This window comes from Trachemys scripta, chromosome 2 (assembly GCF_013100865.1).
Source record: "Trachemys scripta elegans isolate TJP31775 chromosome 2, CAS_Tse_1.0, whole genome shotgun sequence".
NCBI lineage: Eukaryota > Metazoa > Chordata > Testudines > Emydidae > Trachemys > Trachemys scripta.
In genome coordinates, this window is record NC_048299.1 from 219,648,514 (window position 1) to 219,770,409 (window position 121,896).

Sequence of the window (121,896 nt, forward strand, 5' to 3'; positions counted from 1 at the left end):
ATTCTGCCTCCATAACCTGTAGTTGGTTCCTGACTAGAAGTTTGCATTTATATAAACTCCGGCTAGATCACAGATACTCATCAGCATAAATTAGACATTCTTTTATTATTTTTATGTAAAAGCCAGAGACCAACTTATGTGTACAAATATGTGAGGAATTTACTCATCCTAGGACATAAGGTCAAGCATCTGTTTACTGCAAAATATGGCATTAACCCTATTTGATCCTTATCTGAGGGATAGGATAAACTGTTGCATAGAATCCTTATGTTTTCACTTTAAAAGCCATTGGTAAGTTCAGTGCTCATAAAGTTGAGGAACTGGTAAGGTGCTCTGAAGAGCAAGACAGTTAGTCTGCAAAGTGACTTCTGTAAGACTGTATAAACTCTTTGGAATGATCATGAAAGCCTTTTCTAGGAATATTTAAAGTATATGACATTTATAGCAAAAATAAATGCTACTAATTGACAAAACAAGTAAACATACTAACCTGAAGCCTAGAAGAATGAGCAACAAAAAAAAGGGGTAGGATATTCATTAAACCCATTGGTGCCTCCAAAAGATCTCTTACATTTTTCCCTCCATTAAGGAGCAGGAGAGAGGCATGCTTAATTGTGACAAATTAAGGATGAATTCACTTGGATATGTTAACAAGCCTATGAATCTCTGTATAGTCTGCTTGTTTTGGGGTCATTCCACTTATACAATTGGCATGTCACAATAAATGTATTTTGCTTTTGCTTTCTGCTTTTTTTCCAATTTACGCTGAGAGCCAAACAGTTCTGCAAAATGATTATTTTTATGGTATGCCTGACATTGTACTCCTTGTACTGGTTATTGTGTTACATTCTAATACTGTATTTGCCATATTCTTGTACTCGTCTTCTGTCTTTATGCATTTTATAAGATGCACTTCTTTTACTGCTTTCATTTGGAGGAAAAGTTTAAAGTCTTGTTTTGACTCATAATACCACAAATAACTTGTTCTTTGATTAGTCCAATTTTTAATTGTTCAAATTCAAATGACTTCGCTATTTTATGTAAGTCTTCAACAGAATGGTCACTGATCTCATTTGACAGCTGATACCCTATATAAAGACAGTGCCTTTCCCAAATAACAATCTTAGGTACATAAAAATATTTTTGAAACTCCTGAATAACTTTATCTAGTAGTTTTGTTGTCCCCTCTGAGCTCCCACTGGAACGCATTATAGATCTCCAGTGCTTCTGAACACACCACATCTACTAGTGTGGGGGGTTTCTCTTCAATATCACTTCCTTCCAGAAAAACTTAGAACTGCAACCACATCCTCCAGTTCTCTGTGAGGTCATTCAGGTGTCCTTCCAGATCAAGGGAATCAGTTAATTTCCTTTGCTCTTTTTTTGCCAAAAGTCTGTTTTCTAGGGCTGTCGATTATTGGCAGTTAACTCACGCAACTAACTCAAAAAAATTAATCGCGATTAATCGTAGTTTTAATCACACTGTTAAACAATAGAATACCAATTGAAATTTATTAAATATTTTGGATGTTTTTCTACATTTTCATATATACTGTATTGTTGTAACTGAAATCAAAGTGTATATTATTTTTATTACAAATATTTGCACTATAAAAATGATAAACAAAAGAAATAGTATTTTTCAATTCACCTCATATAAGTACTGTAGTACAATCTCTTTGTCATGAAAGTGCAATTTACAAATATAGATTTTTTTGTTTTACATAACTTCTCTCAAAAACAAAACAATGTAAAACTTCAGAGCCTACAAGTCCACTCAGTCCTACTCCTTTGTCAGCCAATCGCTAAGACAAACAAGTTTGTTCACATTTACGTGAGATAATGCTTCCCTTTTCTTATTTACAATGTCACCAAAAAGTGAGAACAGGTATTTGCATGGCACTTTTGTAGCCGGCATTGCAAGCTATTTTTGTTCTAGGTATGCTACACATTCATATGCTCCTTCGTGCTTCAGCCACCATTCCAGAGGACATGCTTCCATGCTGATAATGCTCGTTAAAAAAAAATGTGTTAATTAAATTTGTGACTGAACTCCTTGGGGAGAAGAGTATGTCTCCTGCTCTGTTTCACCCGCATTCTGCCATATATTTTATGTTATAGCAGTCTTGGATGATGACCCAGCACATGTTGTTAATTTTAAGAACACTTTCACTGCAGATTTGACAAAACACAAAGAAGGTACCAATATGAGATTTCTAAAGATAGCTACAGCACTTGATCCAAAGTTTAAGAATCTGAAGTGCTTTCCAAAATCTGAGAGAAGTATGAAGTATGCTTTCAGAAATCTTAACAGAGCAACACTCCGATGTGGCAAATACAGAACCCGAACCACCAAAAAAGAAAATCAACCTTCTGCTGGTGGCATCTGACTCAGATAATGAAAATGAACGTGCGTCAGTCCACACTGCTTTGGATTGTTATTGAGCAGAACCCGTCATCAGAATGGACACATGTCACCTGGAATGGTGGTTGAAGATTGTAAATATATTGTGAAGCTGGCTACAACAGTGTCATGCGAATGCCTGTTCTCACTTTCAGGTAACATTGTAAACAAGAAGCGGGCAGCATTATCTCCTGCAAATGTAAACACATTTGTTTGTCTGAGTGATTGGCTGAACAAGAAGTAGGACTGAGTGGACTTGCAGGCTTTAAAATTTTACATTGTTTTATTTTTGAATGCAGTTATTTTGTACATCATTCTAAATTTGTAAGTTGAACTTTCATGATAAAGAGATTGCACTACAATACGTGTATTAGGTGAATTGAAAAATACTATTTCTTTTTTTATTTTTACAGTGCAAATACTTGTAATCAAAAATAAATATAAAGTGAGCACTGTACACTTTGTATTCTGTGTTATAATTGAAATCAATAGCATTTTTGGTATGAGCAAAAAAAAAAAAAACCTGAGAAAAAAAAGTTCAAATCCAGTTTCACAAAATATTAAAAGCCATTTTTTAACCAAAAAAGCTTTGAGCAACTCTCCACTCTCTTGCAGCAAACTCTGAAACCCTTTGCCATTTTCAATTATCTTTATCCCACCCAGTTTCTTTCCAGTTACTTCTACTCCCTTCTAATGCAACAAACTCCCTCCAGACCCATAACCAGTTTCCACCTTCTCATTTAAATCTATTGCTACCAGGTCCTAGAGACTTTTTGCTCCTTCCAGGGCTGAATCACCAAGTTTTGGTCACTCCACTTTGTGCAAACCATGTGTGCAACTTTTGGTTCTTTTGTTTGCCTCCCTCACCACACTCCTTTGCATAGACTTGCCAGGACAATATTAAAAAGGAAATTAGAGATCTCGAGGTTTGGAAATAAAGAATTGAATACCTGCCCTGAATAATGTATAGGTAGATTCTTGTATTGCTCTCTGGTTTCTCCTGCATAACACTAATCCCTCATATTCTTGTGATTTTTTTAAAGATGTGAATACACATCATTTTCTTACACTATTGTGAGTAAAATATCTTAAGTTTCCAAGCCTCCGGCTATCCTTTCCTATTGGCGCTTTAGCCATCTAAAGATTATTCCAAGGACTCTCATGTTTTCCCACTGTTTGAGAGGGGGAAATATTAAAGTATATGTCTCCTTTGCTGTTTTATCAAACTGTTTGTTTTTAGATCTCAAGGCAGTAAATCACATGGTTACTTGAAGGGATAAAGGGAATGTACTGACTACATTCAAAGATCCATTAGTAAATAAGTAGGCTTAATGTTGCTCTCAAGAGTTGTTCCACAGCTTCAAATGGCTAGGAAACATAAACTTGTGTAAAAAACTATACTTTTACACTGCGCTCTCTCATTGCACTGGCTTGAGATTGTGGTCTTAAAATGATACTTTTAAAGCAACATATTTTAATAAAGTGACTTGCTTTCTAAACTATAATTTATTAACAGTAATGGATTATACAAAACACAAAAGTCAGTAATTACACTGGTGCTAGAATATTGGGGTAAGTAAGAAAAAGAAACTTCATTGGCCAGATCTTTTAATTGAAAAATTGTTGTTAAAATTTGCACACCAACAGTCTTTGGAAGCAAGGACATGAAAGGTTAACCTACTCCCCATATTGCACATGGGATCCTTCTGGCTACCTCAGATTTCTAGCCAGAGGGCTGGGGAGGGAGGAAAGCTATTGGACATCAGAGGCTGTACCGAGTGGACTCCTCAAAAGAGGGTGTGCTTGTCCTGGCTTGTTGCTCCAAAGCTCTGTAATAAAGTCATTTTCCAGGGAGGATGCCCTTCAGAAACTGGGAAGGGCATGAGAGCGGTACATGATCTGTAAACCGCTGTCCGAAAAGAGCTCTATTATACGGGCTCGCTATGGCTGGGAAAGAGCTAGACAAGCAGGTGAAGCTGCTTAAAGAGTCAGCTACCCAAGCCCAACTAAAGGGTAAAATATAGAATTAGAGAAGCTGTCAGTAAAGTACAGCACAGCAGCTGCACAGGTTACCAATCAGACTCTGCAGCTGACACAACTAGAAGAGCAGCTGCGTGAACTGAATGAGAGATTGGTGTCATCTGAGTGGGAAGATTTCATCCTCAGCAAGAAGCTGGAGGAGTCACAAGCCACTGTGAGAAAGCTGCTTAAGGAAGCTAAGCAGTCTGGGGAAGGCATCACCAACCACAATGTCCACCTGAAAAGGCTACAGAAGCTGAGAGAGCAGCTTCAGAGATCACAGGGAGTGAACCATGCTATTGAGGCTGGTCCTCTAGCCGGGTTCACCACATATGGGTCAGAGGCAGAGGACTCTAAGAGTGAAAGATCACCACCTGGCTATTCACCACCTATCCATGGCATTAGCTCGATACCATCGGCCCCTGTTAGCCATGAGGAAAGCCAGGAGCAGAGGTGATGCCCTCCATTTGCCCCAATCACTACCACGGTAGTGCAATTTGGCACAAATCAGACACCTGAGACCAGGTACGAAATTAAATTGCTGTCTCCTGAACACGCAAGGGTGGTTGGGAAGCAGATGGGCCCTCTCAACAGAGAAAGTGCGCTCAACTGGCTTGCCCGACTGAGCAGCATCCCGGGTCTCAGCACAGAGGACATGGTCACCGTGGTACAGGAGTGTATTGGGAATGAGGACTTTAATGCACTGCCTCATGAGATACCAATGGCCAATGTAACTGAGATGTGGACATTTACTTGGGCATATTCAAACTATACTTCCCACACGAGAATTTGATGGGGAAACTGTACTCAGAGAGGCAGAGGCCCTCCCAACTCCCAGAAAGATATTTAGCCAGGAAAAGACTCTTGTGTTGGCTAACTGGACTGGCCCCCGTAGTAAACGGTGTGGTAACGCATGACACTCCTGAGTTTAGAGAAATATATATGCAGAGACTGCTACCTGTTTTGAAACTATCAATAGGTTCAGTAAACCCACGGGTTGTGCGTCTTTAAAAACTAGAGGACAGGGCCCATGAGGCCTATGAGCTAAACAAAGAAGCTCACCCTGGACTAGGTGGCAAGAAAAAAATAGCAGCTTTTAACACCTCTGTTGCCAGAAAGCCTGATGATTCTAGGGACAAGAACCAGAACAGCAGCAGTTCTAGTCCCAATTACAAGAGGGAAAGGCCTTTCAATAAGGAGATAGTCACCAAGTCTGCAAACTGGAAAGCAGATGGCCCATACCAGACTACTGCAGAGGAACTGAATGTTTTGAAACATGCTCTGGAAAAGGCTGGTGAACTATGAGCCAAAAGCTCAAATAAATGGCTTGCCAACCAAGGAGCTTTTCCAGAGACTCTCCAGACACAAAGGGAGTGGACAGCCAAGAACAGGTGCCCAGTTTAACCCAGGGGCACCACTCCAGCATTCCTTCTGAGGAGGCCAAGCTCTCCCTCCCCCTGGATTTGTGGTTCCACTTAACAACCAAATTAACCCTCTACAAATCCAGTGGATAAGTGGGGAGACATCAGTAATTGTGTGGAGACATCTATGACATCATTGTAATTTTAAAATCAGCTTTGTGCTCTAAACATAGGCCACAGGCTGTCCTGTGATGATGCCCTCTTTCAAAAAGACATCACCTCCCATTGTTCCAAATAGAAGTGAATCCAACCTGTTTGTGGGAAAGATGGTAGCACTGGATGCTGTCAGGAAGTCAAAAAGAACATTACAGACTGTCTAGGAAGGAGTATGGCAGAAAGGGATCTAGGGTTATAGTGGACCGCAAGCTAAATATGAGTCAACAGTGTGATGCTGTTGCAAAAAAAGCAAACATGATTCTGGGATGCATTAACAGGTGTGTTGTGAGCAAGACATGAGAAGTCATTCTTCCGCTCTACTCTGCGCTGGTTAGGCCTCAATTGGATTATTGTGTCCAGTTCTGGGCACCGCATTTCAAGAAAGATGTGGAGAAATTGGAGACGGTCCAGAGAAGAGCAACAAGAATGATTAAAGGTCTAGAGAACATGACCTATGAAGGAAGGCTGAAACAACTGGGTTTGTTTCGTTTGGAAAAGAGAAGACTGAGAGGGGACATGATAGCAATCTTCAGGTATCTAAAAGGGTGTCATAAGGAGGTGGGAGGAAACTTGTTCATCTTAGCCTGTAAGGATAGAACAAGAAGTAATGGGCTTAAACTGCAGCAAGGGAGGTTTAGGTTGGACATTAGGAAAAAGTTCCTAACTGTCAGGGTGATTAAAGACTGGAATAAATTGCTTAGGGAGGTTGTGGACTCTCCATCTCTGGAGATATTTAAGAGGTTAGATAAATGGCTATCGGGGATGGTCTAGACAGTATTTGGTCCTGCCATGAGGGCAGGGGACAGGACTCGATGATCCGTCGAGGACCCTTCCAGCCCTAGAGTCTATGAATCTATGAATCTATTATAAGGAGCAGGTGAATAGAGCCAATAACCATTTTCCCCAAGGCAGCCTCTGGCCTCAGTCTCACTGAGACTGGAACTTGGCAGCCTTTTTGAAAGAGGTCAATAATGAAATATTATTCCTCTGCCTCTGCTGGAGAAATGTTCAGTTACTAAGGGCTTGTCTACACTACCATTTAAGTCGATGTAATGTAAGTCACTTAGGGATGTGCCACTCGAGTTGGGAGGCGGGGGGAGAAGAGGAGGGATGCATGTGGCAAGCAGGGAAGGGGACAAGCGGGGAACAGAGCAGGGCCTGGAGTAGAGCAGGAGTGAGACCTGGGGCAGAGTGTGGGCGGGGCCACGGGTGGAAGAGGCGGGATGGGGAGTTAGCCTCCCTGAGGAAAAGCTTCACCCACCACCCATGAGGCTGGGGGAGACTAAGCCTCCCCAAACCTCCCTTAATGCTTCCCGCCACAGCCCCAGGGCCAGGCCATGTTGGGGCTCAGAGCTCCTCTGAGCGGCCTGGGCTCAGGGCTCCTCCGGGTGCCAGTGGGCCAGCCAGGGCTCGGGGGTGCTCTGGGTACTGGCTGAGGTTCAGGGCTGTGCCAACGGACCTGCCAGTAAGCGCGGGGGGGAGGGGCGGGACCTTGGGCAGAAAGAGGCGGGCAGAGGGCTAGCCTCCCCAAATGGTGACCTTTGAAAACACCACCTATCAGGAGGCAGTGCTTCCTCGAGTATGTGGTTATACTCCCACCATTATCTATAGTTGTATCTCCTCCCACAGTGGCTACTGTACACATTTCTACCTGGGGCATGGTCCTCTTTTTGAAATTTAATAATGAATGAGTAAGTCAAGTTGTTGCCTTATTGCTTAGGCAGAACATGAACCTATTCTCCTATATCTTTGTGAAATTTAACAATCATTGAGTGAACAATTAATATTAAAATGTAGAAATAGCTCATAGCTCAATTAATCACTGCACAATAACACTTTGTACTCAATACCTGGTAAAATAGATAAATAGCTTAAAAGGAATTATTTTGAAATGTTTAAGCTTATTTGTAAAGCAGGTGAGGATTGACTTCTAACTGCTGGTGCCACAGAAATAGCAGTTAGTGTGGTTAGATTTTGAAGTGTCATAATGAGGTTCCAGTTGTGTTTGAAATTTCCATAACAAATAAGCTAAATGTACAAATGATTTCTTCTAAGTGCTTGCTCTGCAAAACAAGCTTGAGCGTTAAAAGTTACATTAGGTTCTCTTTTGAACATCACCCATAGCAAAGGTTCTGCAAGCCAAACCAGATCCTTACCTACACCAGCCCAGCCTCATCCTCTGAATCAGTTTTGCACATTTGTAAATTATTGGAATTTAGAAGAGAATTATGTTGATACAGACGGAAGAGCAGAATTGAGTTTTCGCAGCAGTGCTGATTCTCCAACACTAACCAGTAACATTTCATTTCTTCACTTAAGAAGGAAACTTCTCTTAAGAAATAGGACTTTATACCAGGGTGGTCAAACTGTGGCTTGCGAGCCTCATGTGGCTCTTTTACAGTTAAAGTGCAGCTCACAGAACTCCCAGCCTATTCTCCACCTACCAGACTGGTGGGTGAGGGGGCTCGGGGCTTCTGTCCTGCAGCAGGGTGGTGGGGCTAGGGGCTTTTGCCAGAGACGACTGGTGCCTCCTGAGAGTGGGAGACACAATTTAAAGGTTTGCTCCCCCAAACAGATTGAATCATGCCCCGAAGGCACACATGTGCTCCCCCCCCACACACGTCACCTCTGACTTCTACCCAGTGGGGAGAGGGGTCTTGGGGCTTTAGCCCCACGGGGCACACTTGCCATGGCTTGGGGCTTCATCAGGAATGGGCCTGAAGCTCCGAGCCCCAGCAGGTGTGCCCCAGCTCTCAAACTTCTGAAGATTGTCGTATGTGGTTTGGACAGTCAGTAAGTTTGGCTCCCCCTGCTCTATACATACACACACAGGAACAGAGCACTTGACTAAGAAGGTAGCAGGGTTGGTTTTTTTCACAGTCACATTTCAGAGAACTGCACTTTCCTGGCCCATCACTGATTTTAGCTTGCACATGAAACCATGATACATGTGTGAAGAGCTACTATCATGGTCCTTATATTAAATATAGTTACGTGCACCCAGATCTGCAAGAAGACTTAGGGTACGTCTATACTTACCTCCGGGTTTGGCGGTAAGCAATCGCTCTTCTGGGATCGATTTATCGTGTCTGGTCTAGACGCGATAAATCGATCCCAGAAGTGCTCGCCATCGACACCGGTACTCCTGCTCCGCGAGAGGAGTACGCGCAGTTGACGGGGGAGCCTGCCTGCCGCGTGTGGACCCGCGGTAAGTACCTTGTATTTCAAACTAAGATATTTCGACTTTAGCTACGTTATTCACGTAGCTGAAGTTGCGTATCTTAGTTCGAACTGGGGGTTAATGTGGACCAGCCCTTAGATGCCTAAACCCAACATTTAGGCACATAATTACCAATTTTAGGCACCACTGCAATCGAAAAAGACCCTGCTTGGCTACTGTTGAACCCTATATGTGCTCAAATCACTTGGTGCCTAAATTTTTGTTCTAAGAGTCCTCTAGGTACCTAAGTTTTTGCCTCTGGGTATGTTCATTGCTTCACACACTTTCTGAAGGGGACTTGAGTCAAACTCTTAGCGTAGAAGTTAGAGCACTCACCAGATTGCAGGAAACCCAGTTTCAATCCTCCCCACTGCTTGATGGGGAGAAGGGATTTTAACAGGTGTCTCCCATCTCTCAGGAGAACACCCTAGCCATTTGGATATGGAATATTCTGATACGGGGTTCCCTCACTCTCTGCTGTTGAAGCTGTTCCACTCTGGATAAAGTCATTGGGGCAGGAGGACGAGACTCTGTGTTTCCAGCCTCCCAGGGAGGTGCCCTAACCACCAGGCTATAGCATCATTCTGCTCACTCTCTCTGGGCCAATGATTATTAACGTGCTTATTCAGAGTGAACCAGCTTCACAAAGCTCAGAAGCCTGTTCTTTCACCAAAGGCTCACTAAAAGATATTTCCTCACCCACCTTATTTCTCTAGCAGTAACTTGAACCAGGGGTAAAAATGAAGCAAATTCAATGCATATTTTCAGGGGAGTCAATTAATACCCTTTATGTAAGGATAAAGTATATATAAGGTAGAGGAGAATCAATTTTTCATTAGTTTCTGGTTGGAAGTGTTTGTAATGTATGGAGAGTACTGATGGAATTGAACATCTTAGATATACAACTGGAAAACACAAACATATATAATGCATCAAATATATAATGAATTACAGAAGCCTGTGATGGATGACAGAAGTCCATTGGCTCAAACCATATAAGGAATTGAAGTGTAAGATTTTTTTTAGAAGGTTAAAATAATATATTTAAACAATATTATAGGGGCGCTAATAGAAGCCTATATACTGGGATTCTTACAACCTTTCCTTTGAAAAGCTCTCACCTCTATTGTTATAGCAGACCTTTGATCATTTAGCAAGGAGAATGCTCTGAAGCTACAGAAATGTGTTGGGTTTTGTTGTTGTTGTTTTTTTGTTGTATGACACACTGTTCATTTTTTGCTGATATAAAAAAGTTATAAATTGCCATTGCCCATCTCTGACGGGCATTCCTCAGGAAATCTTTGGCAGCATACCAAAATAACTAACATGATCATTCTAAGATTGGGCTCATTCCACTGCTGCTGCAGCCGCAGCAGCAGATGATGATGATCCCCTTACTGGGGATGGTGGGGAGTTGTCACCATTCTGTAGTTCCCCTCCCAGACTTGCCCATGGCCTCAAAGGCCCATGACTTCCCATGGAGGCACAACTCCCTCTCTATCCCTGCACCGAATAGCCTATCCCCCCACTGTCTTATCCTGCTACCATCTAAAGCAGGGGTAGGCAACCTATGGCACGCGTGCCAAAGGCGGCACATGAGCTGATTTTCAGTGGCACTCACACTGCCCAGGTCCTGGCCACCGATCCGGGGGGCTCTGCATTTTAATTTAATTTTAAATGAAGCTTCTTAACCATTTTAAAAACCTTATTTACTTTACATACAACAATAGTTTAGTTATAAACAAATATAGTTATAAACAATAGTTTAATATTTAGTTTAGTTATAATGTTTAGTTATAAACAATAGTTTAATATTTAATGTTATAGTTAAATATTGTTATAAACAATAGTTTAGTTATATTAAAGACTTATAGAAAGAGACCTTTTAAAAACGTTAAAATATATTCCTGGCACGCGAAACCTTAAATTAGAGTGAATAAATGAAGACTCGGCACACCACTTCTGAAAGGTTGCCGACCCCTGATCTAAAGCAGTCGCTCTTGTACCTTATATGGTAGCAGTCTGTTCTGTAATGATGAAGGTTCAGACTTCAAACCAAATGTAGGGGAAAATGTACAAGTTCCATTTTGTTTAGGCACTTTGCCATTTTGTTTGTGAATAGTTGTTTGTCCACCATGTTGGTGACCTTCTTCTTGAGACAATTGACACCTTTTTCCCTCTGAGGCGGGAAAAGAGCAAAGGTCACATGGTATTTGTTCTGCCTAGTAACAGGAGAACATAAAAGACTGCTACACCTGAGAGAAGGGGCTGTTCTTCCTGGTGGCAGCACAGTGGCATGTCCTAGCCAAGACTACGAGGGATCTGCAGAAGATCACAGAAGAAGATCCAAACTCCTGTTCCAATTACCTGTTCCTGATTAGTTCCTGTCTAACCTGTGTTCAAGAATCCTGTTGTACCTGGTTCATGAAGTCCATTGTCATGGGTCCATTCCTCTGAACCTGGTATAGTATGTCTGTACCTTAGCTGCGGTAAACTCCCTTGTCTTGTGGGTTTGGGACCTTGACTTCAGGTACAGGTTGGCTTAACAAACTGACATGAATACCCTTTGTGTACTGTTTTATTTGGGGGTCTTATTAGTTACTATTTAAGCCTTTGTTAAATAAATCAAACTTTCATAGTTAGGCCTGTCTGTGATTTCTCGCTGATGATAGATGTGGGTTGGGGCAATGAGTCTGCTGGGTGGGGCTTTAAGGTGTGGAACCTAGGGCACATCCAGTTAACCACTGGCAAGATATAAGCAGAGATTATTCCTGGTTAACACCAAGTGGTGATGATGGGGGACTGTTACAGTTGAACAGAATATGATCCTAGCATGCAGAACAGAATAGGACTCTTTACCTTTTTCCTTAAAACAACAACTCCCCTTCCCCACAACTACACACATTTAAGAATTACATTTTAAAACCATATTTTAAAAGAATGGTATTTAGATTGCAAAGTCAATGTATTTAAATGTTAGCAAATGCCATATTTACAGTTGCCCATGGAATCTTAATTCTGCCCACATGTATGTATTCAGTATGTCTGCAATTACATATTCACTTTTATGGTTCCATGGAGAGCTCTACCTTTGACCCCCCTTGCTTAGTCTCAATGTGGGCACCCTGTCCAAATGATAGGCCCGCACATGGACTTCTCTTGGAGCAGAGTCCTGCAGTTCATCCTACTTTTAGATTGGGTCCTTGGGTCAGAGAACCCCTGTTCACCACCCATGTCCTCAGCAAATCAGGATAGACCAGATTGGAAATTTTCCAATGAAACAATTTTCCATTGGAAAATACTGATTTGACAGAACTGAAATGTTTCACAGGAATGTATTTATTCTGCTGACCTTTTGGCAGAAATCAGGGAGGCAGACCAGCCCACCTCCTTGCCAAACTGGTTTGCTGGGCAGCCCGACCTCCAGGTGGCCAGCTCCCCAGTTGCCTGCCTGACAGGTGGGCTGCTTGGCTTGCTGCCTCCCCAAGCTATCCACCCAATGGGTGGGCAGCTGCCTGACTTGATGGCTGGCGAGCCAACTAACTGGCCAGCACCTCACTTGGCTCCCTGGCTGGCTTGCCAGAGAGCCAGCAAAGCTGGGCAACTGCACTGCTCCCTGGCACCTGGCTAGACAGGCTTCCTGGCTCCCCTGCCAGCATTCTGGCCTCTTGGCTGGCATGTGGGCTCCCTGTCTACCTTGCTGGGCAGCCAGTCAGCAGGCAAGATGGTTAGCTTCCCAGCTGGCATACAGGCATATGCCAAAATGGATCCTTCTATTCTGTGGGAAATTCTCCTATGTTGATGTTTTGTTCTGATGGAAAACAAAATGTTGAGAACCCAGAATTTCCAGTGAAATGGAAATTCTCTTTTCCAGCTAGCTCTAGTTCACAAACTTTGCCTCCATTTTGCCAAGTTTTTGCCCTAATGGGCTTTCCTTTTTCATTGTTTGTGGCCCTGCTGAGCCTTGGTCTCTCCATTGTGAACCTACTCTTGTTGGGATGGCTGATACCGAGTCTGCCAAGCGTCTCCTGTGAGGAACCTATGTACAAAATGGACCAGCGCACTTTTATTGTTCTGCCCAAGGGAGGGGCATATTGCCAATTGATGCTTCATGTCAGGCCTTCTCTAATAATATAATCACACAAAGCCCTTCAGAAGTCTGCCTCAAACTTCACCTGTTAAACATCACTATGAAGACTTCATTTCCCCCTTACCCATCATGTTGAATACTAAGACGTTTCAATGTCCAGATACCTATTCTGGTCCACTGAATATGGTGCTGGTAATTGGCAACTTTGTTGCTCTACAAGGAGCATGATGCCTAAAGTACTCCCCAATGTCAACCAAGAAAACAAGCTTTGCAATGGAAGGTTGGTCTAAGCATCCCTTAAAGAAATCTTTGACTGAAAGTTTTCACTCCCCTATATCTGTAAATGGGAATCAAAATGGGTTAGCTTCATTTCATCCTATGCATTGCTAGCTCTCCTGTCCTACTGGCCAAAGTTGGCTCACCAGCCTCATGTACAGTGGCAGTTCCCCAGGAAAGGCAACTAGGAGACCACTTCCATGTCAATTTCATCTTGAAATCAAGCTCCCTTGAGAGCTGTCTCCTCGTAACTATTTGGAGAATTAGGATGTTGATTTAATAGGCATCAGGGTTAAAACAAACATAAGGAAGTCATTCTTCACACAGTACACAGTCAACCTGTGGAACTCATTGCCAGAGGATGTGGTGAAAGCCAAAAGTATAACTGGGTTCAAAAAAACAATTAGATAAGTTCATGGAAGATAGGTCCATCCATGGCTATTAGCCAAGATGATCAGGGATGCAATCCCATGCTCTGGGTGTCCCTAAACCTCTGACTGCCAGAAGCTAGGTCTGGACAACAGTTGATAATTGCCCTATTCTGTTCATGTCCTGAAGCTTCTGGCACTGGCCACTGTTGGATGACAAGATACTGGACTAGATGGACCATTGGTTTGACCCAGTATGGCCATTTTTATGGTCATATGATGTGGTGGAAGAGGCACATGAGTCAGTGCCACCACCTTCCTCCCCAAAGGCTGTTACACGGTCTGAAATCTGTCCTGAAATACCTTTTTAAAAGTCCACAATCTTCAGAAGAGGCACATTCTGGGCTAGGAATTGTCAGTAGTGATTGAAAAATACTACTGACTCTTCAACATCCTGCAGTTCAAGCAATTGGAAAGTGGTCCTTCCTATCAATTAGGGCATTTTATAAACAGCAAAGGACTTTTAGCTGACTCTGGCAGCCATTACTCCCATTTCCAAGGAGGCAGGCTATTTCTACCAGCTCTCACAGAAGGAGTTTGAGTATTTTGTCACACACTTGTTGTCTGGTAGCTCATGAGAGGTCAAGACAAACTAGTCATCTTAGCTCACCATACTCAACAAGGCAAAGTGCCTGGATCTCCTGGACAGGAAGCTGTACTTTGAACCCTTCAGATTCACACAGCCAATTACTAAGCTGTCCTGGGCAAGTATGACTTAATGACTTGGAAAAAGCTGCCCTCTTTACATGATGAGCTGCTTAAGGAGGCCAAAGTCATTATGATCGTAGGTCAACAGGTCAAGAAATATATACTCTGAGCCACTTATGATTAAGGCTGCAAGTCTGTCACGGAGGTCACGGATTCCATGACTTTTCATGACCTCTGTGACTTCTGCAGCAGCTGGTGCTGGCTCAGGGGCTGCCGGAGCCAGACAGCTCTGGGCCAGCAGCAGCAGTTTGGGTGTGTAGGAGGGGGCTCAGGGCTAGGGGCAGGGGGCTAAGGGGTGGGGGGCACTAACCTCAGGGTGGAGAGCCCCCGGCTCTCACTGGTATGGCCCTGCAGCTCCTAGGCTGCAAAGGGCCGGGGGGCTCCATGCCGCACGCTGCCCATGCCCATAGGCTCCACCCCCACAGCTCCCATTTGCTGCATTTCCTGGCCAATGGGGGATGCGGCAGCCGGTGCTTGTGGCTTATTTTTAGTCCATACACTGTGAAATTCTTGTACCCATGGATCACTAATGGAGGCTATTCTCCCCCAAAGTTTGGAGGGTTTGCAGCTCAGCTTGTAAGAAGGGATGAGTTAATAGTTTCTTAATGGCAGTGAGACCCATTCCCAGTGAAATGGGGGAAATCTCATTGTAGAGCTCAGGATAGGCATTCAAATGTTGTACAGTCCATATAGGCACAGTAAACTTAATATCACAACTATCCATGGTGTTTACATTACAGAAACAGTGATTAACGTAAGGCACCATGGGTTGAATCCAATGTCCATTAATCAATAGAGTATTACATCTCGTTCTCACACACACACATGCTTTACCAACATAAACAATAACAGACCCCTCTTCCTGGATAACATTGAAGGAATAGTGAGGCTTATTCCAAGGTTGTGGGAAGAAGCATTCATCATGTTCCTCCAATGCTTGGTCTTCACAGATATAGCTCAAACCTTCTTTTCTCCTACACCCTTTTACATTTACTCTGTTCCACACATTATCTTTCTGCCAAGCCCAAGTGTTAGGATCTTTGGAGTACATTACTGAGTTACCATTAATCTGTAATCCCAGTGGGACTACTGGGTGGATTACTCTAATTTTTTGCCTGCCAGTTATCAAGAATAACTGCAAGTTTTGCTGGTGGTGATTGTATGAAGTGTTAGCTAGTCTCCACCAGGGCTGGAGAACTAATTCTTCCTCCATTAAATGGGGCTGAATCAAGTTGATTGCCTCCATGGGAATTTGTCCTGCTATGGCTTGCCAAATCATTCCCATGATTATGTTCTGGGTGAGAGCCTGAGCTTGCTCACACACTGAGCTCAATGAGACATTATTCTGGAGGAGCTGTACACCAGACATTATTAACTCTTCATCTTTTTCTATGAGTCTTTCCTACCCAGGAAATAACTTACTTATTAACTGCTGTTCCTCACTTAACGGTTTCAAAGATGCTGTTAATAGGGTTCCCATCTTTTTTATATTTTCAGTGGCATATAATAGTTTATTAGCCAGAACTTCTATGTTTGCACCATCAACGAAAGAGCTTTGTGTTCCTACAGGTGCAATCCATTCACTTAATTCCCTTTTTACTCTATTTACATGGTCAGCCCCTTGCCACATTCTTATCCATTTATCCCAACCCTTATGGCTAGTTCCAATCAAGGGAGCACATACAGGTGCAATGTGAGAGATATTCATGCCTTCTAAGTTGATTTGAACCTCCTTCAGAGAAGTCTGAGGTTGAAGAACCAAATGTTCTTCTTGATCCAATTTAAGCACATGGGGCCCTGAAATTGGGGCTCTTAAACATCAGTGGGGAGCAAGGTTTGTGATCAGAGGGTCAAAATTTAAAACTGTTTTTTGTTGTTGGCCCAATTCCATTCTGTACAATCCGGGCTCATGGAATCCCCCTGAAATAGCAATGTGCCCATAGAATTAAAACCAAATTGTTGGCATGAGTTTATCATAATGTGTGCCTTTTAATGGGACTACCCAGTATGGGGGACCTTGCTGAATCAGGTCATGTCCAGTTAATGTCCAGTTCAGCAGTTCCAAATTTATAAGGAACTGTGTGATATTCTTGCCTGCTGGTGTGATCAGAGACAGCTTCAGTTCATCTCCAAGTAACGGAGGTGTCTGGGTTCCGAGGACAATGATGAAACGTAGGGGCATGGTTTCTCCCCAAACAGTGGAGGAAACCAGGATTATACTGCACCTTCTGCTAACCCGGAGGCTGTCACTGGTTGTGTTTGATGGTGTACATCCTTTTTGAGAACACAATGGCTTACAGAAGAATGGGACGGAGTCTGGTGTGGTCTTAGTTTCATAACAAAACTTGAGTGACTCCCCAATGGCACTCTGCATGCAATTGGCAATGCTTTCCCAGGGGCAACCCGAGGAGTTGCCAACAGCCTAGAACTGATAGTGACGCTGTGGGGCCAGGGGGTTGCTCCCATTCCCATAGAATCCATGCATGTGGCACAGCAATTTTACTTCCTGGGCTCCAGCTGGAGAGCACCTCCAGCGGTTCAGAGGGATCACAGGTTCAGCATAGAACCTGGACAGCATCAGACTCCAGACACTTATGAACAGCAGGGTGCTGGTGCAAGGGTGGCATGTCATGGCTTGTGTTCGGGACCTATGAGGGGGCAGAGAAGAGAGAAAAAACTCTCACACTCCCCCCGTATATACTGGAAGAATCTGGGACCAATATTGCAGGGTGAACATGAAGCAGTGACCTATGTGAGGGTGGCCATAATAAGTCGATGACTTCTTTGGCCTTTTCCTGCCTCAACATCAGGGTAGGCACCGACAAGCCCACCCAACGTGTATTTTCCAATGGCCCCAAGCCATTGCTTCTTGCTAGCCAAGACGGGTGGCTGGCAGGATGGAGAAGACAGTTATAATATTCCTTGTGGGTCAGGTGGTTTACCCTTCCACCCTTTGAGCTGTGAGGAATGAAACCATTTCCGCCAGGGTTTCCCATTTTTTCCATTCAGGATTTCTACCTGATAAACACTGGGGCTGGCCCAATTCACAATAAAGCAGGAGCCATCCCAGGTGTGTGTCAAAGAGTGCTCCTTCACTGAAAACCTTCTGTACATTACTGGTTGGTCTAATTTCCATATTAAAGGAGGTTTTCCCCAGCCTAGTTTTTTGTCCGTGTTTTGCTATACTATGCCCAGCTGTGCTGCCATTTGCTTGTGTAGAGCAGCTATCATCTCTGCTAAGGTTTGTACCCATTCATCTTTTACCACCTTCCCTTCCCAGGCACCAGGCAGTTCCACTCCCAACCACCAACTTTCAGGCATGCGCATTTGCCTTCCAGTCATAACTTCAAAGGGAGTGTACCCATGTATCGTCTTAGAGCCTCTTAGAGCCATTAAGATGATTGGTAGCTTTTCATCCCAATCCCGCCCTGAGCTCTTTACTTGTTTTCTCAAAGCTTCCTTTAGCGTGCGATTGGTTTGTTCAATTTCTCCAGAGGACTCAGGGTGTCCAGCTATGTGGAAACATTGCTTAATGCCTAAAGCCTTACATAGCTCTTGCATAACATCTCCCACAAAATGGGATCCCAAATATGAATCAATTACTCTGGGAATTCCCATTCTTGAGAAAACCATGTTAAAGAGCTGCTTAGCAGTGACAGAGGAAGTGTTGGTTTTAGTAGGGATGGCTTCCACCCATTTGGAGAAGGGATCTACTATTACCAGGCAGTATTTATTCCCTCTACTGATGGTGGGTAAAGGGACTATGTAATCTATCTGAATCCAGGACCAAGGACCCTCTATTCTTTGGTGCCCCGCTACATTTTTTTGAACCTGGTGATCAGCATTAACCATGGTGCACTGCAGACAATTATCACACCACTGATCTATATCCGCTTTCATGCCTGGCCACCACCCTGTATCTTTAACCCTATTTAAAGTATCCTGTTATTCTCTATGCCTTGCTCATGCACAAACTGAATCAGGTCCCCTCCGTACCTGGCTAGGGACTTTCCAGTGCCTTTGGCCATCTGCATCCACTGTCCACCAGACATCTCCAAACTGCTCAATCCTGTGGGATCTTTCCCTGTCTTGGCTAAGAACCGGATTTCTGTGTCCCCATCTTGAAGGGTACTTAAGTCCAAGGTATCTATTCCTTTGCCTGAAGTTTTTCTCCGGGTAGTTACTGCCTCTATTTGCTCTACCTGGTCTGTGTCTCCAGTGTGGTTACTAGTAGCAGCAGCTTTGGCTAAGGCATCAGCCATATTGTTCCAGTGTGCTTCTTCTGAGTGATTTTTCTGATGCCCCTTTGTGTGAATCACCCAGCTGTCTCCAGTTCTTTCCTTGATCAGATTTGCAATTTGTCTCCATTTGTCTGAATGAGAAATGGAGCGCCCATCTGTGGCTACCATTTTTCTACTCAGCCAAAGGGGGAGCCACACAGTTACGGCTCTGGCTGTTCAGTCAGAGTCAGTGTAAATAGTAACAGAAGTGTCCCAAGATTCATAAGTTAGGACAGCTCTAACTGCCTCTACTTCAGCTGCTTAGGCAGAATAGGGGCGAGCTGGTCTTTGGAGCATCTCTCCCTCATTTACGCGGATGGCTCCATACCCTGCTCGGGGATGACCTGTATGGTAGAAACTTGAACCACCTGTAAACCAAACTGTAAACCCCTTCTGTTTAGTGTCTGCAAGCCTCATGCCTCCCTTGACTGGCCACTCAAGGTGTTTTACAAGGGTGGGGCAGGTATGCTCCTCTCCTTCTAGCCCATACGGGGCTGGCAAAACGGCTTGCTCTTTTTTAAACTCGACTCCTCAGTTTACTAGGATGAGGGCCCATTGAGCAATGCGGGGGTTAATGATTTTCCCCGATATGATGTACTTGAGTGGAGAATGCACAGTCTGAACAATGACCTTTGACCCTCCAATAATAAATTCCCAATGCGTGAGGCTCCAGACCAATGCAAGACACTCTTTTTCACAGGGGGGTAAAGCCTTGCTCTGTTTGATTCAGGAGCCTGGAGGCATATGTGATGACTCTGAGCTTGTCACATTGCCTTTGGTTGAGAGCAGCTCTGACACTTGTCTCTTAGGAGGCCAATTGAATCACAAAGAGCAGGGCAGAGTCCAGATAAGCCAGGGCAGAAGCACTAACCAAACCTTGTTTCAAGGTGGCCAGGGCAGTCTATTGGTCTGGTCAGGGCCGGCTTCAGGCACTAGCGCAGGAAGCAGGTGCTTGGGGCAGCCAATGGGAAGGGGTGGCATGTCCGGCTCTTTGGCGGCGAGTCCCTCAGTCCCTGCCGAAGAATGAAACGGCGGTGGCAGAAGTGCTGATCGTGGCTTTTTTTTTTTCCCGCCACTTGGAGCAGCAAAAACGCTGGAGCCAGCCCTGGGTCTGGTCCCCATTCCCAAATCCTGTCTTTCTTTAATAACTGGTACAGAGGCTTGGCTTTGTCAGAGAACATTTCAATGAACTCTCTGGAGAAATTAAAAGTTCCCAAGAGAGTTCGTAGGGTGTGTGTGTCGGTGGAACAAGTAGCTTTCCTATCATTTCTACCCTTTCTTGATTGGGAGTCCAGCCATCCTCCCAGGTATTTCACTTGTTGCTGTACTGACTGAGCCTTTTCTCGATTTACCTTAAATCCGGTTGCCTGCACTATAATTAACACTTGCCTGGTGATTTCCTTGTTCATTTCCGAAGTGGGGGTGCATATTAAAATGTCATCCACGAATGAAATTACTTGTGGGTGGTGGTCAAGGCATAAATGGTTCCACATTTTAGTGATGTGGGCATGACAAATACTAGGGGAAGAATGGAAACCTTGGGGAATCCAGCTGAAGGCATATTGTTGTCCCCTATAGGTAAAAGCAAACCTATACCAACATGAAGAATGGAGGGGTATAGCCATGAAAGCATTAGCCAAATCCATCACAGAGAACCATTTTGAGCCAGCTGCTACGATTTCTTTGTATTTAGCTACCATCGGGGCTGCTGCAGGAATGGCCGCATTTAATGCATGGAAGTCATTACTGTCATTCTGTAAGTGACCCCGTCCGCCTTAAGGACTTGCCATACTGGTGAATTGCAGATATTTTGCATAAGCACGAGCACCCCTTGTTCCGAGAGACAGTCTATAGTATTTTGAATGCCCTCCTCTGCTGCACCTGGGTATTTATATTGCCTTTGAGGAGATCTTTTCCCACAATCAAAACTTCAGCATCTATTTTTCCACACTCCGTCTTATTTTTAGTCCATATACTGGGAAATTCTTATACCCATGGATCTCTAATGGAGGTTAGGGTGGCTGTGGGTGCCTTTATAGCAGCACAATGATGCACAGCAGAGATCGCTGCCGGCCCCCCCCCCTTCTAACTGCCATAACACACAGTTAGCCAGATCCACAGTTAGCTGAAATGTTTGGAGGAAAGGAACACCTAGGATTCCCTTCTCATTTCCCTTGTGAGCACAGCATTCTCCTTGTCCCTGTAGTCTGTCAATTTGCAAGGGAACATCCTGTCAAAGCGGCACTTCCTGGATTTTTCCCCCATACCCACTGAGCTGAACCTGTTTAGCAGTGGGTCTCCCTCCGGAGATCCACCGGCAACTTAGAATATTTACTGATGCTCCAGTGTCCACTAGTGATTGGACTAACATCCCTGGGTTCCCCACTGTAGCCCTCACAGTGGGTCTCCCCCATACTTGCACTGAAGTCTTGCAATCAGCTGGGGAGGCCCGCAGGGAACTGGGAACTTCTACTGATTGGCAGACTCCCTTGAGAGCTTCCACTCAGAAGAGGGGGCAGGGATCTGGTTTTGACAGGGAGTGGGCATGGGAGACGCACTCCATACCGGGGCAGTGGGCAGAGGGGAGCTCCCTGCATTAAATCTGTTCTCTGCATGACCTGAGACAAAGCATTAATCAGGATACTGAGGGGCTGGCGATCATATTTTCCCATATCTTCCCTAAGTTCACCATCTCCTTCCAAATCATGTTCCTAAGGGACTCCTTGGTCGGCGTTGCCCAGGGTTGTGGGAGGTAGGGGGATTAGAATTGGGAGGGCGACTGGCAGAGTGAGGACCATTATTTGCAAATGTGATAGCCTGCACGGGCTCTGATGTAGTCTTTTTGCTGACTTGTCTTTTTAAGATGCCAGTTTCTCGCAGCAAATCTCCTGCCTGCTTGATTTTTGCCACTGGTTCATTTCAGGTTAGATGTTCTACATCCACAGCCCCCATGGTCATTTTTATCTGAGAATTTAGTCCTGCATAAATGCTCTGTACTAATTTGGGTCCCTAATAAAGGGAAGTGATAATCCCATTCTCTTCTGTCTGGGGTAATGAATCAGAGAGAGCTGCCAGCATCTTCTTTTGAATTAGGGAAGCTTCTGGGGCCTCTTCTGGTTTCTTCCATTATATATAGTTTCTTAAGGGAAGAAGCAGGCAGTAATATTTTAAGAGCACTTATCATCCATTCCCAGGGTCCAGCGGCAGTCAGCTCCCAAGAACCTATACCTATGTCCAGAGCATCTGCATCACAAGGAGAGGCACATAACTGAGCCAACTGGGTTAAGTCCATGCCGTCGGCAGAGGGGTACATTTGCCAAATGCAAGCCAGCCACACAATGGCAGTGTCATGGTTCAGTGACCCCAGTCTCACAGCAGTAACCTTGGCTTGACTAGGAGACCATCTTACTATGTCTGTGACAGCTCCGTTGTGGGAAGATCAGCTCCTGCAACTATGTATTTAACCTCCCTGGTGGAAACAGGGGCAACATTATGCATGTGTGGCCAATTGGGGTTGAATGAGTTTTTGGGGCCAGCATCAGGGGGTATCTCTACTTTTCCAGGGGGCTCCATTCGCAATCTTCTCTCAACCTTACAGCTACTACCACCCCCTTATGGGCGCTAAATTGGGCACACAATTTACTAATCTCTGCCTCAAACTCCTGATGGCCTATTGCTCCCTTATTCTCATCTGCCAGGAAGCGAGTTGCTGCTCTCGCTTCTTCTAACAAAATTTGTGTGTGTGTTAATTTTTTCCTATACTGTTCTGCTTGCCTTGTCTCTCTCCTACTGCATATTTCTAAGTACAGTCACTATTTTAAGCTTTTCTGCTATAAATTCACATCTGTCTATCTCACATTTGTTCAAACGCTGTTGTAACTGTTTTTATTCCAGCTCCAGTTCCTGCCTTCCCTTTACCATTTCAACCATGTCCATACATGCATAAAATAATGCCCATGCAGCAGCCGCATCCTTTGCTCTACCTCATGGCTTAATGGTTGTGCAATATTGTTCAAAGCTCAGACTCGCTTCAGTCAGGGGACTCTCACCCTTAAAGCACTCCCTTTCCCAGGGGCATTTCCCCTTCTTCATTACCCAGCTCTCTAACCTGTTGGTTTTCTCCTGTCTCAAGCGAGCAGGCAAGGTTTTTTTTTCAGTCATCTCTACTTCCCTTATCTCACTAATGATCTCTACCAAAAGCCCTTTCACACAGTCACAGTATTGCTCTAAAATCTTCTTTACTTTTAAGACATAACTCTTAACTCCTTATTGCACGGTCCTACAGTTATTCTAAGCATGATTCTTAACTTAAAAGTTACAGGACATTACCAAATATTCCATGAGAGAGAGACCTCGCTAAAGGAGCTTAGTTTGAAAAAGGAAGAGACAGTTTGCGCAGATCTGTGCCTCCGTTTCCCCACTCCGCTGCAACTACTCAACAATTACCATGTGATCAGGTCACGTGCTGTCCGCATTCTCCACCAATTTACCACCAGATTTGCCCATTACTTTGGAGTATGCTCATTTATTAGGGTTACTCTTTGGGTGGGGAAGGTTCTGTGATTCTATCAATGTACTGCTTGTGTCACTTGTGTTTTCATATGGAGCTCTAGGTTCCCCAGGGCTGGGTTCCTCCAGCCGCAGAATCAGATGAATACATACACACATACATACATTAACAGAGTGTGTCTGAGCAGACCAGGTCAATCAGCACTCCCAAGCTGACCCCTTATATGTCCCTGGACTTAGCAGGCTGGGTCGAGCAGCACTTCCAAGCTGCCACCCTCATATGCCACGGGCACCGCACTGGAATAAAGTATGCCTGAGAAGGCTGGGTCAAGCAGCCACCCTTATATGCCCCTGGACTCTGCAAGCTAGGTAGAGCAGCACTTCCAAGTTGCCATGCTCCTATGCCACAGGTTCAGCACGTCCCTATCCCTACTTTCACGTTACAGTTGTTCTCATAGTAACCCCCTTGATGAGCAAACCCCACAGGGTTTTTGGGCACTACAGGGATCTTTAGCTTAGGTAAGAGGAGTGTTGCTGCAAAGCAAATGGGGAAGCCAAAAACACAAAAGAGAGAGAGAGAGAGAAGCATCCAGCTTAACCATAAAAGTTATTTATTGCCAGGTAATTACCATACAAGGAGAGCCAAACAAACAAAACAGTATTAAATAATATTTTAAATCTGATTACAAAAGTCAGGTTAAGAAAACTATACCTGATCACACAAGTTAGGGTTAGAAAGCTATACCTAGAGTAAAAAAAAAAAACAGAGAGAGAGAGAGGGCGAGAGAGAGTTGGGTTCTCATGACTCCATGAAGCTTGAACCTGTCGGGGTTCCCAGATGGTGGTGGTAGCTGAGCATCCGGAGTGCGGGAGACAGGCAGAGTCCCCAGCACCATCAGTCAGTAGAAGATGAAATCCCAATGGAACTGATGCAGATTTTGGATTCAGGCATCAGAACACTTACTTGAGCATGGGTTGGGATTTTTTGTAGGGAAACAACAACGGTTCAAGGGAGAACACTAGATTTGTTTATGGGTAAACTGATGGCTCAAGATTGTTTTGTTCAGGCTAGACAATGGGAACCGATCATTCCTGGCTGTGGGCGGTGTTCCTTCAAGGAAGCTCACAATGCAATTAGGCAGCGTCAGTATTTTGGATACCAATAAACGATTTATTACTAGAATTGGTCTAATTACTACTGAGCTGGGTGTGTGCAGCATGGGTTCATTAACATCTGGAGCAGGGATCCCCCATCTTCCCTGCTTTTCTGGGCCCAGAGTTCAGTGCGGTTCTTGCCTTGGAATCTCTGTTCTCCATTCTGTACACTAATGGAGATGCCTCCATGTCCCATCTTCGATGCAAATGAGGCTAGAGGAGTTGTCTTAATCCTGTCACCCTTGTCCCACGGGTTTAGGTGTGTCTCCCACTGTCTTTTCATTGCTTTTTGTAAGTCTTTCTTCTGATCAGTTTTGGTTCAAGCAGAAGCTGGGGGAGGGGGTGTCCTTCGTGAGTCAGACAGGTTGGATACTGTGCCCTGGTTCCCCAAGAACACAAAGCTGACAGGTAACAGAGGGTCGATCTCCCACGCCCCACCACCACCAGCGGGAGTCCCGGACCACCTCTCCTAGCACCTGTGGCACCCCCAGACCACCCCTCACCAACCCCCGAGGACCCATGGACAGGTCATGGGCCATGAATTTTTATTTACTGCCCATGACCCGTCCATGACTTTTACTAAAAATACCCATGACTAAAACATAGCCTTATTTATCATGCAGCAGATATAGCAGCAACATCCAAAGCAACAACTGTGAGCATATGGAGACCTTCTTGGCCCAAGGCTTCCAGCTTGCTGATGGAGAAACAGAAATTGATTGAAAATCTACCATTTGTAGGCTTTTACAAAGTTTAGCATTCTTTTTTAAATTTAGGTTACAAATGTTAAATATATATTAGTAAATGAAAATAGGGACTAAAAGGGTGGTCAGAACCAGGATAGTGGGGAAAGTAATAAAGCAACAGCTAAGAGCTTCAAAAGAAAAATAAATATAAATAACATATAATATATAATTATGTAAATTTATATGGCTAATGTAATGTTATAGCAAATAAAAAGTGGAAGTTAAATCAAGCAAGGAATGTGCATTCCCATTGACCATGGAGTGTATACAATAAAAGGCATAAAAGAAAGGTAAACGAGACATGCTACTTTTAATTAAAATCCTATAAGGTTTCCAAAGAGAAGCCATGACAGTTTGTGTTTTCTTTTTCTGGTGGCAGTGTAGTTTAAGAGCAAAACCCAACCCAGCAAATATAAGAAGTGAAGCCCAACCACCAAAATCCATCCAAATTCTATTTTCTTTTAATGGGTTATTAATTATGAATGATGAAGCTACTATGAATGGTCCAGTAGCCATTCAAAAATGTGACAAAACCTCCAGCCATTGAAAAGTTCTGTTTAACTAAAGGGTAAAATAAATGTTACTAAGGGGGTAAAAACAAAACTATATGATGGAGTTCTATCTAATATAGTATTAATGGTGGTTCAAATGATTACAACTACTGTGGTCTTGGGAATATGTTGCTGGGTAATGAACTTAAAAAAGAAAGCATAGAAAGACAGGAATATGATGCAAATGAAAGAAATGCTAATATAAATAAGAAAAACAAAAGTAGTGGAATATAGGCATGGATTGACGTGAGTAATTGGACATGAGTGAGGCCCCATTTGTTGGGAGACAGGACTAAGAGGTAAATGAATCAGCAGGCTAGGATAAGGAGGAACACCCGGGGAACCATTTACAATATATGATGTTCGTCCATCGTTATCGATGAAGACCTCAACAACTCATTCTTTCGATGACCGGGCTCTGTGCGTCCGAAGATGACTGATCAGTCCAATTTGGGCGTGGAATGTCCTATCACAAGTCGGGCAGACATGTAATGGCACTGTCGATGATGTACGAGCAGCTCTGGACTTGCGCAGCTCACGCTTTTTTTCAGCCTCAGCAATACGCCTCGCCTCATAGGTATTACTGCCTGTGTGAATAAGGTTGCGCCATGCTGGACGGTTCAGTGCGAAGGTTTCCCATGTGGCAGTGTTGATCTTGAAGGACTTCAAAGAGGTCTTCAGCGTGTCCTTGATCCGCTTTTTTTGTCCTCCATGGGAGTGCTTTCCCTGAGTGAGTTCTCCGTAGAAGAACTGTTTAGGAATGCATTCGTCTGAAATTCTCATGACATGTCCGGCCCACCTGGTCTGGGCTCTCATTAGCAATGTGTGAACTGACGGCAGACTGGCTCTAGTAAGGACATCAGTATCGGGCACTTTGTCCTGCCATCTGATTTTTAGAAGCTTTCGCAGACAGGAAATGTGGAAGTGATTGAGCCTTCATGCATGACTCCGATAGACAGTCCATGTCTCGCAGGCATACAGCAGAGTTGGAAGCACCACTGCTCGGTAGACCTTCAGCTTCGTTGGTAGGCTGATCCCTCGACATTCCCAAACATTGGAGCGCAATCGGCCAAATGCAGAGCTGGCTTTAGCAATTCTGCAGTTTACTTCATCATCGATTGACACTGCTCGGGAAAGGGTACTGCCCAGGTATGTGAAGTGATTCACTGTCTGAAGTCTCTGTCCATTTACAGTGATGGACGGTTCTGAGTATGGAGCGTGGGGAGCTGGCTGGTGCATGACCTCAGTCTTCTTGATGTTAACAGTGAGACCGAAGTTGTTGCATGCAGTTGAAAACTTGTCCATACTGGCTTGCATTTCTGGCTCTGTACTAGCATTCAGAGCACAATCATCGGCAAAAAGAAAGTCTCGAAGTACAGTTTCCTTCACCTTGGTGATGGCACGCAGTCGCCTCAGATTGAATAGTTTCCCGTCAGTTCTATACTTCAGGCCTACTCCTTCTGTGCAGTGTTGAAAGGCATCAGTCAAAGTAGCAGAGAATATCATGCTGAACAAAGTGGGTGCTAAAGCACACCCTTGCTTGATGCCGTTAGTGACTGGGAAGGCCGTCATCCAGGACACGAGCCATCATACCGTAATGAAATTGACGTACCATTCGTATAAATCTGTCTGGACATCCAAATTTCGACATGATCCTCCACAGGCCCTGACGACTGACAGAGTCAAATGCTTTCGTGAGGTCCACAAAAGTTGTGTAGAGTTCATGATTCTGCTCTTGACATTTCTCCTGTAGCTGACGCACAGCGAAGATCATGTCAATAGTCCCACGTCCCTTGCGGAAGCCACACTGTGATTCTGGCAGTAAGCCCTTCTCCAGGTGAGTGATCAATCGGTTCAACAGAACCCGTGCAAGAACTTTCCCCGCTGTAGAAAGCAGCGAGATTCCATGGTGATTGTCGCATACCTGGCGATTGCCCTTCCTCTTATAGAGATGCAAGATGGACGCGTCTCTATATTCTTGTGGAATGGTTCCCTGCTTCCAAAAAGACTGAAACAGCTCAGTGAGTTTCCGTAGCAGCACGGGTCCACCAACTTTGTACACCTCTGCTGGTATGGCATCTGACCCTGGGGCTTTGCCATTTGACAGCTGATTGATAGCTTTCTTCTCTTCGTCCTCTTCTGGTGAAGCGTCCATGGAGTCATTGACTGCAACCTGGGGCACCTTGTCAATGGCCTCATCATTGATGACTATGGGGCGATTGAGAATTGATTCAAAGTGTTCAGCCCATCTCTGGAGAATCTGCTCTGTAAGGAGCACAGTACCATCAGAATTCAGGAGGGGAATGCTCCCAGAAGACTGTGGACCATAGAGTGTATTGAGGGCTTATAGTCGTTCCTGTCCGCATATGCCTGTATTTCATCTGCTTTGGCGCTCAGCCACAAGTCCTGCATTTTGCGCAGTCAGTTCTGTACTGTTCTGTGAGCGTTGATAAAGGCGGTCTTCTTTGCCGCTGAGGATGGATCGTTTTGATCTGCACAATGCAGGTGGTGCTTCTCAGCAAGTAAGACCTGTATTTCTGCATCATTTTCGTCAAACCAGTCTTGCCGCCTGCATGTGGAGGGCCCCAATACCTTCAATGCAGCTGTACGGACAGTGTTGCGGAATCGCTCCCAGTCTTTCTCAGCGTCATCCTCAATACGAAGATCAGCAAGCTCATTCTCTAGGTCTTCCGCTAGATTTTCAGTGATGCGGCTGTTCTTCAGCTTCGACACATTGATCCTTTTGAGAGCCTTACAGCCTTGTGGTCGTCTCTTCGGTATGATACGGAGCTTCATTTTGGATACTATGAGCCTATGATCCGTCCAACAGTCAGCGCCACACATAGCTTTTGCAACCCTGACATCTTGTCTATCCCTTCTCTTGATGATGACATAATTGATCAAATGCCAGTGCTTGGAATGGGGATGCATCCACGAAGTCCTGTTACGGGTAGGATGGCGGAAGACCGTATTGCTAATCAGAAGGTCATGTGCTGCACAGGTTTTCAGCAGTAACAGGCCATTGCTGTTACACTTTCCCACTCCATTTTTCCCGATGACTCCTTCCCAGGCTGCGGCATCGCATATGACTCTTGCGTTAAAATTGCCAAGCAGAATCAGCTTGTCTGTGCGGTGCACTGACGATAGCAGAGTATCTAGTTCTTTGTAGAATTTATCCTTCACATCCTCTGGGTTGGTCATTGTAGGAGCATATGCGCTGATCAAAGTAGCTTGTTTTCCTATACCCTTGGGGGAACTGGCAAGTTTCCGAACAAGATGATTCGTGATGGCGAAGCCAACTCCAGATTCGCGACGCTCATCACTGCTGCGGCCACTCCAGAAGAATGTATAGCCACCGCCTGACTCGGACAGCTGTCCTTCATTAGCAAGGCGAGTTTCGCTAAGGGCTGCAATGTCGATGTTGTAGCGTGCGAGCTCTCTAGCGACAAGTGCTGTTCTTCTCTCTGGTCTGTCTGCCGTGATGTTGTCCAGTAACGTGCGCACATTCCATGTGCCAATAGTGATCGGTGTCACTCTAAATTTTGTTTTTGTTCGACTGCTTTTGTGGGATCCCTGCCAGCCGCAGTATGCTGGCCAGGGTAAGGTGAAGCAGACAATGTTTAGGGCACCTTTTCTAGCCCCCTCCTCATTCTACAGAGGTGAGCAGTGCAATCCTGAATAGGGCTGTTCAGTCGCTCAAGAAGATGCCGAGCTCCACTGCTGCTTTGGTCAGTGAGGAACGACCATTATGCCTGAGCCGCCTATGTGCAGGTCCGCGGCTACAGCTCCCAGTGTATCCACACCTGCTGCTTTGTCGCTCGCCCATCGCCACAGGACTTGATAAGATAACAATGGACAACACACGTCAGGAATGTAAAGATGAGGTAAAGAGTAAGTCATGCAGCAGCAGTGCGTGGACAGAGCATGCTATACAGGAATTAGTTCCTACAAAATAACCAAGCCAATCCCAAAACACGTGATGCAATCTATAGTACATACAATGCAATGTGTACATTTGTATAAAAGAAGAGGTTTGCTGTAAAATTTTGGATCTGTGGTATACCCTGTATCCATCCCCTACACCTGAGCCTGGTCAACTCAAGTGTGGTTTAACTGTAGGCCAATAAAGGAACCTGACTGACAAGAATGGAGTTGAACTGAGTTCTTGGGGAACTAAGTGGAAGAGGTCTCGGGGGAATCCCAACACCATTCAAGGACCCAGATCTGTTCACTGGGAAAAACAAGTGAGTTTATGCAAAAGCTGAAGGACTCAAAAGTCATCTCTATTTTCTCAGTCTAAGAGATGGCCTAATACCATCAGAACCCAGATACTAGGCACAAATACAAAGTCTTCCATAAACTACTATAATCCCATCAGCATCTTCTGCAGTTGGTACAAAATACCAGATTTATCAAACTGCTTGAGAGCCTCAAACTGACCATACAGACACTTTCCTTTCTGTAGCCTTTGGCAACCATCTTTCTTTCCCCCTTGTGACATGGAATGGAATTACTATGGACCCATGAATGTTAAAAATCACAGAGAAGGATGTTGTTATTCACATCATGATGTCCCTTGCTGCCCCTTTTCAGGAATCCCTCTCAGGAGATGATGCTAGGGGATATTTTATCCCTCTGTGATGCTGGCAAGCCAGATGTCAGTTCTTGCCCAGGCTGCAGGCATTAAGAACTGACTCATAGCTGGAGACCAGACCAGGTCACCTGTTATGTTAGTTTTCCTCAAAATAAGTATTAGCCTTATAAGAATGTATTTAGTGTTTAGACTCTATGGAAAACTTGTATGTTGCTGCATGTATTAATCTCACATAATATCTATATCCTATGTTATAAGGTAATATTTAAGTGTTTGCTTTGAAACTGTAAACCCCCATAGTCAGGAGAGAACCATTACCAAATGTGAAATACTAGTTTGCCACAAGAGGTGTTATCTCCGGCTCAACAAAAGAAGGCCCATAAACATCAGACAAACCATTGTGGAACATCAGAGGACAAAAGATTTTGTTGATTTTTCTCCCTCCCCCATGCCCAATGAAGAGGAGATATGCACATGAACTCATCCCATCAGCTTGAATTCTGGGGGGAGGGAATAAAAATTCCTGACAAGCAGGAACTGCATCTTTTTTGGCTGTTTGAACTCTGAAGGGCCAGAGACTAAACTGAAGCCAGAGATCTCCAGGGGTTGCCTTCGGGTCTGCCCTAAAAGCCACTTTGAATAGATAGACCACTACAACTCTGTCACTCTTAAGATTTAAATGGTAACTTATTTGTGTTGATATGTTTACTTGTTTTAACCTGTAAATAACTCTCTTCTTCCTCTTTCCTCATTAATAAGCCTTTAGATAGGTTATTACAGGATTTCTATAGGCATTGTCTTTGGTGCAGATCTAGAGGAGGAGTTCTCAAACTGGGGGGTCAGGACCCCTCAGTGGGTCACAAGAGTCTTACATGGGGGGTTGAGAGCTGTCAGCCTCCACAGCAAACCCCGCTTTGCCTCTAGCATTTATAATATAATGGGGGGGGGGCACACTAAGAGGCTTGCTATGTGAAAGGGGTCACCGGTAAAAAAGTTTGAGAATGACTGATCTAGAGTATCAGCTGATCTGGGGCAAGTGATTGGTCTCTTGGGACTGGACGTAACCTAAATGTGGTGTGATTTTTGGTGTAAATGACCATTTATCACTAAATCCAGTTTTTATGGGTGACAAACTAGACAGGAGAATGTAGCGACTGTCTGTGATGGTAAGATTGTTATAGTGATCCAGGTGTTCACATTTATTACTGGCTTGGTGAAATAAAACACTCTACCAGTTTGGGGCGTCTGCCCTGATGTAGGCGCTCACATTTGTGAGCGACTCCAGATAGCACGACACCCTCCTCCACATAAAAGCCATAGGAAAAAATCCAACTGCAAGACCAGGGTTCAACTCTTTACTTCCAGATAGCAAAATGCAAAAGAATGGCCACTTAGGGTATGCCTACACTACGTGTGCTATAGCAGCACTGCTGCAGCTACGCCACAGTAGTGTAGTTCATTGCTACAGGGCCAGAATCAGTTTTTCCATCACTGTAGTAAATCCACCCCCTTGAAGGGAAAAATTCGCCCAGCAGCCGAGCTGTGTGTACAGTGGGGGTGGGGGTCGATCGCCCACCTACATCACGCAGGGCATATTCACAGCCCTGAGCGCTGGAGCCAGGCTGACCTAAGTTTTAGGTGTCGACCAGGCCACAGCGTGTAGCCACTCTGGGGCAAGAACCATCTTTTCGGTCTGTGTTTGGCCAGCACGGCTGGGTCCTGGCCCACGCACAGTGTCCTAGGCCGCGGCAGCAATACAAACAAAATATCCCAAAACGGATCTTAGCCGTCAGACCAAACAGTGACACTCCCGAGAGGGAGGGACACTGACATCCACGGCCCCTTCCCCGCACCCACGGGAGAGGTCTGCCACGCTCGGCCCACGCACGGCGCATGGCAGCGCCGGGTACGCCACAGGGCGGGAGGCACCACAGCCTAGCTCCCGACCCCAGCCCCCGGATATGCTACAGGGCACCTGCCTCAGTCACGGAGGCCCGCCCGAAGGCGTCTCGCTTCCCTCGGGCACTGAGGGGCAGCCGCACCAGGAGCTTTTCTCTCCTAGCCTCAGGCAGCCGCAGGACTCCTCGCGGGCGGGGCAGGGGTAAGAGCTGCCTGTCACACGGGCCCTCCCCAAGCACCGGCTGCCTCTGCACTTCCGGGTCGGCGGGGGCGGGGCAGAGGAGGTTGCCTTGCGTGACGTTGCTGAAGGGTTCGGGCTGCTGCCGCCGCTGCCTGTTATTGTTCCTGCTCTTGCGGGTTGCCGCCTCCGGACGCTGAGCAGCTCGAGAGGGGGGAACGCGCACGGAGCGCTTGAGAAGAGGGGTCAGTTGGTGGCCGCTAACGGTTTGGAACTCTCCGCTGCGCGAGCCCTGACAGCGGGGGTGGGGGGAGAGCGCGCGCGTCACTGAGGAGCGAGCGAGCGAGAGACCGAGAGGCGGCGGGGATTGGGCGGCCATGGCCTACGCGTATCTCTTCAAATATATCATCATTGGGGACACAGGTAAGAGGGCAGGGGAGCGGAGACCTGTACTGCGGAAATGGGGGAGGGTTGCGAGGCGGGGAGAGCGAGAGCGTCCGCGCTAAGCCCGACCCCGGCTGACCCATTTCCGCAGTGGTGGCGTCGCCGACGTGGTGACTTCCCCCGCCCTGCGCTCGGCAGAGGGCCCCGCCCGACGTGGCTTTGGCCTGTGCTGATCAGCCCCGCACTCGGCTGTCCCAGCCCCGCAAGAGCTCGCGGTGCCAGTCGCTGGGGCCTGCTGTCTGCCCGAGGCTTGTGCAAGGCCTGACTGCCCCGGGACGGCCCTTCGTGGTGGGGAGGCGGCCCGGCCGGGGTCAGGCCTGGGGCGCTGGGGATCCGAGTGCTAGGGGCGGGAAGGGTGTCACGCCGGAAACATACGACAGGGGAGCTGCCTTCCCGGGGCTCAGGTGGTGGCTGATGCTGTTCGGCTCCCAGGGGCCTTGCAGAAGCGTGTGGCGAGGCCCCTGCCCCAACGAGCCTCCATGAGTGCGAGAGCCAAGGTGCTTAAGGCCACTAGCGCCCCTCCCCCATGCAGTGTAACCTCCGTGCCAGGCCGCCATGGAAACCAGGCACGTTATTTTCTCCATCTGGCACCAATAAGTGCCTAGTCCAGCTACTTGAGGGGAGCTTAAAATGCACCTCTGCTTCTGTCACCAAATGTCCCTATTTATAGACTTCAAATGTTGCCTTCTGCCAGGTCACGGTCTGACTTGGTCCCTTTCTTTTGGTCAGGCACACCCTTGCTCCTTTCCATAGCCCAGTGGCCCTGCTGTGGCCAGTGTGGGTTCATCTCTAGCTTTGAGAGGCCTTAATATGAGGCCGCTCTCTATGCTAGGGCTGAAAACAGCTAGCCACAGGTGTTAAAATCAAGCTTCCCAAGTTAATGTGCTTTCCTCCCGTGTGGGCAGGGCCTAAAGCTAATCAAAACTCCACAAAATTATTTGGTGTAAGATACCATATTTTGATTTGATTTCACTATAGTCATGGCTAACTTTTTTTTAAAAAAAAAATCCATGGTGTATCTACCTGGCAAGGTTTTTTTTGATATTTTAACAAACATGTAAGTGCTCTAAAATACTTTACCAAATATAAAAAGGCATTTAGACCAGGGATTCTCAAACTTTATTGCACTGCAACCCCCTTCTGACAATTAAAATTACTACACGACCCCAGAAGGGGGGACTGAAGCCTGAGCTCACCCAAGCCTGAGTCTATTTTAACTTTAAATGCTGAATGTGGCACAATATGACAAAACTCTAAGATGGAGGAAAATACATGTGTGATGGAAACAAGTTATTAATTTAAAACTATTCCTTATAATTTCAGTTTCAGGATTCAGAATTTCTGATGGAAGCTTATAAAGGAGACAAAATCATGGCTAAAATAAATTTGTTTTTAAAATGAGGGGTTCCACCCATAAAGGAAGGAAGGAGAGCCATATTTCTGTAAATGGCTAAAATAGGCTTATTGTGGAAAATCTTTTGTGAGTTTGTGGTGTTTAGACCTCTTGGGAACACTTCAAGAATTCTAGTATGGCATCAAGGAACTGGTTTATCTGCACTAGTATTTTCATACTGATCCAGAGATTATTTCAAGAATTTCCATGTAGAGTCTTCAGAGTTGGATGGTGATTCGGCAATTATTTTTCAATGTGCTGTAGAAAGAAAAGTTAAAGGAAGACATTGAACCCTGTCAAAAGCTTAAAATTAAGTTGCTCTCCATTGCTCATTACTTCATAACGGAAAGCAGGTTATGCAAGTAGTAACAAAAATGGTATGCAGTTATACCAAAACTGCATGTCTCTGATCTGAATCATCATGCCGAGTGCTTTTATTCACTTAAGTGCAGGTATCATAAGTGCTTTTAAAAAAAAAAATTAAATTGCAGCTACAGAAAATTGACTGTAAAACTGGCACTTCTTACTCAGCCGATCTCATCTGTGTTCTGCTTACTCTAGTGACTTCTTGCTTCTGTTAGCTTCAGACAGTAACAGCTTTGGTAGAGTGATATGGATTCTGTTCTAGATCATATCTTAGAATTGTTAATGTCCAGTTGCAGAGTTTCTGTTGTGGGTGAGGCACATGCCAAAAATAATATATCTTGGCTTTCAGATCCCAGGTTGTGTTGGAAGGACTGGGAGCTAGAAAAAGACAATGTATTTATAAAACTGAACAGATTTTATCTGGAATAAGTGAGGCAGCAAGCATGGAACCCCATGTTGTAATTTTTAGTCATTTTTCAAAAGAGATACTTAAAGTATCATTGCTTCTAAACAGCAATCACTAGAGGAAATGGGCCTCTATTTTTCAGCATTCTAGAAATACTTAGATTCAGTTTTCAAATATGTTGAATTAGCTAGCAGTAGGCCACGAACTGCGAAGCAGGTAGTAAAAGTTTAAGGTGAAATAAAAACATTGTACTTCTATATTAATGGATAACTAAGCGCTCTGTATAAGATTATTTCAATCAAACTTCTAAACTGGCAGGTAGTTATTAAATAGTGTTCTGTTTTAGTTGTTTTACATTTGAATCTGTGACACAGGATGCATCATGGACACATCAAACATAGACCAGTTTCTCTGCACTCCATGTCAATGCATGAGAGGCCTGATGCATTTTAAAAAAAAAAAATATTGAACAGCTCCTTTTAACATGCACATCTTAAATCAGACCCGATTAAGATGAAGAAACTCCTTTTAAGTTTACATGTAACACAGGCATCAAGTTCCTCATGTAGAAAGGTTATTTTCCTGATGGCAGTGACGTCATCTTACAGTGCATAATGTGTCGTAGTGATTGATCATCTTACACTAACCCTTTCAAGGTTCTGTGGATACATTGTGAATTCCTTCCAAATGTGGTGATGGAGTCCCATCTTATAGAGTCGTTCATCCTGGCAAGGTACTTCTCCCCTCCCCCGCCATAAGCTTGAAGGTCCCTTCACTTTTATCAATAGGTTAATTGAAATCCTGGAGTCCACCCAACTTTTTAACGCCAAATACAAAAATAGGATTTCCTGTTACCAAGACAATCAGCAGCTGTTTACAGAAGTTTCTATCTTTCTCTTGCAGCCTGACAGTCTTGTAACTTGAGCATCATGTCAAGTCTCATTCCATTTGGGGCTGTGAGAGGTTATACTATCTCTCTGCGTTCCAGATAAGTGACCAGGTTAGAAAGCATTGGGGGCCTCCTGGTTTCTATGCAAGGAAGCAAGAGTTAGCTAGGAGGATCATGCAACACCTAGAGCGCATTAGCCTCACAGAAAGCCAGTCTGGAGCACAGGAGAGGAAGTGCAAGCTAATAAGGAGCTTGGGAGTATGGGTATCTCAGGTTATGTCTCACTACAGAACCCATACTGGCATAGCTGTGCATGTGTAGCTCCTTAGTAAAGATGTGGCCCATGCCAACAAGAGTTTTCTGTTGGTGTAGAAATGTCATCTACCTCCCTGGATGACATTTGCTACATTGACAAAAGTCCTCTACCATCAATATGACTGTGTCTACACTAGAGGTTTTGTCGGCATAGCTATGTTGGTCCAGGGTGTGGTTTTTTCACACCCCTAACAGATGTACCTGCTGACATAACTTTTAAGTGTAGACCAAGTTTCAGCAGTTGTACTGGAAATCTACTTTTCGTGAAGATAACACTACTAATCTGGTTTTGTTTAAAGTCTCTTTAGTGTTTTTTATAAACTGTTTTGTTTGGTAGTCTTTGAAAGTTTTGTTTTCTCTCTTTCTAAAAGAGGCAATACAAAGACTGTTTGCTGCCTGATTAAGTACTTTTTACTTGTTTGGAAGAGTAAAAGAAATGTTGTTTCAGCACATTTGAAGTTATACATACTATGGGACAGATCAAGAGAAGCAGAGACTGAGGAGGAGGAAGTAGTTGTAGGCAGGCAGGAGAGTTTAGGGAACAAACCAAGACTGTTGCCTTGAATTCAGGGTCTGACTCTAGAACTGCAAGCTATAAGGTTAGTTGGAATTTCCTTCTGCCCTCATTATTGAGGGACTGCTGGGAGACTACTCAAGAACATGATTGAATATGCTTCAGCTGCCAGTCTCAAGTCTGTTCAATAGACTTCAGTGATGCCAAGTAGTTGTCTCTTAGTATGTAACCAAGCATTATTGTTTAGATTTGGCTTATAAACAAGAGCTCAGGTTTACTTTCTTTCTTGGCAAGGTGTGTCCAAACTGTTGGTCTCTATCTTGAATTAAGCAGGAACTGAGGATATCTCAAATGTTGCCCCCTTCAGGATGTATCTTAACCAAATATGTATAACAACATTAAAATAATGTTATGGCAACAAAGTGAAGAGCACACCAATTAGGAAATAACAGAGTTAAGGCCTGTGCAATTTTAAATCTGCCCCTTTGTTTTTATGTATTATGATAGTAATTTATTACAAGATCACATGTTTTTCCCCAGGCCCTCTGCTTCATTTCACATACAAAATAACAGTGCTGAATGAATAAGACAGCTGTTGAATATTTTTTTTGTCCTCATTGTTCCCTGTGGCCCCATGCATTATTATAGCATACCATCCAAACACTGCTGGGCCATATAGTTTGCTGCCTCACAAACACTAATGAATCTATTCTCATGACTCCCCTGTGAGGTCATGAAATGCAATCATCATTTTACAGATGCTTAAATGAGGCACAGGAAAATTGACTCCCAAGTTGCATGGGGAGCCTGTTGCAGAGGCAGGGATAGAACACGTTTTTTCTAGGTTCCAGTCTAGCATATTATCCGTGAATTGTTCTCAACCTCTTGTATCCACAATACAACTGCAACAAATGTGGCAGGCATGCTCTGCATCTTGGAACAATTCACTATACAGTCCTGCCTAATTCTTGGTCTTATGTGATTATGTAATTAAAGATTGTGTCGTATATACATACAAGAGGGCAGAGTTAAGTTTGGGTAGGCCACCTTATCTTCATTATGTCCTGACTTTTGACTGCTTCATTTTTGCAAACTCAATGTTCATTTGAGGTCTTAGGGTAAACCCCACAAAATTTTATACCCAATCTAGCTGTGCAGTTACTAAAGCAAAATACTTTATCTTACACGCTTTTCTGCACCAATTCTCATTTGAGATCTGCCTTCCTCCCTGCATATCTTCATTCAAATTTGCTTAAACAGTATTTGCGTAGAATGTTGACAAACCGCTAGGAGGTGGTTTGCGAACAGGGGCCACTAACAGAGAGTTTCAAGAAGGAGTTTGGAAGGGGAGTGGGAAGGGGGCAAGGTATACTTGCCAATCTTTAAAGCCTTTAAACTAAACTATAATCAAAACTTCTGGATTCAAACAAAAACTCTCTCATTAACCCAGGTAGCTGTAGGAGAGAATGCAGGCAGAAGCCCAGCAGCAGAGTGGAGGCTATCCTGTTTATTGCACTCAGTGTAGCATGTATGATTACCTACCCTGTAGCGTATATGTGCATTCCGTGCAAGGAGCTCCTGGCCCTCAGAGACCGCGTACAGGATTTGAAGGCCGGGGTGGCGGAACTGGAGGAGCTAAGGGAGGCAGATGAGGCTTTCCGGGACACTGTGGATTTGTCCAAACTCCGGTCAGACAGCTCCTGCACTGTTAAGGAGGATAAAAGGCTCAGGGAAGGAGAGCAGTCAATGGGAGTAGAGGGAAACCTTCCCATAGTTGGGACCCTCCTTCCAGATGATTTTGGGGTATCCTCTAGCACTGAGGTTACCTCTCCGGGGGAGGGAACTCCAGTCATTAGGAAAAGGCATGTGTTAGTAATGGGAGACTCGATCATTAGAAACCTAGCTGGGTTTGTGATGACCGGGAGAACCGTATGGTGACTTGCCTGCCTGGTGAGAAAGTTGCGGCTCTCTCGAGGCATCTAGACAGACTTATGTGTAGTGCTGGGAGGAGCCGGTGGTCGTGGTACATGTAGGTACCAATGACATAGGGAAGGGTATGAGAGATGTCCTGGAGGCCAAATTTAGGCTGCTAGGAAAGAGACTGAAATCCAGGACCTCTATGGTAGCATTCTCAGAAATGCTTCCAGTTCCACGCGCAGGGCCAGGTAGGCAGGCAGAGCTTCAGAGTCTCAATGCGTGGATGAGACGATGGTGTAGAGAGGAGGGGTTTAGATTTATTAGGAACTGGGGAAACTTTTGGGATGGGGGAGCCTGTACAGGAAAGCTGGGCTCCACCTAAACCAAAGTGGATCCAGACTGCTGGCACTTAATTTAAAAACTGCTCTGTGACCTTTTTAATGTTAAGAGATGGGGGAAAGCTGATTGCTGCAGAGTAGCACGTGGATCGGAGAGAGACTTCTCTTAAGAGGAGAGCCTATTGATAGAGATTCTCTAGGTTATAGTCAGGAGGAGAGGATGGAAAAGGATAAAGTATGGGCTAGATCAGACGAGAAACATTCACATAAAAAAGAATCTGACGCGTCAGAAAAGGGCAAACAAATAAACAGTGACAAGTTTTTTAAAGTGCTTGTACACAGATGCTAGAAGTCTAAATAATAAGATGGGTGAACTAGAGTGACTTGTGTTAAAGGAGGATATTGATATAATAGGCATCACAGAAACCTGGTGGAGTGGGGACAATCAATGGGACACAGTCATTCGGGGGTACAAAATATATCGGAAGGACAGAACAGGTCATGCGGTGGGGGGCAGGGGGAGAGAGTGGCACTATATGTGAAAGAAAATGTAGAATCAAATGAAGTAAAAATCTTAAATGAATCCACAGGTTCCATAGAATCTCTAGGGATGGTAATTCCATGCTCTAATAAGAATATAACAGTAGGGATCTACTGTCGACCAACTGACCAGGATAGTGATAGTGATGATGAAATGCTATCAAAATAAAGATCTCAATAATAGTGGGGGATTTCAATTATCCCCTGACTGGGTACATGTCACCTCAGGACGAAATGCAGAAACAAAATTTCTTGATACTTTAAATGACTTCTTCTTCAAGCAGCTGCTACAGGCACCCACAAGGGGAGAGGCAATTCTCGATTTAGACCTGAGTGGAGCGTAAGATCTGGTCCAAGAGGTAACTATAACAGGACTGCTTGGAAATAGTGACCATAATATAACAACATTTAACATTCCTGTGGTGGGAAGAACACCTCAACAGCCCAACACTGTGGCATTTAATTTCAGAAAGGGGAACCACGCAAAAATGAGGAGATTAGTTAAACAGAAATTAAAAGGTACAGTGACTAGAGTGAAATCCCTGCAAGCTGCATGGGCACTTTTCAAAGACACCATAATAGAGGGCCAACTTAAAGGTATACCCTAAATTAAAAAACACAGTAAAAGAACTAAAAAAGAGCCACCGTGGCTTGGCTTAACCATGTAAAAGAAGCAGTGAGCGATAAAAAGGCATCTTTTAAAAAGTGGAAGTCAGATCCTAGTGAGGTAAATAGACAGGAGCATAAACACTGCCAAATTAAGTGTAAAAATGTAATAAGAAAAGCCAAAAAGGGGTTTGAAGAACAGCTTGTCAAAAACTCAAAAGGTAATAACAAAATGTTTAAGTAAATCAGAAGCAGGAAGCCTGCTAAACAACCAGTGGGGGCCCTGGACGATCAAGATACAAAAGGAGTACTTAAAGACGATAAAGTCATTGTGGAGAAACTAAACGAATTCTTCGCTTCGGTCTTCACGGCTTAGGATGTTAGGGAGATTCCCAAACCTGAGCCGTCCTTTGTAGGTGACAAATCTGAGGAATTGTCACAGATTGAGGTATCACTAGAGGAGGTTTTGGATTTCATTGATAAACTTAACAGTAACAAGTCACCGGGACCAGATGGCATTCACCCAAGAGTTCTGAAAGAACTCAAATGTGAAATTGCGGAGCTATTAACTATGGTTTGTAACCTGTCCTTTAAATCAGCTTATGTACCCAATGACTGGAAGATAGCTAATGTAACGCCAATATTTAAAAAGGGCTCTAAAGGTGATACCGGCAATTACAGACCAGTAAGTCTAACATCAGTACCGGGCAAATTGGTTGCAACAATAGTAAAGAATAAAATTGTCAGACAAATAGAAGAACATAAATTGTTGGGCAAAAGTCAACGTGGTTTCTGTAAAGGGAAATCATGTCTTCCTAATCTATTAGAGTTCTTTGAAGGGGTCAACAAACATGTGGACAAGGGGGAAAATGAAATTTAATGAGGATAAATGTAAAGTAATGCACATTGGAAAAAATAACCCCAACTATACATACAATATGATGTTGGATAATTTAGCTACAACTAATCAGGAAAGAGATCTTGGAGTCGTGGATAGTTCTCTGAAGGCGTTCACACAGCGTGCAGCAGCAGTCAAAAAAGCAAACAGGATGTTAGGAATCATTCAAAAAGGGATGGAGAATAAGACGGAGAATATCTTATTGCCCTTATATAAGTCCATGGTATGCTCACATCTTGAATACTGCGTACAGATGTGTTCTCCTCATCTCAAAAAAGTTATACACCTCTACCTCGATATAACGCTGTCCTCGGGAGCCAAAACATTTTACTGCGTTATAGGTGAAACCACGTTGTATCGAACTTGCTTTGATCCACTGGAGTGCGCAGCCCCGCCCCCCCCCGGAGCACTGCTTTACCACATTGTATCCAAATTCGTGTTATATCGGGTCACGTTATATTGGGGTAGAGGTGTACTAGCATTAGAAAAGCTTCAGAGAAGGGCAACTAAAATGATGAGGGGGTTGGAACAGGTCCCATATGCGGAGAGATTAAAGAGGCTAGGACTTTTCAGCTTGGGAAAAAAGGAGACTAAGGGGGGATATGATAGAGATATATAAAATCAGGAGTGGTGTGGAGAAAGTGAATAAGGAAAAGTTATTTACTTGTTCCCATAATATAAGACCTAGGGGCCACCAAATGAAATTAATGGGCAGCAGGTTTAAAACAAATAAAAGGAAGTTCTTCACACAGCAGACAAGCAGCCTGTGGAACTCCTTGCCTGAGGAGGTTGTGAAGGCTAGGACTATAACCAGGTTTAAAAGAGAACTAGATAAATTCATGGAGGTTAAGTCCATTAATGGCTATTAGCCAGGATGGGTAAGGAATGGTGTCCCTAGCCTCTGTTTGTCAAAGGGTGGAGATGGATGGCAGGAGAGAGATCACTTGAGTATTACCTGTTAGGTTCACTCCCTCTGGAGCACCTGGCATTGGCCACTGTCGGAAGACAGGATACTGGGCTGGATGGACTTTTAGTCTGCCCATTATGGCCATTTTTATGTGTATTATAAAATCTAGTGCAGTGATGAGCAACCTGTGGTGGGCTTCGAGACATTTTGCTGGTGTTGACCATCCGCTGGCACGTCTCCCTGCAGCTCCCAGTGGCCACGGTTTGCCATTCCTGACCAATAGGAGATGCGGGAAGCAGCGGCCAGCACGTACCTGCCACGGGGGGCTGTGTCTGCAGACAGTCAATGTCAGCAAAATGTCTTGTGGCCCTCAGATTACCCTGATGGGCTGCAGGTTGCCCACCACTTATCTAGTGAGTATGTGCATCATCCTTCGTAAAAACCTTTATGATTTTCAAAAATCACAGTTAACTTTTCCCGGACTACAGAAAGGCATATATGCCCCATAGACAGTCTTATACAAATTCAGTTTTTTTTTTCAAATTGCCAAGTCACTATAGCTGTTCTCCTCTCCTCCTCGCCCCCCCCCCCAAAAAAAGTATGTATGTATCTATCTATAGAATATGGTATATTTTTACTCCACTTTTGTTCAAACTTTGGTTTTTTAAAAAAAAATTATAAGCAGTTGAAAATGTAAGTGATCCCTCATTATGTGTGTCACTTACTAACATAAATGCTAATAATGAGAGGAAGGGATGTCTTGTAGTTAAGACTCTGGGCTGGGACTCAGGAGATGTGTTCAGTTCCTGGCTCTGCTACAGACTCAATGTGTCAACCTTGGATAAGTCACTCAAATCTCTGTGTCTGTTTCCTATCTTTAAAAATACATTTTTCCCCATCTTTTGTCATGTCCATCTACGGGGTAGCAACTGTTTTTTACTCTGCATCTGAATAGAGCCTAGCATAATGGGGCCTGATCTAAGCTGGGGCATCTAGGCATTACTGTAGCAAAGTAATTATTAACATAGCGTAGACTTCAATCTTGAGGATGAGGAATCCACTGAAATTGGTTTATTTTCTTGAGAGAAGAGAATTACTTGTATATCTTTAGAGAAGAAATGCTTCATTTCAGTGGATTTCCACTTGTCCAGTGTCCTTTCCATAGAGTTGATGGTATTGTTACTCCTGGGGGAATTCTGCACCACTGTGCTTGTGCAGAAACTCTGCCCCGCCCCTCATAGATGCTCTTTGCTTCCCTGCAGAAAAATGGTTTCTGTGGGGAAGCAAAGAGAAGCTGCAACAGTGCTCATTCACCCCTGCCAAGCAGCACAGGCAGGGGAGAGATAAGCCACTGTGGGGGAGGGAAGGAAGGGGGTTCTGTGGATGCCTCAGCTGCCCAGGGATATTAGTCCCAGCTGGGGGGAGAGGGGGAGGAGGAGGACGAGGATGTCAGAAATGGAGTTTCCCCTCCCCTGCACAGAGCAGTTGGGCTGGGTCAGATCAACTCCAGAAACCTCCTCTGGCTGCAGGAAGCCCCCCACCCCCTCTGTACCAAAAATACCATATTATACCGTTGGCGGGGAACAGCGAACAGCAGCCACTGGGAGCTGCAGGCAGCCGTACCTGTGGATGGACAATGTAAACAAACTGTCTTGCGGCCACAGCAGGTTGCCCACCACTGATATACATCATAAACAAAAAAAGGGCAGACACCTAAAAGGCTGTCTTTTAAGTGTTTTCTGCTTGTTTTACATTGTAAATTTAGGTACAGTGTAGTCTAGAATACTCTGACTGAAGAGCTAGTCAGATGTCTCCACAAGAGCCAAGAGTGGAAACTGAATAGTTGAGGGAAAGAGATTTTTAGTCAGACTTTAACATTTTGTTTTTTTATTTTTTTATCACTTGATTGATTGACTAATATGGTTAAAAAGGAAGATTTGGCTGAAGATTCAGCACACTTGCCCTTTTAGTTGAGGTGGCAGAACAAACGATGACTCCAAGTCTTCCATCAAAACAAGTAGGGCCCCCTCCTTCCACCAACCTTTCATGTTGTCTTTATACTTCAGAGAAACACATGGAATGGGGGGGAGGATATGTCACCTCTAAAATTTCCTGTTATTATAATGGAATGACTATGTTGAAAACTCATTTACTTTTCACTATTTATGCTGTTGGTGTTTTGCCTTTCAGTCAGTTTGACAATAAAAACGCACACTAGTAGTTTCACATTCTTGTCTTTATGGGATAGATTACAAACACTCCCTGGGTTACGCAAATCCGATTTACACAAATCCGCACTTACGGAATAAGTTCTCTAAGCTTTTTTTGGTGTGCGTAATTGTCGGGTATACGTTCCCGACTTACGCAAAGTGTTCCGGAACGGAACGCTTGCGTAAGTCGGGGAGCGTCTGTAATGCTGCAATGTTTAGGTTACATTCAAGGCATGGCATTCTGATATTTTCTATCTTCGTTTCTCTTTCCTAATGGTTCCTAATATTGTTAGTTTTTTTGACTGCCGCTGGATATTGAGCAGATGTTCTCAGAGAACTATCCATGATGACTCCAAGATCTTTCTTGAGTGGTAGCAGCTAATTTAGAACCCATCATTTTGTATGTATAGTTTGGATTGTTTTCCAGTGTGCACTACTTTGCACTTATCAACACTGAATTTCATCCGCCATTTTGTTGCCCAGTCACCCAGTTTTGTGAAATTCTTTTGTAATTATTCGCAGTCAGCTTTGGACTTAATGATCTTGAATAAGTTAGTGTCATCTGCACTGTTTACTCTTTTTCCAGATCATTTATGAACATGTTGAACAGCACTGGTCCCAATACAGATCTCATTTATCACTTCGTAGTTTGAAAACTGACCATTTGTTCCTACCCTCTCTTTCCTATCTTTAAACCAGTTACTGATCCATGAGAGGACCTTCTGTCTTGTTCCATGACTGCTTACTTTGCTTAAGAGCTTTTGGTGTGGGACCTTATGACAGGTTTTCTGGAAGTCCAGGTACATTATATCAATTGAATCACACCTGTTGACACTCTCGAAGAATTCTAATAGATTGGTGAGGCATGATTTCCCTTTACAAAAGCCATGTTGACTCTTCCCCAACATATCATGTTAATCTATGTGTCTGATAATTCTGTTGTGTACTATAGTTTCAGCTAATTTGCTTGTTACTGAAGTTAGGCCTACTGGCCTGTGGCTGCCAGAATTGCCTCTGGAGCCTTTTTTAAAAACCGGAATTACATTAGTTATCTGCTGGTCATCTGGTACGGGGGCTGATTTAAACAATAGGTTATATAACATAGTTAGTAGTTCTGTGATTTCACATTTGAGTTCCTTCAGAACTCTTGGGTGGATACTATCTGGTCCTGGTAACTCATTACTGTTTAATCATTTTGTTCCAAAATTTCCTTTATTGACACCTCAATTTGGGACAGTTCCTCAGGATTGTCACTCAAAAAGAATGGTTCAGGTATGGGAATCTCCCTCACATACTCTGCAATGAAGACTGATGCAAAGATTTCATTTAGCTTCTCAATGGCCTTGTCTTCCTTAAGTTCTCCGTTAGCACCTTTATCGTCCAGTTCCCCCACTGATTGTTTGGCAGGCTTCCTGCTTCTGGTGTACTTCAAAAGTTTTTTTTGTTTTTGTTTTTAGTTTGTGTCTTTTGCTATTTGCTCCTCAAATTCTTCTTTGGCCTGCCTAATTATACTTTTATGCTTGACTTGCCAGAGTTTGTTCCTTTCTATTTTCCTCGGTAGTATTTGATTTCAAATTTTTAAAGGATACCTTTTTGCCTTTAATCGCCTTGTTTACTCTGCTGTTTAGCTATGATTGCATTTTTTGCTGTTCTTACTCGTTTTTTTAATTAATTACTTTATTTATTTTTAATTTGGGGTACGTGTTTAGTTTGAGCTTATATTATGGTGTTTTAAAATAATTTCCTTGCAGGCATTTCACTCTTGTGATTGTTTGTAGGGTGTAGGTATCTAAAAAGGTGTCATAAGGAGGAGGGAGAAAACTTGTTCACCTTAGCCTCTAAGGATAGAACAAGAAGCAGTGGGCTTAACCTGCAGCAAGGGAGGTCTAGGTTGGACATTAGGAAAAAGTTCCTAACTGTCAGGGTGGTTAAACACTGGAATAAATTGCCTAGGGAGGTTGTGGAATCTCCATCTCTGGAGATATTTAAGAGTAGGTTAGATAAATGTCTATCAGGGATGGTCTAGACAGTAGTTGGTCCTGCCATGCGGGCAGGGGACTGGACTCGATGACCTCTCGAGGTCCCTTCCAGTCCTAGAATCTATGAATCTATGTTGCTTTGCAGTGTTCTTTTTGCTTTCACTTAATAGAATAAAGATTGTTTTCAAACAAACAAACACAATTCTTGTATTGAAAGACAACAACCAGAGGAGAGAGTTAAATGAAAAAAATGATCAGCAATGAGGGGAATGGGGAAAGGGAAGGTCTGAGGAGGAGGGGTCCCGGGATGGCTACAGATTTGTGTATGTCCAGGGATCATACCCAACCTTCTCCTTTGGAGTACAATGCAGTGGGTGCTGTACTTCAGCAGGGCCAAACTACAGAGGGATGGGTGTTGAGTGCAGTGGGTAGTGGGAGGCTACAGTGCTGGACTGTGAGGAGGGAGGAGTGGAATGCTGTGGGTAGAGAGTGGAGCCAGGAGGTTAATAATAGTGTGTTGGCGGTGTGTTTGGGGCGCAGGGGAAAGAGTTTTGCGACAGCAGCTGCAGGGGAGGGCAGATGTGGAGCTGCTCGGTTTGAAGAGCTGGTATCATAGAATATCAGGGTTGGAAGGGACCTCAGGAGGTAATCTAGTCCAACCCCCTGCTCAAAGCAGGACCAATCCCCAACTAAATCATCCCAGCCAGGGCTTTGTCAAGCCTGACCTTAAAAACCTCTAAGGAAGGATATTCCATCACCTCCCTAGGTAACCCATTCCAGTGCTTCACCAGCCTCCTAATGAAAAAGTTTTTCCTAATATCCAACCTGAACCTCCCCCATTGCAACTTGAGACCGTTACTCCTTGTTCTGTCATCTGGTACCACTGAGAATAGTCTAGATCCATCCTCTTTGGAACCCCCTTCCAGGTAGTTGAAAGCAGCTATCAAATCCCCCCTCGTTCTTCTCTTCTGCAGACTAAACAATCCCAGTTCCCTCAGCCTCTCCTCTTAAGTCATGTGCTCCAGCCTCTTAATCATTTTTGTTGCCCTCTGCTGGACTCTTTCCAATTTTTTCCACATCCTTCTTGTAATGTGGGGCCCAAAACTGGACACAGTACTCCAGATGAGGCCTCACCAATGCAGAATAGAGAGGAATGATCACATCCCTTGGTCTGCTGGCAATGCCCCTACTTATACAGCCCAAAATGCCATTAGTCTTCTTGGCAACAAGGACACACTGTTGACTCATATCCAGCTTCTCATCCACTGTAACCCCTAGGTCCTTTTCTGCAGAACTGCTGCCTAGCCATTCGGTCCCTAGTCTGTAGGAGTGCATGGGATTCTTCCGTCTTAAGTGCAGGACTCTGCACTTGTCCTTGTTGAACCTCATCAGATTTCTTTTGGCCCAGTCCTCTAATTTTTCTAGTTTCCTCTGTATCCTGTCTCTACCCTCCAGCATATCTACCACTCCTCCCAGTTTAGTGTCATCTGCAAACTTGCTGAGGGTGCAGTCCATGCCATCCTCCAGATCATTAATGAAGATATTGAACAAAACCGGCCCCAGGACCGACCCTTGGGGCACTCCGCTTGATACCGGCTGCCAACTAGACATGGAGCCATTGATCACTACCCATTGAGCCTGACGATTTAGAGAACTTTCTATCCACCTTCTAGTCCATTCATCCAGCCCATACTTCTTTAACTTGCTGGCAAGAATACTGCGGGAGACACTAACAAAAGCATTGCTAAAGTCAAGGAATAACACGTCCACTGCTTTCCCCTCATCCACAGAGTCAGTTATCTCATCATAGAAGGCAATTAGGTTAGTCAGGCATGACTTGCCCTTGGTGAATCCATGCTGACTGTTCCTGATCACTTTCCTCTCCTCTGAGTGCTTCAGAATTGATTCCTTGAGGACCTGCTTCATAATTTTTCCAGGGCCTGAGGTGAGGTTGACTGGCCTGTAGTTCCCCGGATCCTCCTCCTTCCCTTTTTTAAAGATGGGCACTACATTAGCTCTTTTCCAGTCATCCGGGACCTCCCCCAATCACCATGAGTTTTCAAAGATAATGGCTAATGGCTCTGCAATCACGTCTGCTAACTCCTTTAGCACCCTCGCATGCAGCGCATCCGGCCCCATGGACTTGTGCTTGTCCAGCTTTTCTAAATAGTCCTGAACCACTTCTTTCTCCGCATAGGGCTGGTCACCTTTTTCCCCATGCTGTGCTGCCCAGTGCAGCAGTGTGAGAGCTGACCTTGTTTGTGAAGACAGAGGCAAAAAAATCATTGAGTACATTAGCTTTTTCCACATCCCTCCCTCATTCAGTAAGGGGGCCCACACTTTCCTTGACTTTCTTCTTGTTGCTAACATACCTGAAGCAACCCTTTTTATTACTCTTAACATCTCTTGCCAGCTGCAACTCCAAGTGTGCTTTGGTCTTCCTGATTTCACTCCTGCATGCCTGAGCAATATTTTTATACTCCTCCTCCCTGGTCATTTGTCCAATCTTACACTTCTTGTAAGCTTCTTTTTTGTGTTTAAGATCAGCAAGGATTTCACTGTTAAGCCAAGCTGGTCGCCTGCCATATTTACTATTCTTTCTACACATCGGGATGGTTTGTTCCTGCAACCTCAATAAGGATTCTTTAAAATACAGCCAGTTCTCCTGGACTCCTTTTCCCCTCATGCTATTCTCCCAGGGGATCCTGCCTATCAGTTCCCTGAGGGAGTCAGTCTGCTTTTCTGAAGTCCAGGGTCCATATTCTGCTGCTCTCCTTTCTTTCTTGTGTCAGGATCCTGAACTTGACCATCTCATGGTCACTGCCTCCCAGGTTCCCGTCCACTTTTGCGTCCCCTACGAATTCTTCGCTGTTTGTGAGCAGCAGGTCAAGAAGAGCTCTTCCCCTAGTTGGTTCCTCCAGCACTTGCACCAGGAAATTGTCCCCTACATTTTCCAAAAACTTCCTGGATTGTCTGTGCACCACTGTATTGCTCTCCCAGCAGAGATCAAGCCTCTGATCTAGTAACTTCTGTTAGTTGCCGGAAGAAAGCCTCGTCCACCTCATCCCCCTGGTCTGGTGGTCTGTAGCAGACTCCCACCACGACATCACCCTTGTTGCTCACACTTCTGAACTTAATCCAGAGACACTCAGGTTTTTCTGCAGTTTCATACCAGAGCTCTGAGCAGTCATACTGCTCTCTTACATACAATGCAAGTCCCCCACCTTTTCTGCCCTGCCTGTCCTTCCTGAACAGTTTATATCCATCCATGCCAGTACTCCAGTCATGGGAGTTATCCCACCAAGTCTCTGTTATTCCAATCACATCATAGTTCCTTGAATGTGCCAGGACTTCTAGTTCTCCCTGCTTGTTTCCCAGACTTCTTGCATTTGTGTATAGGCGCTTAAGATAACTCGCTGATCATCCCACTTTCTCAGTATGAGTCAGGAGTCCTCCCCTCTTGCGCTCTCCTGCTCGTGCTTCCTCCCGGTATCCCACTTCCCCACTTACGTTAGGGCTTTGGTCTCCTTCTCCCGGTGAACTTAGTTTAAAGTCCTCCTCACTAGGTTAGCCAGCCTGCTTGCGAAGATCCTCTTCCCTCTCTTCATTAGGTGGAGCTCGTCTCTGCCTAGCACTCCTTCTTGGAACACCATCCTGTGGTCAAAGAATCCAAAGCCTTCTTTCCAACACCATCTGCGTAGCCATTTGTTGACTTCTACGATTCGACAGTCTCTACCCAGGCCTTTTCCTTCCACAGGGAGGATGGACGAGAACACCACTTGCCCCTCAAACTCCTTTATCCTTCTTCCCTGAACCATGTAGTCTGCAGTGATCTGCTCAAGGTCATTCTTGGCAGTATCGTTGGTGCCCACGTGGAGAAGCAGGAAGGGGTAGCAATCCGAGGGCTTGATGAGTCTCGGCAGTCTCTCCGTCAAATCGTGAATCCTAGCTCCTGGTAAGCAGCACGCTTCTCGGCTGAAGCGTGTCCATGTGGCGCTCTTAAGTGTCCTTTTTCTTGGTGGCAGAGTGCATCATAACCTCACGGAGAAAGTCCTCCTTAGTTCTTCTTGGCCGCTTTCTAATTCTGCACAGCCATTCTGCCGCCGATAACAAAGAGGGAGGCTGGGCTCCCAAGATCATCTCTGTGAAATTTAAATGCAACATTTTACAGAAGCAATATTGTTTGCAACACAGACAACACTGATTTAGTGCTTTAAAACACAGCCAGTACTCTCACACCTGTCACTAACTGGCTGACCCCAGGCAAGCACACATGAGCCACAAGACCCCCAAAATGGTGAGTAGTCGCAGGGTCAGTGTAAATCACTCTTCCTGTACCCTGCTGTACACTGGGCACGTGGCTCTTGGGGAGAGCCAGCACTGTAGGGGGGGGCCTAATAATCATTCCTGTTCACACACTTTCCACAGGAGGTGATCATTATGGAAGATATCTCGCTGCTGAGGGTGAGCAGGGAATCAAGGGGAGGGTCTTCTCCAAGTCTCCGGCTTCCGCCCTGGCACCTATGCGGCTCTCCTGTGTACAGCAACTGTTCTCCCATCCGTCCCTCCGTGATGGCACAGTGACGCGGGAAAGTTACTATTAATGGGGCAAGAAACAAAGCAGCACTGCCGAGGAATCTGTGGCAGTGGATTGCCCATTATCTCCGCAGGAGTTTTCTGGAGATTCCCATGAAGTGAGGGAGTCTATCAACAGTCTGTTCTGCCACTCAGACTGTGCATGCGGTGGGATACAAGCCTGCTTTCTGCAACGCTCCTATCCCCAACAACTTGCTTCAGCAATTCACAAAATCAGATCCACTTACTAGGGGTCTTTTCTCCTGTTTGCACTTTTTCAAGATACAACTGCTGTGAGTGGCTAGGCTCCTCCAGGGTAGAAAAGAACTCCTGGTTGCATGCATCTTTGGCCAGCAAGTCATCCTCTGCCTCTGGGTCCTCTTCCTTCTCTTCGTCCAAGATTTCCTCCTCCTGGCTCGATCCATTCTCAACTGGCACGCGAGCCAGCAAAGTATCCACAGGGTCCTTCGCAGTGGAGGTGGGGTTGCCACCGAGTATCGCATCCAGCTCTTTGTAGAACCGGCAGCTTTTACCCTACACTGCAATTTGTCCCAGTCATGGCCCCTTTCTATCATGCATCATGAAATCTGTCCATAGGTATCATAATTCCTATAGCTGGAGCGCAGCTGGAACTGCACAACCTCCTCTCCCCAAATGCCGATGATGAGGTTCAGCAGCTCGGCATTGCTCCAAGTGGGGGATCGCCTGGTGCGTGGAGCAGGCATGGCCACCTGGAAAGATGCACTGAGACCACTGCATGAATCACAGAGCAAACAGGAAGGGGACTTTCAAATTTGCAAAGGCATGTACGGTGTGGGGCTGAGGGTTGGTCACCTGAGGGCTGGGCAGTAGCATTCAAACCGATGACCAGAGAGGTGAGAACTGGTATTGTGGGATACCTCCGAGAGGCCAATCACAGGGCTGTAAGTGCCACAATGTCTACATTGGCATCTCAACACTGTAGCCCCGGCGCAGAAAGCTGTACGCCTCTCGAGGTGGTTTTTTAGAGCGCCAGAACTGTGCAGTTTCTGCACACTAAGCGGCTTGGCAGTGTGTACTCCTTGGGAGTTACCGCGCAGAAAGCTGCTTTACTGTGCAGAAACTTTCCAGTGTAAACAAGGCTTTAGTTTCATTCTCCTGCTGCTTAGTAAGTCTGAGCAGTAGCAGAGTGACTACAGCTGTCTGCAGATTTAGGAAGACAAAACTACATTGTTTTTTATTAGATTCAATTTAGAAGGATATCTTAACCGTAAATTCTAGAAATTTTTATTAATTTGAAATGTAATCCCAAATTCAGCAGAAATTGATGGCTTGAGCCTCCTATGTTCTCCAGGAAAAACTTCCCCCTTACCATAAATGATTTTTTCAAGCTGTGGTTTAAACTGCCTAATAGTGTCACTTTGTTTAGCTAAGTCTGAATTAATTTTCAATCTGAATACATTGCTACAAAGAAACAAGGACAAGACTTGTGTGAAAGCTTGGTCAGCGACATAGTTAGCAACTCAGACCTTTGGACTGTTGCATTTTAGGCTTGTATTAACATCATAGAGGGATTCCATTTCCAACAAGGATACTTTACCAAAAGTCTTCCTGTGACTTTAATTAGACAAGCTACTTTTCTCTACCCTGATGTGTACAGTTGCTGTGATTCCTACAGGCAAAATGCTTGGAGGATTTCAGATGACTGTATAAATCTATTAATAAAAATATTTGTTCCTAGCCAGCTGGAAAGATTAACAACTAATTTAATGAAAAACTGCAACCAAGTGTTAACTAGGGAATCTTGCCGCTTAACTGTCCCCCTCTATCCCTTTCTGAGAGACTTCATTCCTCTTGCATTTAAATTTGCCTCAGTTTTTACCTATTTACATCCTCCTGATTTTTTTGATTATAACTAGCTGAATTATGTAACTAAAGCAAAACACCACATTTCCTAGAAGTGTGTAAAACTTAAAGAAAAGAAAGCTGAAAGGTCCGTGTTCTACACTGTTGGCAGGCAGCAGCTTTGTCTGCTGATGAAGTTATGTCTTTATATAACTTAAGTGCATTTTTTTCTGGACCTTCTACTTTGTGGTATCATTCTTATGGCCTTGTTCTGCTATAATGCAACAAAATCTTGTAAAAGTGTTAGTGATTTTGCCATCCCATTCATGTAGGCTGTTCAATTACATTCCCTCTGTTCTGCCCCCACCGCCAGGATCGCTATCCCAGACACACTGAAAAATCACTGTAGGATTGGAGTTCCTGGTGTGCTCTGCTTTTTCTCTGTTTGGTAGGTTGTCAGTCAGATTATTCTGGCCACATTTTAAAGGTAGCAGGCATGTATCTGGCAATATGTAAGCAGCATGAAGGAAGGGATATGGAAGAGCGAAAGGTAAAAGTGCAAATGGAAGTGATAGAGAAACTATTTGTAGCGTACTGAGAGGGCAAAGTGCCGTTCACATTACAGTATGAGAGAATGAAAGATAAAGTGTATTATTTTAACTGTTAATCTTAAAATTGTGCTCGTCGTTTTCCAGACACTCACTTGTGAATTTTTTAAAAATATGTAAGACAAGGATATAATTATATTCTAATATAATATGACTTGGATAAACAAATGTCAGGTCCTGTATATCAAAATGGGGTCTAATGATAAATTGTCTAATGATATATATTGTTTTAAATGAGTTATAAATTAGGTTTTAATTGCGGCAGCTTAAGTAAAGTTTTTGAATTTGCTTGAAGAAAATATTCTCTCTTTCAGGTGTTGGGAAATCATGTTTATTGTTACAGTTTACAGACAAAAGGTTTCAACCAGTGCATGACCTAACTATTGGTAAGTTCTTCCTATTAAATATTCTATTCAAAAGGTATTTAAAAATAAGGATATATTTTTAAGGGTGATGGACAGCTAGGTGCCTCAACATGTTGGCTATGGGTTGTATATCCTTTCACTTAATTGCTGTTTTTTTTTTTATTGTGGCACAAATCGTATATCTTTGCGGTCTGCTGGCTATATCATAACTGATGTGAAATAAGATGCTAATCCAGTTCTTAGTGGGCAAATATTCACATCACAAAAGTGCTCCACATTCATAATTTGCAACCTCCTTGGCTGCCTCTGCAGGAAGGCCATAGATTGAGTGGGCATAGAAACTGGTCAGGCTTGAAGCACATTAGTAGAATGATGTGCAGAGCTTGCATTTGCTCAGTGGGTCAGACTTCAGTCTCCAGGGCGCTCTGCCATTTGCCATAAGCATAAAATTAAGATTAAAAACAAAGCAGACTTCAACAAATAAAAACTTTTGTGTTTACTAGATGAGAAATTGTATAGAGTTTCCTGATGGCAAAAGGTTGAATTGGGGATATAATTATCACCTGGAAGGGGAAGGTTTGAGGCCTGGTTGTGCAGCTGGACGGACATGATGGGGAGGTTGCATGTGTAAGAGGTGTGTCTGATGGTGGGAGAGGTAAATGAAATGAGTGAGCTGGGAGGGAATGTATTAGCTGTGACTTGACTTCGATTTTTTCATATGAAACAAATTTTCATTTTTTACTTTTCACTGTGAAGCAGATGGATACTTCTGATGCATGGTATGGGAAGTAATTTTGCTCTTGTGGAGAAGGCTGGTCTTCAGATGAGTTTTATTTAAGCTATGCTTGAACAGGCACCAGCCAATAATAAAATTGCAGAATCTTTTAACTACAATTTAGGTTATTTCAAGGTCCCTGTTAAGGTAGTGTCCACAATTATGCTCAGCCTTGCACAGGACGGACAACATGAGTCTGTACCCACTTTTGCTTTCCACTCTCTAGCATAGTTTCTCTTAGATTAATGAAGCTCCTCTCCTGTGGGAGTACTTAAAATGGACAAGTGCAAAACAAACAACCGTTCCTCTTTTAGCAGAACAGTGCAAGATGGTCTGTCTCTTGACAGACCTCCCAGTCGTTGTACGCAGCTGTCTCTGAAGTACTTCAAACTGTCAGCCTTAGCAGCAGCTTTGTTCCCCCTAGTTTTGGAACCAGGTAGGTTGTTTGAATAAAGAACCAGGACTTGTCTTTGGAAGCAGACTTCTTGTCATCTCTCTTTCAAGACCAGGGCGGTTACGTATGTCAAATCTTGAATAAGATTCATGCATTTGCCACCCTGTCACGTATTTCTGCAGCTAGCTGGATTCTCCTGTTCCCATCTGAGTGATGGTAAAGAGCTGCGGTTCCCATGATGACTACAGTGTCTGCTCTGCCTACCTCACCAGCAGCCAGCATTGGAGACCTGGGAGAAGGCAGTTGCTGACAGGAAGGGTGTCGGGGGAGGGGGTTGGGGGGGGTGAGATCTGGAGTTGTTAAAATGTCTGGGCCTATAGAAGGACAAAATGGGAGATAGGAACAGAACTTAAGAGCCTGATGGGGAAAGGAAAGAATGGGAAGAGTTTGCCCCAGGTACCCTACCCACCCACCACAATTCTCTCAGGCTATGCCACCCACGTGTACTTTCTCCCAGCATGCTTTTACTATGTTAACCAATTGTAGTTAATAAAATAGCAATACTTGGTCAGTCATTTTGCTGTGAGCATAATATATTTATTAAAAAACTAAATATTTCCACTGTCATACTGTTTAAATATTAATATCTAGTACTATAGTAAATGAAACAACGACTTCACACTACTTGGCTCTTTCGGGTAAAGTTGATTTGCTAATTTGGCTCCTGAACCACTGAGGTCTGAGTATCACTGCTATAGAAAGAGACTTAGGCTGCGATTTTCAAATGTACCTCTGGGTATTAAAGTTCCAACTTTCAATGGGATTTGGTGTATAACTTCCTTAAGCTCCTTTGAAAATCCCACCCTTGCGTGTCTGCAGACACTAGCCAAAATTTTCCAATTGAGTGCCTAAAACTAAACTACTAAATCCTTATTTTCCAGTTGTAGTGAGTACCTGCAGAACCCATTGACTTTGTTATGACAGTGAGTTCAGCAGCTTTAAAAGTAAGATCACTCCTATTTAGGGGCCTAACCCTGAGTTGAGGAGCATAATCTGACACCCAAGTTTGAAAACTTTTCCCACAGTATTTACCAGAACTGTTGGAGCATCTGTTGTTAAGAAATAGTCCTGTGCTTATGCACTGAAGAAATGCCCCAGATCCCATCTTGTTGATGTGCCATGTACACTCAACAAGTCTCTTTCACATGTAAATAGTGCTGCTCAGGTGGGCAGCATCAATCTTTTGCTGTTATGATGTGTTAGTACTATTGGTACAGTTTATGATGTTTGTTAAACTGGCCTGTTAAGGAGCTATATTTCACGGACTATGGTTACTTTCACAATCTCTTACACTCACCAATAAATATTGCCAACTTAATCCAACCTTGAGTAAAATTCATTTATTTTTCAAACTAATCTCATTTTTACCAGGTGTGTTTTTGTTTTTATTTTGGGTATTTAGCAGTTATAGTGGGGGAAGCTAATGGGAGCCTTGAGATACTTTGATTAGTGCTCAAAATTTCTACAATTTTACTTTGATTCATCAAACTGTTAAATTGTAATATAAGCACAAACTTCTCTAGTTAGAAATTGACCCTGTCCGTCAAAAAAGAAACTATTTACAGTTGAGAAACTATGAAATTCTTTACGGATATCGATTATACAGTGTTAGCAATATTTACTTCATGCTTTTATTGCTGTACTAACGACAAATGGTCAGAATTTTTACTTTGTCTTTGTTACTGTTTGAATTTCTGTGGTTTAGCCTTGCTTATTTAAAATGTGTATGAATCTATATTTTGAAAAAGTAATGAAAATCAACATTAATTATAGCATTCCAGTAACAATCTTGGGTATAGAGAACAAAAATGAGTAGGGTTGTATGTTTACCTTTAATTTCCTGTGTAAGCCTAAACAGACACATGGGTGGTTTGTTTGTTTTTCACCCACGTGAACTAAGGAAACACCTTTTTATTAAGACTTTTGGAAGATTTAGAAAAAGCAATGCATGTTTAAAGCATTAAAAGCAATATAGGAAAGCAATTAGAGCAATGGTTCTCAACCTGTTTACCATTGTGGGCTGCATATGTAGCTCTCTGTGTGGCCCTGAGCTGTAGCTGTGTGCTGATTGGGCTGTGTGTTGAGAACCACTAAACTAAAGTATAATATAAAGTAAAAGTGCACTGCAAGGTTGCTTCCTATGGTTACAAAGTTGAGTTAAGTCTACCCCACCTGTTTAATTTCATGTTGGATAGATTTTTCCCTCTTGGGTAGTAACACTGTAACTCTTAAAATCTCTTCAGGTGTAGAATTTGGTGCTCGAATGATAACAATTGATGGAAAACAGATAAAACTTCAGATATGGGATACGGTAAGCATAATGTGTTCTTTGTTTATACATTTAAATGCATTTATTTTCTGTAAAGATTAAATATTCACTATGGTTCCTCTAAATTTTTATATTCAAAGTACTTAAAAATTGTGCAGTTTTTGCTGTTAAATGAATTGAGCACTGTAACTCTTAGGAACAAAGACAAAACTCCATAAGAAGATGGGAAGGAATATGTAATAAGTACTTGCTAGGTATAAAATGTATCTCTAGCAGTACCTCTGAAGCATGTTGTGGTGGTGTGAACCTTTCATAGATATGAAATTATTTTTTCCTGTGTATTTAAAGAAGATGCTGCATTTTTAATATTCAGTTTTGTTTCATTATGAGGATAACCAATTTAATTATAGCTGAGTGTTTGTGTTTTAACTGTGGAGTTTCCTCCACTGCTTGATTCTGTCCAGGAGGCGCTCAACAAATTTTTTTTTTTTTTTAACTTACAAACTTGCTACTAACAGCGAATTTTTCTGTCTCCCCCTTTTCCCACCTCTCATATTTGTGATGGACAGACATGAGGCCCTTACTAAGTTCATGTTTCCTCATTTGGTTAAACTTTCTTAAACATGAATATTTCCATCATTCATCTGAAGAAGTGAGGTTCTTACCCACGAAAGCTTATGCTCCCAGTACTTCTGTTAGTCTCAAAGGTGCCACAGGACCCTCTGTTGCTTCCATCATTCATGTGTTTATTTTTTATTTGAAATTTGTCAAAATACAACTTCAATTACTTTTTCCTGAATTTGTGTTGGTTAGGGGTTTTATCTATGGTGACAGTGGCTTAAAAACTGCACTCAGTTTAAGGACCCATATTTTTCTAAGTCTAAGAAATAAGTGATTTGAGAAAATGTGTTGCATAAACTAGATAATGAGAAAAATATCTGTCTATTTCTTTTAATAAATCCCCTCCTGTTCTTGGAGCTTGTGGCATCAAACCCAACATTTCCTGTATTTCCAAAAAGAGACTCTCCAACTGAATAGTGTTATATGTATTTATTACCTTTTTTAAAAAAAGTGAATTTCTGCAAGAGAGAGCATAACCATCACAAATGTCTTCATTCATGGGACCCATAGTCGGATTTTTTTTCTTAATATACTTCACAAATGCTCTGGGTTTGGATGGAAATGCCAGTGTTGGCTTTGGCAGGTCAATTATTCAAGTTCTAGTCTCTTAAAAGCAATTAGTAAACACCTTTGTTTTTTAGTAACACGTGATAAAGTTCACCAACAAAAAGACTAAGTTAACACACATATGAAAGTCTTCATTCTGTGAACCAGTTTTTGTGATCTTCCTGTAAATATCTCCTTACAATTCTTTACTTATTTTGTGGTTTTCTTCCTGTTTTGTTAGTGCATATTACTATCAGAAAGTGTTCTGCAGACCATAGTTTGAGAACTCCTACTCTGTTGCCTTGGACTTACTTCTGAACTTGGGTAACTACAGGTTTATATCTAAATATTCTGGCCCAAGTTATGGCTGTGGAAGGCTCTGAATTTAGTTAGTGTAATTCTGCTTTATAGCTTGTACAGTCAGTATAAAGAAGTTACCCCGAGAGTCTGAAGTGGGGCAGGCTCAGGCCAGGGGACAAGTTTAGTTGTGAACCCGCTGGCCATATCTTTAACCATAAGTAGGACCCTACCAAATTCACGGCTATGGAAAAACGCGTCCCGGACTGTGAAATCTGGTCTTCTCTGTGCTTTTACCCTATACTATACAGATTTCAAGGGGGAGACCAGTGTTTATCAAATTGGGGGTCCTGACCCAAAAGGAAGTTGCAGGGGGGATCAGAGGATTATTTTATGGGGGTTGCGGTATTGCCATCCTTACTTTTGTGCTGACTTCAGAGCTGAACAGCTGAAGAGTGGCGGCTGCTGACTGAGGGCCCAGCTCTGCAGGCAGCAGCGCAGAAGTACGCGTGGCAATACCATACCATGCCATCCTTCGTTCTGCGCTGCTGATGGCGGCAGTTCTGCCCCCAGAGCTGGGCTTCTGGGCAGCAGCCGCCATTCTGCAGCTGCCCAGCTCTGAAGGCAGCGCCAGCAGCAGTAAGGGTAGCAGTCTCTCCCCTCCCCCCATGCGCGCGCACACACACAGTAACCTTGCAAACCCGTCCCCACAACTCTTTTTTTTGGGTCAGGACCCTTACAATTACAACACCATGAAATTTCAGATTCAAATAGCTGAAATCAGGAAATTGACTATTTAAAAAATCCTGTGACTGTGAAATTGAACAAAATGGACCTTGAATTTGGTAGGGCCCTAACTGTAAGCTTATTTTGTCTTTAACCTGATTTCACAAGGGGAGTAGTCTGTACCTTCAAATAGTTTTTTCAAACACACAGCCTGTGTGCAAGGACCAGCATCTGAACCACAACGGGGCTTTATAGCTAAGTTGTAATCTCCATTTCACCTATAAGTACCTCCATCCCAGCTATCTTTTGAGAGATCCTCTAACTTTGCATTCACATGTTTGGTTATACAGTGGATGCCATCCTGATAAAGACGACTTTCAGTTATTAGGAACATTTTCCCAAGAACCAATTCTGTCCTATTGACTTGAATGTTAATAGAATTTGGATATTAGCAATTGTCATGCTGCTTATTGATGACTTCTTTGGAAGAGGGGTTCCACTAGTAATTAATTTATTGGCTCTGAGTCTGCAGCCTGGAGATTGCAAGAAGAGGAACTGTGCAGCCTTGTGCCCCCCCCCCCCCCCCCCCCGTGTCCCTGTTCCCCGTGGAAAGCCCCAGCTGCAGGCAGGTTTACAGGCTGCAGCCAACAAAGAAAGCACTGGGACATGCCACGCCTGGCTCCTCAGTGCCAGAGCAGGGTGCATTCCAGAGAGTGCAGGGGGAGAGACAATGGAAAGCCCTGGGAGCCCTTTCCAGCAGCCTCCTCTTTCAGCCTGTAGTGATGGATCTCCGTCAGGGGCTCTTCTGGCATTTGGACTGCAACCACCTTCTCTGCTGTGGCCCTACCTCCAGGCTTTCACTTAATGGCAACTTTCAGAGAATGGCAACTTTTTGCTGGCAATTGAGAGGTTGCTAATATCCACTGTAGTTGTAATATAGGTTCACTGTCTGAGAGCACACATGTTCCTGTTTCAGAAACTGGCTGAACACCTCCATAATTAAAGAAGATTCTTTCCGATTTCTTCAGTGGTGGTGTATCTTCTTGTGTTCATCAGGAATTTCTCCAAAGTTTCCCTGTATGTGGCAGCAACAGAAGTAAACTGGGTCCTTGCTTAAGATGTGGCTTTAGGTGGGAGAAGAGAGGAAAATGTTTCCTGTTGCCCTTACCAGGTCTTTATGACCTTGTTAAGGAAGCCAAAATTGCTTTTGCAGATAAGTGTAGGCTTTATTTAAAACCTGAAGACCTCAGCAGGGTTCATGTTTTCACACAGTGCTCTCAGTTTATTTTAACAGTAGTAAACAGAAGCTTCTGGTTTCTGTGACTTAAAGGAGATCTCTTTAGTATGTTCAAAAGGATGGATTTTAATTTCACAACCTGAACATAATAGGCACTGTTGTATCTAATTTAGGGTGGGAAGCATGGGCACTGGATTTTGCACTTGGATATCTTGTTCCCTCTAGAAATCCAAACTGTTTTTGAAATAAGGATCTCGGAATGCTGAGGATTATTCTGAACTCATATGTTACTTTCTAGGTACTAAAAAGTGTCCTAAAAAGATAACTTTATCTGTGGACAATTCAACAGCTATTTGTTTTACAAATCTTTATGGAAAAGCTCACTCTTATGAAAAATGTGTGTCTTGAATAACTTTGCAGGTAAGTTACATTGCTTTTACATAGGTTTTCTGAGAATGCCTTGAACCATTCCGTGGTTTGGAAGTGAACCAAATTTTTCTGGAATAAATTATTGCAGGGTGGATCTGTCATTTACTCCTGGTGGAATTCTGTGCAAAAAAAATTAAAAATTCTGCATATTTTATTTGTCAAAATAACAACATAATATAATCACGCCAGTTTCAATTATTTTGGAAATTTATTTCAGAATACCTGTCAGCAAGTATGTCTGTAAACAGTACAGACCCAAAAAAAAAAAATATTCAGGAAATGTTTTTTGTTTTTTGTTTTTTTTTTTTTTTTTTGACAAATAGATTCCTTACTAAGCAAATTAATACATAACTTTGAGTAACACCTTTCTGTATTGTAGTTTAAATGAATTTCCCACACCCCTCAGAAGCAGTGCAAAGGCTTGGGGAAGTTGGAGGTAACGGAGGACCCGAGGGAGAGGGAGTGAACCTAGAGGATTGTTGGGTGTGGATGGGAAGTATGGAACTTTGGGGCGGGGGGGGTTTGCAGGCGAGGGAGGGATTGTTAGGGAGTTGGGGAGCCTTGCCCATGCTGACCCTGATTGATTTCTAGCTTCTCCCATTCAGTCGAGCACATCTGCCCCTGTCCCCGTGTGGCCCTGCAGCCCTCCTCCCATTCAGTCCTTGGCTTAATGCTGTCACCCCACTAGCTCCTGAGTTCCACGTGTAGGGAGCTGTGTTGGCCATAGCTGGCTGCTGGCTGTTCTGGCGCCACAGCAGCCTCTAATGGGAAAGAGGCAGAACTGCAGAATTTCTTGGGCAGAATCTATTTTCTGTGCAGAAAATAGAATCTACGCTGGACATGAATTCTGTGCGTTCGCAGAGGTGCAGAATTCCCCCTTCCCCCAGGACTAGTCATTGCATGAATGTGAGGCTCATGTGTGGTTGGCTTCTCTAATTTATTTACACATCTTGGGTGTAAAAATATTTCAGAACTACAGTTTAAGGGCACATATTTGTCTTCCCCTTTCACTCCATCTAAAATATTTTATTCCACAGACCATACTTTAAGAACTGTCCTAGAGTGGCAGCCAATCTGGATATCCTTTTGCCCAAATTGCATGGGCTAGTTCTTAGCTTTAGTGAATTGAGAGCTTATAAAATGTGTGTAAATTAATTAAAAAATCTCAGTTAAGAATAGATAATATTTGCAATTAAAGGTCACGAACTTTCACTATGTCTTGTAAAGTTTGTATAACATGTAGCACAAAGGGACCCCACTACTGAATGGGGCCATTGCACTAATTTAGTACAAACAAGTCAGTCACTTATGTCCAATATAAGCTGCTTAGGCAGAGGATTGCAGAATACCTATGGGAAAGTTTCCTAGCGATCACTATGGAGGATTCCCAGGACATCCCAGTGTACATTAACAAACTTTTCCTCCTGGCCCCCACAGGCTGTGTTGTTAATTTCTGACCCTTATCCTTCCTTTTCCATGTAACATAGTAAATGAGAGCTCTAGCTCCACATACCATGCAGTATTAAAGCAGAATGATCACTTACCGGAGCTCCCCTCTCCTGAATCAAGTGTGTCAGAGCTGGAGTGGTGGGACTGGCTAGACTCCTCCAGAGTCAAAAAGAGGTCCTGATTTGCCACGCAACCGGACGACCCTATTGACTTTTGTCGACAAAACCTGAGTCAGTGGGGCTATGACAGCAGGGCTGCAAAGGGCTCCCTGTGCTGCCCCAGGAACCTTTCAGAAGCAGGGTAGCTTCCCCCATGGCTGGGGGCTCGTCGTCATCATCCTCGCAGTTCTAGCTGGGGATCTCTGCTCTATCTGAACCTATGTATTATTCAAATCCCTTTCTTGTCTTCTAGCATAAGATGCGTGCTGTGGAGGTTTGGATAATATGGTTTTGGATAAATGGGAATATACTGTATTGGCTTTTACAAGGAACCTGATTAATCCTATTTCTTTATGTCTATTCCATATGAATGTATCATACAGTATCAGACCCGTTTTTAATTTTGTATTCAGCTTCCAGTCTGCTCTTTTCATAAATGTCATTCTTGGCATCATAAGTAGTTAAACTCAAATTGGTCCCACCAGATCAGACTTGCAAAGTAGTAACATGAAATCTTTTTATAAATGTGTGAATCAATGTATTTAATATAAGGTTATTGGAAAAATGTAAAGCTTATTTTATGGCTGCTTAATAAACACTGCTTTTCTTTTCTTTTCTTTTTTTTTTCTTTTTTTTTTTTTGCTGGTATCAGGAAGCCTTAACGTGTGTGTGTTTCAGATTAGCAGGGCTTAAAATTACCCATATTTAAAAATCAATTGTAGGTGTGTATCTACCTGCTATTTTGGCCTTCTTTTTGAAATGTGTTTCTGCAGTATGATATTTGATACACACTTTTTTAGAAAAAAAGACATTACTTATTAAAGAGCAAGATAATTAATTGCATATAAATTTAAATTTATGGTCTTCTCTATAGAAACTTATTTATCAACTCTCTTATTCTATTTAGGGTGAAAAGAAACTACATTTAGGTAGAGTGTTGAGAACATATATCTATGTATCTGAGGGCATGCTTGACGTAGTGCTGATGTTTGTGCCCTCAAACAAGTGTTAAGTACTGAGCTGTAAATTTACTTAGCACCTCTTGTCAGGTGGTATTGGTAATAACTAAGGTTGATTATTTGTGGCAAAAAATGGCAAAAGTGATGACTATTTTGGCAATAAAATAAAATTATAGACTTTTATGGCTTTTTTTTCTAAGGGAAAGTCATGGCGCACAGTATTTTTCATGAAGGGAAATTATGATATGACTTAAGATATTTGACAATAAATGTTTACAATAACTTCAAAACCCATGCACTGTATGTACATGGAGCCAAATTTGTAAAGCTTCATAGAGCAGTCGCAGTTCAGTAGCAGTCTAGACAGGGTGACAGACTACGACTTTTCAGGGGGTAGAGGATGGAGAAACCGGTCATGTTTTTTTGTGATGGCATTTATGATCATGACAAACAAGCAACCTTAATGTAGAAGTATTTGTGGCAAATGCCTAACAATATCAGACTAGCATAAATACGGTTTATAAATTCTGTTTGGGAGGAAAATTTCTTTGAGTAGATACAGACATGTATTTCGCTTAGGGATATGTGTGCCCAGGATGCAGGAGCTAGAGACTTTTGCCTAGCACTACTTATAGAGGGTCGCACCTCATGGCTCTGACCCTTCTCCTGGCTATATAAGGCGGTGCCACCCTGATTCCCCTCAATTCCTTCTCACCACCTCTGGCTGGAGTTGGAGCTCTGTGTGGTTGTAGTCTCTCAATCTTGCATTTAGTCTTAGCCTAGTTTATTGTAGTTAGTGTTAGTTAATAGTGTTGCCCAGTGATGCCCTCACCAGGGTTTAAACACTGTTCTTCCTGTGTAGGAGTGATCCCCAACACCTACTCCCACTTGCGGTGCTTGCTTTGTCTCAGCGAGGCCCACCTCTAAAGAGTGGTGTTCAATTTGTAAATCATTTAAAAAGTGGACTCAGGTGGTGCAGGACCTTTGCCGGAAACAGCACCTGCTTGAACAGACTATGCAGTCTGATCCAGTACAGAGGCCCTCCTTGGCCTGAATATCATCCTCTGGCTCAGAGAATGCTGCCACCTCTTGTTCCGGAGTAGGCGCCTTGCCAAAGAGGCAGAGGAGCCATTCTCTGTTGTCAGTGCTGAGGTAGAGGTCTCATAAAAACAATCTGGACTGCTCCAGGTTGCAATGTGACACCACTGCCTTCCCCAGGAAAAGCACAGACTAGCACAGGGCCAGTTCCAATCTGTGGGATGGCATGGGTACCTCTGACCCTTCCCCGGCACCAAGTTGGGAGGGCAGAAACCCCATACCATTTACTCCAATTCCAGCCTCCAGGGTCTGTTGAATCCAGTACGAATGAGGGATATGTCAGTCACAATTGTGTCCATGTCATCAGTGTACCAGGCAGTCGCAGACCTCCTCTGGCTTTCAGTTCCAATGTCACCATAATCCAGGAATTCCCCAGGGCTGCGCCACCTGTGGTCCCTCCAGTGGAGTAATCCACTGAACCTCCATGTCTGTTGACACTGCATCCTGACACTCCCCTTCCTGTGATGGGGATGGAGCTGGTACTGGAATCGGTGCGGGGGACATTTGGCACCAGGACTCCTTGGCCCCGCTGCGTTCGATGCTGCAAATGTTCTCATAGACTCATAGACTTTAAGGTCAGAAGGGACCATTATGATCATCAAGTCTGACCTCCCGCATGATGCAGGCCACAAAAGCTGACCCACCCACTTTCCCTTGACTCAGCTGTTGAAGTCCCCAAATCCTGTGATTTAAAGACTTCAAGTCGCAGAGAATCCTCCAGCTAGAGACCCCCGCCACATGCTGCGGAGGAAGGCGAATAACCTCCAGGGCCTCTGCCAATCTACCCTGGAGGAAAATTCCTTCCCGACCCCAAATATGGCGATCAGAAGAACCCCAAGCATGCAGGCAAGATTCTCCAGCCAGACCCTCATTGACCATTGATACTATTTACCAGCGATGGCACGCTGTTGATTAATTGACTAAAATCACGTTATCCCATCAAACCATTCCCTCCATAAACTTATCTAGCTTAATCTTAAAGCCAGAGAGGTCTTTCGCCCCCACTGTTTCCCTTGGAAGGCTGTTCCAAAATTTCACCCCTCTGATGGTTAGAAACCTTCGTCTAATTTCAAGCCTAAACTTCCCCACGGCCAGTTTATATCCATTCGTTCTCATGTCCACATTAGTACTGAGCTGAAATAATTCCCCTCCCTCCCTGGTATTTATCCCTCTGATATATTTAAAGAGAGCAATCATATCCCCCCTCAGCCTTCTTTTGGTTAGGGTAAACAAACCGAGCTCCTCGAGGCTCCTTTCATACGACAGGTTTTCCATTCCTCTGATCATTCTAGTGGCCCTTCTCTGTACCCGTTCCAGTTTGAGTTCATCCTTTTTAAACATGGGAGACCAGAACTGCACACAGTACTCCAAATGAGGTCTCACCAGTGCCTTGTATAACGGAAGCAGCACCTCCTTATCCCTACTAGATATTCCTCGCCTAATGCATCCCAAGACCGCATTAGCTTTTTTCACGGCCACGTCACATTGCCGACTCATAGTCATCCTGCGGTCAACCAGGACTCTGAGGTCTTTCTCCTCCTCTGTTACTTCCAACCGATGCGTCCCCAGCTTATAACTAAAATTCTTGTTAGTCATCCCTAAATGCATCACCTTACCCTTTTCACTATTAAATTTCATCCTATTTCTATTACTCCAATTTACAAGGTCATCCAAGTCTCCCTGCAGAATATCCCGATCCTTCTCCGAATTGGCAATACCTCCCAACTTTGTGTCATCCGCAAACTTTATCAGCCCACTCCTACATTTGGTTCTGAGGTCAGTAATAAATAGATTAAATAAAATGGGACCCAAAACCGAACCTTGAGGAACTCCACTGGTGACCTCCCTCCAACCTGACAGTTCACCTTTCAGTATGACCCGCTGCAGTCTCCCCTTTAACCAGTTCCTTATCCACCTCTGGATTTTCATATCGATCCCCATCTTTTCCAATTTAACCAATAATTCCTCGTGCGGTACCGTATCAAATGCTTTACTGAAATCGAGGTATATTAGGTCCACCGCATTTCCCTTATCTAAAAAGTCTGTTACTTTCTGGAGATCAGGTTGGTTTGGCACGATCTGCCTTTCGTAAAACCATGTTGTAATTTGTCGCAATTGCCATTGACCTCAAGGTCCTTAACTACTTTCTCCTTCAATAATTTTCCCAGGACCTTGCATACTACAGATGTTAAACTAACAGGCCTGTAGTTACCCGGGTCACTTTTTTTTCCCTTTCTTGAAAATAGGAACCACATTAGCTATTCTCCAGTCCAACGGTACCACCCCCAAGTTTATAGATTCATTAAAAATTATCGCTAACGGGCTTGCAATTTCTCGCGCCAGTTCCTTCAATATTCTCGGATGAAGATCATCCGGTCCGCCCGATTTAGTCCCGTTAAGGTGTTCAAGTTTGGCTTCTACCTCGGATACAGTAATGTCAATCCCCCCTCCTTTATTCCCCTCTGTCACGCTGCCACTATTCCTAAGCCCTTCATTAGCCTCATTAAAGACCGATGCAAAATATTCGTTTAGATATTGTGCCATGCCTAGATTATCCTTAATCTCCACTCCATCTACAGTCTTCAGCGGTACCACTTCTTCTTTCTTTGTTTTCTTCCTATTTATATGGCTATAAAACCTCTTACTATTGGTTTTAATTCCCCTCGCAAGGTCCAACTCTACACGGCTTTTGGCCTTTCTCACTCCATCTCTACATGCTCTGACCTCAATAAGGTAGGTTTCCTTACTGGTCCCTCCTCTCTTCCACTCTTTGTACGCTTTGTTTTTTCTTAATCACCCCTTTGAGACGCTCGCTCATCCAGCTCGGTCTAAATCTCTTGCCTACTAACTGTTTTCCCTTTCTCGGGATACAGGCCTCTGACAGCTCCTGCAACTTTAACTTAAAATAATCCCAGGCGCCATCCGCCTTTAGATCCATAAATATGTTAGCCCAATCCACTTCCCTAACCAGTCCCCTTAATTTATTAAAATTAACCTTTTTGAAATTGTAAACCCTAGTCTCTGATTTAATTCTGTTAATCCTTCCATTTAGTTTAAATCGAATTAGCTCATGATCACTCGAGCCAAGGTTGTCCCCTACAACCATTTCCTCAACGAGGTCCTCACTACTCGCCAAAACCAAATCTAAAATGGCCTCCCCCCCTCATCGGTTCAGCTACTACCTGATGAGGGAATTCATCAGCTAGCACATCTAGGAACATCTGAGCCCTATTATTGTTACTAGCATTTGTTCCCCAATCTATATCCGGGAAGTTAAAGTCTCCCATGATTACACAGTTCCTATTAGTATTTACTTCCCTAAAAACATTAAATAGTTCTCTGTCCATATCCAGGGTAGATCCCGGCGGTCTATAGCACACCCCAAGCACTATCCCAGGGGAGGCTCTAGTAGTTCTTTTACCCAGTATGAGTATTGCCCAGACAGACTCCATCTTATCCATTCCATCAGTTATTAGTTCTTTACAGTTTACCTCATTATTGACATACAATGCTACCCCCCACCTTTACCTTTGTTCCGGTCGTTCCTAAACAGCACATACCCTTCCATACCTGTACTCCAGTCATGACTACCGTTCCACCAGGTTTCGGTTATTCCTACAATATCCGGTTTCATTTCTCGGACCAGGAGCTCCAATTCCTCCATTTTGTTACCTAGGCTTCTCGCATTGGTGTATAAACATCTTAATGTATGCTGTTTAGCCTGTCTCCCATTAGTTATGCAATTTGGTACGGACCCCTTACTGTTCATCCCCCCTCTCCTTCTTATGTCCAATCCGTTCCCCCCGGCTATATCTGTTCTTATCTCATCACCCTCCTTTTCAATGTTGGAATCTGGCGTGGAGATTGACTGGACATCTCCCAACCGTCTCCCCCAAATTCCTAGTTTAAAGCTCTTTTGATGAGATGAGCCAGCCTCCCTCCCAGAAGTCTATTTCCTTCCCTACTCAGGTGAAGTCCATCCCGTGAGAACAGTTGTCTGTCCCCGAAAGCCTCCCAGTGGCCATACATCCCAAAGCCCTCCTTATAGCACCACTCCCTTAGCCAGCTATTTATCCTCACAATCCTGTCAGCCCTTTGCTGCCCTTCTCTAGGAACAGGCAGAATCCCACTGAAGATGATCTGAGCCTCGATTTCCTTGAGCGTCTTCCCCAGTCTGGCATAATCTCCCTTGATTCTCTCCAACAAGAACCTAGCCGTGTCATTCGTTCCTACGTGAAGGATTATCAAGGGGTTCTTACCTGTTCCTTTTAGGATCTTTTTCAACCGTAGGTCCACATCCCGTATCTTAGCACCCGGTAGACAGCACACCCTTCTGTTCTCTGGGTCCGCCCTGGTCACAGGCCTGTCTAACCTCCTCAGTAAGGAGTCCCCAATCATGTAAACCTGCCTTTGCCTGGTGACAGTGCGATCTACTAATCTATCCTCTGTTCCTTCTAGTCATAACCCGTGTCCATTCCTATTTTCCCTTATACTCCCCCTTGTGCCATCTTGTATCCTCCCGGGGCCCAGATTTGGTGCTGTCTCCATCAACTCCTCCCCTCTCTCTCTCTATTGGACTAGTTGCTCTTCTCTTCTTCCTCACCCTCCCACCTTCAGTTACCACCTGCTACCCCCCCTCCTCGCTATCCAAACACCCAAACCTGTTCCTGAGTTCTATTTCCCCTTCACTAGCCCTCCTTTTCCTTTGGCCTGCTTCTCACGGTCACATGCTTCCAGTGCCCTTGTTCTCCCTCTGATATTCCCCCCTCACAGACCTTAGCCCCTGCTTCCACCTGAACCCCTGAGCATTCCCCTTCAGCCCCTCCTTGCCTTTCCTCCATCAGCTGCTCGAACCCCTTTCTAAACTCTACCAGGGTATCTACCTGCATCTCCAAACCTCGGATCTTTTCTTCCAGCAGCTCTATTAGGCGGCACTTCATACAGACATACCTCTGTTCAGGCTCCCCCGCTAGGACCATGTACATACCGCAGCTTCCACATGCAATCATCTGCATTGTGTCCCCCGCTGCTTGGCTCATGGCTGCTGTAGTCTCTGCCCACTGCACCTGGGGAAACAAAGCACACAGGACACCGCGCCCTCCTGCCTCCCCTTCCACCTCCCCTGTAGACTCCCACTCAAACTCCCCTGTTAGCAGCCCTGTTCGCTGCCTCCTGTGCCGCTGCTTGCATGCATTTGGGCACTCTGGTACTGCTGTTTCTGCAGGAACCAACACTACCTGTGTCCACCGGCATGCTTGGTACTGACAATACCACTTTCACTGAGAGCACCAATTCACACCTCATTCTGGGCACCAGATGAATCGGGCCACCTGTTGGCTCTTTCAGGAGTCACTCTGCCCATGTTGCTGAGATTCCAAGGCTCTGAGTCCAAGTCAGAGTTGTCATCCTCGCACTCCACATCACCCAATGAACTCGGGGGGCTATCAGTGGACCAGTATGGTTCCCCAGGTTGGCGAGTGCCCTGTGTCCAGGATGGAGGTCCCTGGCCCAGCCCCTACTGGCCACCAATATCAGTGGCCTTGGACTCAGTGGGATGCTCCTCATTCGCAGAGATCCTGTTCTTTGTACCGTTTGAAGCCGAATTCTCTCACTAGGTTGACGGTGGTAGCTTTGGATCAATTGCAAGTCCAGGCATTGGTGGTCTTCCTCTATGCGGAGCCAATGGAGTCTTCCCTCCTGGGTAAATCTTCCTGGGAGCGAGAGCCAAGACCTTCATTCTCATAACCGGACAATGCCGTGATGCCTGGTTCATCCTCCCCTTCTATTCCGAAGGACATCTAAGGCATACCAGGACCTTTAATACTGCATAGCCACATTCCTGGGTAGAGTTCCTCCAAGACAAAAATGGACAAACTGGTGGACATTTTACAAACCATTGTTTCCAGAAGTGTCCCTTCCAATCAATCATGCACTCCTTGAACCGGCAAGAGCTCTGTGGAATATACCAGCCTCTGTCACCAGTGGCAAAATGCTACTTTGTTCCCAAGGATTTGAGGGGTTCTATTCCCTCCTGACCCCAAATTTCCTAGTCATAACAGCAGCAAACAGGGCAGGTTCAAGTCTATCCTCAAGGACAGAGACTCCAAGCAGTTGGATCTTCTGGGCAGGAAGATCTACACCTCATAGTCCTTACAGATGAGGATCAAAAATCACAAGCTTTGTTGGCCAAGTATAACTTCCTCAATTGGTCAGCCATGGCTAAATTCAAGGACCACTTGCCTGAGGCCTCATGTGAGAAGTTCCAGGCATTCCCTGCAGAAGGCTGTTTCGTGCACAAAATGTCCTTGCAGTCCACCCTTGTTGTTGTGGACATCTTGGCCAGAGTTATGGCTTCAGTGGTAACTAAGAAGGTGGGCTTCCTGGTTGACATCCGGAGCAATCCCAATCGAGGACTTGCCCTTTGACAGCTAAGTCTTGTTCTTGGACAAAACTGATGATACTTTGCAATCCTTCAGGGATTCCAGGGCTACCTTGAGGTCCTTGGGAGTATACATGCCATCCACACAAAGATGCCAGTATGGGGTACAGCAGCAACAGTATTGCCTGCAGCATTGCTTTGCGCAACCTTTTCCCCCTGAAGCAACAGGACTATTCTAGAAAGAGAGAGATCCCACAAGAGAAAGCAGTCGGGCTCGGACTTTGGACAGTCCACATGTCTTCCCTAGGGACAGGCCAAGCATCCATTTTAACTCCTTTGTCTGGAGCAATGGTCCAGTCATCACCCTGTCCCTTGTGTTTTCCCCTGCCCCCCGTCCCTTTGGGGTCAGCCTGCCCTGCTTTTACAGTGCTTGGGACTTATTACCTCAAACAGGTGGGACCTAGACATTGGCAGATTGTGCTATGTAATCCAGTTCCTCTCCACACCTCTTTCCTGACCCCTCTCATGAGACACTGCTCATCAAGCAGGTCTGCTCTCTGTTGAAGTTGGGAGCGGTGGAGGAATTTCCCCCGAAACACTGGGGCCACGGCTTTTACTCTGGGTACCTCCTGATACTGAAATCCAAGGGCAGGATGAGACCCATTCTCAACCTTTCTGGCCTCAACAAATTCATCAAGTACATGAGATTCCACATGGTCACTATAGGCTATCCTCCCGCACCATCTCAAAATGACTGGTTCGCGGCTCTTGACCTTCAGGATACTTATTTTCATGTGATTCTACTGAGTCACAGGAAGTTCTTGCATTTTGCAATAGGCGAACGCCACTTTCAGTATATGATTTGCTGTTCGGCCTCTTTTCTGCCCCCTGAGTCTTCACCAAATGCATGGCAATGGTCATGGCATATCTCAAGAGGAAGGGAATCCACATCTTTCTGATTGGTTGCTGAAGGATGGCTCCAAAGAGAAGGGTCTCACTCATGTCAACACCACATTGCGTTTGCTCAACCGTCTGTGACTCATTTTAAACTCCGCAAAGTCAACCTTGGCTCTCACTCAAAAAATTGAATTCAGTGGGCCCTGTTATAGTCCATGAGATTGAGGGCATGCCTGCTGACCAACCGCTTCCAGGCAATTTAACAGCTCTGCCTCAGCCATCAACAACAGTCTGTGCACGTCTGAGGCTGTTGTCCAAGCAGACATGTGGCACACAGATGGTCCAGTTTGCCAGGTTGCACCTTTGCCCTCTTCAGATGTGGCTGAGGACAGCTTACCGCCCTCTCCAGCATTCTTTGGACAGGTTTGTTCACCTTCCTCCACTAGTCCTGGATTCCTTGCACTAGTGGGAGTCCCCACATAATGTTGCCAAGGAGTCCCTTTCACTCAGCTCTCTCCAACCAAGTCAGTGATTACCAGTGCTTCCCTTCTGGGTTTGGGACTCATTGAGAGCGCAGGGCCTAAGTCCATATCAACATGTTGGAACCTTGGGCCATCCACAATGCATGTTGTGCCTTCTGGGACTACATCATACGCTCAGTGGTTCGCATACTCACAACGCAATGTACCATGTGAACAAGCAAGGGATAACATTCCATGTTACTGTGTCTGGAGGCAGCCAACTTGTGTCAATGTTTTGCATCAAAGACGACATCACTCCGGTAGCAATCCATTTGCCAGGGATGTAAAATCATCTTGCAGACCATCTCAGCCACGAGTGGTCCTTGAAGTGTTCTCTGGGTCATCTTTGCAACGTGGGGCATCCCTGTCATCAAGCTGTTTGTGACGGGGGGGGACAAAGTGTCACCTGTTCTGCTCCCGGAGGGGCCTCAGTCCAGGCTCCCTCTCCAACAGCTTCGACTGCAGCTGGCAGTGGGCTCTTTTGTATGCCTTTCCTCCTATTCCAATCATTCCACAGGTCATCCTCAAGCTCAAGGCGGATCGGGCCGTAGGTCATTTTCATTGCTCAAGCTTGGCCGAGACAGTACTGGTTCTCAGACCTCCTTGTTCTATCAGTTCAGCCTCCCATACTGCTTCCTCTCCATCCCAGTCTCCTCACTCAGGACCATGACTGCACCCTCCATCCTGCGATTAGTTCCCTGCACCTTATGGCATGTATGCTACATGGTTGAATGAAGAGGAGGAGCAGTGCTTGGTGGCTGTCTGACAAGTCCTCCTCAACAGTAGGAAGTGCTTCACTAGGACAGCCTGCTTAGCGAAGTCGAAGAGGTTCTTGGTGTTGTCTTTGACCTCTGGGATCCAACTGACAGGCTCCCATCCAGGACATCTTGGAGTACCTGCTATATCTTCGGAAATCAGGCCTTGTGCTTAGTTCACTGAGAGTGCATTTGACAATATCTGTGTTCCATCCCCTGACTCAAGGGAAGTCATTTTTTACCAATGCCATGCTGACAAGATTTCTGAAGGGGCTTCTCCCCTCACATCCTCCAGTCTAAGAATCAGTTCCCTTGTGGGATATAAACACAGTCCAGGCCCTTCATTCAGTCCCTCCTGTCTCAGAAAACCGTGTTCTTGAGCAATTGCCATCACTTTGGAAAGAAGAGTGTGAGAGTTGCAGGCCCTTATGGCTGCGCTGCCTTATACTCAGTTCCCCAAGGACAAGGTAATGTTGTGACCACACCCAAAATTTTTATCCAAGGCAGTCTCTCAGTTGCATCTGAATCAAGCAATGTATTTACCTGAGATGCACTCTTCCCCAGAAGAACAACGCCTTCATACTCTGGATGTCAGATGATATCTAGCCTTTTACCTAGACAGGACCAAATCATTTTGTGTTTCTCCTTGCTTGTTTGTGGCAGATGCAAACCACATGAAGAGGCAAGTAATCTCTGCACAGACCACCTCTAGATGGATACCATCGTGTATCAAGGCTGCATATGAGATAGCTGTGGCTACGCCTCCTCAGAGCACACGGGGCTCACTCCACAAGAGCACAAGTGACATCGATACCGTTCCTCAGTGACATTTTCATACTGGACACTTGCTGAGCAGCCACGTGGGCATCCATGCTTATGTTTAGGGACCATTATGCTATTTCTGCATCTTCCAGAGTGATGCAGGTGTAGGGATTGCAGGACTGTCCTTCTAATTGAAGTAAACTCCAAACCCCTCTGGATTGGGGTACTGCTTGCAACTCACCTAATTGGAATACATGCCTGCATCTATTCAAAGAAAAAGAAAGTTACTTACAGTAACTGTGATTCTTCAAAATGTGATGCAGACGTGTACTCCATGACCCACCCTCCAACCCATCTGCGTTGGAGTCTCCTCTCAGGCTTTTGGTGCGAAGGAACTGGGGGGGATCAGAGTGGCACCACCTCATATAGCCAGGGGAAGGGGCTACAGTCATGTGGCGCAAGCATCACCCTCAAAGAGTACGGCTAGGCAAAAGTTTGACTCTGCGCACTGGCACAAACACACCTAAGTGGAATACACATCTGCATCCCATCTCGAAGAATCACAGTTACAGTAAGTAACCCATTTTTTACTAGTGTTTTACTTTGTGTGAGTTTGAGAACTATTCACTCACTAGGAAAAACAAAATTATATTTGTAGAGTTCATGGAGCTTCTGGGTTTAGAACTAAGGACAGAGTTGTAAAACCTTATTGGCATCCTGTCTGTGGTGCATATAAACTTGAACAGCAAACTGAGTAGCAGTTTTTAACTTTGTAAAAATGTATATGTGTGGGCGTAGCACCTGAAGAGTGGCTAGAATCCTGTTTGTTACAATTGTTCCAAGAAAACACTATAAAAATTATATTTTTTAAAATGCGTGTTTGTATGTTGCCCGCAGTGTGGTTAGGGCATAAGCTTTCAATAAACAGTTTAAGTTACTGGTTAGCCTGGAAGGTCATAATATTATTTGAGAAACCCATATACACCACAGCAAAACTCTGCTAACAAAATATTCTTAACAATGTGTGTGAGTTTTGATTTTGTTTTTTAATATTCTGGATTCTTTTGTGGAGTAAATAGGGCCTATGTCACTCTTGCTAGTGAACTCTTCTCCCTGATTCAAGAGGGCCTTTCTTGGAAGATAAGCTTATTCAATGGGAGTAAGTTCCCTGCAGACCCAGCATGTATATCTGGCAGAAGCCTCTCTTTTGATAAAATAACAGATTAAGCATACTTGGTTTCCTTTTTTCAAAAATCATTATCTTAATTTCATCTGAGTAACAATATTTTACTACCTGTAGGGCCTTCTCCACATAAATGTTAGTATGTCTTAATTCTGCTCAGTGGCATTTTCTGACATCACTAGAAGACATATTGTACTATGTGGCTTAGAATTGGAGGTGAACATTTCACATCTCAGCATTTATAACATGGTTGTCAGATGCTGGTGAGCATTTCTCTTGGGGAAATGGGGGAAGGGAGCTCAGGGTCTACTGCTGTGCATTTCTGCATTTTCCAGAAGCTGAATCTTGATTAGGCCTACTCTTCTGTCCACTGAACCTGTTTAACTTTCTGTAAATTGTTTTCTTACTGTACAATTGACAAATACATTTGTCATTAGTTCCCTTGCCCTGAAGAGTTCAATACTGTTATATATGCAGAAACGGATCTTTCCAAATAGAAATAGTACAGGTGAATCTTCTCTGGAAGCTGCATGACACTTCCAAGGGGTTAAGGACATTTTGGACTGCACAGAGGGTTAAAAACAAACTGGAGAATCTTTCACTATGACCATAAATATGAATCAGTGGACCAAATCCCTTGTGCTGAGAGACCTTTGTAACAGAAATTCTTATCTACAAAAAAGAAACTGCCTAATTTATGCATGATCTCTGGTGTTTGATTCACCAGTGGGTATGAAGATGACTCTTGCATCCTGTTGCCTTTTGACAAGCATTATATATCAAATAGAAAGGAAACTGATTAAGTGTAGAGCAGAATGATATGAAATTAAATTCTGAACCATTTTCTGTTTTTCATAATAAAATGATTACTGAAAGAATTCCAATTGAAGACTGTTGAAAGCTGGCTGCAGTTTATGATATAACGGATAAAATCTGCATCCTTGGCCTTCCAACAACCTTTACACCAGCAGATGGTGGGCGTAAAGATGTCATTCATCATTTATTTACAATGGGCTTTATTTATTCTAGTGTCAACAGCTGCCCCAGGGAGCGGGTTATTGAATTCAAATGTGAAGCTCTGGGTTATTTGCTTCCTTTCAAATTTGTCTTCAGAGCTTAGTTGCTAGGAGTCCATTCTGTGTTCTAATAATGATTCATGTATTGTGAAGCCATTCAGTAAATTGGGTTGTCAGGGATTGCCAAAAAAGGTTTAGAGGTCTTGTTCCTGATCTTTCTTTCTTTCTCTCTCTCTCTCTCTCTCTTCCCCCCCCCCCTTTTTTTTTTATTTTATTAATGACATTCTGCTGTAGTCAGTCATCTTCTTATATGTGACTTTTCATTCCAGAACTAGTCAGGTTTTGTTCCCCAAGTTCTTTCCCCCCGTTCCCTCCAAAAAACCCTCAATGTAATTAATAAGTTGGTAGCTTTTGTCACAGATGGTAATTTAATAAATGAAATAATTGTACTTTGTTTTCTTACAGGCAGGGCAAGAGTCCTTCCGTTCCATCACAAGGTCATACTACAGAGGGGCAGCAGGGGCTTTACTAGTATATGACATTACAAGGTGAGAAACTTAATGAAGGACATCAGAAATATTTTAGAATGTACAATTAGATTTTTGTCTGTAGAACTGTTATAGATACATTTTAGGTGTGAGTGAGTAAAATAAACTGAAATACAAGCCATGCGAAAACTGTAGTAAATGGTGTATTAACGTCACCTGGTTTAAATGTTCAAAAGCTAAGAAATGCGAAGTGAAGGTTGAACCTTACCTCTGTACCATATGGTCTTTAATTTTATGATTTACTTTTTTTCCTCAATTATAATACGTATGCACCTGGGATCCTAGGTGGGCTTGTACTTGGGTTGCTAACCTTTGTTGCCACCTGTGTTGTCACAACTTTACTCCTATTTTTAGTGAGCTAGCACAATCAAAACTAGCTCAGGTATACATTCATGTGTTGCAATCATGTCTCCTATGCAGTATAGATATACAGTAACTCCTCATTAAAAGTCATTCCGGTTAACACTGTTACGTTGCTGATCAATTAGGGAACATGCTTGTTTAAAGTTGTGCAATGCTCCCTTCTAACGTTGTTTGGCAGCCGCCTGCTTTGTCCACTGCTTGCAGGAAGAGCAGCTTGTTGCAGCTAGCTGGTGGGGGCTTGTAACCAGGGTGGACCGGCAGCCCCCCCCATCAATCAGCTCCCCTAAGTTCCCTGTGCTGCAGCCACCCAGCAGGCTATCGCTGGCAGTTCAGCTGTCCCTCCTCCCACTGCCATGTGCTGTTCCTGCCCTCTGCCTTGGAGCTACTCCCAGAGACTCTTGCTTGCTGGGAAGGGGGGAGGGGCTAATGTCAGGGTGTCCCCCTGATCCTGCACCCCGCTTACCCCTTCTCCATATAGGGCAGGGAGGGGACACGGACGGAGAGAGACAGAGAGGGCTTGGGGCAGCAGCTGCTCTCTTAACTTCCTGATCCACTTAAAAAGACAATACACTTAAGAGTGGGTCAGCTTACTTAAAGGGGCAATGTGCATCTCTCTCTCTCTCTCTCACACACACAAGGTCTATCTGCTATGCTGTCTCCCCTCCCTCGTGTTCATGCTGCCTTATGTGAGAGGCTACATTAACAACGTGTTAACCCTTGAGGGCTCAGCTGAGTGCTAGTTCATCATTTACCAGCAAGGCATTCCCTGGGAAATATCCCTCCCTCTTCCACCCTCTAACTTCACCACCTCAACCAAGCTTCACAATCATCATAGCTGTGAACAGTATTAAATTGTTTGTTTAAAACGTATACTGTGTGTATATCTATATAATATATAGTTTTTTGTCTGGTGGAAAAAAATTTCCGTGGAACCTAACCCCCCATATTTACATTAATACTTATGAGGAAATTGGATTCGCTTAACATCGTTTCGCTTAAAGTCGCATTTTTCAGGAACATAACTGCAACATTAAGCGAGGCATTACTGTATCCTTAGAAGCCCTGCAGGATGTATGATCAAATAATTTCCAATTATGGAATTTACATATGCTATTTGCTCATTTATTGCAAACCAATGGAGCTTCCAAGTTACGGAGAGTAAAGTGCTTGTCAGTAGCTTTTCTTTTGCCCATTTTTTTTTAAAACCCCCAGGAAACTAGGACTGTCAATCACAGTTAATGCAAGTGATTAACTCAAAACAAATTAACTAGATTTAAAAAAAGTCGTGATTAATCACAGTTTTAATCACACTGTTAATAGAATACCAATTTAAATTTATTATAAATATTTTTGGATGTTTTACTACATTTTTCAAATATATTGATTTTGATTACAACATAGAATACAAAGTGTACAGTGCTTACTTTATATTATTTTTATTACAAATATTTGCATTGTAAAAAAGATAAACAAAAGAAATAGTATATTTAATTCACATCATACAAATGCTGTAGTGCAATCTCTTTATCGTGAAAGTGCAATTTTCAAATGTAGAATTATTTTTTTACATAACTGCACTCAAAAACAAAACATAAAATGTTAGAGCCTACAAGTCCACTCAGTCCTACTTATTGTTCAGCCAATCGATAAGACAAACAAGTCTGTTTATATTTATGGAAGATAATGCTGCCCACTTCTTATTACAAAGTCACCTGAAAGTGAGAACAGGCATTCACATGGCACTGTTGTAACTGGCATTGCAAGGTATTTATGTACCAGATATGCTAAACATTCGTATGCCCCTTCATGCTTCCACTTTTAGACGCTAAAGTTTTATATTGTTTTGTTTGAGAGTGCAGTTGTATAAAATAATAATAATTCCACATTTGTAAGATGCACTTTAACAATAGAGATTGCACTACAGTACTTGTATGAGGTGAACTGAAAAATACTATTTATTTTATCTTTTTACAGTGCAGATATTTGTAATAAAAAATAATATAAAGTGAACCCTGTTCACTTGTATTCTGTGTTGTAATTATCAATATATTTGAAAATGTAGAAAAATATCCGAAAATATTTAATAAATAGTAATTGGTGTTCTGTTGTTTAACAGTATGATTAAGGCTTTGATTAATTGTGATTTTTTTTTTTTTTAATAATATGACAGCCCTATAGGAAATTCCATACAAGATCTTTTAAAAGTTGTTACAGCTGCATGGGTAAGCACTAAGAAAATACCAGAGTTAGTGCTGAAAGCAGAACTTTACCATTGCTCTCTGTATGTGTCCATTATAAAGTCAGCCTATACACCTCCCAGTTGCAGTGTAGATATACCTGAAGACACATCGGAGGCTTCTGAAGTGCTTACATCATTATTAGCCCCTGCTCCTGCCTTGAAAACTGTGTAGGTGGACATGAGGTTCTGAATTCAGGATTAAAGCATTAGTGTTTTCAATGTGTGCAGCAGACCTTCCTTTGCACCTTACAACCTGTGCAGAATCCTTGCTGTGGTTCATGCATGTTTTCATTACACTTTTTCACTACATATCGAACTTACTCACATTTACAAGCTAATAGTTGAAAAGTGCGGTATGTAATTTTTTTCAAGGGTCATAACTACTTAGTTAAAACAAATTTCATCACGAGTAGCAGCTTTGTCAATAAAGGCTATTTCCATGCTAAGTTTTGTCTTTTGCAGCCTCAATTGTACAGCTGTTCAAAAAGAGTTGTAAGTTTTTTTTGTGATTTTTTTTTTTGCTTATAATGGAACAAGCATCTTTGTGCAAAAACTGTTTTTGGTGGGGGTGGGGTTAGTACAAGGGGAGTGAAGACTATATGTAAATTGTTTTCATTTTTCTTAAAAGAAAAAAACTTTTTTACTTAAACTTCCTAAAAAATACATTCTTTTAGGCAGAGACTAAACCTGGAAATCTTGACTGTAGCAGTTGCTGTTGTATCCACTGCATTAGTGTGTTGTGGTGTTTTTGTTTTTAAAGTTTGAATTATTTAGATCATTTAGAAGAATTCTTTACAATGTGTGGGGCCTTTTATTGATTACTCTTCATGAAAGTTAGTCATGAAATCTACAGTTAGAATGCTTTCAGCAATATGTTTGAACTTGCTGATTTTTAGGTGAAGACAACCACCATTTTGTTCTTGCTTCCCTGTTTACTACTACTTGTCTGCCTGTTCCTTTCCCCCCGGGGGAATTCTAGCTGTTGTCAGCAGACACGTTTCAGAACTCAGTGAGTTCACTGCTTGAGTCATGAGGTGGAGCTTCTGAGGCAGCACGTCTTCTAACTGACACTCTGAACCCTGAACCTTGCATGCTGACTCTCTCTGCCAATAATGAAACAACAAAAACCTTTGAACGCTGAACTTGAGGTGTCTTTCAACTTGATGAGCTTTCCTTTCCATCACCCACCTCCTTCAACCATCCCTTTACCCCCGGCTCCTTTAAGCTGATAACATTCTAGCTATCAGAAAGAAGGAAAGATGCGGTTAAAACCTCCCATACTCCATATGGCCAAGAAAAGGGAAAGGGAGGTATGGCAAATAGTGGATCTTGCAGCAAAATGGAGCAGCAGCCTGTGGCATAGCTCAAACTGAAAATCTTCATTAAAACTACATAAATGAATAACAAAATTAATACATGTATATTAGTTCAACAAACCTTCATTTTCTGCATTCTTTTCAATGCATTTCATGCTATTATAAAAGTTTTGGTTTTGTTTTTTTCCCCCCCCCCCAGAATGCCGGAGTGTACTTGCCACAGAATATGGGTGAAATCTTGGCTCCATTGAAGTCAGTGGAAGCTTTGCCATTGACTTCATCGGGGCCAGGATTTCACCCTTTATGTCTTGTGTCTTAGAGTATATTGAACTTTGATTATGCTTACAGTATATTGGCTTTCTTAATGTAAGAAATCTTATCATTGAAGTAAATTACTAAAGAAAAATCTGTGGGTGATAGCATTTGGGCAAATACTTTTCTTTCTTGAAGCATCGCTCTTAATTTTCATTCTTGTTCAAACTCAGGAGAGATACTTTCAATCACTTGACTACCTGGTTAGAAGATGCTCGCCAGCATTCCAATTCCAACATGGTCATTATGCTTATTGGAAATAAAAGGTAAAAATAATCCTTTATGAAATAGAAGCTAATGAGTATGCAGGTAATAAAGCTCTATGACCTGCTTGTTTAGGTAATAGTTCTCCTCTGATATTTGTGATTCTTTGTAATCAACGTGCTAATTTTAGATAATTTTTAATCTTTAATGAACATAAAGATTTTTTCAGTGGACAAAAAAAAACGCTTTTCTAAATAGCCTGGATGTAATAACTTCATATATGGATGAGCTATATGCACTCCTGCTCTGGCTAGATCATTCAGAAGTAATTTTAATTTAAAAAGACAAAGTCCAGTAATTTGTTTAGGTTTAGTTTTTGATACTGTTTATTAATTTTCTGAGCTTATTTGCGTTTTTCTGTTTCTAATACTATTTGAAATGTAAATTTTTGCATGTGTATGCCAGAGTGGTTACAGTTTTTCCCTAAATTTGACAAAAATATGTGCCTTTTCCTGAAAGAATGGTGAGGAGGGGGAGAAAAAGCATTTTTATATATAAAACTCATACTATGCAATTCACTTCATAAGCACATTTATTCTGCAAAAATTAAAAAGACACGCACACTGTCCAAAATGGAAAGTGTGTTCAGTAAGTGAAACTAAAGTAGATCTGGTTACACTTTTAAAAAACATGCACATTTCTATAAGCTAGTTGGAAAAATAAAAATGTTTGCAACAAACTGATACAGTAACTGATTATCTAGACCTGTTTTTCTTGTGTCTGGCCTTAGATGCGATATCCTACTTGCATTTTCAACACCTAGCCTATTGATTTTCAGCCAAAGCAATTCAAATGTGCTAAAAATGCTCTCTTGATTCTGAAATGGTTGAACAGGAACGTAGATCTTTAGAAAAATGATAATTATTAAATCATCACGCATCTTGAGTTTTCTACCATTTTGATTCAGCGAACTGTGACAACATATTAGCAAACAGTTTTTTTGGTAAAAATCTGGAACTTCAATTTCAAATACTAAAGGAGAAGATAAAAGTTCAGGATTTAAGTGATCTGTTAGCTATATTACAGCTCCCTTTTCCTGGTCTGAGATCAACCTATCTCCATGCCTGAGCAATTCTACAAAGGTGTCAGTTGTAATGGTGATTTGTGTAATGTGGATACCTGTCCACTCAATTGAACTGACTACAAGCTCATTTCACAATCTGGCTGCTTCATCTAATATTTTTCTATGAAATCTTATTTCCATGTAAAATTAACTTTTAATGTTCTCTGAAGTCAAGTAATTGTGAAAGCTGCCTAAAAGTTTTATATTGCATATAATTTGGAAAAAGGACTGTATGGCTAATTGACAATTTTCCATTAGCCAGTGAAATTGATTGAGTAGTCAAACTGGCAAAAGCTAACTTTTCTGAATGAAATGTACAAACTACATCTATTTTACTTAAATGAGTGGTCACACATTCTTCTGGTCATGTGAGCTAAAATATAGCAGAGGAGGAAATAGCATATCTTGTGGCAAATTAGATCTGCATTGCGTGTATGTGAGATATAGATACCACATCAGTTTGCATAATATAACTTCTCTTTGTCCAGCCATGTTAGAAGAAAGACAAGCGATGATAAATGTGGCAGGCTACAATTTCGTTCACTTAATTTCTGGGAGTACCTGGCAATAAATTGTACAGTGCAGGTCCATCCTCACTTTCTTAATAATTTCCACGTAATCCCCAACCTTGTCCCAGCCATCCCATTGCTGCGACCCTGCTTCCGTCACCTCATATAAGATGAAATGGAGGTTATAAAAGATCAGCTCCCGGCTGTTCAAGTCATTAGGAGCCCCAAAACCCCCTTTCTCAGGTCCCGTAAGGGATGCTTTCCTTCAAATCCTTTTTCCAGTCCATTTTATCCTATAACCATATCCCTTGCATACCAAAGATCTGCACTAAACATCTGCCATGACTTTTATGTACTGTGTTGCAATTTTACACCATAAATCCCCTGCTCTACCTCATTGGGTCCCAGACCTGCTGGTGGGGAAGGCAAAGGAAAACATCCTGTCCCAGCCAGTCTGGCAGTGAGGAAAAAATTCATTCCCAACCCCCAAAGAAAAGGGTGACTATTGTAATCCCCACAGCGGGTCAGGAGAAAAACACCTGATCCTTTTGCATAGTTGTGGATGGGTACTACAAGCTCAATCCTGGTAAAAAGTGCTTCTCTGGAGCTGCTTGTGGTATAAATAACCCCCATATACACTCATCTCGTCAGCAGGAAAACCAGTGACCCAGCACTGACCTGGCCCCAGCTGCTTCCTGCCCATCCATGTAAACTTTCCTCCTCCTTCCCACCCATTGTAGGGGGAATCCCTTAAAGGGGCAGCATCCCTTTTCCACCAACCAGCAAGATAAAGACCTCTTGCATGAAGGCTACCGTGAGCACGTTTTCCCAAACTGCTAGGGGACTCATCTGTTTTTGTTTTTCTGCTGCTAAGATATACTGCATATTTTGAATATATTCTTTTGCAGTTATGCTAATATGTTTTCTATAACACATAACTGGGAGTGTGATGATCCATTAGTCTGCGTGCCATAATCATTAATATCACACTTAGAACTCCTATTGCTTAAACATAATCTGTTAATGTACAGATATCTCATAACTTTGTTACTTTACAATGTAGTGAGATTTTTTTTAAATGCCTTTAAAAAGCTACAATCCTAAAGCAAAAGAAGCAGTAATCTTCAAGAAACAACCTTTCTAATTTTTCTTTAGATTTCACTAGGCTTTAAAGGAAAAAATACACCCAGCTGAAATGTATATACTACAAGAGTGGTTTTATTTCTTGAATTCTGGTAATGGGGAAGATTACTTAAATTATGTAAGTATCCCTAACACCATAATCCAAGATACTGCTTAAATTTATGTTTCATTGTAAATGTTTGATAAAGTATATGCAAATAATATAGTTAGAATAAGACTGTACAGTACAAACTGCATTGTTATATCTGCACAGTAACAAAGCATCAAAACAATACAGGTCCCATCAAAAGAAGAAATAATGGCAAACCATTATAGCTGTACTATTCTGACAAGACCATATACTTTTAAATCACTGGAATGGGTGGGTAGGGATAGGGTTGCAACCTGGGGTACCAGAAGATATAGATTAGACTTTACTTCCAAAAAAAAGTTGAGAAATAGTGGGTTTGAGAAATAATTCACCCCTTGGCTTACTCCAGTTTTAAACTGGTGCAACTGCATTGAAATTAATGGAGGGGTTGTACTAGTTTAAAACTGGCATAACACTGTTGTGGGTTAATCTTATATTATAGTGGCTGAGACTTAATATCCAGCATTTCTTTTCTTTACCCCTCTCTCCTCCCCAGTCCTCAGGTTTTAGGAAGTGTGCCTTTACTTTAGTCTTTCAAAAAAAGGGAATAAGTAGACTTTTGGGGAGTAACTCTGACATCTCCTCTAGGAAGATTAATTGGAAACAAAGAAGCCTTAACTCATTGAGTTAAGAAGACAAAGTACAGGAGAATTTTCAGTTTTTATAATTATTTTTATAATGATGCACACACGCAAACACGGGTGCGTGTGGGTGGGTATGTAATATCAAGGCAGCAACCTTTTCTATCAGATATTTGCATGAATATTTGAAATGGTTACTTAAATTTAGAACTTTGTTCTGCATATGTGTTTTAACACCTTAATTGAAAGGACATTTTAAAATATCCTACAAATTCTAGACCACTTTTCAAACTTGCAGATCTCAACTGACAGACAGACACTGCATGCACATATTTGCTCAAGCCTCAGTCATTATCAGGGCAGGTATTCCAGGACTTCCAGAACAAACATCCTGCTAACTTGCCCCAAACTTTGAGTCAAATGTTTAATATGAAATTAATTTTTTTTTAATAAGTCATATTCATTATATAGTATCTCTTAGTATCTTTATAAATGCAGCTATAGTCTTAGTACATGTACTTAGCCAAAGTATACAGTCAAAATTGTTATATTCACACAAGACAGTCAAAATACCAGATACCTGTTTTGTGTTGCAAAATATAAGTGCAGTGGGCGGGATTAAAAAGTAAATATGTAAATAAAATACTATATAGATACTTTACTCTTGTATGCATTGTGTTCATCAGAATTGTCATTATAAAGTCAATATGGCACTAATGTTATCCGTGACTGACCACTACAAGATCTTATCTTTTTAAATGGGTGTTCAGTTTACAGTTAGCTATTTCACTTGGAACACTGTTTGCAAACATATTTTACATGCACAGTTAAGGTACAACTTTTTAAAAGTGTAATCCCTCCTGTCCAAAATGAAGGTAAGCAGCCTAGACACGAAATAAATATATCACTCTGCACAGTAACAAAATTTGAGTTCTTAAGAATGAAATAGCCACAGCTATTAAAATTACCTTATGTAACTCACAAGATGTGATGTCATTTTTTTAGTTGTCCAATCCGAGTACGCTATTTCCTAACCTATAATAATACATTTTCACCTAGACTTCTTAGGAAGTAGAAAACGAGTAGTTTTGTGTATGTCACTCAAGTTCACCTGTCTGTTGTAAAGGAGTGTTTATGGGTATGCAACTTCAAGACCAAAAATTAGGTTTTGTAAGAAACAAGGTTTAATGCAACGTAGAATCATTTAGAAGAAATGTTTCTCTTTATGATTTGTAATAAGTTTTTTGTCTGAATATAAGCTTTCTTTTGTTGCATTTCAATCCCCACATGCGAATGTTGTGTTATTGCATGTGAACCCCAGAAAATGAAGCTGACTGGTCCCTTTTTATTTCACAGAAAGTCTATTTATATAAATACATGCTTTTTACCAGTTTAGATTTCTGGAGGGTGGATCAATTGATGCTACATTTCAGAGGAGAGATACTTGCCTCTAACAATAGTTATCTGAAGTTAATGTCTATGCATGCATACTCCCCTAGATTTTCCTTCTGGAAGCTGGTTCATTAAGGTTCATGCTATGTCTGGGTCAAAAATAACTTCACTTCAAACAGATATGGTATGACTATCCCTTATGGTTCTACTGCTGCATATCTGACATGAGGTAAAGATTCTAACTAATAGATGTGAATAGTTCCCTGGATGGGAAGCACATGAAAGCCATGTGAGGTATGTCTCTAAGGAAACTGCTTTTGGAGTCTTTTTACTTGTACAGGTAAGTAACTCTGTCTCTTGTTTGGTCATCTTAGTGACTTAGAATCTAGAAGAGAAGTGAAAAAAGAAGAAGGTGAAGCATTTGCACGAGAGCATGGACTTATTTTTATGGAGACATCTGCCAAAACTGCTTCTAATGTCGAGGAGGTAACTGCATTTAAAATTGTTCTTGATAACATTTAATTAAAACAGTTAGTTTTAAGCTTTTAATCTTTTAACATGCTTTCCCGCTGCTTTATACTGAAAGTTTTTTTTAATCTCATTTTACTCTCCCTTTTAGAAATAAGACTTGAACCTTACTCTTCATTTTTCTATTTTGTTTTTTTAAAATATTCTGAGATGATATTCAGTAAAATGTAGTGGACACATCAGACTGAGTAGATTGCTGTGTTTAACTTCCCTGCTATACTACCTTTCTACAATAATTTACAGATATTTATCAGTTTAAGAAAGCTAAGATGTACATTTACAGCATTTCAAATATAGTGTCAAAATACTGTGCCTCTTCCTTGAGTTTTTGTTAGCAAAAATCATGGGTCACCCGATGAAATTAATAGGCAGAAGGTTTAATACAAAGCAGAGGAAGTACTTTTTCCACACAACTCACAGCTAGTCTTTGGAACTCATTGCCATGGGATGTAGTGATGGCCAAGATTATAATTGGGTTAAAAAAAGAACTGGATAAGTTCATGGAGGATAGATCCATCAATGGGTATTAGCCAAGATGGTCAGGAATGACCCTAAACCTCTGATTATCAGAATCTGGGAGTGGAAGCTAGGAATGGATCACTCTATACTTGTCCTGATCAGTATGCTCCTCCTGAAGCTCTGATATAGGCCATTATTGGAGACAGGATATTGGGCAAGATGGACTGTGCTCAGACTCTTCTGTTCTAGTATGTATTTGACTGTTTAGTCTGATTTTGGTACTTTTCATATTGTGTTCACTTTTGATAGTGGATTTGTTGCCCATTAGCTGTCTGATGTCAAAAGGAAAAACAAGGTAAAATTACTTCTCGTAGAGGGAAGCTGGAAATAGAACCCACAGCCTTCTTACTCCCAGTTGAGGCGTAGGGCTTTCATGTGCTGCAATCATAAGTAGTACAGTCCTGTCTAGGGAAGTTTGAATACAAGCTTCCTAAACTACGTAAGATAAAATTCTCTCTGCCTGCTGGAGGGATCCATACCTTATATGAGTCAAGCTCACATCTAGAGTCACTAAACAAGATCCTACTTATATTTTCCCAGATTGGTCAATGTTTCCTATGGTCTAAGGCACATGTATTCACCAAAATAAAGTTTAAATTTACTGAAACTTTCACAATGGTGCAAATTCAATGCCTGTGAAATTTCAGGTGAATTTGGTTTCACAGTGGCAAAATTGGGGTGGAAGTGTGAGGGTGAGGGTTAAATCAGGTTTATAAGTGAAGACTTGCTTCAGCTTTAACTAAGCCGGCATGTCTTCATAATATGCAGATATAGAAGATGTGCATCCCAAGATAAACAAATTTTGTAATGTATTTACCTCACCAGTGGCAAGAATTTTTGAAAATGGGGAGGCCCTAGAAGAATGTGGGGGAAGCAGTGTCACACTGATATTCTTCTTCACCCCCACATAAACCCCTCAAAAGAATTTTGGGGTAGTGAGCCTGATGATAATCATCCAGGAAATCCGTTTTCAGTTGCTAGTAACATAATGGAAGAAATATTGAGATCAGTAAGGCTCTAGCGGATAATGGTACCATGAACAATAAATAGCATGCATTCATAAAATAGACATCATCTCACTTTTTTAAACAGAATTAGGCTATTAATGCTCCCTAGTGAATTTAGTAGGGCTTTCGATTAATCGCAGTTCTCACGTGATTAACTCAAAAAAATTGTGATTAATCGCAGTTTTAATCGTACTGTTAATAGAATACAATTGAAATTTATTAAAGATTTTGGATGTTTTTCTACATTTTGACATATATTGTATTCTGTGTTGTAACTGAAATCAAAGTATATACAACTTTTTATTACAAATATTTGCACTGTAAAAATGCTAAACAAAAGAAATTGTATTTTTCAATTCACCTCATACAAGTACCATAATGCAATCTTTGTCATGAAAGTGCAACTAACAAATGTAGATTTTTTTTGTGTGTGTTAAATAACTGCACTCAAAACCAAAACAATGTAAAACTTCAGAGCCTACAAGTCCACTCAGTCCTACTTCTTAGTCAGCCAATCGCTAAGACAAACAACAAGTTTGTTTACATTTTCAGGAGATAATGCTGCCCTCTTCTTATTTACAATGTCACCAAGAAAGTCAGAACAGGCATTTGCATGGCACTTTTGTAGCTGGCATTGCAATGTATTTACGTGCCAGATATGCTAAACATTTGTATGTCCCTTCATGCTTCAGCCACCATTCCAGAGGACATGCTTCCATGCTGATGATGCTCATTAAAAAAGTGTTAATTAAATTAACTACACCTTGTATTCTGTGTGGTAATTGAAATCAATATATTTGAAAACGTAGAAAACATCCAAAAATATTTAAATAAATGGTATTTTGTTATTGTCTGTCAGTGCGATTAATCGCGATTAATGTTTTTAATCGCTTGACACCCCTAGAATTTAGTAAATGGTCTCAAAAATCGTACCAGAAATATTTTCATTGTGACTTGCATGTGAGCAAGAATACATAGAATGAAAACTATCTGAAGGGCAAATTATTATAGTTGTTAGCTGTAATGTATCAAATTGAGAGGAGGAATCTAGTGGGGTATCAGAGTTGGGCCCAATCTTTATTGATGGACTCAGTCAACCCCTGGGGGGAGGGACTGCACAAGAAACTCAGTGAGCTCCCAATTATCCTTCTGTGGGTCAAAAATGGAGAAGGAGAGGTGCCAAGGAGTGAGCACACCCTTCCCTCATTCCATTCCCTTACCACAACCACATCTGGTAGATTATGGTTCCTTCCACTTATAGATACTCTAGAAGAGTGAGTATCTCCATCTCTCTATCTTAATGTTTTGCAGTGTTGCACCTCACTATAGCATCTGAATGCCTTCCACATAAATAGATTGGCAATAGCAAAGTCTCTAGAGGACTTTGTGGACTCCTTTGCAGATGTCCTTCTGAGTTCTGAAATTTCTGTGTGGGCCAGGATGTCTGTCTTCTGGGGTCAGGAGGAACAGGGTTATAATTAGGGCTGTCTATTAATCGCAGTTAACTCACGCAATTAACTCAAAAAAATGCAATTAAAAAAATTAATCGTAACTAACTGCAGTTTTAATCGCACTGTTAAACAATAGAATACCAATTGAAATGTATTAAATATTTTTGGATGTAATTGAAATCAATATATTTGAAAATGTAGAAAACACAGAATACAAAGTGTACAGTGCTAACTTTATCATTTTTAGAGTGCAAATATTTGTAATAAAAATAATAGAAACAAAAGAAATGGTATTTTTCAATTCACCTAATACAAGTACCATAGTGCACTCTCTTTATCGTGAAAGTGCAACTTACAAATGTGGATTTATTTATTTATTTATGGTTACGTAACTGCACTCAAACAAAACGATATAAATCTTTAGCATCTACAAGTCCACTCGGTCCTACTTCTTGTTCAGCCAGTCACTAAGACAAACAAGTTTGTTTATATTTGAGAGACAATGCTGCCGGCTTCTTATTTACAATGTCACCTGAAAGTAAGAACAGGCATTCACATGGCACTTTTGTAGCCATTGAAAGCTATTTACGTGCCAGATATGCTAAACATTAGTGTGCCCCTTCATGCTTCTGCCACCATTCCAGAGGCCATGCTTCCATGCTGCTGATGCTCATTTAAAAAAAATGTGTTAATTAAATTTGTGACTGAACTCCTTGGGGGAGAATAGTATGTCTCCTGCTCTGTTTTACCTGCAGTCTGCCATATATTTCATGACTTTGCACATGTTCATTATAAGAACACTTTCACTGCAGATTTGACAAAACGCAAAGGTGATACCAATGTGAAATTTCTAAAGATAGCTACAGCACTCGACCTAGAGTTTAAGAATTTGAAGTGCCTTCCAAAATCTGAGAAGGATGAGGTGGAGCATGCTTTCCGAAGTTTTATAAGAGCAACACTCCAGTGTGGAAACTACAGAACCCAAACCACCAAAAAAGAAAATCAACCTTTTGCTGGTGGCATCTGACTCAGATGATGAAAGTGAACATGCATTGGTCTTCATTGCTTTGGATCGTTATCAAGCAGAGCCCCTTATTAGCATGGATGCACGTCCTTTGGAATGATGATAGAAGCATGAAGGGACATATGAATCTTTAATGCATCTAGCATGTAAATATTTTGTGATGCTGCCTACAACAGTGCCATGTGAACACCTGTTCTCACTCTCAGGTGATGTAAACACGAAGTGGACAGCATTATCTCCTGCAAATGTACACAAACTTGTTTGTGCGATTGGCTGACTAAGAAGTAGGACTGAGTGGACTTGTAGGCTCTGAAGTTTTACATTGTTTTGGTTTTGAGTCCAGTTATTTAACAAAAAAAAAAATCTACATTTGTAAGTTGCACTTCCATGACAAAGAGATTGGACTATGGTACTTGTATGAGGTGAATTGAAAAATACTGTTTCTTTTGTTTATCATTTTTACAGTGCAAATATTTGTAATAAAAAAACATACACTGATTTCAATTACAACACAGAATACAATATATGTCAAAATATAGAAATACATCCAAAATCTTTAATAAATTTCAAGTGGTAGGACTGAGTGGACTTGTAGGCTGTAAAATTTTACATTGTGTTTTTTTTAATGCAGGTTTTTTTGGTACGTAATTCTGCATTTGTAAGTTCAACTTTCATGATAGAGATTATATTACAGGACTTTTATGAGTTGAATTGAAAAATACTATTTCTTTTTTTATAGCCCAAATATTTGTAATCAAAAATAAATATAAAGTGAGCACTGTACACTTTGTGTTCTGTGTTGTGATTGAAATCCATATATTTGAAAATTTAAAAGCATCCAAAAATATTTAAATAAGTAGTATTCTGTTATTGTTTAACAGTGATTAATCGCGATTAATTTTTTTAATCGCTTGACACTCCTAGTTATAATAGGAAAGCTTTATGAAACAGGAAGGCTTTGCAGAGTTTCCTAAAGGAGGTAAAGAGCACTTTTTTAATTATCTTTTCAGGCAGTACTAAATTAAGAGGTGGCATGAACAGGAAATAATCAAAAGGATCTAGAGAAGTTAAAACTGTAAGCAGGAAATAATGAGCTTTGGCTTATAACACAAGATAATGGATATGTGGAAAATGAGGGAAAAGCACGATGAGAAAGCACGATGAGATCGTGAACACAAGTAAAATTAGATTGTACGTTGAAAGATGGGCAGGCAGTGGTGTTTTGAGCTACATAGGCAAAAGGTGTCACATTATGAAGAAGTGAGGTGAATAATGGCTTTCCATAAAACATTGTTGAGGCTGCACTTATCTGCATTCAATTCTGGATACCAGTCAGTAACAAAAAGATGTCAAGAAATTGAAGGGTGTCCAAAAAGGTGTTGTTTCTGGCCTGGAGGGATTAATTTATGAGGAAGGAATTGTAAAGAACTAGAGGGACAAGGTCTTGCAAGCCCTCTTTACTCAGAGCTCCCATTGACTTCAGTTGACTTCACAGCTAAAAGGTGGTGAAATGTTAGTTTACGTGTAGTTGAAGATGATGAGATGAAACGAAGCAAAAGTCATGTGGGCCAGATATCAGGAATGTTTATCTTAATGGTGACTTATAGATTATTTTTCCAAGGGGAATAGTGGAAACATCATTGCTTGAAAAATAAATTTGGACTATAAAATAAATGCCTTGGTATATGTACTGTTCGGAACAGTTCTGCATTGACAGGGAGATGGACATGATGACCTAACAGATTTTCCATATTTAACTTCAAGTGTCTGGATTGTTACAGTAACATCTAATTTCCAAATTGACACTTATTTGATGTGAGTTAAAACAGATTTACACTACCCTTTCCACTTTTTATGTCTGTCAGAGACTTGGTTCAATAGTCATTTTGACAAAGATATGTTTTTACCTAATTAACCATAACTATGCCAAGAGCTATTGTAGCCCCTACGGAGGTGGGTCACCACCTTTTCCACATAGGTGGCCCCCTGCCTTCTATCCCTTCCCATTTAGCAATATGGAAAGAACAGGGTGGTTGCAACCTCTTAGTTGGAAACCCTGATCTTAGTGCTGTAAGTATCCAGAAAAAACCCACAAGCCATGTATTTATGTAGCTAATATCTATATGAATGATGCAATTTAAAAAATATTTTTAAAGCAGCATGAGAACCTGCCAGCCCACTAGACCCTTTTTTGTGTCCCAGTTTGTGGCAGCTTTTTGCATTTTAAACTTATCATATATTTTACAGACCTTAGCTCAATTTAAAAGACAAAAAGCATTTAAAAGCTGAGGGACGAAGGCACAAAAAGTGTCCTAGGAAGCTGGCAAGAGGGATTGGGAGATGCTTATGCTATTTTATAATGGCAGGTATTTACACAGGTATGGAAATGCACAGTTAGTCCACTATACTAATGCACTAATTGTTCTTTGTCTAGTTATAGAGCCAGGGAGTTTTCTTTTAAAAAAAGAAAGAAATTTACACTAATGCCACATTAAGGTCATACAGTTGAATGTTAAAATATAATGTGAATCCTTAACTTTTCCTTCCTCACACATGCATTACAACTGGATCTTTCAATTCTTGATCACGTTACCTTAGATATGTATTGTGATCTTTGATAGTGTGTGTGCACATCTATATAATGCACATGTACAAAGGGGTAAAATTTAACTTCAACCTATATATTTCTTGAGTGTGCACTGTACAGCCATAATCTTGAATTAGCATGGCATTATGCATTTAATAGGTGACATAAAAACATTCTGGATAAAGGGAGCACCAGGTTGAGTTGTTGGTGTTAGCTGTAAGCAGTAGTAGTCTCATTTTAATGGGAAGCAGCATGGTCCAGTAGACTAGGACTCTGGTTATATTTCCTGGTCTGCTACTGACCTGCTGGGTGATCTTGGGCAAGTTGCTTCACCTCTCTGTGCTTCGGTTTCCTCATATGTAAAAAGGAGATAATGCTTTACCCTGCTTTGAAACTCTTTGAGAGCTATAGATGAAGTATTTTATAAGAACTAAATATCCTCTCTTTTTAAAAGGTGAAGTAACAAATTCCTCCTATCATCTAATGGAGAGAGAAATATTTAGTCCTGAACATATTGAGTCTCTCACACCAACTGAACCTTGAACTTTCAAGAGACTGGGTCTCTGCTCCCAAGAGTGTTGGTTAGTGCACTGGGCAATCCCAAGTACGTTCTGTCTCATGCCATTGTCTTTTCATGTTAGCATGATCAGGTGGTGAGGAAGAAGGGGGACAAAGTTAGCAGAGCCCAAGAAGGGATAGAGTTTTACAGCAGTTATTGACATATTGAATGGAGCAATGGTATCTGCAAATGAGGGATCAGCAGAGCCATGAGGGAGGAATGGATGGTTCAGTGGTCTAGTAACACGTACAAAATCTAGGTCGGGGTCGGCAACATTCGGCACACGGCTCGCCAGGGTAAGCACCCTGGCGGGCCAGGCCAGTTTTATTTACCTGCCGATGCGGCAGGTTTGGCCGATCGCGGCCCCCACTGGCCGCGGTTCGCCATCCTGGGCCAATGGGGGCGGCGAGAAGCCGCAGCCAGCACATCGCTCGCCCATGCCGCTTCTCGCCGCCCCCATTGGCCCGGTCGGCCAAACCTGCCGCATCAGCAGGTAAATAAAACTGGCCCGGCCCGCCAGGATGCTTACCCTGGCGAGCCGCATGCCAAACGTTGCCAACGCCTGATCTAGGTTGTTAGTTTGAACACAACCCAATTAATTAATGTCCCAAAGCTGCTACTATCTTACTACTGCATGGTGGCTACTGTGAAACAAATTAGTGGTCAGTACTTCCTGTTAAGGTCATCACAAGAATTGCAATTGCGACCTACTGGTAGAGTACACTTGTGGACAGTGCAGGGAGAGAGAGCATGGTCATGGGGACTGAACTGCCTTTCACTCTGGTGAAGTATACTGGGAAAGAGTTGACGCACATTGACAGGGTGAAATAGGGAAGTTTATTGAAGAGTTGTCTATGCTGGTCATATTTTGTGGGTACTTCTGGCTCCAGAGCTGCTGCTCCAACTGTCTTCACAAGTACTAAATTCAACTTTAGAAAACTATGGAGATGTCAGGTTCTAGGTTCCATTATTTTATGAGACAATAAAGGGACTGTTCATCCTAAGCTAGTACCCTTCTTCCTTCCTTCCTTCCCTCCCTCCAAGTTAAATATGAGTGAGTTACTACTGATGGGCAAGATGAGAGTAACATTTGATACTGATAGATGGAATATATTCCTCCTAGAGTAGGTAGGGGAGTTGGAGATAAACTATGAGGAACCCAGTGTCCAGTGGAAATAGACTTTAAGGGCAAAGTGGTTTGTCAATATGGATATTGAAGTCTCTCAAGGTAAAGGATTGTCTCTCTCTTGGGGGTATTAAGGAGTTGTTTAAGGGAAAGAGAGAGACCTTGAGTTCCAAGCTGGGTCAGTCAAATATAACTCTAGCTTTTCAGAGGTGGTTTTGTATCAGTAACGTCTTATTAGTGGATTAGTTGTCTAGGATCAAGTGTCATGGTAGGTCTGCATTGTAGTCTTAGCCTGCACTCCTCCATGTATTTGCGCAAACCTTCCTTCTGTCTACACATGCAACTTTCAGGTATGTGCTCATTTGTGCTTTCAACCCAGGCTTGCTTTCATGGCTGGGGGTATGGTTTAAGCCTAAACTGCACTTTAGCTTTGGCCAGAATGCGCCTGCTTTGCAGTGAGAATGCAGGCAAGTGCCAGTCCTCCAGTGCCCTTCATACTGTTTCCCCTCCCCCAAGGGCTCAGGCAAGTTCTCCTGCAACTGACAATTGACTGGAAAGAATCCTAGACTATCTCAACACAGAGAACCATTGCATATGCCCCCAGACACACACAACCAAGTGTAGAAACAGTAAGGACACAGAAACACGGAGATGGCTTTGCTGTGGGAATGCTCATACTCAGGCTGGGCTAACCCAAGTACTCAGATCTTGGCACCAATCACCTGGGTAATTATCAGATTGATAGTGGAGAACTGACTGGTCACATGATGCTGGATCGTCTTGTTTCCAGCTCTTAAATTGCACTAAAGGAAGCTTAAAAAAAAAAAAAAACCTTACTCTTTTCTAATATTAATTATCCATGTAAGTAATTAGTGTAGCTTCCACAAGGATAATATCTGATAACAGATGGGATGGAAGGTGGCCCTAGAAACTCTCCATTAAGAAATGATGCATATTATTTAAAAAGGGGGGGAAATTGACAACCCCTGAACAAGACTAAACTGCTCTCAGAAATGAGTCTTTCTCCAAAGTAAACTTATTTTTTAAAAGCACACTATGTTGGACTTTGCCAGTTAAGCTTGCTTGGTTTGGTGATATTAAAGTTTAAAAGACATATCCTCAGAGAGTAATAAACAGCTGTTAAACATCTTGATTTGGCTAGCAGAGATTCTAGTTAATATAACTTGCAGAACCTCATAGCTAGACATACTAAATTCACTTTTTACAGAATAGGGGACACTTAAGATTTGTAGTGACAATGCATAGACATGTTCACTGACAAGTTATCTCGGTTTCTAAGATGAAGATCTATTTGGCTTCACTTCTGCTTCCAAGCATACCCTTTTGTTTGTTCTAGAATGCTTGTATGACAATCTGTGCTCAATTGCATCTTATTATTTAATGGTGGAAAATAAGAATGAAACTTTAATTCCAGGAGTTGGCTGAATAGAGATAAATACCATATTTGACATTTATTTCTGGGTGACTAAAATTCTGACTTATTTTTAAATTTTCTTGATTATTTATTCTCAAATTGTATAGCACATTACCTAAACATTTTTGACCGTATTTCAGATTGTTGACCCGGTCAGCTGAAAATTTGAATTAACAATTGATACCTTTAATGTGGCCACCAGATGGCAGCATGTTACATGAACAGAAAACAGGTTGATGTATTTCAGTTTTAAGCAAAGGAAGAGTTTGATTCCTTTTATTGCTGTATTTCTGTTTAATTTTTCCACTACTTTTGTGTTCATGAAGCTTCAAAAATCAGCAGTGATTGATTCATCTATAGGCTTTTCTGTAGCTCTCTTCTTAGCATCTGAAACACTCACAAACACTATGCAGGATTTATCCTTGCCATCAACTTCTAGGGTAGAGAGGTGATATTATCTCCACTTTTACAAATTGCAAAACCAAGCCACTGTTTTAAGTGACTTGTCCAATGTGTCTCTCAACCTGCAGCAAAGTTAGGAATAGAATCCAGATTTCCTGAGTCCCAGTCAGTGCCTTAACTTCAAGATCTCTCAGTGAATGGATTCTTCTTTATTTGTGGACTTGTGAAGTATTAAGACAGCTGCAGGCAAGCTATTCACTTACTCTAGATCTTAACTCCCACTAGTAATAAGCAGAGCAAGTTCATTCTTCCTGCTTGTTAGTGGTAGGGTCCAGTGAGCAAAGGCTCCCTGTCTTGCTTGTGTGGTAGACAGAGTGTAGATACTTATTGCACTTGATATCCTAGATGATTATTAAGGTGAGTTGGATTGTTGGAAATATTGATCTCACATTGCTTATCCAGTAAACACTCCTGTGTGTTTGCTTTAAGGGAATCGGAAGGTCAATGTGCTCCATAAATTCATGAAATATCATGGTTTTTTTATTATTTATTTATTTTTACCCCCAGATAGTTTTCCAATACAGACTGACCTAACACCGTTCAAATAATCTCACTGATGACTTTATGCTTAATTATGAAGATGAAAAACTGAGGCTTAAACTTGCACATGGAGATCTCTGGTTGTAATTATTTTTTGTAATAGTTGTGGGACATTTTAGTCAAATGGAGGTCACATAAATACATGAAATTTCAAATTATATATTAAATGTTCCACATAGTACAATCAGCATATAAATGACTTTTGGTAGAAAGTCAGTTATGCTGAGTTCACCCACTTTCCCTTGCTAATTAGGGCACTACAGAATACTGAAATTGGTATTGGTATAAAGAGCTCTTAATGTGAGTCAACTAAAATTTTTAGTTAGTTTTCTTAAGACTCATATTTTTAAGTCTACCTATGGTTTGAACCATGGGCTGACTTAAAGTATGAATGTCTAGGAAACTAACTGAAAATTGTAGGTTTCTTTATTTTATTTATTTTTTAGTGGTAGATATGAAGTGTTTCACTTCCATAGCTGACTAGTTCTTTCAGAATCAGTGCCAGTGAAGAACATTTTAAAAAGTAAACTTATCAAGTATTGTTATAGTACATGGAAAAAACAACTTTTTTCAAATCAGGATTAAAGTTAATATATAACTTCATAAAAGTGGTTATTTCCCAATGCAGTAGGCTAATGTACAAGGTATTACCACTAATAGTTGGTGCTGCAGAACCACCAGTGCCAAGTGGTTAATCTGTTACTTAATTTTTTCTAAAGATAACCAGTTGAATTAGAATATTTTTATTACTTTTTCCTACCATTGTTAATCACACACGGTTGTAGGCCTCAGTTCAGCAAGTGTGTGCCTAACGTGAAGCACATGAGTAGTCACATTGAAGTCAAAAGGACTACTCACATTCTTAATGTTAGGCACATGCTTAAGTACCTTGCTGAGTAGGAGCCCTGGTTATGATCCGGATTGCAAGGTCACTGAACAAAAATGTTTTATATTTGATTATTTCATATGAGTGACAAAGTACTCCTAAACAGTTATCTGCTGAATGTTACGTTTGAAATGCCTGTATTTTCTTTAGAGAGACTTACCACTGTATTTTGTAACTTTTATGCTCATAAATTACAACGCAGTTTTCTTTGTCTAAAATAAACTAAGCCCTTGGAACTTAATTTTGATAGATTACCTTTTATTTTAATAGAATTAACGGTAAGAGGTAGGCATGCTCAGATAGAGACTTCTAGGACTAGTCATCTTGTATGTTCCAATTGTTAAGTGCTTGTTTACATAAAGTTATCATAACACATTTTCAGGACTTCATGATTCTGTTTAATGTTCTAGTTTAATGGGAACAAGTGAATATCCGCATAAGAGCTTCCAGCTGTGTGAATTTCTCAAGCTTTGACCATTGTTTTCAATTAGTCCAGTGTATGAGGCCATTGCAATAATTGGTCCGTTATCAGAAACAAAGATAAGTTTCTTCTTTATATTGAAAACTTCAATTTCTGAGGAATGTGAATCAATTCATAGTTGGCTGAAAGCCAGTTTCTTCTCCTCAACTCTAACACACGTTTGAAAAACGTACTCTCTTCCTAAGTGCCTTGTGAATCTGCAATGATTAATTCTTCTCATTATTTTGCTGCAAATTCTCATGACCCTCTGTGATGATTCGATCACCCACTTAGAGTTTATGCATATTCATATCTTTCCGCTCCTGCTGCAGTCGTTCAAGTCTCCTTCACTGGCTGTGGTGTGTGCTTGGTGCAGTAATTGAGCTGCAGTAGATTGATTACTCTGGGGAGCTGTAAGGCCTTTAAAGGTGAAAACATATCAGTCCTGTTAATTAGGAAACAAAGCTCTGGTGGCAAGTTCAGCAGTCAAATGCTTCCAGTGTAGAAATAAGGAAAGGTATGATTTGTTCCTCTCCATGAACCCTGTTTACTTTTTTATATTTGAATTAGATCCACATCAGCTGTGGTTGGCTTGTGCAGAAGATAGAATCACTTTTATGATTGTACAGCGATGGTGTTTCAATCTGAAGAGAATTTGATTTGTAATATTGATTGTAGATATTATCTATTGTCAATCAAACCTTAAATTATACATTGTCTTTCAGGAGTTACTTGCCTTATAAAGCTAAATAGGGCAAGAGTACATTTTGTATCTCAATACTAATTCTAATCTTTCTCCAGTAACGCCCTTTCATTTGACTAATGTGTTAGTTTTGACCTTAACTGTAGTATAGCTAAGTCATTACTTTGAATTCAAAGATACGTTTTCTGAAGACAGTATAAAAAGCCCAGGTTTTTGGCTTTTTAATATTCAGATGACTGCCTATAGCCTCCCAAGTACAAGATTAATTAAGAGAAAAAACTTAAAATTGGATGAATGTTAAATGATAGTATAAGGTTTTGTACAACAGGCAGAAAGCGTCCTTACAACATATTGTAAGCACCTTGTAGTTTTACATTGCTAAGCACTCTAATCTAGAGTGGAATATTACAAATATATTAAGGGTGGGAGAGCCATCTGTCACATTATCTGTCCATAAGGGTCAGAAATAAATTATTTAAGGGCTATATATATATATATATTTTTTAAACCACTTTTCTCAGTAATTATTGGACGTCAGATTTTGGGCTACATATGCTACTACAAAAAACACTGTTTTTGTAAGCTGTGTGTGATACATGCTATTTCGGATGGGTAATGGACATGATCTTCATTAGGGCTGTCTATTAATCGCAATTAACTCAAAAATTAATCGCAATAAAAAAATTAATTGCGATTAATCGCAGTTTTAATCGTACTGTTAATAGAATACCAATTGAAATTTATTAAAGATTTTGCATGTTTTTCTACATTTTCATAAACGTATTCTGTGTTGTAATTGAAATAAAGGTATACGTTATTGTTTATTACAAATATTTGTAAAAATGATATAGTATTTTTCATTTCACCTCATGCAGTCTACTGTAGTGCAGTCTCTTTGTTGTGAAAATGTAACTTACAAATTTAGATTTTTTTTGTTACATAACTGCACTCAAAAACCAAACAATGTAAAACTTCAGAGCCTATAAGTCCACTCAGTCCTACTTCTTGTTCAACCAATCGCTAAAACAAACAAGTTTATTTCCATTTACAGGAGGTAATGCTGCCTGCTTCTTATTTACAATGTCACCAGAAAGTGAAAACAGGCATTTGCATGGCACGTTGTAGCCGGCATTTCAAGATATTTACGTGCCAGCTATGCTAAACATTTGTTTGCCCCTTCATGCTTTGGTCACCATTCCTGAGGACATGCTTCCATGCTGATAATGCTCGTTAAAAAAATGTGTTAATTAAATTTGTGACTGAACTCCTTGGGGGAGAATTGCTCTGTTTTACCTGCATTCTGCCATATATTTCATGTTATTGCAGTCTCTGATGATGACCCAGCACATGTTGTTCGTTTTAAGAACACTTTCACTGCAGATTTGACAAAACACAAAGAGGGTACCAATGTGAGATTTCTAAAAATAGCTACAGTACTCGACCCAAGGTTTAAGAATCTGAGGGATGAGGTGTGGAGCATGCTTTCAGAAGTCTTTAAAGAGCAACATTCCAATGCTGACCCCGAACTACCAAAAAAGAAAATCAACCTTCTGCTGGTGGTATCCGACTCAGATAATGAAAATGAACATGCATCAGTCCGCACTACTTTGGATTGTTATCGAGCAGAACCCATCATCAGCATGGACACATCATCTGGAATGGTGATTGAAGCAGGAAGGGACATACAAATCTTCAGCGCATCTGGCACGTAAATATCTTGCAACGCCGGCTACAATAGGGCCAAGAGAACGCCTATTCTCATTTTCAGATAACATTGTAAACAAGAATGGGCAGCATTATCTCCTGCAAATGTAAACAAACCTGTTTGTCTGAGCAATTGGCTGAACAAGAAGTAGGACTGAGTGGACTTGCATGCTCTAAAATTTTACATTTTTATTTTTGAATGCAGTTTTTTTTGTACATAATTCTACATTTGTAAATTCAACTTTCATGATCGAGATTGCACTACAGTACTTGTATTAGGTGGATTGAAAAATACTATTTCTTTGGTTTTTTTTAATAGTGTAAATACCTGTAATCCAAAATAAATAAAAAGTGAGCACTGTACACTTTGTGTTCTGTGTTGTAATTGAAATCACTATATTTGAAAATGTAGAAAACATCCAAAAAAAATTAAATAAGTGGTATTCTATTATTGTTTAACAGTGAGATTAATCACGATTAATTTTTTTAATCACTTGACAACCCAGATCTTCATACCTTATTGAGGTCTGTGGTAAAACTCCCACTGAATTTAGTGGGAGCAGAATTTGACCTTTCATGTGAGTATTGGGTTCTATAGAGTAACTTGTTATGTCCATATATGTTTTTTGTCTCATTAGTATGATCTAATTTTATATTGTTTCCATTTCAGGCATTTATTAATACAGCAAAAGAAATCTATGAGAAAATCCAGGAAGGAGTCTTTGATATTAATAATGAGGTAACATTTATAGTATTCTGATAGCATGCTCTAGTGAGTTACTTTATTTTTTTTTTTAAAAGCACAAAATTACAAGACCTTGGATCGCTTTTTGTAATACGTGTATTACAGTATTCTGCACACACTGCAGTAAAACATTTGTACATCCTGTTTTTACAGATTCACTTACTTTTGTGATGAAAACAGATTAGAATTAAGTGGCCCTATCCATTCATGAAGCATCACAAAATCATATAAATCCCCAAAAGAGAGAAGAAAATCCACTTTCATTCACTTCCCCATATGGTATCATCTGCTTTCAAAGATAATTTTCCACTATGTAAATGGGGAGACCATGTTAATATGCCAGATGTACTACATGAGCTGTCCAGTGTGGAAGCGCTGGTGTGGGAGCATATTGTAGTAAAATCTCATTCCGTGGGCAAATTAGTGATTGGAAAAATAAGGGAGAGATGTCATTTGATTTGTAAAAATCTTACAAAATCATAATTTCAATAATGTTGCCCTCTGTGGCATATCATGGGGACTTGCTGCCCTCCCAGCTCCAGGTCCTCTGATTTGTGGAAAGTTTGATAGTACAGTGTCGTCAGAAATAGGTCAAGTTGTCTATCATTCGAAAGCCATTTCTCCCATGAAAACAATGGTACCACCATGACAAACCTAGAACAATTTATGTTGATATATATTCGAGAAAATGTTTAAAAATAATTTTTTTTATTAATTCTATGTTAACATAGGGATGCATTGCTCACATAAAAGACAGTTAGTCTTGACATGTAGGACTGAACACATTTATTCTTCAAAGTCATCATCAGTGTTGTTTCCATCTAGGACATCACTGCTAGACACAGATCACACTGATCATCATCCACATTACACTTGCACATCTCTGTACAAGGCAGGCTGCTGGCCAAACACTTGCAGCGTGATGAGCATCTGGTCTTTTACACAAGCATTTGATTAGCTGAAGAATTGATTCATGAGCATGTGGTATTTCACACATAACTGGTTTGACTAGTCCATTGTCCAAGACCCATCCAGGAGCAATAGGGAGAGTAGTTTTGGCTGTGCTCAGTTATCCATTGGCCATTCTATTACTTGATAATTTGCTCTCTTCATAGCAGGTATAAATACACCCTTGGTCAATTTGTCTGCTTCTTGGAAAACATTCACCAACATAATTCTGCAAGGTGTCCTAATGTTGGTCTTCAAATGGTAAACTTGGTACACGAACACCTCCAGTCCATTTATGACCTCACCAGTGACTGCCTCAGCCATTCTGAGCACCTTCACAATGAGGAGAGAGTCTTCAGAGGCTGAATCAAATGCCTTTCAGTAAGAGAATTTCCTCTTTCCAGCCAACCTTCCAGTAGTGTCACATCTTGAAAGAGCATGGAAGCCTGGCAGTGTGGTAAGTGATAGGCACATATCTGAGGGTATACAACAATTTTATTCCCCAGCAGCAGGCACAAAAACAGAATCTTGCGGAGTCTTGGGTAGAGTCTCTCAGTGAGCACTAGAACATCTGTCTTGTGCAGAAATCTGGAACTTAGTAGTGTCTCTCTATGGTATCTTGCATGCCATCAATAATTTTAGTGTCACCTTTCTCATGGGAACTACAAAGAAGCTCCACTGAACAGCACAAGGTAGCAACTTCATTGTGACATCTGATGACAAAATTTGTTGAATAATTCTTCACATGCTGGAGCATTTTTCTGCAAGGTATTCGATTAACTCATCCTTCATGTGAGTGTGAGACAGTAGCTTCTTCATTGTGACAGTGGAGATGTTTGTGGAGTCACAGATTTTGTACAAGGCAGTGCAATACCTTGAAGTCTCTTCTTTCTAGTAATATTTTCAATTGACTCCTCTGCAAATGTGTCAAACATGAGGTGGACTTCATCATAGGTACAGTATTTTCTTTGTAGCCCCATAATGAGGTGTTCAGCCAAATCTCAGCAGGTACTAACAGTTTCTGGTTTATCTAGAGCTTGTACCTCAACCATACCATCTATGAATCTGAAAGGTTTCTGCTGGCATAAGCTGACAGTCGCATTGTCAGTAGATGCTGGCTTAGGAAGGCCATGCAAAACGTTTGTTTATTTGCTTTTCACCTGGTGCACATGCATTGTTCTGTGACCTTAGAACATCCATCATGCTACCACAGAGAACTCGTACTTTCCAAAGTCTGACATAGATCAACATCTTGCTACAATCTGGACATGACCTGGAGATGAGCAAACAATGACCTGTCTGTAGTTAGCTCTGTAATAGTCCCTGCCATCATTACTCTGACTTTCTTTGCATTCAAGCACAGTTTCAGTCTGTTCTCCTTGTTTGGAGCCCATAGATTGACAGAGCCTTGGATAATTCTTCGGGGTTTAAAGGCCACATACAAGTCATGACCCAAAGTATCCATTCAACTGAAATCTTGGATATGTCTGAGGAAGTCATCCTAGCCATGCTTAATGTGTCATTTGAAATTTGATGGAACTCTGGGGTTGTCAGGAAAAAACTGGGAAAGAGTAACTGGAAGCTGTTATGCCCACCAGCCTCCCCAACCCCCCAATTATTTTCATTGCTCTATTTTCACATTCCAGTGCTTCATCTGAACCAAGTGCATAGAAGCACCTCTGAAGCACCTGGCATTGGCCACTGTCAGAAGACAGGGTTAGATGGACCTTTGGTCTGATGCAGTATGGCCGTTCTTATGTTCTTAAGGGTATTGGTGACCTTTTAACATCCCAGTTTCCTTTTCAAAATTCCTCCCATAAGTCAAAGTCAGACTTTTTTCTACACTTTTTATTTCAGCAAGGTACCAAGGACATCACCACAGAATAGTTGGTTAGATCAAAGCAAAAAAGTATTTCACAACATCTTGGAGTGCTGCAAGGTGAACATTCTAATGAGAAGTCCTGAGATATTGAATAGAGCAGCAAAGATTCAATCATCTACATGTATTGCCGCACCATCCCAAAAGTTGGCTTTGTCATCAGTTCAACTTCATTGAATTGCTTCATCTGTTCTGTGATGATGATGCAGCTCTCCATTGTGCTCAATAGATCATTATGAGCAGAATGTGCACTGGATTTGTGGAACTGGTCTTACAAGTCCTGTACCCTTTAGGAAATGAATTCAAACACATCAGTATGCTTTTCAAAGAAGACATGTAGGTAGCATTTTTGAAGGGCAACAAGCATTTGGGTGTGTGCTTCCATAGCGCGTCACATCATTTTCCTTGCAAAAATTTGGTTTACAGTACTATATCTGTTCAAAATCCCCCCTCCCCCCCAGATCTCAGGAATATCAGTGCCGCCATCAAAGGATCCAATTATATGTATCACTGTAAAGAATATGTACTATTCACCAGGACATAGACTCCACCATCCTCAAAGATCATCACAGGACATTATTTGCTGTTGAACAGGCCTTTAAATGTCCATGTCTAGTGTCCTGACACATTTGATTCAGTTATGCGGATATATTTGTTCATGTGTTCCAGCTACATAAAGAATGTTACCTCCTAGGCCCACTGATTGCTCAGTTATGATTGGCAGGATGCATACATGGGTCTTTTTCTCTGGTCCCATTTGTAATGTCGTATTAAAGGCTGACCATGTTGGAGAATGTATCTTTCTCCTGAAATGTTGTGGTATGCTGTCCTGGGTTTCCAACTCATTTGAGAGTGCGTGTTCTCTCTCTTCAGCTGAAGCCGTACTCAATGATTTTTTGCCTCTGAAGTGCATCTGACTTTAGCACAAACAAGTAAGGTCAAGGTTAGTGAATGTAGAAAACTCTACTATAGTCTATTTAACTGCTACTTCATTGAAAACTGGACTTCTTGGCTTCAGAATTTTTGGATCTTGATAGGAAAGTGAGTGAGTTATGAAGTTAGTAAGCTCCTTCAAGGACCCAGTTTTTTTTTTGCTGGTCCAGATAGCACTTGAGGAGGGGACTGATCCCCATTAATTCTCTTCTAATAGCAGACCATCACAATAGCATAAAGGGTACCTTTGCCATCTGCTGTATCTTCAAGGAAGTCCAAGTTCTCAACAGCAGTAAATATAAAACTATCCTAGACAGGGTCTGGAGGAAGACACAATTCTTCATTCAGTTCCATGTGGCAAAGAACCTCACTTTCAGTTGCAATCTCCAGGTGGAATACTCTGTTTTGGAATGAATTGATAAACCAACAGCTACTTATGTGTAATCTACCACTGTCTCACAGTTGTCATGCATGTGTTGGAAACCTGCCTTTCACTCAAACACACGTACATGAGGCTTGTGCTATGCTTGCTTATTAATATACTTGTGCTGAAGTCATTGAAACTACTGATGCACTTCTTAAAGAAGTAGAACAGGTCACACTTTTTTTTTTTTTTAAGGTTTGTCATCCACTATGGATCCCTGAAACTCCCATATACTCCAGGACAGAATAGTTTTCCATATAAATTTAGCAGCTGCAAACAGTTTTCATATTACAATTAACATCAGTGCTTTCTTCTGCTTTTGGTATCCTTAAAAGCTGCAAAAGATGTGGTGCTATGATTCATTTCTGCGGATAGGATTGCAAAAACTACGTTCATATCCCACAGTTCATCTTCAATAAGTTTTTTTTAAGAGCCTTTCTGCTAAGCACTTGTTCCTCTTCAATCCCATTCAAAGCACACTCGGTACTTAGCTCTGCATTGGCCATCAGCACCACTTTCCCATCCATTAGAGCCCTTTTGAGGCAATATATGAACTCCCGCTGAGTCGCATAGTTTGCAGTAGTAAAATCAGTATTGGTTTCTGTTGCTTTGCCCTTTTGACATGACATTGTATATATTACTGGTGTAGCGCTTGGTGTAACACATTGCATATCACATCCTACGCCAGAAATGTATGTAATGTTATGTGCGTGGGTGTCTTTTGGGTCAATGTACCCTTTACTTTCTTTGCAGTGCTTTTGCTAGGAGTACTCCTTCATGTAGTTTCTGATCTGTTGAAATATGCTTAAGGGATGCCTTTGAGTTTACTGCAGAAGAAGTAGTTCTTCTTCTCAAAATGTACCATATGTACACTTTCTTCTTCGAGTGATTGTTCACGTCCATTACACATTAGGTGTACGCGCACCGCGTGCACGGACGTCGGAAACTTTTTCCCTTAGCGGCTCCCGGCGGGCCGGCGGGCCCCCCCCCCCGTTCCCGCCAGAGCGGCGCCCCGCTCGAGGGTATATATATCCCTGCCGACCCGACCACTCCAGTTCCTTCTTACCGTCCGTGGCGGCGTTGGAACAACTCTGTCTCTCGTCTGAGAGTGTCCCTTAGCAATAGTCAATTAGAGTTCTAACAGTTATCAGTTAGTTGTTGTAGTGTTTAGTCAGTAGTTAACAGCTCATTAGAGTACTTAAAGTTCCTGCCGGGGTTGTTTGTTCAGCCCCGGCACCGGCCCCGGACGGTGGGGTATGCCACACGCCCAAGGCTTCAAGGCTTGTGCCACGTGCCGTAGGCCCATGCCATTGAGCGACCCCCACGCTTCATGTCTTCGTTGCCTGGGGGAGGCTCACCAGAAAGAGCGCTGCAAGATCTGTAAGGCTTTTAAGCCCAGAACTAAAAAAGAGAGGGACTTCCGCCTTAAGCAGCTGCTCATGGAGACGGCGTTACAGCCCTCCACTTCGACGGCACCGTCTGCCTCCGTGCGGAGTGCCCCTGCCTCGGTGCGAGAACCGGCGCCAGTGGGTCATCCGAAGACCGCGGCACCGACCCAGCGGGGAAATACACGACGCCGATCGTCTTCGCCGGCGAAAGTGAAGGGCCAACCTAAGGCCCGAGGTCGCTCCCCGCACAAGAGGGCGGCACCGGTAAAGACCTCGAGTGCCCCTAAGGCCGATACGGCCCCAACACGGACCCCGGTAGTGGCTCCGGCGCTGAAGGGCCCGTCGAGCCCCGGGATGGGCGCGTCGAGCGAGGAGGAAGGGCTGGAGGAGCTAGTGGAACAGCCCTCCACTCCGGACACGTTTGGGGCAGCTAAGGACCTCATTGCCTTGTCCGTCGAGGCCCCGGCACGCGCTGAAGGCGCCCCGCCTATGCTGCCGCGCAGAGGCAAGCCGGTGATGGTGCGCCCATCACGGTCGCCGTCCCGGCACCGTTCCAGGGACCGGTCCCGGTCGAGCTCCGCCTCGGTGGACTCCCGGTTGCCCTCGGCGCAGGAAGCACCGCAGCAGTCAGGCTTCAGCAAACGGTCGGCACCGACGCAGCAACCAAGCACGAGTCGGCACCGCAAAGCATCGGCGGTTCGTTACCCGAGGCCGACCAGCCGTAGCCGTTCCCGGTCCCGAGATCACCGGTACCGTTCCAGGTCCAGGTCGGCAAGGCACCGTTCCAGATCCTGGTCGCGGAGGCGCTACTCCCCAAGACCAGACCGGCACCATCCGACGGCGCCACCGTGGCCTTCCAGATCACCGTCAGTGGTCTCGGGGACTGACTCAGACCGATACGGCGGGTATGCCCATAGGTCACAGGACAGCAGGGACTACGGTCAGTCCCAATGGGGCCAGCCGAGCCAATGGCCATTCTGGACACCCTGGGCCTACCACCAACAAGGGCCCCCATCGAGAGCCTCGAGATCCGGGCCATCCCGGTACCGATCCCGCTCCCCGCGGCACCGCCCGCAATCGTATAGGGAGGCAACGGTCTCTAGACCACCGGAGCGGGAAGGAGTGGACTCGGCACCGAGTACGGTACCGTCCCAATCCCACGCTGCGGGTCAGGCCGCAGAGGAACAATTGGCTGACGCAGGTTTACAGGACAATGAGGATGGGCAGAAGGCCCCGACCTCTTCCTCCTCGCCAGATGAGGCGGTAGCGGGCACACTGGTGTCCGGCCCTCCCCCGATTGACCACCGGGCACACCAAGACCTGCTTCGCCGGGTAGCCCTCAATCTGGGCTTGCAAGCGGAGGAGACTGTAGAGCACGATGACCCCATGGTCGATATCCTGAGCCCAGAGGGCCCCTCCAGAGTCGCACTCCCCATTATACGGACAGTACAGTCCAACTATAAGACGGTGTGGCAAACACCGGCCTCCAGTGCTCCAACTGCAAAGGGAGTGGAGAGGAAATATTTCGCCCCATCTAGAGGGTTTGACTTCCTCTTTCTGCATCCATCCCCCTGTTCTTTGGTGGTCTCGGCGGTCAATGAAAAGGAGCGGCATGGCCAGCAAGCTCCTGCCCCCAAGGGCAAGGAAGCCAAGAGATTGGACTTGTTCGGGAGAAAAGTCTATTCTTCGGGGGGCCTTCAACTGAGGATCGCCAATCAGCAGGCGATTCTAAACAGGCACAATTTTAACTCTTGGGCATCAGTCGCCAAGTTTAAGGACTCCCTCCCATCTGACGCGCATCAGGAGTTCAAGGCCCTGGTGGATGAGGGAATGGCAGTGGCCAAGACCTCTTTACAGGCCGCGCTAGACTCAGCAGACGCTGCGGCTAGAACAATTGCGTCGGGAGTCGTGATGAGACGTTCGGCGTGGTTGCAGGCTTCAGGTCTCCCGCCGAAGGTGCAGACCACGCTGCAGGACCTCCCGTTTGAAGGTTCGGGCTTGTTTTCCGACCAGACGGATGCCAGGCTACATAGCCTTAAGGACTCCCGAGCGACCCTTAAGTCGTTGGGTATGCACACCCCGGTAACGCAGCGTAAGCCCTTTAAACCCCAGCCGCCGCAAAGGCAATACCATCCTCGACCCCGACACGAACCGTACCGCCGTCGAGGCAGGGATAACAGGCGGAGACGTAACAATACGCCTAACCAGGGCCAGAGTCACGGCCAGGGCAAGCCACAGCCAGGAAATAAGCCAGGCTTTTGAAGTTACGCCCGAGGACAGCGTACCATATCCCATTTCGGATCCTCCTCTGTCTTTCAAAGACCGCCTGTCCCATTTCTACCGGGCATGGTCGCGCATAACATCGGACCAATGGGTCCTGCGCACAGTGAAGGCGGGCTATACCCTCCAGTTTTCCTCGCCCCCTCCCTGCCATCCCCCTTCCCCGTCCCTCTTCAGGGACCCTTCTCACGAGCAACTTCTCAAGCAGGAGGTTCAGTCCCTTCTCGCTGCTGGAGCAGTAGAAGAGGTTCCAATAGACCTGAGGGGAAAAGGATTCTACTCCAGATACTTCCTGATCCCCAAGGCAAAAGGAGGCCTCCGTCCTATTTTGGACCTGCGCGATCTAAACAAGTTTCTGATCAAAGCTCGCTTCCGTATGGTCTCCCTGGGAACTATTATTCCATCCCTGGATCCGGGGGATTGGTATGCTGCCCTCGATATGAAAGACGCCTACTTTCACATCTCAATCAATCCGGCCCACAGACGTTTTCTGCGCTTCGTCGTCAACCAGCGCCACTTCCAGTTTACGGTCCTGCCCTTCGGCCTGGTGTCAGCACCACGAGTGTTCACAAAGTGCATGTCCGTGGTAGCAGCCTTCCTTCGAAAGAGAAGGATGCGCGTATTTCCGTACCTGGACGATTGGCTACTCGCGGGCAGGTCGGAGGCCGAGGTCCGGTCTCACGTGACGCTGGCCCTGCAGACGTTCGACAAGCTCGGCCTCCGGGTCAATGTGCCCAAGTCCACGTTAGTCCCCACACAGAGGCTGGACTTCATAGGTGCAACCCTGGACTCGGTAACCGCACAAGCGAGCCTACCAGAGGCACGGTTCAGGTCAATTCACAGAGCCGTAAGCACAGTCCTAATGTTCCCCACGACAACGGCAAGGTGTTGCATGCAGATTCTGGGGCATATGGCAGCTTGCACACACGTGGTCAGACATGCCCGCCTGAGGCTTCGGCCCCTACAGTTGTGGTTCGCTCATACGCACCGCCCCAACAGAGACCCATTGGATCAGTAGTCACGATCCCAAACCAGGTGCTCGGCTCGCTACGCTGGTGGCTAGATCACCAACAGGTATGCGAAGGGATCCCCTTCGATGCCCCACAGCCCACTCTGACGTTGGTAACAGACGCATCGGACTTGGGTTGGGAGGCACACCTGGGAGAACTGCGGACCCAAGGGCTGTGGTCCAGAGAAGACAAGCTACTTCACATCAATCTGAAGGAGCTAAGAGCGGTTCGCCTCGCCTGTCAGACCTTCCGCGCCACCTTAAAAGGTCACAGCGTGGCAGTCCTGACGGACAACACTACCGCCATGTTCTATATAAACAAGCAGGGCGGGTCACGGTCTTCTCCCCTCTGTCGCGAGGCACTCCAATTATGGAACTTCTGTATAGCCCATGCGATACACCTCATCGCGACGTATCTTCCGGGGATTCAAAACGGCTTAGCAGACCGCCTCAGCCGATCCTACCGAATGCACGAATGGACGTTGAGGCGAGACGTCCTGCATTCGATCTTCCGGAGGTGGGGCTTTCCCCGGGTGGATCTATTCGCCACCAGGGACAACAGCCAATGCCCTCAGTTCTGCTCGTTCCAGAACCTCAGCCGGGGGTCATTAGCAGACGCTTTCATGATTCCATGGGGAGGGAGCCTGGGATATGCCTTCCCTCCATTCCCACTCATACACAAGGTTCTCCTCAAAATCCGCAGGGACAGGGCGACGATCATACTTATCGCCCCGGCCTGGCCACGCCAGCATTGGTTCACGTCCCTGCTGGAGCTGTCAATAGCCGATCCAATCACCCTCCCCCTCCATCGCGACCTAGTCACGCAAGACAAAGGTCGCCTACTCCACCCGAACCTGTCTTCGCTACATCTCACGGCATGGCATCTCTCTGGCTGAATGATGCAGAGCACAGGTGCTCTCACCAAGTCCAGCAAATCCTCCTTAATAGTCGGAAGCCCTCGACAAGAGCGACCTACCTGGCAAAGTGGAAAAGGTTCTCCCACTGGTGTGAGCCTCAACGCATACAGCCTTTACAAGCCTCGGTTCCGTCGATCCTGGACTACCTTCTGCACCTAAAGAATCAAGGGCTTGCGCCCGCCTCTATTAGGGTTCACTTAGCTGCAATCTCGGCCTTCCATCCGGGAGAGTTGGGAGTGTCAGTGTTCTCCAACCCCACAGTGGCCCGATTTCTCAAGGGGCTGGAAAGGGTGTTTCCCTACTCGCGTCCGCCTGTCCCGACGTGGAGTCTGAACCTAGTCTTAACAAGACTCATGAGTTCCCCCTTTGAGCCCCTAGCCACTTGCTCCCTTACGCACCTCTCGTGGAAGGTGGCGTTTCTCGTGGCCATCACTTCGGCCAGAAGGGTATCGGAATTGAGAGCCCTCTCTTCGGAACCACCCTATACAGTGTTCCATAAGGATAAGGTGCAACTGAGGCCGCACCCCAAATTCCTCCCAAAGGTGGTAACACAGTTTCACATGGGGCAGGACATTTGCCTACCGGTGTTTTTTCCTAAACCCCATACGGACCCTCACCACCGCAGCCTACATACCCTGGATGTCCACAGGGCGTTGGCTTTTTACCTGGAACGGACCAGGCCGTTCCGCAGATCGCCCCAGCTGTTTGTTGCTATTGCGAAACGTATGAAAGGCTTGCCTATCTCGTCACAGCGCTTATCGGCATGGATTGTGCATTGTATACGCACTTGTTACGAGCTCGCCAATGTTCCGGCCCCGGAGATCCGGGCCCACTCGACTAGAGCCCAACCGTCCTCAACGGCCTTCTTGGCGCAAGTCCCTATCCAGGAGATCTGTAAGGCAGCCACCTGGTTGTCGGTGCACACGTTCACAGCCCACTACGCGATCCATCATCAGACCAGAGAGGACGCGATGGTCGGTCGGGCCGTGCTACAGTCAGTTGTATCTTGACTCCTACCCACCTCCAATAGTAAGCTTGGGAATCACCTAATGTGTAATGGACGTGAACAATCACTCGAAGAAGAAAGAACGGTTACTTACCTTCTGTAACTGTTGTTCTTCGAGATGTGTTGTTCACGTCCATTACACTTCCCACCCTCCTTCCCCTCTGTCGGAGTCTCCGGCAAGAAGGAACCGGAGTGGTCGGGTCGGCAGGGATATATATACCCTGGAGCGGGGCGCCGCTCTGGCGGGAAGGGGGGGGGCCCGCCGGCCCGATGGGAGCCGCTAAGGGAAAAAGTTTCCGATGTCCGTGCACGCGGCGCGCGTACACCTAATGTGTAATGGACGTGAACAACACATCTCGAAGAACAACAGTTACAGAAGGTAAGTAACCGTTCTTTCATAAGCCGAATATTTTTGGTGAAAAAGTGACTCCTCAAAGAGCGGGGGTCGGCTTATAAACAGGTCTACACCAAAATTTGATGATTTTAAACTCTATGGAATCGTTGAATTGAATATCTAATACATTGTCGTTTTGTTTACCTGGAGCGTCTGCAGACATGGGCCCCCGCAGCTCCCATTGGCTGGGAATGGCGAACCGCGGCCACAGGGACCTCAGGGGCTCCATGCCTGCAGATGCTCCAGGTAAACAAAACATCCCGACCCACCAGCAGCTTACTCTGACAGGCTGGGAGCCAAAGTTTTCCAACCCCTGAAATATAGGGTCGGCTTATGAAAGGGTGATACAGTTTTTGCTATTTTTACTTATCCATCTTGGGGGGGGGGGGGGGCGGCTTATAAACGACGGGCTAATGAACAAGTATATATGGTATGTCTTGGGACTTACTATTAAGTGTCTTGCCCATAGCTGGCACTTGTCCCAGCAACCTCAACTTTTTCCTGATGCTCAATGTACTTCCTCTCCAACATTGTCAGATTCAGTTTATGGGTGCACTTCTTACAGCATGTAAGGTGCCACTGAGCATTGTGTTTAACTAGGTCCTCAGCAGTAGTATTCTCCGAAGAGTCAGCTACTTTTCATCTCCCCATTGATGCCTAAAAATGATCAAGACCAAAGTAAAAACAAGGATTTTGTAATAAATTACTTTGGGATTGTAATTAATTATGTTATATAATTATGTGCATACTGTTTGCAGATGGATTCCAGTAATTTCTAGCTGGATGCTGACATCTTAATCAGTGTGTCATTATTGAGGCTACGTTTTAGTCACGGGTATTTTTAGTAAGTCATGGACAGGTCACGGGCAGGAAACAAAAATTCACGGCCTGTAACCTGTCTGTGACTTTTGCTATATACCCCTAACTAAAACTTGCGGGGCAGGGGGAGGTGCCGCGGGTGCTGGGGGGGGATGGCCTGTGGGGGTGCCGTGGGTGCTGGGGGGGGGATTGGTGTGGGGGGGTCTTACCCAGCTCCATGTGCTGCCTCCGCCCCAAGCCTCGGTTCTGGAGCTCCCATTGGCTGGGAACTGCAGCCACTGGGAGCTGCGGGGGCAGTGCCTGCAGGTGGAAGCAGCACGTGGCGCTAGGAGCTGAGGATGGGGAGTTCCTGTCGCCCTTCTGGCGAGACACTCACCCCCGCAAGGTAAGCACTGCCCCGCACCCTAGCTCCCAGCCCTGAGACCCTTAAACCCAAACTCCTGCTGCTGGGGGGCAGGGGAGCCCGAGATTGCCCCAGCAGTGGACAGTGTGCCTGGCCCGGGGGTTGCTCGAGCTGGCCAGGCAGCCCCAGGGGCAGGTGCACCAGCTACTACAGAAGTCACAGAGGTCATGGAAAGTCACAGAATCCATGACAAACATGAAGCCTTACTCATTACAACTCTTTTGGCGTAATAAACCAAGCTGATAATCAATAGCATTGAACTGCTTCTTTTTTAACAATAATGGCAAATAAACTTGAGGTACTTCTTCCATTTATAGTAGTCTGTAACATTAAAAAATGTAATCAAATATCATGTTCTGAGCATTAACTGATAAGAGTATACTGGTAGTCAGGGGCCACAATTTAACTTTGACATGTTTGACATGCGTCTGTTAAAGTATAATTTAAAAAGCATTGGGTTTTTTTAAACTTTTTCTCAAATGTATATCTACAGAATTGTTTTAGGGTTGTCATGTTTGGTACCATTGTGTTTGTGGGAGAAAAGGCTTTTGAATGATACTGAGCTTGACCCATTTCTGATAACATATAAAAATTTCCACCAACCGGGGGATTAGCAAGTACACCCATTCACTCCGGATAGGATGACACCACTGAAATTATGATTCTGTATATATTTTTTTTAAATCGAATTACATGAAATATGACTGACTAATCCAGATTTAGGTAGCTGGATATTATAAGGAGTAAAATACTTCTGTAGTGAAGAAATTCTTAAAGCCAAAAAAACCCTTTATGTCTTGGAGCAACTGAAAATGTCTGCTCTGGATCAATGTGTACTGTCTCAGAGTAGATCTTTGTGATGTATGTCCTTAAATTCTCAGATGAATCATATGCCCTTAAATTGAAAATTACTATGTGAGAGGGCTCTGGGTAGCTCAGGGAGATAAAGAGCCTTTCACGTCTGATCACTGGTTCAAATTCAGTACAGGTTAGTAATCAAAGTTATCATCTAATATAGCTCTTCATTCCTCTTTTGAAGTAAGTTGGTGGGATCAGTCACATTCTCGGTGGACTAATGTCCACATCACAAAGCAACAGCACAATCAGCACTAATTGGGCACCCTTGTTGGCGGTCCTTTTAGTCCTTGGCACATAGCCTTTTCTTTCACTCATAGAGATGTCCCTTGAGATCAGTGCGAAGGCCAGTTGGATGGAACCACACAAAGGATTATGCACTGCCACCAACCATTCTGTATCTGTTCTGTGAATAGGGCTTTCATTTTCTAGCAATGTCAATCTGACTGCTTTTAATAGACATGAAAGTCACTGACTTGTTGGGGAAGATGGGGTAAAGGAATTAGCAGAAATGCATTAAGTTGTCTCAGCACATGGAAGCTTAAAAAGTAAAAAGTTACTTCTAGTTATAGTAATAGATGTTATTAGTAAGGCATTAGAGAGAAGCTTCCCTACCACTCCAGCTGCTTAAACTATGTGACCTGTAGCTAAGACCTTCAGTCTTAAGCATAGGTACTTAAAACAAAGATCCCAACTTCTCAAATTATTTATAAATTTTAATATTTCATTGTTAATATCCTTTTTTCATCCAGCTTGTTCAGGTTTTCAAAATTCTTCAGGGTTAATATAACAGAAAATCTTGAGTTGGTTTAAAGGAGATGCCATTCAGTTAGAAACTGATGCTTTATAAATTGGACAGTAATCAGGGCCTCTGAAGAGGCATGCTCATTGTATCTGTCGAGTTTCATATACTAGCTGACTGCTTTACTGTGCCTTATGGAGCTTTGATTGCAATATGCTGTCAAGAGCCAACAGTCCGTGCTATTTATTTGGCTTAGTGCCAAGTCTGGCTCCTTGATTCCTCAAGAAGTTGCTACCAGCCCAGAGGGGGCAAAACCAATGAGCCATAGGGCATGCTTTTTATTAAAGAGGAGTCAAAGAGCGAAAAGAAACCACATCAGCTGCTGTCAATACTGAGCTAGTGCCAGAAACCCCAAGGCTACTACTGTTGCAGAACAACTGCCAAGCACTATAAATCTGAGATTTACTGTGACGCAAAGTTTCCTTAAGAGCTTAATTTCTGAAGCTACTGTATTACTTTTCTCAAAGTGCTGTATTTTTAGGTAAAATCCACTTGAGGGAGTGAGGGTTAAGATATAAGTGTGAGTTTGATGAATGAAAGAGCTACGCTGTGTGTGGGTTCTTGGCAAGTTGCCATGTCTTTGGGGATCATAGAAATTATTGATGACACAGAACACTCGTATGCCCTTAGCCTGTACAGCTGATTCAACATGGAAATAAATGCTGTCTAGAGAGGAAAAGTTTTACATTGTATTAAACCAGTGGAGGTTTTGAATCTCTTAAGTGTGTATTAGAAATGTATATATGTATTTTTAAACATTTGCTACTTTATGTGGAATAGCATTTAAATACTATTCTCTCTGTGTGTTTATGTTAACAGTTTGATAACAGGCAGAGTTCTGTTTATAGCAATGAAATGGAGGAAAACTGAAACAAGAAGGAAAGCATCTTTCCCTTAATTTTACTTCCTTATTTGCATCCAGGCACAGTTTTAAATAGGATTTTTTTCTGGTGGTTTATTGTATATGAAACTAAAAGGAGAACTACTTTTAGACATGTGCATAAACAAAAATTAATGGACTAATTTTAGTATTTTCCAGCATATTGACATGTTTTAAAATAATAATTGCTGTGTATTCAACTTTTTTATTTCAGGCAAATGGTATTAAAATTGGCCCTCAGCATGCTGCTAGTAATGCAACACTTACAGGCAATCAGGGAGGACAACAAGCTGGTGGAGGCTGCTGTTGAACCTATTTTTACTTTCTAGCTGCCCAAATGGGGCCCACTAACTTGTTCTTTCACCCTCCCCCCACTGCAGCTCAACTGAGACATGAAACTATTGTAAGTTGGTTTCATGCGGCAGAAGAAGACTTTATCCTTCAACTTCTTGTATAACTTTGAATAAATGGTTAATGTTCACTTAAAGACAGATTTTGGAGATTGTATTCATATCTATTTACATTTGATTTCTAGTTCAATTGATGTGATTATTTTTGTTAAATGTTGTCTTGTGCCCTTGACTACGAACTGAATTGTATTAAACACTACAAAGTCATCTGAGTATTTTAATCAGTTTGTGTAGTTAGGTTTCCCAGCTACTGTGGTTACCTAATGTTTAATATTGTAGAGCTGTCCAAGTTTTTGTCAATTTTCAAGGCTATAAAGAAAAGCAGAAGGACTCTTTTAATTCTGTATTTATCATTTACTTTCTGTATATATAGTTTAATAACCTGCTTGGGTGTATTTGCCAAGCTATAATTCTTTAATGCATTTGCATAAACTCTATACTATTTAGAGCTTGAAAACTACAGAAACATTATTAGAAATCGCTTGGATGCTGAATTTTAAACCTTTTTGACATTGTTAGCATGTTCATCCTCTCCTGCCATTATCCTCAAGTCCAAGAAAAATGCTTAATGTATATTACTGGAGGCTACGTATGTGTTAACTATTTTAATGCCAAATGTTTGCTGTTTGTCCACAATTTCCACAGCACCTCTTCAGAAATGGATTAGCTATTTGCCTTAATGAATACTGTAGGTAAAAACACAGTATAATGAATGAAAAATACAGGAGGAATTGATACCCTTTTAAAATGGCACATTATGAAGACTTTGATCTTTTCGTATTTCTTTTTCTTGTTTACTGCTTGATTTCTCAGTATATTTTTCATGCAGGACAGTTTTTCAACCTAGTTGTACAGTGACCGTGTAAAGTTTTCTTTCAGTGGCAACTTGTAATCCTAAATATATGGTAAGCATCTTGTCTGTTGTGAAAGGGGTGTGACAATAAATCTGCCGGATTGAAAATCTTGATAAAAGCCAAAACTGGAAATGCTTTTGTACTTTACTCAATGTGGTGGTTTATTTTATTTTTCTCACAATGAAATAGTTAACAGTGCAAAATAAAATTCTGTGTTTAAGTATTTAAACTGGTTAAGGTGCAGAATATTAATGTCGGTCTGACTGCAAATGAGGAAACAAACAACTTCCCATTATTTTTCATATTTATATATATACATTCAAAAATAACAGGGCGACACTGATGTTAGCTCATGCTTTATATACCTCTCTAAAGAAAAGAATTTCAGCCACAAGCTTTGTCTTAATGGACCAGGAGAGACTGAAGCATAAATCTGGGGGCACGGAGTCCCCCTCAATTCATCTAAACTTACTATCAAGCTACAAAAGGGAACATTAACATCTAAAGTTCAATCTGAGAAGTGTAACATAGCAATGGTTCTGAGATTAAATAAAGTTTAAAAGTATGTGGCGGTCTTTTGCAATTTTTATAAGTGTTATTAATGAGCAAATGATCATCACTGATTCTAATTTTAGACCTCTTTCTAGCCCATTATAGTTGTAGAAGTATTGGAATCTAATACATTATGTCCATCTATATTTTCAACTAGTGAACATTGTGAGACCATTATAATGTAATTCCATACTTATCTCAGTTATGAATATTAATTATTTGTAATATAACATCATTTGAAACCAAAATTTTGTACAACTTGAAGCATTTATAAAGCACAAAAAAGAAGTGTTTCCCTTGTGCTGACTCAAAGGTACTACACTGATTAAATCAATTCTAATCAGTTATATGGGTAATGGTGGTAAACAATGTGATGATTGGGTAGCCACACAAGAAATCTAAGAATAAAAATCTACCTTGGATCTGATTGGTAGTCTAGCAATACAACTTGCTACCTTATGTGAGCCAAGAGTCTTTTGCTCCCAGGATAGTGGGAGCTGCCAGTGCTACAAAGATAAAGTGCTTGATCCTGGAGATGTGAGAAAGGAATACAGTGCTCCATAGTACCCTCAGGCCATTTTGGAAATTGGAGCCAACCTTCCTTGGCCATAGCAATGGTCAGTATAATAAGTCTTATGGACAAGAGATTCCCCTTCTCCAATACAGCCTCGCCCCCAGGAAAAGGGCAAGGGGTGATCATGTCCTCTGAGTGATAGGTTTTGGAGTAGAACTAAAGAAGCATCTCACAACCATTTCACCTGCTGAAGGCTTGGTGGACTCTCCATTTTATAGGATTGGAAATCTGAGCCAGTCTTGCAGAGCACCAACCTTAGTTTTCAGACTATACTAGTATTATTCAGAAGGCTGCAGACTGGAGTAAAATCTTCACTTTGATCATGATGCTAATACTACTCCAGTAGAAGGATGTAGTAGAAGTTCTGCTACAGAATCCACTCCTCTCCTAGTCCTGTTACTGGTACTTTCAAGGAGGAGCTAGAACAGGGCTCATGTTAGTTCGTGGGGGGTGTCCTGCTGCCCGGCTTTGGCCACCAGTTTAGTGTGAAACTTCTCCTTAAAACAAATACTTTTCACTGTAATATACCATCTGCATCCTTTTGTGTTTTGAGGAATTACCCATTTTTTTGTGTGGATATTCAACACTCCCAAGTATAGCTACTGGATTGAGTCACCAGCAGTAGGCTGGACTAGGGTGTTTGTAATTCCACAGCACACTTTACCAAGGTTATGACAATTCTGTGGCAAATTTTACAACTTTATTTACACCTTATTAGCTGTGATAATTTATCTAATTTCCTAGTTGCATTCAAGAAACCCATTACCTTTTTATGGCCAAAAAATTGCTTGGATGACAATGGAATTTAAATATTTCATTGTACATCAGGGACTTGAACAGCTGCTGTAATCTAGTGGAAAAAACACTACTAGCACTGGAAAAGTCATATCAAGGTACAGTATTATGCAACTTGCTAACTGTTTTTGTCCCTTTCCTAACTTACAATATGGAGTAGAAATACTGCTGATTATAGAAATGGTAAATTCAGGATGGCAAATTCCCTCAAGCAACTTCTAGGCTTTTCTGTATCACTCCTAATACAAATAGTAACCAACCTCCTGGAATTTAGGAACACTCACTTAAAGATTCTGATCTTGCCCACAATGGTTTTATGCCAGTGCAATTCCAACTTTAATAGTTAGCTTTGATTTTATACCACAGTGAGATCAGACTCAGGCCTTTTGTTAGTTAAAGGTAGCAGTATTCCCTCAACACCGTTAAATACGCTAAATTGTTGGGCTTATTTGTTACAGAGAATAGTGTTATAGATGTGGATAAATAGACCATCTGCTGAATAATTACCAGGAAAAGAAAATAAATCAAAGTAATTTATTCTGCAGGTATATTTATTTTGTACATTTACCTCCAAAAGTTTAACCTTGGGATAGTCTATACATTTTGGGGGGGCTGGAACAACAAATTAACGAAGTTGGAGGTTATGAGACTGCAAACATCCTACTAATCCTAGTAATTCTACTAATTAGTACAAAATGTTTTAGAGGGAGTCTTTTATGGGTGTCTTTTAAACAGGGCTGTTGTACAAGACATGGCTTAAGTAGCATTTAATAGATGCAGAAACCTGTGATCTGCCAAATAATTTTCTCTGAGTTGCTTAGAAATGATTTAATATTGCAAATGTTTATTTAAACATATGGTGGCACTTTTATCAATTTCATCCAACAAAAGCTCTTCACAAAATTAGTCTTTTTTCCCCCCCCTTCCTTCATACAGTTTAGTAACTTAATTTTGGTTAGAGGAGCATTCTGTGTCATTCCTTTTTGTCTTCAGCCCCCCCCCCTCCCCTCCACCACCACCCTTTTTGGTGGATGTTGATAATATCACTTAATATATTTTAAAATACTACTTTTAAGAAAAATACTGTTCTCCTGATTTTTGGTTATTGTGACCGGGTGTACCTACTCCACCCTGTCCCAGAAAGGGTTAACTGTGCATTGTAGGCTAAGGAGGCCATGCCCCTCCACCCCTCCTGGGCATGCTCAGGCTGGAGATAGGATATAAAAGGAAGCAGCCCAGGTCAGGCTGGGCAGCTTGCTGAAGGGGAAGCATGCAGATTACAAGCTCTCTCCCAGGAGCTGATACAGCCTCTGGACCACAGAACCAAGGTAGGCCTGCTGTCCCAGACAGATCCTAGTCTGCCTGCAGAACCTAGAGCGGGAACCAAGTAGTCAGGAGCTGCACCAGCCGAGGACCCTAGAGACCCAGGGGAACTGTGGACCACTGCAGCGGAGGACAGGGTAGGAAGCAGCCCAGGAGACTTAGATGTTGCTCTGGTTACTGCTGCTTCATTGGTGAGTACCCTTGCTGCTGCTAGGTCCCTGGGCTGGGACTTGGAGAATCAGGGAGGGTCTAAGTCCCCTTACCCCAGATGCCATAATTCCCTAGGTGGTGTCCCACTTCTCTGATGGGCCAATAGGCCACACCACCCCATAGAGGTGGGCAACTTTAGTGACTCCAGCCACTAGGCCACTGCAGTCCTGTAAGGATGGGCCTCTTTAATGACTCCAGCCATTGGGCTGTTCAGCCCTGTAAGAAAGGACCACCTATTAACTTGGGCCATCAGGCCACTGCCCTGAGAGTGAGGGCAGTCCAAGGGACTCTGATCACTAGACTGTACTACCCTGCTTTATAATCAGGCTCACTTGCTTTTGACTGTATGTGACCTGACATCTGCAACAGGGTGTACCTACCTCACA

The 121,896-nt window shown here is 42.9% G+C and overlaps 2 protein-coding genes across 2 annotated transcripts; one reads left to right on the forward strand and one right to left on the reverse strand.

Moving 5' to 3' along the window:
• Positions 1–24,982: 24,982 nt before the first annotated feature.
• On the reverse strand, positions 24,983–30,442 carry LOC117871822. Its single transcript, XM_034759579.1, is given in 4 exon segments — positions 24,983–27,527; positions 27,529–28,306; positions 28,393–29,614; positions 30,404–30,442. Coding segments are annotated over 4 exon segments (3,207 nt in total). The 3' UTR covers positions 24,983–26,359.
• Positions 30,443–32,716: 2,274 nt separating this feature from the next.
• Positions 32,717–118,621, forward strand: RAB2A (RAB2A, member RAS oncogene family). The gene is made up of 8 exons (XM_034762985.1): positions 32,717–33,057; positions 53,678–53,749; positions 57,201–57,268; positions 76,725–76,807; positions 81,211–81,303; positions 86,494–86,605; positions 101,781–101,849; positions 117,007–118,621. The coding sequence occupies exons 1-8, from the start codon at positions 33,012–33,014 to the stop codon at positions 117,100–117,102; spliced, it is 639 nt and encodes a 212-aa protein (XP_034618876.1). The 5' UTR covers positions 32,717–33,011; the 3' UTR covers positions 117,103–118,621.
• Positions 118,622–121,896: the final 3,275 nt, after the last annotated feature.

Excerpts from the sequence above, each read along its gene's own strand:
- RAB2A (XM_034762985.1), top strand. The coding sequence starts at position 33,012 with ATGGCCTACGCGTATCTCTTCAAATATATCATCATTGGGGACACAG. Across the intron at positions 86,606-101,780 it reads CTGCTTCTAATGTCGAGGAG|GCATTTATTAATACAGCAAA; the intron begins GTAACTGCATTT and ends TTTCCATTTCAG. Across the intron at positions 101,850-117,006 it reads TCTTTGATATTAATAATGAG|GCAAATGGTATTAAAATTGG; the intron begins GTAACATTTATA and ends TTTTTATTTCAG.